At 47.0% G+C, this 124,720-nt stretch overlaps 1 protein-coding gene across 2 annotated transcripts; it reads right to left on the bottom strand.

The window, feature by feature from the left end:
- Positions 1–43,737: 43,737 nt before the first annotated feature.
- On the bottom strand, positions 43,738–98,833 carry LOC142244182 (perilipin-2-like). 2 transcript variants are annotated; one of them, XM_075316391.1, is made up of 9 exons: positions 98,780–98,833; positions 98,641–98,686; positions 95,791–95,986; positions 94,674–94,756; positions 94,341–94,593; positions 93,941–94,122; positions 93,269–93,403; positions 92,901–93,191; positions 43,738–45,364 (listed from the first exon to the last, which is right to left on the bottom strand). In XM_075316391.1, the coding sequence occupies exons 2-9, from the start codon at positions 98,668–98,670 to the stop codon at positions 45,248–45,250; spliced, it is 1,287 nt and encodes a 428-aa protein (XP_075172506.1). In that variant the 5' UTR covers positions 98,671–98,686; positions 98,780–98,833; the 3' UTR covers positions 43,738–45,247. The 2 variants fall into 2 exon arrangements, with proteins under 2 accessions (XP_075172506.1, XP_075172512.1); XM_075316397.1 differs by lacking the exon at positions 43,738–45,364 and having other exon boundaries at positions 92,580–93,191; positions 98,780–98,832.
- Positions 98,834–124,720: the final 25,887 nt, after the last annotated feature.

Below are 124,720 nucleotides of genomic sequence, written 5' to 3'. Positions count from 1 at the left end.
ATTCCCCGGGGATGACACTATTTAAAGCATCCTCGATCCGGAGGGGAGGCCCAGGATAAAGGCTCCGCCCCCTAGCCATGTGGTCGGGGAGGCGAAACCGTGAGACAAACAGCATTCAACTCAACCCACAAAAACACAAGTCCCCACTCAGGTCCGTCATCTGTTATCAGAAATATAGGGGGCTTCCGTGTCACTGGTAACACAAAGGCTATGGAAAAACACTAGTGTTCCCCACTCAAAAAATAAATCCAGCAAACTCTGCGCTTCCAAATGCCTTCCCCCCGCTCCTTCCTTTCCTAGCGCTGCTGTCCGCCCAACGAGTAGATTTCTACCACATGTGGAGCTTTGGTGTACTCAGGAGAAATTGCACAACAAACTGGTGAATTTTCTCTTGTTAGACCATTTGGGTCTAAACTAACATTGTTGTGGGATGAAGTAAAATTTTCACTTTTTCCTTCCATATTGCTTTAGTTCCTGTGAAGCATCTAAAGAGTGAATAAACTTCTTGGATGTGGTTTTGAGGAGTTTGATGGGTGTAGTTTTTAGAATGGTGTCATTTTTGGGTATTTTCTGTCACCTAGGCCTCTCTAAGTCACTTCAAATGTGATGTGGTCCCTAAAAGAATGATTTTGAAAATGTTGTTGGAAAATAAGAAATTGCTGATAATCTTTAAGCCCTTCTTCCTAATCATGAAAAATTATGTTCCAATAATTTTGCTGATGTAAATTAGACATGAGAAATGTTACTTATTAACTATTTTGTGTGACATAACTGTCAGATTTAATGGCATAAAAATTCAAAGTTTAGAAATTGCGTAATTTTCGCTAAATTTCCGATATTTTCACAAACAAATGCACAAGATATCCTCATAATTTTACCACTATCATGAAGTACAATATGTCATGAAAAAACAATGTTAGAATTACCAGGATCCGTTCCAGAGTTATAACCTGTCAAAGTGGCACTGGTCAGAATTTAAAAAAAAGGCCTGGTCATTAAGGTGAAAACCATGCTATGGGGTAAAGAGGTTAATGGTTTTATTCAAAAGTACAACTCAGCCCCCAAAAAATAAGCCCTCATATGTTCATGTTGATGGAAAAATAAAAAAGTTTTGGTTCTTGGAGGAAGGGGAGGAAAAAATGGAAAATCATGTGGTGTTGAAGGGGTTAAGGACCTAGCCACTTTGTACATTAATGACCAAGCCTAATTTTTAAAATCTGACCAGTTTCACTTTATGAGTTAATTGGATTCGGAAGAAGAAATCGGGTTTCTCACCGCGCTATCACCAAACTAGTTGATGTAGATAAATTATTCCATGTCTTTATTCACTAGACCTGTGCAAATTGAATAAAGACATGGAATAATTTATCGACATCGACTGGTTTGGTGAAAGTGCGGCGATACACCCGGTTTCTTCTTCTGAATCCATTTAACTTCCTCAGGGCTGCATCTGTTCACCTGTGTACTACTCTATTTTTACACTTTCACAACCCCTCTAGGTGAGTTCTCTACGTCTCAGTTGCCTGTTGTTTGCCTGGTAAGACCCTCTTGCGCTATTCTCCACAGCTCTATTCTCCTTGGCCTTCAAGAGTTAATAACTCTGGAACGCTTCAACCTATCCCAGTGATTCTCATATTCTTTTTCGTGAGATGGTGTACTTCATGATAGTGGTAAATATTGCTATATTTTATTTGTATATTTTATGAAAATTTCAAACATTTGGCAAAAAATGTGAAAATCTCACAATTTTCAATCTCAGAATTTTTATGCATTTAAATACTGCATAAAACAGTTAATAAATAACATTTGCCACATGTCTACTTTACATCAGCATGATTATTGAAACATAAACTTTAAACTTTTCTCACATGCTAACAAAAAAATGAGCAACAAATTCCTTTTTTCCAACAAAATTTACAAAAACAATTTCTGGAAAACTACTCTGGCTGGAATAGATAGCAGACGCCATGTTACATTTGCAGAGCCCCTGAGGTGCCTAAAGAGGAGTCTCGCGCGTGCCCAAAGATAACGGACAATATGAGTGGTGCACACATCCCCTGGCACATGCTGCACATGCACACGGGAGCAATTGGATTGTATCCAGCTCTAAGTACTCGCGCATACACAGGACTATTGATGCGCACATCCGGGCTGTGTAGCTTGTGGGGTCCGTACAATCCAATCGCTCCCGCGCCCATTCACAGCATGTGTCAGGGGATGTGTGCACCACTCATATTGTCACTTATCTTTGTGCACGCCCGGAACTCTTCTTTACGGGTACACACTTCCCGGCCGTGCAGTGTTTTGGGGATGTGCTGTGGCATTAAGGCTATACTTCCGGCCACCGCTGCTTGTGGCCTCTCCAAATTTACCCACATCTGGTATTTATTTCATTATGACTCATTGTATAGACAGCATATAAGACACATGTTTTGCCAACTATCACACACACACCACCTTCCCTGAGGAAGCCACTATTTTGCGTGGTGATACACATGGGGGTTTTCCTTTTCCACCTCCTAGATGACTGTTTACCCAAGTTAGGCTATGTGCGCACTAGAAAAGTGATTTTTCTCAAGAAAATTTCTTGAGAAACTTCTGGGAGTTTAATATTACCGCACCTGCGGTAAAAAACCGCACCAAAACCGCGGGAAAAACGCATGCGGTTTTGCCGCGGGTTTTCCACAGGTTGGTCACTGCGGTTTTTTATGCTGTAACTGCAATAAATAATATAGATAATAGATAGATAATCGATAGATAGACAGACAGATAATGGATAGAGGGAAAGATGGATAAATGAATAGATAGATAATAGATGAGAAAGACCTATATAATGTCCCACCTCCCTGCATATTCTAAGCTGGCACCCTTTAGTGACTTTCATGTGGCACTAAAGGGTGCTTAGCCTTGTATTTAGCAAAAAATAAATAAATAATTAAAAAAAAATGACGTGAGGTCCCCCATATCTTTTGTAGCCAGCTAGGTTAAAGCAGATGGCTGCAGCCTGCAGACCACAGCTGGCAGCTTTACCTTGGCTGGTAATCCAAAACAGAGGGCACCCCACGCTGTTATTTTACATTAAATAAATAATTTAAAATAAAAGACGTCCCCCCCAAATTGGATCACCAGCCAAGGTAAAGCGGACAGCTGTGGTCTGGTATTCTCAGACTAGGGAGGTCCACCGTTATTGGACACTCCCCAGCCTAAAAATAGCAGGCCACAGCCGCCCCAGAAGTGGCGCATCCATTAGACGTGCCAATCCTGGCGCTTTGCCCAAACTCATCCCATTGCCCTGTTGCGATGGCAAACGGGGTAATATATGGGGTTGATGCCAGATGTGTAATGTCTCCTGGCATCAGGCCCTGGGGTTAGTGATGTCACGCGTCTGTCAGATACCTGACATCACCAACCCAGTCAGTAAGAAATCAAAAATAGACAACAAACAAAGTTTTATTTGAAAAAACACTCTCCAAAATATTCCCTCTTTCACCATTTTATTGAAAAGAACAATCAATTCCAGGTCCGGCGTAATCCAATAAGGAGGTCCCACGACGATCCATACCATAGTCACTGTCCCAGTCAATGAAGAACAGAATGCTCCCCATTGGCTGGGAGAGTAATGCAGTGACCTGAGCTAACATCATGAGGTCAGCCCAGGTCACTGCATGAGATGACGACCGCTGCCATCAGGAGGTTAGATGAGATCATTACCTGCAGTGACTATCTCCTGCTCTTCTGACTTCAGCGCTGTCACTGACTTCTATGCCTGCCGCCTTCTCAGCAGTATCGCGAGAGCCCGCGACATCACCGCTAGTGACAGTCTCGGGCCGCCCGCGAGACGTGATGTGAGAACTCGGCGGGCATAGAAGGCAGTGACAGCGCTGACGTCAGGAGAGCAGGAGATCGCCACCGCAGGTAATGATATCATCTAACCTCCTGACAGCAGCGCTCGTCATCCCCGCGGCTGCCTGCACTGCAGCGTGAGAAGCTGCTCATATTGCAGTGTTGGCAGACACTGACACTGCTGTGCGGGCAGTCGTGGGGCTGGAGTGGACACAGACTGCACGGGCACCCGACGGAGGTCACACGGAAATTCTTCCGTGCGGCATCCGGGGAGTGTGATGTGTGTGTTTACTCTCTGCTCCGCTTCCTCTTCCTGTCATAATGACATCACTTCCCTGCAAACCGCAGGCAGTGATGAACATTACCGCAGGTAAACTGCGGCTATACCGAGGGTATACCGCACATCATTTGCTACCTGCGGCATACCCGCAGTATTTCGCGATTACATTACAGTGAACGGAGTGAAATACTGCAGGTACCTGCGGAAAAGAAGTGACAGGCACATTTTCTCAAGAAATTTTCTCAAGAAATTCTGCACAAAGAATTTTCTTGAGAAAAAAACGCAGTGTGCGCACAGCTATTTTTTTTCCCATAGGTTTTGCTGGGAAATGTCTGCAGAAAGATTACAAACATTTCTCAAGAAATTTCTGCAGCAAAACCGCGGGTAAAACCGCGGGTAAAAATGCAGTGTGCGCACAGGGCCTTATACCGGCGTCACACGGGACGATATATCGTGCGATTGCATGAGCGATCGCACCCGCCCCCATCGTTTCTGTGTCACGGGCAATTTTTTGCCCGTGGCGCACAAAGTCGTTTACCCCCGTCACATGTACTTACCTCCCGAACGACCTCGCTGTGGACGGCGAACATTCTCTTCCTGAAGGGGAAGGGACGTTCGGCGTCACAGCGACGTCACACAACGGCCGTCCAATAGAAGCGGAGGGGCAGAGATGAGCGGGATTTAACATCCCACCCACCTCCTTCCTTCCGAATTGCCGGCGGCCGCAGGTAAACTGCAGTTCGTCGTTCCCAAGGTGTCACATGGAGCGACGTGTGCTGCCTCGGGAACGATTAACAACCGGCGCGCAGAAGGAAAAACGATTTATGAAAATGAGCAACATCTCAACGAGCAACGATAAGGTGAGTATTTTTGCTCGTTAACAGTCACTCGTAGTTGTCACACGCTACGATATGTCAAACGATGCCGGATGTGCGTCACGGAATCCGTGACCCTTACGACTTATCGCCCGATATATCGTAGCATGTGACGCCGGCCTAAAGGCTGCTTTACACAGTACGACCGATTGTGCAATTTTACAATCGATCGTACCCGCCCCCGTCCTGTTTGCGTCACGGGCAAATCGCTGCCCGTGTCGCACAAAGTCGGTAACCCCCCGTCACACGTACTTACCTCTCGTGCGACCACGCTGTGGGCGACGAACGTCCACTTCCTGGAGTGGGAGGGAAGTTCGGCGTCACAGCGACGTCACACGGCCGCCGGCCAATGGAAGCGGAGGGGCGGAGATGAGCGTGACGTAAACATCCCGCCCACCTCCTTCCTTCACATAGCCGGCGGAGCTGCTGTTCATCGTTCCCGGGGTGTCACACGGAGCGGCGTGTGCTACCACGGAAACGATGAACAACTAAATTAAATGATATTATGGAACCTAGCGACCAGTACACGACTCACGATTTGTGAGCGATACTGCGTCGCTAGGAGGTGTCACGCAGGCCGGCATCGCCAGCGATGCCGGATGTGCATCACAAAAACCGTGACCCCGACGATCTATCGCACGATAGATTGTCTGGTGTAAAGCAGCCTTTAGTCTTAAGGGCCCATTACACGCTACGATATATCTAACGATATGTTGTCGGGGTCACGCCGTTAGTGACGCACATCCGGCATCGTTTGACATATCGTAGCGTGTGACATCTACGAGCAACTATGAACGGGCAAAAGTACTCACCTTATCATTGCTCGTTGACACGTCGCTCATTTTCAAAAAATCGATCGTCCCTCTGCGCGCCGGTTGTTCATCGTTCCCGAGGCAGCACACATCACTCCGTATGACACCTCGGGAACGATGAACTGTAGCTTACCTGCGGCCGCCGGCAATGCGGAAGGAAGGAGGTGAGCGGGATGTTACGTCCCGCTCATCTCCGCCCCTCTGCTTCTATTGGCCGGCCGCTGTGTGATGTCGCTGTGACACCCAACATCTCTCCCCCTTCAGGAAGAGGATGTTCGCCGCCCACAGCGAGGTCGTTCGGGAGGTAAGTACGTGTGACGGGGGTTACCGACTTTGTGCGATACGGGCAACAAATTGCCCGAAACGCACAAACAATGGGGGCGGGTGCGATCGCACATGCGAACGCACGATACATCGACGCATGTAACGGGCCCTTAGGCTCTTTTTACACAGAAGAAATTTCTCTGCTCATTATTATCTGCATTTAGTTTATTTTGTTATCTGCACGCTGTGATTTAGTGTTTGGTCATTATTGTTTTTTTCTCCTGTGTTTCCCATGATAGTGTATGGAATGTATTTTTAGACTATTTGTATAGGACTACTCTTGTATAGCTATCATTTTCCATCTTTTCTCTGGCGTTTGGAATACGGGGGACTGCTTTATTGTATGCAATCCACCTATACTTTTTGCACTTGTTATAGTGTTTTTAAATGTTTTAATCTGTGTGTTTGTGTTTTGTTGTCTTTTATTAATAAATAAAATATGTTGTTCTTTGATACTTTACCGGTGATCCCAAAAAATTATTGCACACCAATTTTCTTTTTGTTTTATTGAAATTACCTGTTTCCAATCTTCCACTGTCCACTTTTCGTACATTTTTTACAAACTCAAGTCAACGCTTGTTATGATGATATTGAATTTAAAGTTTCTTCACCTTTTTTTGGGCCACCACTCAATATTTGTGTGACGTGCACCACACAGTGCTTGCATGGACGTCTGTGATCTCACTATTACAAAGCATTTGATCCACTTCCACTGTCGTATTTGTTGCGCCAGAACTGATAGAGCTTGTGATAAGCCAACTTGTTGACGCCGATATTTTGCCTGAACGTCCAACTCTTAGCTTTAGAACGGATGGATGGACTTTATTTCTTAAGAGTATTGCTGAGTCTGAGTGGCATTACTCGGTATTTGTATTTAAAATCCCGGGTGTTGAAGGCAGTCTTCCATTCGAATAGGGATCAGATTATATGCTCCCCGAAGGTCGTTTTTGGATAAGATTCTAAAGCCTCTGAGACTATAGAATAATTTCGGGTTGAGTGGTAATGGATACTTATTCTTGACCTTAATTTGATTAAGTTCCCTATAATCAATGCAGGGTCGTAGAGAGCCATCTCTCGTCACAAAAAAGTTACCAGCCCCAGCCGGAGAAGAGTATTTCTGAATAAATCCCCTTGCCAGGTTCTTTTTGAAATACTTAGACATTGCTTGGGTTTCTGCCTGTGACTGGGTAATTCAGCCTGGAGAAGGTGAAGAACCTGGCAGTAGGTCTATCGGATAGTTATACTGCCTGTGTGGTGGTAACATCTCCGCCTCTTATCGTATCCATCAGCATACGACCAATAAGCGGAAGGCAGATCCAGAAGAATTGATGGAGTTTCTGGCAGTCGGGCAGGACAGACAGGAACAAGATATGTCTCCTGGCAGGACTGACCCCATCTAAACACATCACCAGATCTGCAGCCCTAGACAGGCTTATGAATTTGAAGCTACGGCAGACCCAGTAGCAGTGGATATGACAGACCTGGTAGCACTTAGAAGGCGATCCTCTCTGAGTACATCGTTCCCACCCGAAGCTACATTTGCTCAGTGATGAAAAGGATGGCCTCCGACAGGGCTTTTCCATCAGTGGGCAACACCACCAGGGAAGCTTGAAGTTGATGGATGGAAAGCGACTCTGATCACTATGGCCTGTTACACAAAGTGACCTGCGGAACCAGAGTCCACATAGACCGACTCAGTGAATTGGGTGTTGCCACAGGATAGGGATGCTGACAGAATCAAAGGCAAGGAATAGTTGATCTTGCCCAGAGTGGCCTCTCCAGCCCGACCCTAGGCTTGAGAGTTTCCCAGCTTCTCGGAATACGTCGCCCTCCTGGCGACGTTCAGCCAGCTTCACTTGGTCTACTTGCATTGGTTCAGGTGGAACATTGAAAGATGAAGATGGTAGAATAATTGGCCTCTAGAATGATGGAGCCAGACACATCGACCTCTTCTCTCAGCTCACCTCTCTAAAATATTCCTGGAACCTGAGGTCGATTTGGATAGCCAAGGAAGCCAGGTTGCCAAGGAGGTTGTAATATTAAGCTCATCCTTAAGGGGCACTTTGCACACTATGACATCGCAAGCCGATGCTGCAATGCCGTGCGTGATAGTCCCCGCCCCCGTCGCAGCTGCGATATCATGGTGATAGCTGCCGTAGCGAACATTATCGCTACAGCAGCTTCACATGCACTCACCTGCCCTGCGACGTCGCTCTGGCCGGCGAACCGCCTCCTTATTAAGGGGACTGGTCGTGCGGCGTCATAGCGACGTCACACGGCAGGCAGCCAATAGAAGCGGAGGGGCGGAGATGAGAGGGACGTAAACATCCCGCCCACCTCCTTCCTTCAGCATAGCCGGCGTGAGCTGCAGGACGCAGGTAGGAGATGTTCCTCGCTCCTGCGGCTTGACACACAGCGATGTGTGCTGCCGCAGGAACGAGGAACAACATCGTAACATCGGTATTTCCCAATTCATGGAAATGCCGGACCCTACAGCGATGATACAATAATGACGCTTTTGCACTCGTTAATCTATCAAAAAGGATTTACACACTACGATATCGACTGCGACGCCGGATGCGCGTCACTTTCGATTTGACCCCACCGACATCGCAGCTGCGATGTCGTAGTGTGCAAAGTGCCCCTAAATTCTCCCGGTCAGACCCTCCCAGAAAGCTGCCACCAGTGCCTCATTATTCCAGCCAAGTTCTGAAGCCAGGGTGCAGAAATGAACATGCAGAAAGGAGTGGAAAAAACCAGCACCTACTCAGGAGATCCAAAAAACCTTCTTTAGGCTATGTGCGCACGCTTTTTTTCATGCGTTCCAGCAGCGTCTTGAGCTGCAGCGTTTTAATGCAAAATTGCATGCGTTTTGATTTCCAGGCAAAGTCTATGGGAAATAGGGCTTTATTGTGCACACGATGCATTTACAAACGCTGCATTTTAGTTGCGGAAAATTTGTCAAAATCCCTGCGTTTGAAGAAGCAACATGTCAGTTGTTTTTGCCATTTTGGCAGCGTTTTAATAACCTTGAAGTCAATGAGAAATGTCTAAACGCATATTTTTCAAGGACGATTGCGTTTCACTTGCTTTTTACTAGCGATCTGCATGTGTTTTTGACGTAATAAACGCAGATGTTTCGGTCTCTCTCTCTCTTTCGGTTGGTCTCTCGGTCTGTCTCTCTCTCTCTGTCTATGTTGGTCTCTCCCTCCCACCCCCTCTCTCATACTCACCGATCTACGATCACCGGTGCGGCGCTGCACGGCGTTCACACTGTGGTGGCTTCTCTTTTGAAAATGCCGGCCGCTCATTAATCCATCACGTATTCCCTGCTTCCCCTGCCCACCGGCGCCTATGATTGGTTGCAGTCAGACACGCCCCCACACTGAGTCTCACTGCAACCAATCACAGCCGCCAGTGGGCATGACTATATCGAGCAGTTAAAAAAATAAATAATTAAAAAAAAAATGACTAGCGGTCCCCCCCAACTTGGATACCAGCCAGGGTAAAGCCACACGGCTGAAGGCTGGTATTCTCAGGATGGGGAGCTCCACGTTATGGGGAGCCCCCCAGCCTAACAATATCAGCCAGCAGCCGTCCGGGAATTGCTGCATCCATTAGATGCGACAGTCCCGGGACTCTACCCGGCTCATCCTGAATTGCCCTGGTGCAGTGGCAAAGGGGGTAATAAGGAGTTAATGGCAGCAGCCCATAGCTGCCACTAAGTCCTAGGTTAAGCATGGCAGGCGTCTCCCTGAGATACCTTCCATGATTAACCTGTAAGTTAAAGAAAATAAACACACACATCCAAAAAATCCTTTATTTGTAATGAAAGACAAAAAAACCCCTCTTTCACCACTTTATTAATCCCTCAAAATCACCTCCAGGTCCGACGTAATCCACGCAAGGTCCCACGACGCTTCCAGCTCTGCTACATCAGAAGCTGACAGGAGCGGCAGTAGAACACCGCAGCTCCAGTGAGCTCCATGCAGCAACTGAAGTGAGTCTCGTGATCAGCTGTGCTGTCACTGAGGTTACCCGCGGCCACCGCTCTCAGGTGGAGGACTGCAGCTGTGGCCGTCAGTAACCTGAGTGAATGCACAGCTGATCGCGCAGCTCACTGCAGTCATTCAGGAGATTTGGGATCACAGATGAGTTTTTCATGTGTGACCGCAAATCAGGCTGCCACACAGAGAGAGAGAGCCGCGCAATGTCAGTGAAATCGGGTGAAGCTCTGACGTCATTGCTGCAGACTCCTGTGTCCTGGCACTGACCTCGGAGGTACATCTATGTTCATGACAGCACACAGAGACAGAGCCGCGGGATGACAATGAAGTCGGGTGCAGTTCATCCGAGTTCATTCTCATCGCCCGACTCTGTCTGTGTCTGCTGTCAGCGGACATGTAACAGCTGAATTGTCGGGGGACCACACTGACAAAAATGCATCCAAAACGCATATAAAATGCATGCAAAATGCATCCAAAATACATGCTGCGATTTAGATGCATTCTTTTTGTCAAGACGCAGCGTCACGTCTGCCAGAGGGTGCGTTCTTTTCCGCACTGGTCAGAACGCAACGTGCACACATAGCCTTATTGCAAAAAACGTGTATATAAACACAAAGTGCAATTTTAAAATGTAGACCACGTCTACGCGTTTCAGGCCCCAAAAACTTGGCCCTTAATCATGACAAGATTACATTGAAAATGACAGCCATTTTATACAAGGAAAATACAATAGGCGGAGTCAGTGAAGAACACACATGTAGACGTTCAATATCATTAACTCGAAGTTGCTCACAGGCACATCATTAAATCTTCACCACCTGCAATAAAAAAATTAAATAAATAATAGGCACAGATTTCTTTACATTTAATACGTACATTTTTCTTCATATAAGTATGCCAAATCATTCTTATAGTTTAATCCAGCAGGTATGCGACAATTCATCTTAAGTATCCATTTAGCCTTACACTTTCTAACCAAATACATCCAGTCACCCTCTCTCAGGGGCAAATTAACCCTCTCAATGCCATGCACCATTAGTGTCTCAACATTACCTCCGTGTACATCATGGAAATGTCTAGAGCAGAGGTCTCAAACACGCGGCCCCTCAGGCTGCTTCGTCCGGCCCCCAGGTCCGTGTCCCTGTTAACTATCGCGGTCGGTGCATGGGCCGCAGCCACTGTCTGCACTTTTAGATGAATGTTTTGCCGGTGCTGCACTGTCAGAGTCAAGCGCTCTGTGGCAAAACAATCATCACATAAATCGCTGACAGGGGCTGTGGCCCCTGCACCGGCCGCGATAGTCAACGGCGGCACCGGCCTGCAGACAGCAAGAAGCAGAGATGAGGCAGCCGAGGGAACGCGGGACAGGTGAGAATGGTGTTTTTTTTTGTGTGCGTATTGTGTGTGTGTGTGTGTGTATGTTAACCCCTTAGCGACCTATGACGTACTGGGTACGTCATGGCTCCATGGTACTTAAGGACCCATGACGTACCCAGTACGTCATGGCGAAATCGCAGCCCCGGTGGCTGCAATCGCTTTGCAAATACCTTAGATTCGGGGAGGAGGAGACCTCTGCCTAACCTCAGGAGGGGTGGTGTCTCCTCCCCGGACCTACGGAGGCTGTGATTGGCTGACGAACGCCGCTCAGCCAATCACAGCCACTGTAATGTTTGAGCCATTGAAAATGGTTGAAACATTGAAATCCAGCCATGATCAGTGCAGCTATAGCCCAGATCATTGGCTGGAGCTGGGTGACGTCTGTTTCACCCACCCCCAGCTCTGATTGGAGAGACTGGCCTTGTGACCGATCTCTCCAATCACTGTGGATCTGGGGCCGGAGACCGCCCCCCTCAGCTTCACTCCGGCGTCTGTGGAAGCTGAGAGAGCGATCTGTAAGTTTTAGCCACTGCCCCCCTTTCAGCCGCCACCACTATAGGATGGGCACATTACTATAGGATGGGGACAAGGTGGGCACATGACTATAGGATGGGGACAAGGTGGGCACATGACTATAGAATAGGGACAAGGTGGGCACATGACTATAGGATGGGGACATTACTATAGAATAGGGACAAGGTGGGCACATTACTAAAGGATGGGGACAAGGCTGGGGACATTGCTACAGAATATGGACAAGGTGGGCACATTACTAAAGGATGGGGACAAGGCTGGGGACATTGCTAAAGGATGGGGGAAAGGTGGGTACATTACTAAAGGATGGGGACATTACTAAAGGATGGGGACAAGGTGGGCACATTACTATAGAATAGGGACAAGGTGGGCACATTGCTATAGAATAGGGACAAGGTGGGCACATTGCTATAGAATAGGGACAAGGTGGGCACAGTACCTTGTCCCTATATTATAGGATGGGGACAAGGTGGGCACATAACTATAGGATGGGGACAAGGTGGGCACAGTACTATAGAATGGGGACAAGGTGGGCACATGACTATAGAAAATGGGACCAGGTCGGCACATGACTATAGAATAGGGACCAAGTGGGCACATTACTAAAGGATGGGGACAAGGCTGGGGACATTACTAAAGGTTGGGCACATTACTATAGAATAGGGACAAGGTGGGCACATTACTAAAGGATGGAGACATTACTATAGAATAGGGACAAGGTGGGCACATTACTATAGGATAGGGACAAGGTGGGTGGGCACATTACTATAGGATGGGGACAAGGCTGGGGACATTACTAAAGGATGGGGACATTACAAGGATGGGCATACTATTATTGGGTGGGGACATTACTTTAGAATGGGGACAGGGTGGGCACATTACTATAGAATAGTGACAAGGTGGGCACATTACTATAGGATAGGGACAAGGTGGGCACATTACTATAGGATGGGGACAAGGCTGGGGACATTACTAAAGGATGGGGACATTACAAGGATGGGCACAATATTATTGGATGGGGTCATTACTATAGGATGGGGACAAGGTGGGCACATTACTATAGGATGGAGACTAGGATGGGCACATTACTACAGGATAGGGGCATTACTACAAGGGGACCAGGATGGAAAACATTACTATAGGATAGGGATAAAGATGGGGATATTACTATAGGATGGGGACAAGGTTGGCACATTACTATAGGATGGGGACATTACTGTAGGATGGGGATAAAGATGGGGACATTACTATAGGATAGGGACAAGGTGGGCACATTACTAAAGGATAGGGACAAGGCTGGGGACATTACTAAAGGATGGGCACATTACTAAAGGATTGGGACAAGGCTGGGGACATTACTAAAGGATGGGGACAAGGTGGGTACATTACTAAAGGATGGGGACAAGCTGGACACATTACTATAGAATAGGGACAAGGTGGGCACATTGCTATAGAATAGGGACAAGGTGAGCACATTGCTAAAGGATGGGGACAAGGCTGGGGACATTACTAAAGGATGGGCACATTACTAAAGGATGGGGACATTACTAAAGGATGGGGACAAGGTGGGCACATTACTATAGGATGGGGACAAGGTGGGCACATTACTATAGGATGGGGACAAGGTGGGCACATTACTATAGGATGGGGACAAGGTGGGCACAGTACTATAGGATGGGCACATTACTAAAGGATGGGGACATTACTAAAGGATGGGGACAAGGTGGGCACATTACTAAAGGATAGGGACAAGGCTGGGGACATTACTAAAGGATGGGCACATTACTAAAGGATTGGGACAAGGCTGGGGACATTACTAAAGGATGGGGACAAGGTGGGTACATTACTAAAGGATGGGGACAAGGTGGACACATTACTATAGAATAGGGACAAGGTGGGTACATTGCTATAGAATAGGGACAAGGTGGGCACATTGCTATAGAACAGGGACAAGGTGGGCACATTACTATAGGATGGGGACAAGGTGGGCACATTACTATAGGATGGGGACAAGGTGGGCACAGTACTATAGGATGGGCACATTACTAAAGGATGGGGACATTACTAAAGGATGGGGACAAGGTGGGTACATTACTAAAGGATGGGGACATTACTATAGGATGGGGACAAGGTGGGCACATTACTATAGAATAGGGACAAGGTGGGCACATTGCTATAGAATAGGGACAAGGTGGGCACATTGCTATAGAACAGGGACAAGGTGGGCACATTACTATAGGATGGGGACAAGGTGCGCACATTACTATAGCATGGGGAGAAGGTGGGCACATTAGTATAGGATGGGGACAAGGTGGGCACATGACTATAGAATAGTGACCAGGTGGGCACATTACTAAAGGATGGGGACAAGGCTGGGGACATTACTATATAATAGGGACAAGGTGGGCACATTGCTATAGAATAGGGAAAAGGTGGGCACATTGCTAAAGGATGGGGACAAGGCTGGGGACATTACTAAAGGATGGGCACATTACTAAAGGATGGGGACAAGGCTGGGGACATTACTATATAATAGGGACAAGGTGGGCACATTGCTATAGAATAGGGAAAAGGTGGGCACATTACTAAAGGATGGGGACGAGGTGGGTACATTACTATAGAATAGGGACAAGGTGGGCACATTGCTATAGAATAGGGACAAGGTGGGCACATTACTATATGATGAGGACAAGGTGGGCACATTACTATAGGATGGGGACAAGGTGGGCACAGTACTATAGGATGGGCACATTACTAAAGGATGGGGACAAGGCTGGGGACATTACTAAAGGATGGGGACAAGGTGGGTACATTACTAAAGGATGGGGACATTACTATAGGATGGGGACAAGGTGGGCACATGACTATAGAATAGGGACAAGGTGGGCACATTGCTATAGAATAGGGACAAGGTGGGCACATTGCTATAGAACAGGGACAAGGTGGGCACATTACTATAGGATGGGGACAAGGTGGGCACATTACTATAGGATGGGGACAATGTGGGCACATGACTATAGAATAGGGACCAGATGGGCACATGACTATAGAATAGGGACCAGGTGGGCACATGACTATAGAATAGGGACTAGGTGGGTACATTATTAAAGGATGGGGATAAGGCTAGGGACATTACTATAGGATGGGCACATTACTATAGAATAGGGACAAGGTGGGCACATTATTAAAGGATGGAGACATTACTATAGAATAGGGACAAGGTGGGCACATTACTATAGGATAGGGACAAGGTGGGCACATTACTATAGGATGGGGACAAGGCTGGGGACATTACTAAAGGATGGGGACATTACAAGGATGGGCACAATATTATTGGGTGGGAACATTACTTTAGAATGGGGACAGGGTGGGCACATTACTATAGAATAGGGACAAGGTGGGCACATTACTATAGGATAGGGACAAGGTGGGCACATTACTATAGGATGGGGACAAGGCTGGGGACATTACTAAAGGATGGGGACATTACAAGGATGGGCACAATATTATTGGATGGGGTCATTACTATAGGATGGGGACAAGGTGGGCACATTACTATAGGATGGGGACTAGGATGGGCACATTACTACAGGATAGGGGCATTACTACAAGGGGACAAGGATGGGAAACATTACTATAGGATAGGAATAAAGATGGGGATATTACTATAGGATGGGGACAAGGTTGGCACATTACTATAGGATGGGGACATTACTGTAGGATGGGGATAAAGATGGGGACATTACTATAGGATAGGGACAAGGTGGGCACATTACTATAGGATGGGGACAAGGTGGGCACATAACTATAGGATGGGGACAATGTGGGCACATGACTATAGAATAGGGACCAGATGGGCACATTACTATAGAATAGGGACAAGGTGGGCACATTATTAAAGGATGGAGACATTACTATAGAATAGGGACAAGGTGGGCACATTACTATAGGATAGGGACAAGGTGGGCACATTACTATAGGATGGGGACAAGGCTGGGGACATTACTAAAGGATGGGGACATTACAAGGATGGGCACAATATTATTGGGTGGGAACATTACTTTAGAATGGGGACAGGGTGGGCACATTACTATAGAATAGGGACAAGGTGGGCACATTACTATAGGATAGGGACAAGGTGGGCACATTACTATAGGATGGGGACAAGGCTGGGGACATTACTAAAGGATGGGGACATTACAAGGATGGGCACAATATTATTGGATGGGGTCATTACTATAGGATGGGGACAAGGTGGGCACATTACTATAGGATGGGGACTAGGATGGGCACATTACTACAGGATAGGGGCATTACTACAAGGGGACAAGGATGGGAAACATTACTATAGGATAGGAATAAAGATGGGGATATTACTATAGGATGGGGACAAGGTTGGCACATTACTATAGGATGGGGACAATGTGGGCACATGACTATAGAATAGGGACCAGATGGGCACATGACTATAGAATAGGGACCAGGTGGGCACATGACTATAGAATAGGGACTAGGTGGGTACATTACTAAAGGATGGGGATAAGGCTAGGGACATTACTATAGAATAGGGACAAGGTGGGCACATTATTAAAGGATGGAGACATTACTATAGAATAGGGACAAGGTGGGCACATTACTATAGAATAGGGACAAGGTGGGCACATTATTAAAGGATGGAGACATTACTATAGAATAGGGACAAGGTGGGCACATTACTATAGGATAGGGACAAGGTGGGCACATTACTATAGGATGGGGACAAGGCTGGGGACATTACTAAAGTATGGGGACATTACAAGGATGGGCACAATATTATTGGGTGGGAACATTACTTTAGAATGGGGACAGGGTGGGCACATTACTATAGAATAGGGACAAGGTGGGCACATTACTATAGGATAGGGACAAGGTGGGCACATTACTATAGGATGGGGACAAGGCTGGGGACATTACTAAAGGATGGGGACATTACAAGGATGGGCACAATATTATTGGATGGGGTCATTACTATAGGATGGGGACAAGGTGGGCACATTAATATAGGATGGGGACTGGGATGGGCACATTACTACAGGATAGGGGCATTACTACAAGGGGACAAGGATGGGAAACATTACTATAGGATAGGAATAAAAATGGGGATATTACTATAGGATGGGGACAAGGTTGGCACATTACTATAGGATGGGGACATTACTGTAGGATGGGGATAAAGATGGGGACATTACTATAGGATAGGGACAAGGTGGGCACATTACTAAAGGATAGGGACAAGGCTGGGGACATTACTAAAGGATGGGCACATTACTAAAGGATTGGGACAAGGCTGGGGACATTACTAAAGGATGGGGACAAGGTGGGTACATTACTAAAGGATGGGGACAAGCTGGACACATTACTATAGAATAGGGACAAGGTGGGCACATTGCTATAGAATAGGGACAAGGTGAGCACATTGCTAAAGGATGGGGACAAGGCTGGGGACATTACTAAAGGATGGGCACATTACTAAAGGATGGGGACATTACTAAAGGATGGGGACAAGGTGGGCACATTACTATAGGATGGGGACAAGGTGGGCACATTACTATAGGATGGGGACAAGGTGGGCACATTACTATAGGATGGGGACAAGGTGGGCACAGTACTATAGGATGGGCACATTACTAAAGGATGGGGACATTACTAAAGGATGGGGACAAGGTGGGCACATTACTAAAGGATAGGGACAAGGCTGGGGACATTACTAAAGGATGGGCACATTACTAAAGGATTGGGACAAGGCTGGGGACATTACTAAAGGATGGGGACAAGGTGGGTACATTACTAAAGGATGGGGACAAGGTGGACACATTACTATAGAATAGGGACAAGGTGGGCACATTGCTATAGAATAGGGACAAGGTGAGCACATTGCTAAAGGATGGGGACAAGGCTGGGGACATTACTAAAGGATGGGCACATTACTAAAGGATGGGGACATTACTAAAGGATGGGGACAAGGTGGGCACATTACTATAGGATGGGGACAAGGTGGGCACATTACTATAGGATGGGGACAAGGTGGGCACATTACTATAGGATGGGGACAAGGTGGGCACAGTACTATAGGATGGGCACATTACTAAAGGATGGGCACATTACTAAAGGATGGGGACGAGGTGGGTACATTACTATAGAATAGGGACAAGGTGGGCACATTGCTATAGAATAGGGACAAGGTGGGCACATTACTATATGATGAGGACAAGGTGGGCACATTACTATAGGATGGGGACAAGGTGGGCACAGTACTATAGGATGGGCACATTACTAAAGGATGGGGACAAGGCTGGGGACATTACTAAAGGATGGGGACAAGGTGGGTACATTACTAAAGGATGGGGACATTACTATAGGATGGGGACAAGGTGGGCACATGACTATAGAATAGGGACAAGGTGGGCACATTGCTATAGAATAGGGACAAGGTGGGCACATTGCTATAGAACAGGGACAAGGTGGGCACATTACTATAGGATGGGGACAAGGTGGGCACATTACTATAGGATGGGGACAATGTGGGCACATGACTATAGAATAGGGACCAGATGGGCACATGACTATAGAATAGGGACCAGGTGGGCACATGACTATAGAATAGGGACTAGGTGGGTACATTACTAAAGGATGGGGATAAGGCTAGGGACATTACTATAGGATGGGCACATTACTATAGAATAGGGACAAGGTGGGCACATTATTAAAGGATGGAGACATTACTATAGAATAGGGACAAGGTGGGCACATTACTATAGGATAGGGACAAGGTGGGCACATTACTATAGGATGGGGACAAGGCTGGGGACATTACTAAAGGATGGGGACATTACAAGGATGGGCACAATATTATTGGGTGGGAACATTACTTTAGAATGGGGACAGGGTGGGCACATTACTATAGAATAGGGACAAGGTGGGCACATTACTATAGGATAGGGACAAGGTGGGCACATTACTATAGGATGGGGACAAGGCTGGGGACATTACTAAAGGATGGGGACATTACAAGGATGGGCACAATATTATTGGATGGGGTCATTACTATAGGATGGGGACAAGGTGGGCACATTACTATAGGATGGGGACTAGGATGGGCACATTACTACAGGATAGGGGCATTACTACAAGGGGACAAGGATGGGAAACATTACTATAGGATAGGAATAAAGATGGGGATATTACTATAGGATGGGGACAAGGTTGGCACATTACTATAGGATGGGGACATTACTGTAGGATGGGGATAAAGATGGGGACATTACTATAGGATAGGGACAAGGTGGGCACATTACTATAGGATGGGGACAAGGTGGGCACATTACTATAGGATGGGGACAATGTGGGCACATGACTATAGAATAGGGACCAGATGGGCACATTACTATAGAATAGGGACAAGGTGGGCACATTATTAAAGGATGGAGACATTACTATAGAATAGGGACAAGGTGGGCACATTACTATAGGATAGGGACAAGGTGGGCACATTACTATAGGATGGGGACAAGGCTGGGGACATTACTAAAGGATGGGGACATTACAAGGATGGGCACAATATTATTGGATGGGGTCATTACTATAGGATGGGGACAAGGTGGGCACATTACTATAGGATGGGGACTAGGATGGGCACATTACTACAGGATAGGGGCATTACTACAAGGGGACAAGGATGGGAAACATTACTATAGGATAGGAATAAAGATGGGGATATTACTATAGGATGGGGACAAGGTTGGCACATTACTATAGGATGGGGACATTACTGTAGGATGGGGATAAAGATGGGGACATTACTATAGGATAGGGACAAGGTGGGCACATTACTAAAGGATAGGGACAAGGCTGGGGACATTACTAAAGGATGGGGACAAGGCTGGGGACATTACTAAAGGATAGGCACATTACTAAAGGATGGGGACAAGGCTGGAGACATTACTAAAGGATGGGGACAAGGTGGGCACATTACTGTAGATTAGGGACAAGGTGGGCACATTGCTATAGAATAGGGACAAGGTGGGCACATTACTATAGGATGGGGACAAGGTGGGCACATTACTATAGGATGGGGACAAGGTGGGCACAGTACTATAGGATGGGCACATTACTGTAGGATGGGGATAAAGATGGGGACATTACTATAGGAGAGGGACAAGGTGGGCACATTACTAAAGGATAGGGACAAGACTGGGGACATTACTAAAGGATGGGGACAAGGCTGGGGACATTACTAAAGGATAGGCACATTACTAAAGGATGGGGACAAGGCTGGAGACATTACTAAAGGATGGGGACAAGGTGGGCACATTACTGTAGATTAGGGACAAGGTGGGCACATTGCTATAGAATAGGGACAAGGTGGGCACATTACTATAGGATGGGGACAAGGTGGGCACAGTACTATAGGATGGGCACATTACCAAAGGATGGGGACATTACTAAAGGATGGGGACAAGGTGGGTACATTACTAAAGGATGGGGACATTACTATAGGATGGGGACAAGGTGGGCACATTACTATAGAATCGGGACAAGGTGGGCACATTGCTATAGAATAGGGACAAGGTGGGCGCATTGCTATAGAACAGGGACAAGGTGGGCACATTACTATAGGATGGGGACAAGGTGGGCACATTACTATAGGATGGGGAAAAGGTGGGCACAGTACTATAGGATGGGGACATTACTGTAGGATGGGGATAAAGATGGGGACATTACTATAGGATAGGGACAAGGTGGGCACATTACTAAAGGATAGGGACAAGGCTGGGGACATTACTAAAGGATGGGGACAAGGCTGGGGACATTACTAAAGGATAGGCACATTACTAAAGGATGGGGACAAGGCTGGAGACATTACTAAAGGATGGGGACAAGGTGGGCACATTACTGTAGATTAGGGACAAGGTGGGCACATTGCTATAGAATAGGGACAAGGTGGGCACATTACTATAGGATGGGGACAAGGTGGGCACATTACTATAGGATGGGGACAAGGTGGGCACAGTACTATAGGATGGGCACATTACTGTAGGATGGGGATAAAGATGGGGACATTACTATAGGAGAGGGACAAGGTGGGCACATTACTAAAGGATAGGGACAAGACTGGGGACATTACTAAAGGATGGGGACAAGGCTGGGGACATTACTAAAGGATAGGCACATTACTAAAGGATGGGGACAAGGCTGGAGACATTACTAAAGGATGGGGACAAGGTGGGCACATTACTGTAGATTAGGGACAAGGTGGGCACATTGCTATAGAATAGGGACAAGGTGGGCACATTACTATAGGATGGGGACAAGGTGGGCACAGTACTATAGGATGGGCACATTACCAAAGGATGGGGACATTACTAAAGGATGGGGACAAGGTGGGTACATTACTAAAGGATGGGGACATTACTATAGGATGGGGACAAGGTGGGCACATTACTATAGAATCGGGACAAGGTGGGCACATTGCTATAGAATAGGGACAAGGTGGGCGCATTGCTATAGAACAGGGACAAGGTGGGCACATTACTATAGGATGGGGACAAGGTGGGCACATTACTATAGGATGGGGAAAAGGTGGGCACAGTACTATAGGATGGGGACAAGGTGGGCACATGACTATAGAATAGTGACCAGGTGGGCACATTACTAAAGGATGGGGACAAGGCTGGGGACATTACTATAGGATGGGGACAAGGTGGGCACATTGCTATAGAATAGGGAAAAGGTGGGCACATTGCTAAAGGATGGGGACAAGGCTGGGGACATTACTAAAGGATGGGGACAAGGTTGGGGACATTACTAAAGGATGGGGACAAGGCTGGGGACATTACTAAAGGATGGTGACAAGGTGGGTACATTACTATAGAATAGGGACAAGGTGGGCACATTGCTATAGAATAGGGACAAGGTGGGCACATTGCTATAGAATAGGGACAAGGTGGGCACATTACTATAGGATGGGGACAAGGTGGGCACATTACTATAGGATGGGGACAAGGTGGGCACAGTGCACAGCGTCGCCGCCAAGAAGCAAGCGATATCGCCGGATGTGGTGAGTGTGTATATGCGATCTGTAGTGTGTGTATGTGCGCGATCTGTAGTGTGTGTATGTATGTGATCTTATGTGTCTGTGTGTGCGTGCGTCTATGTTCCGCCGCAGGACCTTGATGCGCTCACCTGCTCCCGTTCGGCGTCCGTCTAGAGTATGATCGGGAACTTCTATCTTCTTTCTTCTGTCCTTTAGGGGGTGCCCGCTGCCTATAATGAAGTGTCCTGCAGTGTCTTTAACTTTATTACCGCTGCATGGATTCTTCATTATTGACCGCGGCTAGGTCTTATTTTCAGGGGATGTCTTATATTTAGACCTCCCTGAAAATTCCTGCTAGGTCTTATTTTCGGGGGAGGTCTTATTTTCGGGGAAACACGGAATGGATGCATTCGCGAGGAAGGCCGCTGGCCCTTGCACTAGTGGCAGTGAAGAGATGATGTCCGTCCTAGGGATATCGCCCTTAAGCTGGTCCTCTAATTGTTGTAACCATATCATAAGTGATCTTGCAACACATGTTCCCACGACCGCAGGCCGTAGGGCTCCTGCCGCCGCCTCCAATGTACCACGGAGAAACCCATCTGCCTTTCGGTCCAATTGATCCCTCAATGACCCAAGATCTTCCTAGGGGAGGGTAGTGGATTTGGAAGCCTTGGAAACAGCAACATCAATCTTGGGTGTCTTGTCCCAGGAAGTGGATGCTTCCTCGTCAAAAGAGTATTTCCTTTTAAGGGAAGAAGACAGGGATACCCTCTTGTCCGGATTTTACCACTGCTCCATAATCAGGCTCTGGACCTTTTGATGAACTGCAAACACTTTCTTCCTGTTGCCTTCTAAGCCACCAAACATGAGATCCTGTGCTGATTCAGGATCCTTGTCATCCACCAGGCCCATGGTGGAACGTACTGCCTTTACCAGGTGGCCCACTTCTGAGGACGGGAAGCATGGTCTGCCCTCTCATCTGAGAAGGATGAGGAGTCAGAAGATGACGGAGAAGCAGGGGAGGAGCTCCCAGAGCCCCGGTTTGAGAAAACCGACTTACCAGGGGTTGCAATATCTTCCTTAGCCAGTCTCTTATGCACCTTTTTTGCTGAATGAGAGAGGGAGCCGATGGAATCCTTGACCTCAGCTCTAATTTTGTCTCTCAATTCAGCCCTGAAGTCTGGCCCTTTCGTACAAAGGATCCTTTTAATGCAAGCAGGGCAAAGGTCCTTTTGGTAATCCGCCTCCAGGATGTCTTTACAAACCCCACAACTTCTATGGCTCTTTTTAGAGGTATGCTTCTTACTTACCGTCTGCGAAAACAAAGGGAACATAGGGGAGGCTTAGGAAAAGGGTGTACACGAAAGAACACTTACCCCCCAAGATGACGACTCTGGTACCGATTTTGGAGGTGGATTGCGGTCTCCGGGGTTGGATCTCTTGGAATCCCCAGAAAGCCGACCTGCTGTGCTAGAGGGACTGCCCTTAGCAGAGGAACACTCTCGTTGCCGCTGCTGCTGCTCCTCCTGTTGCCAAAGCGCATCATGCTCCGGGAGTGAAGCGTCTTCTATCCTAGACAGAGAGGAAGCCATACTCACAATTTTGCAGATGTCGGCGACTCCTTATTACCGCTCATCTCCCTTGGTTGAATTTTCCGCCCGGGTTCCGTTCCCTGGGCGCTGCCATCTTGGATCAGTCTGCGCATGCGCAGACGATCAACTTCCGGGATGCCGTTCGTGCGTCACTTCCAGTCTTAGCCCTAGCTGACCCACAGCAGGGAATGCCATCGCGCGGCCTCCGTGCGGGGACTCCTAGCCTGTGGCGACGCAGAACCGAGCTCCCGCTCCAGGTTTGCGCCCCACCACTGCAAAGGACTCAGCCCTGGGGAGGTGCTTCCAGGCCCGAGTGCCGGCTTCTGGTGAGTCCAGTCTTCCACACCAAGTCAGACCTGGAATTGTTATGATCCGCAACCATGGAAGATCACAATAGATCATTGGCAAAAGGTGACAAGAGCATTGGCAACTAATCTAGCTGCCATTCCCTTACTAACCATCAACACTAGAAGTAACTGAGGGGTGAACTAACATCCTATGCACCGTGAACCCAGACGGAAAACTAGCTATCCTAAAGGAAGGAAGGATGAATAACTCTCTGCCTCAGAAATAGACCGCAAAAGGTATAGCAAGCCCCCCACATTCAAAGACTATGGTGATATAGGAAAATACAATACACAGATGGATGATAGGATCAGCAAAGGTGAGGCCCCACTGACTAAATAGGAAAGGATAGGAAAGGGGCTGATGGTGGCCAGAGAAAAACCCTACAAAAACCCAAATACCTGTTAGTACAAAAAGGTCCTCAGATCGCACAATCTGCACTCCATCCTATATCAGGCGCTCTTGTCAAACCAATGAACAGAAAACAGGAACAATTACAAATTCAAGAAGCAACAAACATATGGACTTATAGGAGCAAAACTCCAAATATAGCTGCAGGGAGCTTCCCAGCAAAGCAACAGAGAGGGAAGATTCCTGCATGCAAATAAACTGAAAACAACCACAATAATTGGCAACCCAGATAAGAACAAAAGAACAAAAACAACATAAAGAACCAAGCACTTATCTGGGGTAGATGTGGTCAGCAGCAAGATGAAAAGGCTGGAGAGCTACAGGACAATGATAACCGGCTCTGCCTGCCAGGAAGCCAGGGTTTAAATAGGCAGAGAGTTAGCAATGGAAACGCCCATTGCTCCAGCACACCTGGTCTCCGTCCAAACCATTCCTGGCCACAAGAGGGAGCCTCACAGCAGCAAAAGCATAACTGACATTCACAACATGGGATATTCCATGTGTTGTCCACATCAGGACAGGAAACCAACTGATGCGAAGAGGTGCCGCCCTTTTATTTTTTCAGTGGGTTTCCTATCCTGAGGTGGGCAGAACCTCTCAGGTGGTTCTGTCATGGGTGAAAGGGAAAATCTTCAGTTTCGGAAGTGGCGGTAACACGATGAAATGTACCATCTTATTGAACCTATCCACAACAACTAAGACCAAAGTTTTACCTGCAGAAAAAGTTAGGTCAGTAATGAAACCCATGAATAAATGCGTCCAAGGTCTACTAGGGATATCCAATGGCAGGAGAAATCCCAATAGACGAGTATGAGTTACCTTGGAACGTGTCCTGATGCAGCCTCAGCTACCCAAAATAAAGAGAGTTGCTTTACTACCTGAATGACCAGTAAGTACAGTATTGTGATGTTTCCCAATTATTTTGTGGCACAAATTAGGTGGCATGAGCATCCTCCCTGGAGGGCAAGAGGCCAGGGTGTCCCAATGAGAATCCAACACCTCTCCCTCCAAGTCTGGGCTCAAGGCTGAGACGACCACTCTCTCCTGCAAAATGGGGATAGGGTTCACATGATCACTACCACCAGGGAAGCGCTGGGATAAAATATCTGCCTTGACATTCCCCTGAATGGTAAGTGACAGTAAAAGTAAACCTAGTAAAAAGCAAAGACCATCTAACCTGCCTAGGATTGAGACGTTTGGCAGACTCGAGGTTTAAAAAGTTTTTATGGTCTGTGATTATGGTAATGGGATGGACTGCCCCCCCAACCAATGCTGCCATTCCTCGAAAGCCAACTTAATTACCAAGAGTTCTCTATTGCCAACATCATAGTTTCTCTTGGCCGAAAACAATTCCTTGAAGAAAGCGCATTGACACCAATTACCAGGAGATGGACCCTATGACAACACAGCCCAAACTCCCACCTCAGACACATCAACCGCCACAATATAAGACTGCGAAACATCAGACTGGATGATCATCATCAATTGGTGATGTGGAAAAACATCTCTTTAAAGAGAAAAGTTTGTTTAGCAGAGTCCGACCATTTAGAAAAATCTGACCAGTTTTTTGTCATGTCAGTGAGAGGTTTCACAATTAACGAATAATTCTGAATAAAATTATGGTTAAAATTAGTAAACCCTAAAAAGTGCTGTAATGCTTTCAAGTTTTCTGGTCGATTCCAGTGAAGTACTGCACGGACCTTCTCTGGCTCGATCTGACATTCCGAAGACTACAGCAGGTACCCCAAACATTGCACCTCTTGTACAGTGAAAACACACTTCTCAAGTTTGGCATACAGTTTGTTTTTCTCTTAAAATCTGTACCTCTTTTACAGGTATCTTATGTGTCTCCATATCGGGTGAGTAGATCTGGGTAGTTTTTCTCCAGGAAGCAGATTAATGGGGCAGTCGCATACTTGATGAGGAGGAAAATCCTGACACCCCCTCTATGAAAATACATTCTCAAAACCCGACAAAAATGTTGGTAAGGTCTCCATAGAGACTGCAGAGAGGGAAGTGTTTAAGCAGTTAGCAAGACAATAATTTCCCGCGCCACAATCTCCTTGGATTGCCAATCCACGACAGGACTATGTTTAACCAACCAGGAGAGACCCAATACAATATAAGTGGGAAGGCCTTTCAGGATATAGCAGGAAATTAGTTCATAATGCAGGGGTCCTATCATGTACAATATGTCTCAGGTATCCCTGAGCAAGCGGCACTGAGCCAGTGGCATAGATGGAGATGGGATTAGCTAACATACTGCAGGTAAACCCAAGACTTTTTACAAACAGATCCTCACCATTCTGATTCCTGCTCCATTGTCCACAAACACAGAAATTTTCTTAGTCCTGCTCTCTAGAGCCACCTCTGCTGTCAGGACAAACCGAGAATTACATGTAGAAGACAAACACACCCAGATTGTCCACCCCCATACCACCAAGGGTCAGCCGAGCCCCAGATGTTTCTTCTTGCTTAGAAATTGAGGGGCAGGCTACAAGAAAATTACTTTTTTACCAGAAAGATAAACAAACCCCTTTATTATGGCAGATCTCAGTGGAAAAATCTGAAGGAGAGACTCCCTCTAACTGCATGGGCTCCTCCAAACCTATAAGTAATGGTTCCTCCACAGATTGCCCCCCGACAATGGAGTGCTGCCCTGAGGTAAGGTCTCCGTGGAAAGTGGTCTAACCATTCTATCTCAGAGGCGTCTATCCACACATATATCCAAGGACATGGTGGCCTCCAAGGTCTCAGAGGATTCATAAATCACCATGGCATCCTTCAACCTCTCTGGAAGTCCCTGTCGAAATTGGCTTCTAAGAGCCGGGTCATTCCACTTGGTGTTGGATGCCCATCTACGAAATTCAGAGCAATAAGTCTCCGCCGACCAATTCTCTTCCTGGAGGGAATGCAGCCTGGGCTCTGTCAAAGACACTCGGTCAGGGTCATATATGAGACCTAAGGCCTCAAAAAATCCATCCACCGACCGGAGGCAACTAGAGCCATGTGGAAAAGAGAAAACCCAGGATTGTGGATCCCCCTTTAACAGAGAGATCACAATCCCCACTCTCTGCTGCTCATCCCCAGAGGAGTAAGGCCAAAGCCTAAAGTAATAATAATATAATAATAATTTTTATTTATATAGCGCCAACATATTTCGCAGTGCTTTACAATTCAGAGGGGACATGTATAGACAACATGAGACATTACAGAATAACAAAATTCAGGTACCAAAAGGAGTGAGGGCCCTGCTCGTAAGCTTACAGTCTATGAGGAAATAGGGGCGGCACAAAAGGTAAATGGGGGGGGGAGCTTGTCATATATGGTCCAGCCATCGATTTAGTAGGGAATTCAAAACCAGCTGCAAGGACCAGTCACCAGCCAGAATTTATACAGGTACAGAGTGTAAAAAAAGTACATGCCAATGATAAAGGTTTAGCCGAAACGCGTCTTGCCGTGCGCCAGCGGTAACTTTTCCTACCTCTGTCTGTCATCATTTATGCTGCTATGGACAAAGACTTTTTTTAATATGATTGAAATAAAGACTAAAGAAACTTTTTATCTACTACAACTTTGGCTTGCTGGATTCATCTCTTCTATTTGTGCTGGTAAGAGCTTCTACCATATATCCGTGCTAAGAGCCTCTATAGTCATAGCAGCTTGATCCTACAATATATTGGGTAAGCTGGAAAAACTTTTTCTTCTTTTTTAGTTTCCAAAATGGGGTCACTTCTGGGGGAGCTCCATTGTTTAGGCACCTCAAGGGGTCTGCAAACCCGACATGGCGTCCGCTAATGAGTGCAGCTAATTTTGCATTCAAAAATTCGAATGTCGCTCCTTACCTTCCGAGCTCTACCGTGCGCCCAAACAATTGATTTTTACCACATATGAGGTATCGGCGTACTCAGGAGAAATTGCACAATACATTTTATGGTGCACTTTCTCTTTTCTCCCTTGTGAAAATTAAAGTTTTATGGCTAATGTAACATTTTTCTGTAAAAAAGTACAATTTTCATTTTTTACTTCCACATGTCTTTGGTTCCTGTGAAGCACCTAAAGGGTAAATAAACTTCTTGGATGTGGTTTTGAGCAGTGTGAGGGGTGCAGTTTTTAGAATGGGGTCACTTTTGGATATTTTCTGTCCTTTAGGCCTCTCAAAGTCACTTCAACTGTGATGTGGTCCCTAGAAAAATGGTTTTGTAAATTTTGTTGGAAAAATGGGAAATTGCTTTGACTCCTCCTAACTTCCTAACGAAAAAAAAATTGTTTCGAAAATTGCGCTGGTGTAAAGTAGACAAGTGGGAACTTTTATTTAGCAACTATTTTGTGTGACATATCTCTCAGATTTATAGGCATAACATTTCAAAGTTTAAAAATTGCAAAATGTTCGCCAAATTTCTAAATTTTCACAAATAAACGCAAAAAATATCAGCCTAAATTTACCACTATCCTGAAGTACAATATATCACGAAAAAAAAATGTCAGAATTGCCGGGATCCGTTGAAGCAGAGTTATAACCTATCAAAGAATTGCAAAAAATAGCCCGGTCATCAGGGTGTTTTAGTGGCCGGGGGTGAAGGGGTTAATTCCCCCATAAGATATTACCAGACCATAACCCTACCCGTGTGGTCACTCAAGGTGACTTCCTCAAGGGCAAAAAAGCATAGTGTGGACAGACAAACACAGCGGTGTTTTATATGGTAAACCCATAGTTACTCATTCAGCACCTGTGGCAGGCAAACACATAATAGACCAGTGTGGGCTGAAACCAGAGAGACATACTTGCAGTAGCTCTAAATGTGAAAAACAGGTAGACCAGCACATAATAGCGCACTGTTGCTCCTAGTATACTTCCGGTAGCGTCAGGTTACAGCACATGCGCACAAATCGCTAGAGTCACCGAAGCTATAGCGCATGCGTCCTTGTCAAGGTAAACAACATAAGTCGTGTCAGTGCATAAGCGCAAGTTACATTTACCAACTAAGAAGATTGCGTGTGTTCAGGAAAAAGTGCAGCGCATGCGTGAATATATTTCAGAAAGAAAATTGCCAAGCAGACACCACAACAGATTGCAAAATATAGGTCCTAGGGCAGTGATGGCGAACCTATGGCACGCGTGCCACCAGGGGCACGCAGAGCCCATTCTGCTGGAACGCGTGCTGTCGCCTGATCCTGCCAGTTTGATCTGCTGGTGCAGTCGCGCCGTCAGATCAAAACTGTGTTGGAGCGGAGGAGACATTTCTCCTCGCTCTGACACTCCTCCTCTCCCAGGCTGCAGGTGTGTTGCCTAGGAGACGGAGGAGCGTCAGCGAGCGGCGCCGGCGTAATGACGTCTTCTGGCCATGTGGGAACTGAGGACCCAGCGGCGCGCAGTGGGGGAGCGGGTGCAGGAAGGTGAGTTGTGTGTTGCTTTTTTTTTTTAATAACACGTGTGCGGCTGTGCCAAGGTGGGGATGGGGGGGCCAGCGCCAGCATGGGGTGGGGGAGAACGCACATACCAGCATGGGGGAAGGGGGAACGCACATGACAGCATGGGGTGGGGGAACGCACATGACCGCATGGGGTGGGGGTGGGGGGAACACACATGACAGCATGGGATGGGGGAACGCACATGACAGCATGGGTTGGGGGAACACACATGACAGCATGGGGTGGGGGAACGCACATGACAGCATGGGGTGGGGGTGGGGGAACACACATGACAGCATGGGGTGGGGGAACGCACATGACAGCATGTGGTGGGGGAACGCACATGACAGCATGGGGTGGGGGTGTGAGAACGCACATGACAGCATGGGGTGGGGGTGGGAGAACGCACATGCCAGCATGGGGTGGGTGTGGGGGAACGCACATGCCAGCATGGGGTGGGGGTGGGGGAACGCACATGCCAGCATGGGGTGGGGGTGGGGGAACGCACATGACAGCATGGGGGGGTGGGGGACGTGCATGCCAGGATGTGGAAACATGCATGCCAGGATGGAGGAAACATGCATGCCAGGATGGAGGAAACATGCATGCCAGGATGGAGGAAACATACATGCCAGGATGGGGGGAAACATGCATGCCAGGATGGGGGGAAACATGCATGCCAGGATGAAGGAAACATGCATGCCAGGATGGAGGAAACATACATGCCAGGATGGGGGGAAACATGCATGCCAGGATGGGGAAACATGCATGCCAGGATGGGGGAAAACATGCATGCCAGGATGGGGGGAAACATGCATGCCAGGATGGGGGAAACCATGCATGCCAGGATGGGGGGAAACATGCATGCCAGGATGGGGAAACATGCATGCCAGGATGGGGGGAAACATGCATGCCAGGATGGGGAAACATGCATGCCAGGATGGAGGAAACATACATGCCAGGATGGAGGAAACATACATGCCAGGATGGGGAAACATACATGCCAGGATGGGGGGAAACATGCATGCGAGGATGGGGGGAAATATGCATGCGAGGATAAGGGGAAACATGCATGCCAGGATGGGGGGGAACATGCATGCCAGGATGGGGAAACATGCATGCCAGGATGGTGGGAAACATGCATGCCAGGATGGGGGGAAACATGCATGCCAGGATGGGGAAACATGCATGCCAGGATGGGGGTTAAACATGCATGTCAGGATGGAAGGAAACATGCATGCCAGGATGGGGAACAATGCATGCCAGGATGGGGAACAATGCATGCCAGGATGGAGGAAACATGCATGCTAGGATGGGGAAAACATGCATGCCAGGATGGAGGAAACATACATGCCAGGATGGGGAAAACATACATGCCAAGATGGAGGAAACATGCATGCCAGGATGGGGAAAACATGCATGCCAGGATGGGGAAAACATGCATGCCAGGATGGGGAAACATACATGCCAGGATGGGGAAAACATACATGCCAGGATGGGAAAACATACATGCCAGGATGGGGAAAACATACATGCCAAGATGGAGGAAACATACATGCCAGGATGGAGGAAACATACATGCCAGGATGGAGGAAACATGCATGCCAGGATGGAGGAAACATGCATGCCAGGATGGAGGAAACATGCATGCCAGGATGGGGAAACATGCATGCCAGGATGGAGGGAAACATGCATGCGAGGATGGGGGGAAACATGCATGCCAGGATGGAGGAAACATGCATGCCAGGATGGGGAAACCATGCATGCCAGGATACGGGGAAACATGCATGCGAGGATGGGGGGGAAACATGCATGCGAGGATAAGGGGAAACATGCATGCCAGGATGGGGGGAAACATGCATGCCAGGATGGGGGGAAACATGCATGCCAGGATGGGGAAACATGCATGCCAGGATGGTGGGAAACATGCATGCCAGGATGGGGGGGAAACATGCATGCCAGGATGGGGGGAAACATGCATGCCAGGATAGGGAAACATGCATGCCAGGATGGGGGGAAACATGCATGCCAGGATGGGAGGAAACATGCATGCCAGGATGGGGAACAATGCATGCCAGGATGGAGGAAACATACATGCCAGGATGGGGAAAACATACATGCCAAGATGGAGGAAACATGCATGCCAGGATGGGGAAAACATGCATGCCAGGATGGAGGAAACATACATGCCAGGATGGGGAAAACATACATGCCAAGATGGAGGAAACATGCATGCCAGGATGGGGAAAACATGCATGCCAGGATGGAGGAAACATACATGCCAGGATGGGGAAAACATACATGCCAAGATGGAGGAAACATGCATGCCAGGCTGGGGAAAACATGCATGCCAGGATGGGGAAAACATACATGCCAAGATGGAGGAAACATGCATGCCAGGATGGGGAAAACATACATGCCAAGATGGGAAAACATACTGTACATGCCAGGATGGGGAAAACATACATGCCAAGATGGAGGAAACATACATGCCAGGATGGAGGAAACATGCATGCCAGGATGGAGGAAACATGCATGCCAGGATGGAGGAAACATACATGCCAGGATGGAGGAAACATACATGCCAGGATGGAGGAAACATGCCACGATAGGGTACATTTACCAGGAATGGGAACATTTACCAGAAAGGGGAACATATACCAGGAAGGGGTACATGCTAGGAAGAGGGACATTTACCTGGATGGGGGTACATTTCCCTGGATGGGGGTAAATTAACCAGGATTGGGAACATTTACCAGGATGGAGGACATTTACCAGGAATGGGGTATATTTACCAGGATGGGGCCATGATGGGAACAAATATACCTGAATGTAGGAAATATATATCAGGATGGGGGACATGTTTACCAGGAAGTGGCCAAGAGGGGGACATAACTACACAATGAAAGGGGATGGGAGCAACTCGTACGTCTTTATGGGATTTCAAGATGTTCAGACTTTGAAATGTAGATGTGGATTGCAGGGTGAAATCTGATTGCATTCCAGGCTAAAATCTCTGTCTAATATTCTGCAATTTTTTCCAGAAAGATCAATCCAACTGCTGTGTCTGGAAAGGGCAGGGGCTCCGCTTCAATGTGTGGTAAGCACGCATGAGCGTGATGCCCCCTGCTGAAGAGAAGAGACGACGGCAAAGGTAAGGTCACAATCAATTATTTACATAATAGAATTGGTTGGCACTTCGGAAAAAAAATTGGATTTAGGGCTACAGTTTGGGCACCCGGCCTGTGAAAGGTTCGCCATGACTGTCCTAGGGTGTATGGTATCAGATTGCAGCACATTCTATTTAGATACAGGGGGCAAGATAGCAATAGTAAGACCATTATAATCCTAATGGCTAAATCCTACAAACGAGGAAACTGAAAATACAGTATTCAAATAAACAGTGGGTTCCAATTGAGATCAAGCAAAAGTATATGGTCTACTCATAGATGACAAATGGGTACATGATTAATACATACATGTAAAGTATATAGATTACATAGTTCTCAGGAAGATAGATGCAAATAACTTCATGAATATATACAGTTAGGTCCAGAAATATTTGGACAGTGACACAATTTTCGCGAGTTGGGCTCTGCATGCCACCACATTGGATTTTAAATGAAACCTCTACAACAGAATTCAAGTGCAGATTGTAACGTTTAATTTGAAGGTTTGAACAAAAATATCTGATACAAATTGTAGGAATTGTACACATTTCTTTACAAACACTCCACATTTTAGGAGGTCAAAACTAATTGGACAAATAAACCAAACCCAAACAAAATATTTTTATTTTCAAAATTTTGTTGCGAATCCTTTGGAGGCAATCACTGCCTTAAGTCTGGAACCCATGGACATCACCAAACGCTGGGTTTCCTCCTTCTTAATGCTTTGCCAGGCCTTTACAGCCGCAGCCTTCAGGTCTTGCTTGTTTGTGGGTCTTTCCGTCTTAAGTCTGGATTTGAGCAAGTGAAATGCATGCTCAATTGGGTTAAGATCTGGTGATTGACTTGGCCATTGCAGAATGTTCCACTTTTTTGCACTCATGAACTCCTGGGTAGCTTTGGCTGTATGCTTGGGGTCATTGTCCATCTGTACTATGAAGCGCCGTCCGATCAACTTTGCGGCATTTGGCTGAATCTGGGCTGAAAGTATATCCCGGTACACTTCAGAATTCATCCGGCTACTCTTGTCTGCTGTTATGTCATCAATATGTAGGATATTAAAAACTGACCTGGATAGTACAATATTACAAAAAGATCTGGATAAGATGTCAGAATGGGCAGATACTTGGCAAATGAGATTTAATGTTGATAAATGTAAAGTAATGCACCTAGGACGGAGTAATCCTATAGCTGCGTATACATTAAATGGAAGTAAACTCGGGACTACAGAACAGGAGAAGGACTTGGGTATTCTCATTACAAATAAGCTGAGCAGCAGCACTCAATGTCAGGCAGCAGCTGCTAAAGCAAACAAGATTCTAGGGTGTATAAAAAGAGAGATTAGATCCCGTGATCCCAACGTATTGTTACCCATCTATAAATCACTTGTAAGGCCACATCTGGAATACGGGATCCAGTTTTGGGCTCCACATTTTAAAAAGGACATTCAGAAGTTAGAGTCAGTTCAAAGGCGGGCAACTAGACTATTACAAGGAATGGAAGGCCTCCCATATGATGGCAGATTGAAAAAGTTAGATATGTTTAGCTTAGAAAAAAGACGTCTCAGAGGAGATCTCATTTATATGTATAAATACATGTGTGGTCAATATAAAGGACTGGCACATAACTTATTTCTTCCGAAAACAATACTAAGGACCAGGGGGCACTCACTGCGAGTGGAAGAAAAGCGATTCCGACACCTAAATAGGAAAGGGTTCTTTACAGTTAGAGCGGTCAGACTGTGGAATGCCCTACCACAAGTGGTAGTAATGGCAGATACTATAACAGCTTTTAAAAAAGGGCTGGATGATTTCCTCAGTACACAAAACATTGTTGGTTATAAATGACTTAGTGACTAAATGTAGAACTGGTGGAGGAAGGTTGAACTAGATGGACCTAGGTCTTTTTTCAACCTAAGTAACTATGTAACTATGTAATAAACACAAGTGACCCAGTGCCATTGAAAGCCATGCATGCCCATGCCATCACGTTGCCTCCACCATGTTTTACAGAGGATGTGGTGTGCCTTGGATCATGTGCCGTTCCCTTTCTTCTCCAAACTTTTTTCTTCCCATCATTCTGGTACAGGTTGATCTTTGTCTCATCTGTCCATAGAATACTTTTCCAGAACTGAGCTTGCTTCATGAGGTGTTTTTCAGCAAATTTAACTCTGGCCTGTCTATTTTTGGAATTGATGAATGGTTTGCATCTAGATGTGAACCCTTTGTATTTACTTTCATGGAGTCTTCTCTTTACTGTTGACTTAGAGACAGATACACCTACTTCACTAAGAGTGTTCTGGACTTCAGTTGATGTTGTGAACGGGTTCTTCTTCACCAAAGAAAGTATGCGGCGATCATCCACCACTGTTGTCATCCGTGGACGCCCAGGCCTTTTTGAGTTCCCAAGCTCACCAGTCAATTCCTTTTTTCTCAGAATGTACCCGACTGTTGATTTTGCTACTCCAAGCATGTCTGCTATCTCTCTGATGGATTTTTTCTTTTTTTTCAGCCTCAGGATTTTCTGCTTCACCTCAATTGAGAGTTCCTTAGACCGCATGTTGTCTGGTCACAGCAACAGCTTCCAAATGCAAAACCACACACCTGTAATCAACCCCAGACCTTTTAACTACTTCATTGATTACAGGTTAACGAGGGAGACGCCTTCAGAGTTAATTGCAGCCCTTAGAGTCCCTTGTCCAATTACTTTTGGTCCCTTGAAAAAGAGGAGGCTATGCATTACAGAGCTATGATTCCTAAACCCTTTCTCCGATTTGGATGTGAAAACTCTCATATTGCAGCTGAGAGTGTGCACTTTCAGCCCATATTATATATATAATTGTATTTCTGAACATGTTTTTGTAAACAGCTAAAATAAAACTTGTGTCACTGTCCAAATATTTCTGGACCTAACTGTATTTATAATCCCAAAACAATCCCTATTTACATAAAGGAACCTATACATACAATATATTAGATAGCAGTGATGGATAGTTAATAGACAGGTAGAAATATAAGTAGGTCCCATGCACAGACACATCCCATAAGATGCCAAAAAGAACCAAGAGGACCCTTCTTTTGGATAAAAATATAGAAAGGTCAAATTACCACACCAGTAATTGGTAGAATTGTTCCACTATGGTATTGAAACAGAATCCCACAATGGATGTGCTACACCATATACAGGTTTTCAAATACAGTTAAAAACTAGGGTGTCAAAAAGCTAAAAGATCGAATGAGAACACAGGAAATACATACACGTTCACAAAAAAGGATAAATACAGACATGTCAGAGAGAATGATCAATCATGTTGAGAAAGATCTATAGAGATGGGCACATCTGTGCAAAAATGGTACAGTTAAAAACGTCAACTCGAGACGCAAAAAATAAGCCATCACTGAGCCATAGATCCCGAAAAATGAGAACGCTACGGGTCACGAAATATGGCGTAAAACGTGCGCCACTTTTTTTAAACAAACTTCCGATTTTTTTAACCCCTTATATAAAAGTAAACCTATACACGTTTGGTGTCTACGAACTTGCACTTACCTGAGGCATCACACCCACACATCAGTTTTACCATATAGTGAACACAGTGAATAAAATATCTCAAAAATAGTGCTATTGCACTTTTTTTGCAATTTTTCTGCATTTGGAATTTTTTTGCCGATTTCCAGTACACTATAAGGTAAAACTTATGGTTTAATTTAAAAGTACAGCTCGTTCCGCAAAAAATGAGACCTCACATGACCATATTGACTACGTCTCTCAGAAGAATGGCGAAAAAAAAAAACGGAAAGCGAAAAATCGGCCGGTCGTGAAGGGGTTAATGCTTTGGTGCGATTTATGCTATTGCTACTTTCTGTGTACAGATAATTCATCTTTAAACCAACTAACTCTTTATTTTTGCTGTGTGAATTCTCTCCCACTTGTCTTTCCCCTTGCTGTATATGATCATTCTATGTTATTTATTGTGGGATTTGACTGTTATTACCGTCCATTGGTGTGTGTATATGTTTTTTAAATATTTTTTTATGTCTCAGTGGTTGTTTTTGAATAGTTCAAACAGAATTCTGTAATTATGTGTGTTTTTTTTCTCTTATACTAATAAAAATTTCTTCTCGTTTATTTAACTATTGTCTGGTGATCCCCTGTTTTTTGGCACTTATTTTCTTCTTTGGTCCTCTCACATTGTATTAAGTACCTTGGGTGATCCCAGGAGAATCTCTCTGGTGCCCTCCATTGTTCAATTTCTAGGATAGGCAACCAGTGCAATGACTGGCACAGTGCAGAGGCATCAGTGAAGCGGTTGGAGAGGAAAATGATCCTGGCTGCAGCAATGGAATGGACTGGAGAGGGGAGAGTTTAGTAAAGGCCCCTTTACACACTGAGACTTTCTAGCGATCCCACCATCGATCCCAACCTGGCCGGGATCGCTACAAAGTCTCTGGTGAGCTGTCAAACAGGCAGACCTGGCCAACGACGCAACAGCGATCCGGACCTGCAGAACGACCTAGCTAGTCATTGGGGACGTTGTAAAGCAGCTTTTTGAAAGGGAAGTCGCTAACGAAGTCGCTGTAAAGTCCCCTTTACACACTGAGACTTTGCTGCACAGCGGGAAACAAAGGACCAAAGAATGGTCCTGAACGATTTGTAGCGATCAGCAACTTCACAGCAGAGGCCAGGTCGCTGATGTGTTTCACACACTGCAATGTCGCTGGGGAGGTCGCTATAACGTCACAAAACCGGTGACGTTACAGCGATGTCGTTTGCGATGTTGCAGTGTGTAAAGCCACCTTAACAGGGAGAACAGTTAGTAAAGAATTACAGTAATCCAGGTGAGAATGAATAAGAGCGACAGTAAGAGTTTTTGCAGAGTCAACAGTAAGAAAGGTCAAATTCTAGAGATGTTTTTGAGGTAGACTTGACATGAATGAGCGAGTGAATGAATGTGGGGAGTGAAGGAGAGATTGGAGTCAAAAATAACCCCAAGATAGCAGGTGTGCAGCTGGGGTTTAATGGTAGAACCACAAACAGAAATGGTAATATTGGGTTTGGGAAGGTTGAGATAGGGAGGAAACATGAGGAGTTTAGTTTTTGACCGGTTCAGTTTTAGGCCCGTTTCACACGTCAGTAAAAAACACAGACGTTTTTCACTGGCGTGTAAAACACGCACATGTCCCTGCGTGTGCCGAAAATCACGGCACACGTGGGTTGTCAAGTGCAATCCGGGCTCCGTTCTCCGTGGCTCGTGATTGCACTTAGAGATTCACTCACCTGCGCCCGCTCCCGCTGTCCATGGTGCTGATCGCTCCCGCGACGCAGCATCCGGCCGGCGGTGACCCCTGCAGCAGCTGCTTCCGGGTCGGCTGTGTCGCGCATCATGAATATGTGCGACAGTAATCAGCCGGCTTAGAAGGAGCAGGCTGCACGGGCTGCAGAGGACATCGCTGGACGCCGGGTGAGTTAAAATGTTTATTATTTTAAATGCACGTTTTTTTCTGGCACGTGTTTCACGGACCACACCACTGCGTGGTCCGTGGAACATCAGTGATGCCAGAAAAAAATGGACATGTCTCCGTGCAGCAATCACGCACACGCGGGTACGCTGCACGGAGACACGTGCAGTGAAAAATCACTGACGTGTGAGCAGACCCATTCATTATAATGGGTCTGCGTATGTCAGTGATTCTGGTACGTTAAAAAAAAAGCACAAACGTACCAGAATCACTGACATGTGAAAGGGGCCTTAGATAGAGGGAGGACCATAAAGTACAATCTACAGGCCTCTTTGACCATCAAGAATTTGTCTCCACCCCCTTCAAACCTGACTGGGGGAGCAATCATGGACTCTGGGAGGGCCCGCCTACCTTCAGAACCTCCAAAATAGTGAGTTTGTGACTGATGCTGCTGCTGAACAGCTAACATAAGGTCTGCTATCTTCATGGACAGACCCTGCAGCCGCTCAACCAGAGCAGTGATGGGATCCATGGAAAAAAAACAAAGATAACCCACAACAACAAAAAAAAAAACAACCCACATCATTTGTTCATAGTTTTTTTTTCTTATTGTTTACCTGGTGATCATGTCACACCAGGTACAGGGAAGTACCAAGTGAACGGCAAAAGGGAAGGGAAACCCTGTTACTAGGGAAGGGGGGAGATGGTGACTCCTAACCAAACCTACCGCTGGCCCCTGGCTTCCCTCACCACCCTAAATAGATTCCGCACCTATGCGCTGAGCCGGATACCTAACCTTTGTTGACCCTGAAATAGGCCCTAGGTAGGGAATGGATAGGATGAGCGATTAGTCAACCCCACTGAGCCCTAAAGAACACAGGGAATACAAAAAGGGGAGTGAATAAATAATTTATCTTCAGATGACTCAGGGAGAGAAACTGCAAAAACAACAAAGTTTCTCCAGATGAATCCAAGCCAACTTCTTGCACTGAAGACTTTTTAAGGGTATTAAGGCTGCTTTACACGAGTCGATATATTGTGCGATGCATCGTTGGGGTCACGGATTTAGTGACGCACTTCCGTCATTCGTAACGACATCTCCTCATGTGACAGCTCCTTGCGAGTCCAACCGATGCCTAATCGTTTGAAATTCGGCCATCGTGTACTCATCGTTTAATTCCATAAAATCGTTCAGTTTAGTCTTAATGAACGACACATTGCAAAGTGTGACACCGTGTAATCGGCCATCCTCGTAGTTGTTTGTGACGTCAGTAAACGTTCAGGGCGTATTTGTGGTTTTAAATAATCACGCCTAATCTAATCGGATTGGTTGTAGCAGATGCGTTTTGATTGGTTATTACTGTTATAAAATACGGAGCTGTAGTCATGATGTGTGAACATTCAGCCTTGGCGTCATGCACAGTGTTTTATAGTGCATTATTCATTGTGAACGGCTAAATGACACAATAAATAAACCATACAAAACCAAATTTAACCCACCTTTGGAAGATACATACTCTGAAATCGACATAAACCAGACCACAAACAACAAACAAGATTGATGCTAAGGACACACGAGGCAACAAAGACAGACGCAGAAGAGAAACAATATATATGGGATCTAACCAATCAAACACATTAGCAGAACTGGATTGAGCAGGTCAGAAGAATTCAGGGCGTGCAACAATCCAGACAACGTCATGAAGGGCTGTATAGTTTGCCTAATTACGCCCATACAAAAGACAGATTGACCAAAGGAAAACATGTGTGAAGCCTTTTGGACGTCCGCCATGGCCAATCAATATATCGATGAGCGCTTTGTGGTCGTTTGACAACACTCAACGTGTGACACATGGACAACTACCTATCAGCGATACAAACAAAAAAAAAAAAAAAAAAAGACTTTGCCAAATAAATCGCATGATGGATTGACTCGTGTAAAGCAGCCTTTAGACCTATCACCAGCACAGACCAAAAGGGAATGAGAGTTTTTAAGGACACAAAGGAAAGTGCTGATGAAAACAGCTTAAGGCTAAGTGCGCACGCTGCAGATTTACCGCGGATTTTGCAGCGGATTTGCTGCAGAAAATATGTCTAACTTTGCTGAAGTCATTCCCCAGCAAATCCTATGGGTTTTAAAAAAGCTGTGCGCTCACTGCTTTTTTTATACCCGCGTATTTTCCGCTGCGGAATTAATGAGCATGCCACTTCTTTTCTGCAGGTACCTGCGGTTTTTGCCATAGATAATGGTAAAAAAAATGCAGGGACCAACCTGCGGTAAATCCGCAGCAAAACCGCATGCGGATTTCGCTGCGGTTTTGGTGCGTTTTTTTTACTGCGGGGGTGCGGGATTCTTTAAGAGGGTGCGGATTTTCCTTAAGAAAAAGTCACTTTATAGTGCGCACATGGCCTAAAGGGTGAGGAACTCTGCAGGGTCCTAAAGAGTAAGGGATAAAGCACAAGCAGTGGAGATACATAAGATACCATACACACCAAGCAGGAATAATAGAAGTTCAAGGAGCAGTTTGTGCAGCCAACCTCTGCAATGTTCTATAGCCAGACACCACTGGACTGTCCGTCACCTGTGACAGGGACAGTGTGAAGAGGAGGTGCAGTATGGAAAAGGGGCGACAGGGTGGGGGACACGTGGTATAGCTTATAGAGGTGAACAGTGTGACAGTTAAAGCTAGTAAGGGAAGATAGTGAGGCGACTATAGCTAATTAGGGCAGACAGTTGTGGTGATAGTTCATAAGGGTGGACAGTGAGGAGACAATATTTTCAGGAAAAGAAAGTGTGGAGGTCATGTACCATAAGAAGGATAGTATGGGGGACATATTAAGTGCAGGGTGCACAGTGAGGGGAAATTATTATTCAGGGACACAACATAGGGCAGGTATTTTTTATTCAGGAGCATTATCATGACACTGTTCTTTTTAATGGCACTATGTCAGGAGGTGCTGCAGAAGATGAGATGGAAGTCTGCAAAGATGAGCTTTAGATGTCAAATGTCATCATCACATCTAAAGCAGATGGAGAAGAAAGAAAACAATGCTAATCAGAAAATATGTCACCAATAAGGTATCTGGATGTCAATGTTTATGTTTGATACTGATTATGCCTCATCAGTACTGTGGTTCCTGTATAGTCCGCAGTCTGATGTTATTTGTTAACATCTTGTAGTATTTCCTCACCACTGTAAGGGACATATAGGGAATTCTAGATTCATGAGATAGAAATGTAAATAGGACTGATCTGACATTGCAATTCATCACTGTACTAAGCTTGGTCATATATACACATAGTGTTGGTGGTTCTGGTGAAGTATTCATGGTGGTTATGAAATATTTCTGTAATGGTGGTTGTGATGCTATCTTCTTGTAATGATGGTGGTTCTGGTGATGTATTCATGTACATGTGGTTCAAGTAATGTATTTTTGAACTGCTATTGGTGCATATCTTGTCAGATAATAAGATACATGGCTATGTAAATAATTTATTGTGCCATCTGACACATTAAGGGGTACTGTATCTGTATTTATATGAGCAGTAATTATAAAATTTAGCACTGTAGAATGCCAAATCATAACAATTTGTAATATACTCACTGTCAGAAATCAGCTATTGCATATGCAGTTTTCACAGGTCATGTGCCCACTAGAGATGAGCAAACCAGTGAAAGTTTGGTTCAGCGGGGACAGCTGAACCGAACCTCCACGGGTTCGGACTTGACCCGAACCCCAATGGAAGTCACTGATTGGCAGTTCAGATCTCGGCCCACATACAGACAGCCATAAGCAGAACATTTCCAGGGGAGGGCAGGCAGGCTTTTCTCTCTCTTTTTTTTGTTGCACAATACATTTGATCACACTGTTGTTAACCCAAGTTCCAGCTGTTCAAACACTGCAAGGGGCTTGCACTGGGCTGAGCACAGAGTGTATCTGAGCACAGTGATGGTTGCTCGAGTAGTCAGCATACGTAAAGCACCCGAACTCTATTTTGTTTGTTTTTGTAAAGACGTTGTTTGGTCCAAAAACCTCGCTCATCTCTAGTGCCTCTCTTCTGATTTTTCTGAATGAAATAGGGTCTGTAATATTTTACTGACCTTTGAGAGAATTAGGAAGAGCAGCTAGTCAGCATATGACTGTAAATAAGATTAATTTATTTCCTATAATCAGAGGAACTCTGTGCTGATTTTTTTATTATTGACTTTGTTACAAATCTTCCTGAAACACAAGGGTTAACTACTATCTGAATCATAGTGAGCTGCTTCTCCAAGATGGCATTTTGTTCCATTATCAAGATTTTTATCTAACCTACAGTTGGCCCAAGTATTTTTTAAAGACATTATGTGGTTCTATGGCCTCTCAGCTCACATAGCCTGCAAGAATTAAAAGTCTCTTCTCAGTTTATCATTCCCAAAATAATGAGCAATCTGATAGATTGATGACTGCATTTAAATGATGGAACAGTAGTCCCTTGAGTAGTAGTCCAAGTGCCTTGGAGAATATAAAAGTGACTTGTTTTATTTATTAGTTTTTATGTATACCTGAAGAAGACTTATTTTGAAGCCTAAACACGTTGTATTTTAAACGGTGTTTTATCACACCATTGTGTTAAATAAAGTTCCTATATTGGAGTCCAAATGATCCATTTGGATTATTCACGCCCTACTGGGAGAGCGCTTCATTCTGGGTTCCTGGATTTTCACCATTGGTTGTTTGCTGAACTCCACTGGTGGATACACCCGCAGCTATCAGAGGAGCAGTATCCCCAGCAGAACATTGAAAACTATTCAATGCTCTTTTGTCTTCACCCTAGGGGAGTGCAATAATTACACTCACCCTGTTTGAAAATTGGAAATTACTACACTCAGATAGCACCACTATGATCTCTTTTCTCATAGTAACATCGAGTGTTTTGTTTTTAGTTCGTATGACAGACATACAACTGACCCCAATGAATGGTGTAAATATGCAATCACATACCAGGAAAGAGTTAATGCAATACTAGCTAGTTGAACATATAAAGAAGCATTTTACACTGATGATTGATCCAAAGCTATAGTCAATCAAGTGGTCACCAAAGCCGCACTTTTACTAAGATCAGTGCATTGCCTTGGGTCTTTCATTTTCCTCTTTGAACATAGAGGGCTTTAAATGTGGTATGTTGTATTGTTTAACTGTCACTTGTATATATTTAAAGAAAAAAAAATAGTCATTTTTAAACTTTACTGTGAACAAGTTTCTTTAATATACAATGTTTAACACCAGATGCAAGGGTTAGGCAGATAAGGAAAACACAACAAAGAAAGTAAAATCTGACTCTATAATGTCTTTTATAACTTTGTTTTATCACTGTGGTTAATGGTGAAGGGACTGTCAGCACAGAATGACTGTTCAAACCATGTACAGGCACTCGGTGCATCACAGCGGAGCCAAACATCTAAATACACCTTTCCACCTCCTTGTTTCTCTCCTCTTCACACTTCCCAGGCTCTATGAAGCCAGAGCTACCAAACAAGACAAAGGAGGAGGAGATAAGGGGAAAACAAGCAGATAGGAAGGTGCACTTAAATGTTTGTCCATGGCATAATTCACCAAGCCCCTCTGCTTGGTTTGAACAGTCATTCTGTGCTGACAGAGTCCCTTTAACACTAGAAGTCCCAGGAATTTCGAGCTCCATAGGGTTCCAATGGTAGAAATGTTAAATGACCCCTCTCTGGGACTTCTAGTGTTAAAGTATGTTTTCTCTGAAACGCCGCAGCATTTCAGAGACAAGCATACCTGGCTTACTTCATACAGCCAGTGCATGATACATGCTACTTGAACGGGCAGCATGTATCAGCTATCACTTTCTCTTAAAGGCAACATCCTGGCTGAGGTAGAGAAATAAATCCATACAACATATTTTAAAGCAAATCACAATAAAGGGAACCTGTCAGGTGCAATATGCACCCAGAACCACAAGCAGTTCTGGGTGCATATTACTAATCCCTGCCTAACCGTCCCTGTATACACTAGCATAAAGGGATCTTTACAAAAAGTATTTCAAAAGATCTTTTATCATATTCTAATTTGGCCAGGGACTAGTCCCAAGGGTGTTACTTCCCCTGGCTAGTCAACCCCCTTAGCATGTTAGTACGCCCCTGTGGGTGTGCTAACATGCTAATAAATACGCAGTGTCAGAGGATGGTCTCACTCACATCTCCGCTGCCATCGCGTCCTACTCCTGGATTTTGTCCCAATGCACATGATCCCGGACTTTCGGTCATGCGCACTACAAGGTCTTGAAGCCAGGACTCGTACACCCGGCAGTCATGTGCACTATGAAGCCAAGGTGTAGTAACATACTAAGGGGGCCGACTAGCCAGTGTAAGTAACACCATCATGATTAGTCACTGGCATCATTAGCATATCATATGGAATCTTTAGAAATACTTTTTCTAAAAATCCCTTTATCTATGCTACTATAGGCTGGGACGGTTAGGCAGGGATTAGTAACATGCACCCAGAACTGCTCGTGGTTCTGGGTGCATATTGTACCTGACAGGCTCCCTTTAAGTTATGACCTTACCAAATTTCTTATATCTTAATCTCCTATAAAGAATTTTGATTAGAATTTAAAGGTGATTTCAGATTTATAGGAGCCATTTTCAGCACTACTTTAATATGACAAAAGATTCCAGTCTCAGTGATTACAGGGTAAAGAGGTATACAAAAGGAAAATGCATTTCAACTTATTCTCGGTTTATTACACGGCCATTCGCTTGGGAGAAATCTTGCATTTCCTCTTCAATCATGTCAGGGTTGTCATCAGTTTCTGAAGCAAAATCATTGATGCTAAAGTCAGGTACCTAGGAAAAAGAAGTTGGATTTATTTTTTGTAGACATGCAGCAGAAAGAATAACAACCCCATACACCATACCTACTGTTCATAGACCACTGTATTGAAAAGGAAGACACATGAAAGGGTACAAATGGGGGTTGCCCCATAATAATTCTAGATATTTATATATACCAAGCACATACATATCTACAAACTTACAGCGCCCCCTTTGGATTCTGGCCAAGCCACTTCAAAGGTGTACGCACCCCCCAAGCAATGCCTGCTCTGTTCACAGGACAGAATGGTATCCATCTGATGACATGCTCTTCCAGTCACCTGCCAAAGGCAGTCAATCACAGGCTGCAGTATCTCTGACTTTTTAATACAACAGGCCTGGGAAAACGTTTCATTTTCTAGCACATCCAAGCCTAAAATATTTTTTCTTATGTTGGACAATTCCTTCAAGATTGTACTAAAATGTTGCCATGCATTTTTATGCAGAAATGTATTTTTGAAACCCTCATCTACATGTATTGCAGTTTAGGCCTGGGCCACACTTTTTATATTGCTGACTGATTTTAACTAAATGGCAGCTGTATTCCAACAACTGCATACAACTCAATTAGTATAACTTTGGATGGCAGCCATAGCTAAAGTCAAATCAGTAGGACTACAAAAGTCACTGTAGCCCAGGCCTCATTATTGTCAAAAAAGAAACATAATTAGCTATACCAATTCAAGGCCAGGCTACATGCAACATTATTTACATATCGAGAAAAATGTCTTTACTTCCCCACCATAATATTTGTGGTATCTTAACTCAAGAGATTATATAATAAAAAACAAAAAAAACTGGAAACAGAGTATATTGTACCAATTATTTCTTTATTTTACAAAAGTCATAAACATTTATTTATTCAACACCCATTAAAAACACCAAAAGAAAATCACTTGTACAAAAAAAAACAATAATGGAGGAATTTTGATCAGTAACCTATTGATAAGACAGGTGAGGGGATACACTGCTCAAAATTATTAGATTTTTTAAAATATATTAAAATGTATAAATCGAGCAACACCCCAACACCCTCCCCAATAATTAAATATATTGCACTAATGGTTCAGTGCAATATATTTAATTATTGGGGAGGGTGTTGGGGTGTTGCTCGATTTATAAAATTTTAATATATTTTATAAATCTAATAATTATGAGCAGTGTATCCCCTCACCTGTCTTATCAATAGGTTAATGGTCAAAATTCCTCCATTATTGTTTTTTTTCAAGTGATTTTCTTTTGGTGTTTTTAATGGGTGTTGAATAAATAAATGTTTATAACTTATGTAAAATAAAAAAAAAATAATTGGTACAATATACTCTGCTTCCTGTTTGTTTTTGATACGCAAACTTATTTGCCAAGATGCATGTCAAAACCCTATTTGTTATCCCCTTTCAACATTAATATGTAAATTAACATCCTGGTAAGGGGTCTGCATGTGTGGAGGGCACCCAGGTGCTGAGCTCTGTGTGTAACTGATGCAGGCTATTAGCCAACCCCGTAACCTTGACGCAATCATGGGGACCAATTAGTTGGATCTCGGCTGGAGAAGGACTTGGATCTATAGCTGAGGCTGGATCCTAGAGCATGTGTATGGACTGTTACAGAATGGAGATCAGTGGCCACGTGGGATTGTGTTTTGTTGTTCACCCTGTTGGACTCAAGGAACTCATATAAGGACCATTGCCATATTTTTCCTGGCGTTGGAATACCGGGAGGCGCCCCTGGATCTTTTGTTTTGTTGTGGACTCCTTGCAGACTTTAAGGATTTATATTTATGTTTGGTGCTTTATCTTTGTGGTTCCAATAAAGCCCTTTGAATTGTTCCTTGGCCTGGCGTCCCTCACTGCTCTGTCGCATACCCCGTCACAAACTGGTTGGCAGTGGCAGGATCAGAGCATAATAAATGGAGGACAACGGCCCTTTAACATCTGGAATCAGAACCTCAGAGTACAAGAACTGGACTGTGGTGAGCCTACAAACAAAGGCCCGTGAATTAGGAGTCGGTTACAAAGGACTCTCTAAGGAGCAACTAATTGAGGCATTGGAAAACGCTTGCCTGTAAGATGGCACCGAGGAACAATTTCCACAGCAAGGACAGGAAAGACGGGAGCTGGAGGTAAATACCCCAAAAAGTCAGTGGGTTGTGTGGTATCAGGAGGAGATGGCACTGCTTGGAGATGAGGTCACCGTTGAATATAAGATGGATGCCATTCGCAGAGCTCAAGAGAGGGCATTGCTGGAGAGGAGGTTTGCTGTGGAAGCAGCTAGAGGCTCCAGACAGACTGTACCCACAGCACCCACTATGAGGGAATTCTCCAGAGTGTCCCGCAAGGACTTTAAGCCATTTAATGAAGCTGCATGCGACATTGAGGGCTTCTTCCAGGACTTTGAGCATCAGTGCCGATTAATGGAAGTCCCAGAAAGAGCGCGAGTCAGACAGCTGGTGGGCCTCTTGGAGGGTGGAGCTGCCAACGCCTATAGAGTTATGGACCCTGAGTGGAATTGTGAGTATGGAGAGAAAAAACAGACCATTCTAGAACATTATGCCGAGACCCCAGATACTTATAGGACTCAGTTTCGTACGTTAGCCTGTGATGGGGAAGTGTCTTTCAAGATGTATGCCCACAGACTGAAACAAGTAAGCCATCGCTGGCTGGAGGGAGAGGGGGCCTTAACTTAGGAGATGGTCATCCAGGTCATCCTAAAAGAACAGTTTTATGCCAAGTGCCCTACTGCGATCCGGGAATGGGTGCGCGAGAGGAGACCAGAGACAGTGGAACAAGCTGCTGCTCTAGCTGATGAGGTGCTCACTATCAAACCTCAGTGGAAGAAGCTGCTAGCAGAGGGAGCAAAACTGACCAGCTCCCCAACACCAGAGGTGACTTGTCCTTCAGTACCCAATGTTCTTCGACCTCCTAGATCACCGCCTCATGTGGATACCCATGTGTATGTGCCTCCAGTTGTTTCTACCACATTTTCTGGAATGCGACGAGGAGACAAAGTAGAAGAGCGAAGATGTTATAGCTGTGGGCATCCCGGGCATCTGCGGGCCACATGGCCATCTATCCTGTGGAGTCATCCTCCAAATCGACAACCACCTCCAGAACCTGTACCTCGCTATCAGTCACCAAGGTCTCCTACCTACTTCTCTAGAATGCAAACTGGAAGGAGTGAGACGCAGCGCAGATGTTATCGATGTGGGCAGCCTGGTCATCTGCAAGCTCACTGTCCAGGTGTTCGGAGGCAGAACAGCTGCAGACCACCTTTGCCTGTCCATTATCTACAGACACCCTCAGCAGGAGAAGAGCTGGATTCAGGCCCTGATGATTTGCCAAGTGACTCTAATATGTTGACTTCCCTACCAGGAGTCTATGGGTTGCGAGCCACAGCCACCCTCTCTTATGATCTTCAGCATAAACATCTACAGGAGGTCCTGCTGGATTGCCAAAAAGTTGTTGGTTTTCGTGACACTGGGGCTTTTCTCACCATAGCAGATCCCCGAGTTATTCAACCAGAAGCAATTCAAAAGGGACCAGGAATTGCCATTGAATTGGCTGGAGGTACTCAGAGATATATTCCAAGAGCGAGTGTAACCCTGGATTATGGCTTTGGGGCAAAACAATGCATAATTGGTGTGATGAGCGGCCTTCCTGCAGACATTTTCCTACGCAATGATGTGGGAGATCTACAATGCCAATTTGTGGGTGCAGGAAGCAAAGTTTAAGTGAAGGAGGACACAAACTGGAGCCGAACATTCAATCCTATATCTTCACCATACAATATAGAAGGGGCAGCCAACACCCAAAATACAGACGGATTGTCCAGGCAGGAGGAGCCCCGAGTCAGGTCCACCATGTTTACGTGTACTTGACAAGCGACCTGTTGAGGTCACTACTCCGTACACAAATTGAGGGGGGAAGGGGCTGTAACAGTGTGTCCCTCCCCCGCCTATGCTCATGGTGTAATAGTCTATCTCTCCTTGACTGTCCTGTATGTACTACTGGTGGGGGATTGTTTGTTCTTCTCAGCATGGGACTTCTCCAATCCACAACTTGGTAAACAGAACAGAGCCAGGAGTCTAAAGTCCATTCATGTATCAAATGTCATCATATGTCCAGGCGGAGTTGGGCCCACCTTAGGGGCTGATCCCAGGAGAGAAGAACAATGAGACCCATGTTAGGTCAGTTAGTTGGATCTCGGCTGGAGAAGGACTAGGATCTATAGCTGAGGCTGGATCCTAGAGCCTGTGTATGGACTGTTACAGACTGGAGATCAGTGGCCATGTGGGATTGTGTTTTGTTGTTCACCCTGTTGGACTCAAGGAACTCATATAAGGACCATTGCCATATTTTCCCTGGCGTTGGAATACCGGGAGGCGCCCCTGGATCTTTTGTTTTGTTGTGGACTCCTTGCAGACTTTAAGGATTTATATTTATGTTTGGTGCTTTATCTTTGTGGTTCCAATAAAGCCCTTTGGATTGTTCCTTCGCCTGGCGTCCCTCACTGCTCTGTCGCATACCCCGTCACAGACATCAACACCCTATATAAGGTGTGCTTAATTATTAGGCAACTTCCTTTCCTTTGGCAAAATGGGTCAGAAGAGAGATTTGACGGGCTCTGAAAAGTCCAAAATTGTCAGATGTCTTGCAGAGGGATGCCGCAGACTTGAAATTGCCAAACTTTTGATGTGATCACCAAACAATCAAGCGTTTCATGGCAAATAGCCAACAGGGTCGCAAGAAGCGTGTTGGGTAAAAAAGGCGCAAAATAACTGCCCATTAATTGAGGAATATCAAGTGTGACGCTGCCACGATGCCATTTGCCACCAGTTTGGCCATATTTCAGAGCTCCAACGTTACTGGAGTATCAAAAAGCACAAGGTGTGCCATACTCAGGGACATGGCCAAGGTAAAGAAGGCTGAAAAACGAACACCTTTGAACAAGAAACATAAGATAAAATGTCAAGACTGGACCAAGAAATATCTTAAGACTGATTTTTCAAAAGTTTTATTGACTGATGAAATAACAGTGACTCCTGATGGGCCAGATGGATGGGCCAGAGGCTGGATCAGTAAAGGGCAGAGAGCTCCACTCCGACTCAGACGCTAGCAAGGTGGAGGTGGGGTATTGGTATGGGCTGGTATCATCAAAAATGAACTTGTGGACTTCCGGGAGGCGGAGCTACGAGGTAGCTGCTTTTATCATGAGCTCCTCAGCAGCCTAGGCCAAAAACGTTATCCAGGCCCATCCTAACATCTCAAGGCTGCAGAGATAAGGCCAGGACAAGGGGCGCACATCAGGCCCGGCTCTCCTGATACTCCGGAGGTGAAAGGTGTATGCTGCTCCACAAAGAAAGGAGTGCTCTGACACAAAGCACCAGGCTGCAGGCTGTGGGCTGTGCTGCACAGAGGAACGCTGCCCATCCTCCCTGCTCCCCCTGCAGCTGTGCCACTGCAAACGGAAAGCACCCGGGACCTGGTAAGAGAGGGGTTAAATATCGGGCACTAACATCCAGAAGGAGGCAGGGAAGGGGACTGAAGTGCTTCCAGAGGCAGCCATAGTTTTCAGTGAACTCTCACACACTCCCCTCCCTGCCACAGAAGAAATAGTGAAACACTGAGCAGCAGCAAGCTCAGCAAACAGGACTGCACGCTGTGTTTACCTGTCACACAGAGCTCCGTGGACAGGCCCAACGTCTGAGATACTGTGAGTGAGGAGGGAGCTGAGAGCCCTTGGAGACATTCGGCTGTGAGAGCAGGTCAGGAGATAAACAGGGGGCTGTGGAGGGGGCAGATACATCCCTGCAGGTCTCACCTTAAATGGCTGCTGCACAAGGCCTGTAATCTGCAACAGTAAACAGAGGCAGATAAGCCTGAAGTGCATCACAGCTCAACTTGATTAACCCCTACCTCACCACTTCACCAGCACTGACAGTATAGAAGAGGGTGAAAAACAAAAATAAGTGGGATCAGTCATCTGGCCTGCCTCCTGCCCTTCTGACTGGTCTTTTTCAAGTAACATCTATACACTCTCATACACAGCGTGGAAATAATTGTGAAACGGCCAAGTTTACCACACAGATGTAATTAAGCTTATGTTATTGTGACGTCACCACAGTCTCTAAAGAAGCTCCATATTTACAGTTCTTACTATGGATAAATTTGTGGGTAAGAGCAATGCCACACAACCAAGTAAAGGAATTAGACCGCAAAGACGAAACCAAAATGCACCCCCATCACCAGGGGCTTCCCCTGAGGCAACTACAGACCCACCCCAGGCCACTGCTAAGGCCATCACGGATCTCTTGATGCCGGTGATTGATGGGTGGCTGGCAGCCTTCCAGTCTTCATTAGACGTTATAGTCACCCAAGTTAATGCCCAGGGTTCAAGGCTAACAGATGTGGAGCAGAGGGTCTCTGACATGGAGGACGCTGTAAAGGAAATTTCAGAGATGCTGGAGAGCAGGAATAAGGACATTGCTGTATTGCTGGACAAGGTAGATGATCTTGAAAACAGGTCCAGACGCAATAATTTAAGGTTGGTGGGCGTCCCTGAATCGGTTCGGCAAGCTGATCTATTGAAACTCACTTCAGAATGGCTACCAGGAGCTTTGAAATTGGATCTAAAGTCGGGGCCAATTGCTATTGAAAGGGCCCACAGAGTGGGCCCACCTCGAAATGATGGAGAGGTCAGACCCAGACAAGTAATTTTTAAGGTCCTGGACTTCCAAGACAAGATCAGATTGCTGACAGCATTTAGAGAAAATCGCTCACTTACCTACAATAACTCTAAACTGCTTTTGTTCCAAGATTACTCAGCAGCCTTGACAACAAGACGCAAAGCCTTCAATCCAGTATGCAAACTATTGGCGGAAAAAAATATTCGCTTCAGTCTACTGTATCCTGCTGTTCTACGCTTCACTACAGGGGGAAAGAATTGGACTTTTGAAGATCCTAAGTTGGCTTTAAATTACCTTCTTCAGGAAAATGGAGCTTCGCCAGCAGTCAACACAGACACTTAAATCGGAGACGTCACGGTGCTACAGTTCTGATGTTCATCCTGTTTTTCCTTTTTTTTTTCAGTGTCAGGACTGCCAGAGAGGCAGGTGACATTGCCATTAGATTAAGGTTTTTGTTTAGATGGGAAGGGGTTAGGGGGCTCTGCGTGCGTACCTTTAGTTTAGCTCTCATATGGGTTGTCGCGTTTACTCGCTGGGATGGACGAGGGAACCCAAATAGGTTGTTTATAATTTTACAATTAATTCCGCCTTCTGGAATAGGATAAATGACTAACACAGAGAGCACAAATGTGTCCACGATTAAATCGCTGTATTGGTGCTCCTGGAATGTTAACGGGTTAAACTCTCCTATTAAGAGGAAAAAAGTTTTAAATTATCTACATCGTTTAAATTGCCATATTGTCTTCTTACAGGAAACACACTGGATGAAGGGCAATCACCCATTTCTTCACAGCAGAAAATATGCCGTATGCGCAGAAGCGTCATTTACGAGAAAACAAAGAGGGGTAGCTATATTGATCAATAAGCATATTAGTCATGAAGTTCTGGAGGTTTCAGAGGACCCTATAGGGAGATTATTATTGGTGAAAGTGAAGATAGAGGGCACTATCTATAACTTAGCAAACATATATGCACCAAATATTCCTGATCCACAGTTCAGAGCCAGATTGATCGAAAGTATCACAGGTTGGGATATGACTAATTTAATTGTAGGCGGAGATTTCAATGAGGCTCATGATGGAATTTTAGACAGGTCAAGTCCCCAACCATCACCTCTATTGGCGCTCCATAGTGGTTTGCAATATCTCGTCAATCAATTGGGACTAATAGACACATGGCGCATGCAGCACCCAATAGATAAAGATTATACATTTTATTCACATGTCCATGACGTACATACATGGATTGACTATTGGCTACTAAGCCCAGCACTGATGCCACATTTACTTTCCTCCAACATCCTAGACATCTGTATTTCGGATCATGCACCGGTTACTTTTAATTTGTTATTATCTACCACAATACTACGGGAAAGAAGGTGGAGGTTTCCTTCATATTTATATCAATCTGAGGATTTCAAAGCTTCTTTACAAAACCACTGGAGCTTTTATGAGAATGATAATCACGAGCATAGTGGGGACGCTGGTTTGTATTGGGCTGCCTCCAAGGCAGTAGTAAGAGGTCAGATAATATCATATGTCAGCCATAAGAGAAAAAAAGCTCCTGGAACAAACTATATCAGCACAAAAACGTCTCACGCAGGCATATAAAGATTTTAAAAATAACAACACGGATGCGACAAAACAACATTTCTTAGAGGCCAAGGAGGCGGCGGACACCTTGGCCCATGAGATGGCACTTAGTAACCTGGACTACCAGAAACATAAATACTTTAAATGGGGCAACAAACCTGGGAAATTACTAGCTTCTTTAACCAAACCCTTTAGAACCACCACTAGAATCCACAAAATTAAAAAGAAAGATGGTGCCATGGTAACAAAAGATGAGGCAATAGTGGAGGAGTTCAGGGCATTCTTTGGCTCGCTGTATGAGGCGGAACCGAGGGAGGTGGACGGGGAAGCTGATTTTATCCATGGTACCGTAGCGCCCATCTTGACAGAGGAACAAAGAGTAGTACTAAACGCCCCTATAAATATTTCAGAAATAGTAAAAACTATTGGCACTCTTAAACTAGCCAAAAGCCAAGGCCCAACGGATTTAGTAACGAATATTATAAGATCTTGGGAGCCTCTATCGGTCCTCATCTATGTGCAGTGTATAATAAGATAGTCACAGATAGAATCATTCCCGACAGGTTCAATGAGGCAGACATTATAGTATTACCTAAGCCAGGAAAAGACCCACTACAGGTGGAGGGATACAGACCCATCTCATTACTCAACTCTGATTTTAAAATCTTTACTAAAATACTAGCTGGTAGATTACAACAAGTGATTCCAGATCTTATTCTGCCCTTCCAAACGGGATTCGTGCACGGGAAATCCATCACCTATAACATCAGGATGGCTATTGGGGCTATCTCTTATAGTAGGAAGCATAGATGTACCAAACATATAGTAGTTAGCCTTGATGCGGACAAGGCCTTTGACAGGGTCTCTTGGGCCTATTTACATAATCTTTTGGCATGTCGCCAGGTGGGATCCTGGTTTTGCGAAGCTGTCAAGATGATATACACAGAACCCAAATCCAGACTATCTATAAATAATACATTCTCTGAGCCATTTGAGGTACAGAGGGGAACGAGGCAGGGGTGTCCCTTGTCACCTTTATTGTTTAATTTGGCTCTGGACCCAATGTTGAGGACCCTACATAATTTAGCAATATTTCAGGGCATGAGAGTCGGTGAAACAACAATTAAACTTTTGGCTTTTGCCGATGATATTTTATTGTTTATTGCCAATCCCTCTCAAGCGATTCCAGAGATAATGAACACATTGAATAATTTTGGAAAGGCCTCAGGCTTCAGGGTAAATTACAAAAAAACTGAGGCATTGGCAATGTACAAATCGGGTAAAATTGATAACTTATTTCCCTTCCAGTGGTGTACCAGGTCCATTAAATATTTGGGGATTCAGCTCCCAGCAAACCCCTTGTTACTATATCAAATTAATTATAAGCCTCTTATAAATTCATTGATACATCTACTCCAATCTTGGAAACATCTGAAAATATCCTTTTCGGGCCGATGTCACTTAATTAAAATGGTAGCATTCCCCAAAATAATGTTCTTATTTCAGACTCTCCCGTTGCTTCTACGCAAATCAGATATTAAGCTACTAAATTCATCCTTTGGAAAATTCATTTGGGGGCACAAGGGGCGTACTAGGATCAGCTTAATCAAGCTTCAATTACCAAAAGGGGCAGGGGGCATAAATCTTCCAGATCTGGGCAGATATAATCTAGCAGCAAATTTTAGATATGTGGTGGACTGGGTGCGAGGAGTATCTCACTTTGCCAATGTACAATTGGAACAACAGCTATGTTCACAAGTCTCGTTAACAGCATTGCTGCATTTAGGGAACGAGGAAATACCGAGTGAGGTTAGGGATCATCCAACACTATGGCATACTAAACAAACGTGGAGGAAGGTGAGGAAACTTGGTAAAATTAACACTTCAAGTTCCCCATTTCAACCCTTTATTGGAAATCCGAGATTCCTCCAGGGTCGCCCTCCGAGGATTTATGAAACATTGTCAATGCAGGGTTGTGCTTATGCTGCAGATCTAATGGAGCCTGATTGGTCGTTGCTTTCTTACGAGAAGGCGGCACACCGATTTCCAGCTTTTGTGGGTCAGCCTTTTCTTTTTCTTCAGGCGCGTAGCTTGGCACAAAAATATCTTGTTGACAAGCCAAAGGGAGATCTTGGAGGAAGTGTGGATAACTTTCATAAGAGGGCAAGAAGCCAGGCGTCCTCGACTAGTCAGGTTTATTCAATGTTGCGTACAGTTTGGACATGGGAGGGGAAAACAACAGGTCCAGCAAAATGGAAGGTAGACATGCCAGAGTTTGAGGTAAAGGATTTTTTACAAGCTACGCTGTTGCAACGTAAATTTCTGTCGTCCAGTAGCTACACAGATATGGCCTTGATGAGTCTACATAGAGCATATATTACTCCAAAAATTCAATCAAAAATGGACACAAATGCCTCATACTCTTGTTCTAAATGTGGCATAAGAGACACTGACCTGTTTCACCACTTATGGGACTGTGTTCAGATACAGGGAGTATGGAGAAGTGTTCACTCAGTCTTACAAAACACATACAATATTCAGTTTGCTCTGACACCACAGTGGGCGATTTTTAACATGTTGGCGGAGGCACAACAAAGTCTTCCGAGAGGTACCAGGGCAATGTTAACTATTTGGGCCTCGGCCACTAGGAAAAGTATCCTACATCTCTGGGTAAATCCTGAAGCACCCTCTCTAGCGTTTATCCAAACAAAACTAATGTTCATATTCAAAATGGACTGGCTGGATGCACTGTCGAATAAGGAGAAGTTGACTAAGCGTTTCTTTGAAACATGGTCTTTATTTATACCTAACTTGGCTACAGTGCTTAAGGATAGACTTAAATCTCAGTTTGGACAGACCTCTTGGTACCTTCTTGAACTGTTCAATGGACACATACCAATTACATAAGTTACCATTTTAAGTTGCTTCTGGTCGCATGCAGAGCGGGGGGAGGGGTGGGCGGGACTGTTTTGATTATAATGTCATCAATGAAATGCTCTTTGTATAAGAGCAGATTGTAAAAGAAACTCGGTTAAATTTCAATAAAAAGATGTTTAAAAAAAAAATGAACTTGTGAGACCTTTTCAGGTTGAGCATGGAGTGAAGCTCAACTCCCAGACCTACTGCCAGTTTCTGGAAGACAACTTCTTCAAGCAGTGGTACAGGAAGAAGTCGGTATCGTTCAAGAAAAACATGATTTTCATGCAGGACAATGCTTCATCACATGCATCCAACTACTCCACAGCGTGGCTGGCCAGTAAAGGTCTAAAAGATGAAAAAATAATGACATGGCCTCCTTGTTCACCTGATCTGAACCCCATAGATAACCTGTGGTCCCTCATAAAATGTGAGATTTACAGGGAGGGAAAACAGTACACCTCTCAGAACAGTGTCTGGGAGGCTGTGGTGGCTGCTGCACGCAATGTTGATCGTAACCAGATCAAACAACTGACAGAATCTATGGATGGTAGGCTGTTGAGTGTCATCATAAAGAAAGTTCCAAAAAAACAAAGTTTGGGTTCGAAGTTCGAGTGAGTTACGAGTGCAAACCACTCAAGCGAGCAGCGCTGTACTTGGATATGAGTGATGCGCAGCCCTGTGCAAGCCGATTGCAATGTTTGAAAAAATAGTGTGAAAAATCCTGCCTACCCTCCCCTGGTAGTGTTCTGGTTATGGCTGGCAGCATGTGGGTGAAGCCACGAAGTGCCCAATTACAGACTTCCATTGAGGTTCGGATCATGTCCGGGTCACAAACAAACTTTTTTTAAGGTTCGACTGTACCTGCCGAACCAAATTTCCAAAGGTTCACTCATCTCTAGTCAACAGTAAAATGTTCCTTGATCTGAGAACCTTGTCCAATGACTTCATTGTTGATTTCCCCATACCTATTCTCTTACTGACTACTGATGACGTCACTGCATCTCTAGTGATCGTTGATCCAAGTAGTTTGAAGTCCTTTACAACTTCCCATTCGCCGCTGTCCAAATCAAATGTGTCCCAGTCGTACTTTGCAGTTGTCAATATCTTTATCTTTGTATTGAGTAGGAGTTCCATGTTCGAGCCCATTCATTCCATCTACGCTTGCTGCTATAACCTATGTATCATCTGCATATATCAGATTGTTGACAATTCGTCCAGCAATTTTGATTCCTTCTTTTTGGCAAGTCCAGTTCTCCCGAAAATAGCTTTTGCATATAAATTGGAGAGATGGCGACTGGATGCAGCCTTGTGCAATTCCTCGCTCTGCTTTTAGCTATGCTGTGTACCAATGTTCCATTTCGGACTCTTTCTTCTTGGTTGATGTGAAGGTTTCTAATGAGGCTGATCACATGGTTTGGCACACTCATACACTTCATTGTATTCCAAAGTTTCTGCTGATCAATACAGTCATAGGCTTAGCTGTAGGCAATGAAACAAAAATATAGCTCCTTGTTGTATTCTTTGGCCATATCCAGTATATGTTAACATCTCTTGTCCCTCTGCCTTTTCTGAATCCTACTTCTTCTGGCAGTTGTATCACAGTAAGGCTGGTTTCACACTACGTTTATTTAACATCCGTCCATAACGTTTTTTTTAGCGGAAAAACGGATCCAGTGCAAATGCGTTTTCACTTCAATGCATTTGCAATGGACTCGCGTCCACCTGCGTTCGCATGCGTTTGCGTGCGTTAGACACAGGATCCGTACTTTTGCGTTATTTTAACATGTTTCAAAAACGCTACTTGTAGCGTTTTTTACCTTTGTCAAAATAACGCATCTCACAGGATCCTTCACATTGCGCCGCGAGCTGCAATGCATTTCAATGAGCGCTGGATCCTGCCTAGCAGAATGCGTTGAGTTGCGTTGTAACAGGATCCTGCTTTTGTACTGAGCATGCCCAGAAAGTACTGAGCATGCCCAGAACCAGTCTCGCGTGATCTGTCTCTCTCTCCTCCTCCCTCCCTCACCCTCTCTATCTCTGTCTTTCCCCCTTCCTCTCCTCTCTCTCTCTCCCACCTGAGAGCTGCGGACACTCGTAACCAAGGTAAATATCGGGTAACCACTTATCTTAGTTACCCGATGTTTACGTTGGTTACGTGTGCAGGCAGCCCGGCTCCTAGCAGCTGCAGACACTCGTAACCAAGATAAATATCGGGTATCCAAGCCCGATGTTTACCTTGGTTACGAGCGTCTGCAGCTGTCATCTTAGTTACCCGATGTTTACGTTGGTAACGTGTGCAGGGAGCCCGGCTCCTAGCAGCTGCAGACGCTTGTAACCAAAGTAAATACCCGATGTTTACCTTGGTTACAGCCTCACAGCTGTTAGATGCCGGCTCCCAGTCTGGCACATTTAGTTCTCCTCACTCCCGATCACATGACTCCAATGCCCGCCCCTAAACATCCAGTGACAGGATCCTGCAAAATAACACATGCGTTTGCATGCGTTTTTTGCTGTAAAAGCAGGATCCGCTTTTGCAGCAAAAAAACGTTCAGGACGCATGTTAAAAAGACGTAGTGTGAAAGCAGCCTAAGGATGTAGCTATTTTTTTTAGGCTCTTCAGTATTTTGCTGGTATAGGTGCAATAGGTTCCAATTGGTAGGATCACCCTTCTTCGGAATAGGAACACCAATCTTGTCCAGTCCTTGGGCCCTTAACCAATGTGAAATCATCAACCACTGCTTCTGAAGGTTATTAGCTGTATTAGAATATTCTCACACTCAGGTGCTTTATTTCTTGACAGAAGCATTGTAGCACCAATAATTTTGTCTTTCAGGATACTTGGTTCACTAACATTTCCAGTCTGTTTCTTTCTAAATCACTGAGTTGTTCTTGTAGTGGCACTCAATGTATTCTTGCCCTAATGCCTTGATTTGTTCTGGCTCACTTGGTGTTTTTTTTTACCCTTGGTGCCTTTTAACATTCCCATTGTTAAAACTTTTGTTGTATCTTTGATCTGCCTTCCTAGTCTTGCCCTTCAGATTTTATTTATTATTATTTTTTTTTACCTCTGTATATATCAGTTGGCTATAAAGTTGTTAGCTCAAATGGCTCTCTTTAGTAATTTAAAGATGTTGTCTAGATCCTGATTGTTACCTTTTACAATTCATTTTTCTTTAAGGATCTTTACGGTCTTCACAAATGGGACTGTCAGCACAGAATGACTGTTTAAACTGGGTGCACAAAGTAATCCCTAGGGCCCCTTTCACATTGCGTTTTTCTCTACGTCCACAGGTCTCGTCGGGGCATCCGTCCAGACCGTCCCTCCCCCACTCTGCAAAACGTGCTCCGGACGCATGCGCCCGACAGGGCCATTCACTGTTATGGGGCGTTAGCTTGTGCTCTGTTTTGTGCAATTTTGTGCATATATACGTTTCTGCAGATGGACACCTGAACGTAGGTGGTCTACGTTCGGGTGTCCGTCTGCAGAAACGTACATGTGCACCAAATTGCACAAAACAGAGCACACGCTAACCCAGTGCGCTCCATAACAGTGAATGGCCCTGTCGGGCGCATGCGTCCGGAGCACGTTTTGCAGAGTGGGGGAGGGGCGGTCCGGACGGATGCCCCGACAGGACCTGTGGACGTAGAGAAAAACGCAATGTGAAAGGGGCCTAAATCCTGAAGTGCTCCAGAGCACAGCTGCTTGTGTGCCCAGACATTTGTGATTGTTCCTTAATTCAATCTCACCCTTAGGCGGGCTTTGCACGTTGCGACATCGCAGGCCGATGCTGCGATGTCGCACGCGATAGTGCCCGCCCCCGTCGCAGGTACGATATCGTGTGATAGCTGGCGTAGCGAAAACTATCGCTATGCCAGCTTCACACGCACTCTCCTGCCCTGCGACCGTCGCTCTGGCCGGCGACCCGCCTCCTTCCTAAAGGGGCGGGTCGTGCTGCGTCACAGCGACGTCACACGGCAGGCGGCCAATAGGAGCGGAGGGGCGGAGATGAGCAGGATGTAAATATCCTGCCCAGCTCCTTCCTTCCGCATATCCTATGGAAGCCGCAGTGACGCCGGTAGGAGATGTTCCTCGCTCCTGCGGCTTCACACACAGCGATGTGTGCTGCCGCAGGAGCGAGGAACAACATCGGACCGTCGCGTCAGCGTAATTATGAATTACGCTGACGCTGCAACGATGATACGATTACGAGGATTTTGCGTTCGTTAATCGTATCATCAAGGCTTTACACACTACGATATCGCATGCGATGCCGGATGTGCGTCACTTTCAATTTGACCCCCCTGACATCGCACCTGCGATGTCGTAGTGTGCAAAGCCGCCCTTAGGGCTGCTTCTCACTTGCGAGTTTCTCGCAGTAGAGCAATGCGAGAAAATCTCGCATTGGAATCGGACACGTTAGTGAATGATTCAGCTCTCATCTGCGATTTTTTTCTCACTCCAAATCGGACTGAGAAAAAAATCACAGCATGCTGCTTTTTTGCGAGTTTCTACTGCGAGTCTCTCCAATGCAAATCTATGGGAGCGTGTAAAAAATCGGATGTCACGGGACGGCACTCACACCATCCTAGTGACATCCGATTTTCTAAATACATTTCTCGCATGTTTCCTAAAACACTGGAAACGAGTGATGTCTCACAATGTCTGTCAATCACTATTCTCTGTCAGTCGGTCTCTCCCTCTCGGTCTCTATTCTCTCTCTGTCGGTCCGTCACTATCTCTGTCCCTCTCTCACAGTCTGTCAGTTATTTTCCCCTTTTCTCTCATACTCACCAATCCCCGATCCCCGGCGCGGCGCTGCACGGCATTCACACTGCTGCGGCGGCTTTTACTATTTTGAAAAAGCCGGCCGCTCATTAAACAATTTCGTATTCCCTACTTTCCCCGCCCACAGGCGCCTATGATTGGTTGCAGTGAGACACGCCCCCACGCTGAGTGACAGGTGTCTCACTGCAACCAATCACAGCAGCCGGTGGGCGGGTCTATACTGTGCAGTGAAATAAATAATTAAATAAATAAAAAAAACGGCGTGCGGTCCCCCCCAATTTTAATACCAGCCAGATAAAGCCATACAGCTGAAGGCTGGTATTCTCAGGATGGGGAGCTCCACGTTATGGGGAGCCCCCCAGCCTAACAATATCAGTCAGCAGCCGCCCAGAATTGCCGCATACATTATATGCGACAGTTCTGGGACTGTACCCGGCTCTTCCCGATTTGCCCTGGTGCGTTGGCAAATCGGGGTAATAAGGAGTTATTGGCAGCCCATAGCTGCCAATAAGTCCTAGATTAATCATGTCAGGCGTCTCCCCGAGAAACCTTCCATGATTAATCTGTAAGTGACATTAAATAAACACACACATCTGAAAAAATCCTTTATTAGAAATAAAAAACACTAACAAATTCCCTCATCACCAATTTAATCAGCCCCAAAAAGCCCTCCATGTCCGGCGTCATCCAGGATGGTCCAGCGTCGCTTCCAGCGCTGCTGCATGGAGGTGCCCGGAGCTGCAGCAGACACCGCCGCTCCTGTCACCTCCACACAGCAACTGAAGACAGCCGCGCGATCAGCTGAGCTGTCACTGAGGTTACCCGCTGTCACTGGATCCAGTGGTGGATGCAGCGGTGGCCGCGGGTAACCTCAGTGACAGCTCAGCTGATCGCGCTACTCACCGCCGCTCCTGTCACCTCCACGCAGCAACTGAGGTGAGTAGCGCGATCAGCTGAGCTGCTGAGCTGTCACTGAGGTTACCCGCGGCCACCGCTGTATCCAGTGACAGCGGGTAACCTCAGTGACAGCTCAGCTGATCGCGCGGCTCTCTTCAGTTGCTGCGTGGAGCTGACAGGAGCGGCGGTGTCTGCTGCAGCTCCGGGCACCTCCATGCAGCAGCGCTGGAAGTGACGCTGGACCATCCTGGATGACGACGGACATGGAGGGCTTTTTGGGGCTGATTAAATTGGTCATGAGGGAATTGGTTTGTGTTTTTTATTTCTAATAAAGGATTTTTCGGGTGTGTGTGTTTATTTACTGTAATTTACAGATTAATCATGGAAGGTTTCTCGGGGAGACGCCTGACATGATTAATCTAGGACTTATTGGCAGCTATGGGCTGCCAATAACTCCTTATTACCCCGATTTGCCAACACACCAGGGCAAATCGGGAAGAGCCGGGTACAGTCCCAGAACTGTCGCATATAATGTATGTGGCAATTCTGGGCGGCTGATGACTGATATTGTTAGGCTGGGGGGCTCCCCATAACGTGGAGCTCCCCATACTGAGAATACCAGCCTTCAGCCGTATGGCTTTATCTGGCTGGTATTAAAATTGGGGGGGACCGCACGCCGTTTTTTTTAATTATTTATTTCACTGCACAGTATAGACCCGCCCACCGGCTGCTGTGATTGGGTGCAGTGTGACACCTGTCACTCAGCGTGGGGGTGTGTCTCACTGCAACCAATCATAGGCGCCTGTGGGCGGGGAAAGCAGGGAATCCGAAATTGTTTAATGAGCAGCCGGCTTTTTCAAAATAGTAAAAGACGCCACAGTAGTGTGAATGCCGTGCAGCGCCGCGCCGGGGATCGGGGATCGGTGAGTATGAGAGAGGGCTTCTCACTTCAGTCACTCAGGGGATTAGCGGTCACCGATGAGCCATTCACAGGTGACCGCTAATCAGGATGCGACACAGACAGAGCCGCAGCATGACCATGAAGTCGGGTGAAGTTCACCCGAGTTCATTCTGATCGTGCGGCTATGTCTGTGTCTGCTGTCATCTGCCATTCAGCTCTGCTACATGGCTGTCTGTGTCTTCTGTCAGCGGCCATGTAGCAGAGCTGAATGGCAGATGACATAGTATAAAATACGCATTACACACGCATTACACACGCTAGTAAAAGCATTAATTTATTCAGAAAAAGCATCGCACTAGCGTTGCACTCGGACCTAACGTGAACTAAAATCAGCAGAGTTTTTTTTCAGCCCAGTCGGACCGATTTTACTCGCATAGATGTGTTTCCACCCTAAGGCTATGTGTCCACGGTAGAATGTTGCTGCGGATTTTTCTGCATGAAAATCCGCGACTTTCCCGGCAAATCCACACCTTTTCAAAGGTGCGGATTTGCCGCGGATTTACCGCGGATTTTTTTTTTTCCCCAATTCTATAGCCAAAATCCGGATCAAAATCCGCGGCAAATCCGCCGCGGAAAAATCCGCAGCATGGGCACAGCATTTCCAAAATGCCATAGAAATGGCTGGGAAGTGCAGCTGCTGCAGATTTTCGGAAAATCCGCGGCTTTTCTGCGAGAAATCCGCGGCAAAATCCGCGCATTTTCCGCAGCGTGGACACATGGCCTTAGATGTTTTGTGTGAATAGAAACGCCCACTTCAATGGAGAAATGAACAAGCAGAGAGCCCCAAACAAGTGCCACACAATACCCCTTCACAATCAGTCAGTGCTCACATGCACTCCCTCCTGCTGCATAGCAAGACAAGATATCTGAGGATTATGGATGCAAGTGCAGAATAGGGAGCAAACCACCGCTATATACCAAGGAATATTAAAATGGCCACCTTCAGATTTAAATAGATTAGTTCGGCACTGTGTTAAAAAGTCTCGTACATGGTAATTGGATAGTGTATACTACCATAGCCTATGAAACTTAAGGCCCAGTCACACTAAACAACTTACCAGCAATCCCAACAACGATACAACCTGATAGAGATCGCTGGTAGGTTGCTAGGAGGTCGCTGGTGAGATGTCACACTAAGCGACGCTCCAGCGATCCCACCAGCAACCTGACCTGGCAGGGATCGCTGGAGCATCGCTACACGTGGAAGCATGCTGCGCTTGGTAACTAAGGTAAATATCGGGTAACCAACCCGATATTTTCCTTGGTTACCAGAGCACACCGCTTAGCGCTGGCTCCCTGCACACCTAGCCACAGTACACATCGGGTTAATTACCCGATGTGTACTCTGCTACGTGTGCAGGCAGCAGGAGCCGGCTTCTGCGGACACTGGTAACCACGGTAAACAGCAGGTAACCAAGAAGCCCTTACCTTGGTTACCCGATATTTACCTTCGTTACCAGCGTCCGCCGCTCTCAGCTGTCAGTGCCGGCTCCTGCTCCCTGCACTCCTAGCCACAGTACACATCGGGATAATTACCCGATGTGTAGTCTGGCTATGTGTGCAGGGAGCCGCCACTCACAGCGTGAGAGTGGCGGACGCTGGTAACGAAGGTAAATATCGGGTAACCAAGGTAAGGGCTTACCGTGGTTACCAGCGTCCGCAGAAGCCGGCTCCCTGCACATTTAGTTGTTGCTCTGTCGCTGTCACACACAGCGATGTGTGCTTCACAGCGAGAGAGCAACAACTAAAAAATGGCCCAGGACATTCAGCAACAACCAACGACCTCACAGCAGGGGCCAGGTTGTTGCTGGATGTCACACTAAGCAACATCGCTAGCAAGTCGTGCCTCAGCAGCGATGTTGCTTAGTGTGACGGTACCTTTACTTGTAAGTGGCTTGCCAGGAGGGAATAACCACAGTAGACACTGGCCAGTTACAGTATCTGCTAGGGAGGTTCCACAAGAAAACTGCATCTTAGTTCATGTTCACACGTGGCATCTTTTCCCACAAAGATGCAGCATTTTTGCCCAAAAAAAAACAAAAACAAAACACACTGTGGCAAAAATGCAATGCATTTTGCAAGTCAAATCTATTCCCTGGAGGGTTCAAAACCGCTGGAACAATGAAAGACATGACACGGTACATCTTTGAAAACACAGCCAAGATGCAGCCAACAAAAGATGCCCAGTGTGGACAGCAAAATCGAAATCTCAGACTTTGCTGGGAGAACGAATGCATGTATTTTGGTGCATATTTGCGACCTCAAAACCGCTGCAAAAGATGCCCTGTGTGAACTTACCTCTAATTCACCTAAACTATCTGCTCTGTGGAGTGCAGGGAAGATTCAGCAGTAGCTACATTTCATCGTAGACTACGCAAAGATTAAAGGGAACCTGTTAGGTGCAATATGCACCAAGAACCAAGAGCAGTTCTGTGTGCATATTGCTAATCCCTGGCTAAGGGTGGCTTTACACGCTGCGACATCGCTAGCGATGGCAAGCGTGATAGCACCCGCCCCTATCGTTATGCCGATATGTGAAGATCGCTGCCGTAGCGAACATTATCGCTACAGCAGCGTCACACGTACTTACCTGCTTGGCGACGTCGCTGTGACCGGCGAACCGCCTCCTTTCTAAGGGGGCAGTACGCTCGGCGTCACAGCGACGTCACTAAGCGGCCGCCCAATCAAAGCAGAGGCGCAGAGATGAGCGGGACGAACATCCCGCCCACCTTCTTCCTTCCTCATTGCTGGCGTGTGGCAGGTAAGGAGAGGTTCCTCGTTCCTGCGGCGTCACACGTAGCGATGTGTGCTGCCGCAGGGACGAGGATGAACTTCGCACAAGCGACAGCAGCGATAATTGGGAGAGGACCCCCATGTCAACGAGGAGCGATTTGATGTTTTAGCAACGATCCAAAATCGCTCCTAGGAGTCACACAACGAGATCGCTACAGCGGCCGGATGTGCGTCACAAAATCCATGACCCCCAACGAGATCGCTGTGGCGATCTCGTAGCGTGTAAAGCCCGCTTAACCGTCCCTGTATACACTAGAATAGAGATCTTTAGAAAAAGTATTTCTGAAGATCTTATATCATATGCTAATGAGCAAGGGGACTAGTCCCCTGGGAGTTCGTTCCCCTGGCTAGTCAGCTCCATTCGCATGTTAGTACACCGCCGTGGGCATGCTAACATGCTAATTAATGTGCATCATCATAGGATGATCTCACTCACCTCTCCACCGGAATCACTGCCCGACGCTGGATTTCGGCTCAATGCGCATGACCCCGAGTTCCAGTCATGTGCATTATGAAGCCAGGTATACGTGTCCTGGCTTCAAACTGCAGTAATGCGCATGACCCAAACTCCAGGGTCAGGTGGCGATGGCAACAGAGGTGAGTGAGATCATGCTCTGATGCTGCACATTCATTAGCATTATGCTTGTGGTTCTGGGTGCATATTGCACCTGACAGGTTCTCTTTAAATCTAATAAGTGCAGTATATGAAAGGACTGCACAATTCACTTTTGGTAAGCTAGAATGTAAGATTGAAGACATGCTATACACTTGAATCTCCAGGAGGATAGACAATGGGGAGATATTCCCCTGAGAAGCAGGCAAATGTTAAAGAGAACGTCATTTTTGGCACCTGATCTGAAAGCGGCATAATGTAGGGGCAGAGATCCTGATTTAAGTGATTTAGGACTTACTAGACTGCTGAGTAGTTTTGATTACACTGATCAGCAGTATATCATTAGATTACTATTTGACATGCTGCCTTGTATTCCAGTATATTTATGAGCTCTGTACAACTGCAGCAGAGAAAACAGATTTTATCAAAATGACAGCAAACCGCTCAGTAAGTGACATGTTGGAATTTGGGTCTCTATTATGCTGCTGTCAGATGAGGTAGCAAAAACACCTGCTGACAGATTCCCTTTAATTGAACAGTGAGCATTAGACTATGTGCACACGCTGTGTTTTTTTTTTACCACAAAGATGCAGTGTTATCTTTGTGGTGACTACTTTGAGCAGCGTTTTTTGGCTTAAATAAATATAAAAAAACAAAAACACAGGAGTCCACCTGTCAGACCTCTACTACTGACTTGAGCCACAGAATTAGCGCTGATATCACTCAGATGATGTGCGGTGAAACCACACATCACCTGACTGAAGTCACCGCTGATCTCGTGCTCACTTCAGCCACAGCCTGATATGCAGTCACAAGTGGAGGACTAGTCAGGTGACGTGCAGTGATAGCTGGAGTCCACTTGTTACTGCAAATCTGTCTGCGACTAAAGTGAGCACGATTTCAGCAGTGACAGCTTAAGTCACCGCTGATCCCACACAGCTCACTTCACTTGCAGCCTGACCTTTAGAGCAGTCGTGCTCTATAGTCGCCCTTTGCGATTGTGATATGTAGCAGAGCTGGATGAGTCATGGGACCTCGTGTGGATTATGTCGGACCTGGATGGGTATTTTAGGGATTAAAGTGGTTTAAGAGGGGGCTGTGTGTTTATTTTCAAAGGATTTTTCGGGTGATTTTTTTTTCCCTTACAGCTTAGTTATGGGTGGGTGGATGTCTCATAGTGGCAGCTATGGGCTGCCATTAACTCCTTATTACCCCAACTACCACCACACCAGGGCAATCAGGATGAGCCAGGTAGAGTCCCGCCCGGGACTGTCGCATCTAATGGATGCGGCTTTTCCAGGCAGCTGCTGCCTTATGTTAGACTGGGGCTTCCCTTCCTGAGAATGCAGGCCTTAGCTGGTATCAAAATTGGGGGAGGGGGGTGTCAGCCCCCCCATCTAGTCTTTTTTATATTTAACTGCACGATATAGGCATGCTCACCGGCAGCTGTGATTCACTGCAACCAAACAGCTATCACTCAGTATGGTGGCCCATCTGCCTGCAACCAGCCACTAGTGAGCAGGGAAGGAGTTAATCTGTTATGAACAGCCAGCTCTGGAAGATAATAGCTGCCCAGTGATTGAGTATGAAGCGCTTGTGTGGCGCCCTGGACAAGCCAGGACGTTACAGCTACTGCAACAACACACCCACACCCCGGTTAGGAACATTAAAGTCAGACACAAATCCTTGTTGCCTCCCTCCAGGGGCTGATGTCCACACCAGGTGGGGCGGAGCCAGGCGGTTGACTCCACCCACCGAGGAGTTCACAGTGCTGGAGGCGGAAAAAGGATTCAGTTTTAGAAAGTGGTAGTAGAGGAGCAAACTGACCGTGTCCGGGTACGTGGCCCGGGCACCTGAGAGCAAGGTTGGCAGACGGTGGTGACCGTCTGCAGGAGAGGCCGATTGATGCACAACCGTAAGGACCGGGGACGGGCGGTGGCCCGCCGGTACCGGATCGGGGAGCGAAGAGAAGCCAGCACCATCCGGCAGGGCCTGCGGACTCCGACCAGGCTTGGAGTCGCCGTTAAACCGGTCAAATCCGTCAGCGACGGGAACCTCCGGGGTTTCCCAGCAGTAAAGACCCGACTGAAGGCAACCGCTCAACCGTGAAGGGAAATACAGCTACCGCCACAGCTAGAGTTCCCAGGGCCAGCGCCTGCGGGCAAAAGGGGCTCCTCCGGCAAATATACCGCTGGGGAGCGGGTTACCGGTGGGAAGCCATCGGGGCCGAGAACATAACACCGGTGCAGAGAGAGACAGTTACCGCCAACCTACCGGGAGTGACCGTCGCAGCCGTCTGTGGGACTCGTCCATCCAGCCGTTTGTTTTACCAGAGACTCCGTGTACGTTACTGGCTGAGTAAGTACCACCGTGCCGTCTGGCACTGCGCTGCCCCGCGACCCTGCACCTAGCCAAGCCCCGCAACCCACCTTACAGACAACAACCCCGGGACTACCAAAATCCCCCTACCCACGGAGGGGAGAGAAACATCCCAGCTGCTCCCTGTCATCGCTCCCGGGATCCCCGTACAGAGTAGCGGTGGTGCCCCAACCTCACCACACACCGAGGGTGGCATCACAAACCGACATACCAAACACCAACAAACCACCCCTTTCACTCACGGGCGAGGAGCGCTGCTCGAGTCCCCGGATCCGGCCCACCGCTCGAGCCACCGAGCAGCAGTAGCAGCAGCGCCAGACCCGAGCGTGGTGAGCGCAGCGCCCCGCCGGCCGCGACAACTTGGCGTCACGAACAGGATCCTACCGTTCTACCGCCTGGTAGAAGTGCGCCTTGTGTCCCGCCGGAGGTGTCCAGCCGAAAATTTTAGGAAGCCGCCATCTTGGGCGCGAAAAGTCCCCGCTCGAGCGTCTTCCCGAGCAGTGGAGGCACGAAAGATGAAGCTCCGCCCCTGAAGAGGAGGTGCCGGAAAGAAACCAAGGGGAGACGGAGCCACTGGAGGAGCGGTGGACGTAGCCGCAGACGTGCCGGTAGATGGAAATGGGCCCGGCCGTGCTCTGGCCGTAGGAGCGGGAGGGGCCGTGGCCCCCGCCCTTGCTCAGGTGATGCCGTTCTCCTTGCCCTATGTGCCCGGAGCTACCTGGCTGCCGCCGTACGACGGGAAACCTGATACCTTGCAGGTCTTCCGGAAGAAGCTTAGCCCGCTCTTTGAACTGTACCCCCTGACTGATAAGCAACGTGCAGCGGTGGTGCTGGGGCAGATAACCGGTGCAGCTGAGCAGGAGACTGAGACCTGGGCCGAGGGGGACCGGTCCTCCGTGGCCACTATCTTCGAAAAGCTACAGATTGCCTTTGAAACTCGCACCGGGGCTGAGCTGCGAATGCAGTTTTACCAATGCCGACAGCGACCTACCGACAGTATCAGAGACTATGCCCTGCGTCTGCAAACTTCTCTCCGGGCGCTGAAGCGGGTGGATACCATCAATGATGCTGACAGTAACAAAATGCTGGTAGAGCAGTTCGTGCAGGGGATGAGATCCCCGGAGGACCGCAAACAGCTGCGGCTGTGGGCCTTAGAGCACCCTGATGTGGACTTTGCCGTGTTGAAAGAACGGGCCATTAAGGCTCTGCAGTCCCTGGCGTCTGAAGTTCCTAGAGCGGCCCCGTGGCCGGCTGAGACGGCTCCCGATCTGTTACAAGTGCAGCAAGCCCGGTCACTACTCCCTACGGTGTCCGTTAAACGAACAACCCCTGGGGCCAAGGGCCAATCCTCAGGAGTAGAACCCAGTGGCCCCCCCGACTGGCGGGACCGGTTCATCGGGGCCCGCCCCATCATCCCTCTGGCTGTGGACGGCGTCCCGCTGATGGCGGTCCAGGACACTGGATCTCAGGTAACCACGATGCCATATACACTGTATCAACTGTATTGGGGGGAGGATGAACTTGCCCCTCCAGACGGCAGCATGACACTGATCGCCGCTGATGGCCTCCCCTTGACCCCAGTGGGGTACAAACATGTGGCTATGACTGTGGGGCGGACCCAGCTACACCACCAAGGGATGGTTGTGATAAGGAATGACCCCAGCGATCATGATCCAAAGGTGGTGCTAGGAACGAATGTAATGGAGCATTGCATGAGTGAGGTGCTGACCCTACTACAACAGCTGGCCGCCACCGCCGCGGGAGGTCGACAGAGGGCGGTGCAGCGAGAGATTCGGGCCTTGATGTATCGGCAGCAAGTGAACTCTGCGGGAGGAGAGATTGGGGGAGTGAGAGTGATGGATGTGGCCCCTTTAACTGTGCCCCCCCGGAGCGAAATGATGATCTGGTGTAGGGCCGCGGTAGGTCCCCAGGGACGTGATTACCCAGCCATGGTAGATCCTATGCTCTCCGAACACTGGCCCACCGTAATGGCTGCCCAGGGAGTGGTAGACGTTAAGAAGGGGAGAGTGCCTGTGAGAGTACTAAATTGTGGGGAGGAGGATGTTAGGCTTCCCCGATACGCCACCCTCGCCAAGCTGCTAACCCTGGATCCCCACACCATCCAAGAGGCAGTCTCCCCGACCTCCTCGCCCTCTGCCAGTCGCCACACGCCCCCTGCACAGTTAGATGAGTGGTGTCGAGAGCTGCATGTAGGCACTGACAATATCCCCACACATCACAGGGACGGGGTATACCGGGTAGTGAAAGAATACGAGCAAGTTTTCAGCAAACACACGCTAGACTTTGGGCAGATTAAAGGGGTCCAGCACTACATACCCACCGGCAGGCACCCCCCTATTAAAGAGAGGTATAGACCTATCCCGCCCGCACATTATCAATGCGCCAAAGACATGTTGAAAAACATGAAAGAGGCGGGGGTTATTCGGGATAGCTGCAGTCCCTGGGCGGCTCCGCTGGTGCTGGTCAAGAAAAAGGATGGCACAATGAGGATGTGTGTGGATTACCGGAAGATCAACCAAATAACGCATAAATATGCCTATCCTCTGCCCCGTAGTGAAGAATCTCTAGCCGCGCTGAGAACCGCCAACTACTTCTCTACCCTTGACCTCACCAGCGGATACTGGCAGGTGGCCGTGGCACCCGAAGACCGTGAAAAGACCGCCTTCGCTACCCCCATGGGGCTCTGTGAGTTCAACAGCATGCCGTTTGGGCTGTGCAACGCCCCTGGAACCTTCCAACGGCTGATGGAATGCTGTCTGGGACATCTGAATTTTGAGACTGTCTTGCTGTACCTGTACGATGTAATCGTGTACTCACAGACGTATGAGGCCCACCTAGAGCACCTAGCTGAAGTGTTCGCGTCCCTTGCCAAGTATGGGTTGAAACTGAAACCCTCCAAGTGTCACCTAATGAAGCCCAGGGTACAGTACCTCGGACATGTGGTGGGCGCGGAAGGCGTCGCCCCAGACCCGGAAAAGATCAGTGCCATACAGGACTGGCCGAGACTGACTACGGTGAGGGAGGTGAGACAGTTCCTGGGCCTGGTGGGCTACTACCGCCGCTTCATCAAAGGGTACACGAAAATGGCTGCCCCCATGCAAGACCTCCTCGTGGGACAGACCAAGGGTGGTAGGCGTACTGGGACTCCGTTGGCGTGGGAGGAAAAGCACGAAGAGTCCTTCCGCCAACTGAAGGTGGCGTTGACCGGGGAAGAAATCCTAGCGTACCCCAACTACAGCCTCCCATTCATCCTTTATACCGATGCCAGCAATGTGGGCTTGGGGGCGGTATTGGCCCAGAATCAAGACGGCAGGGAAAGGGTGATCGCTCATGCCAGCCGAAAACTCCGCCCTACAGAAAGGAATCCTGAGAATTACAGCTCCTTCAAGCTCGAGCTTCTAGCACTGGTGTGGGCTATCACCGAGCGGTTCCGCCATTACCTAGCATCGGCCAAGTTCACCGCTTACATGGACAATAACCCACTAACCCATCTGGATACAGCCAAGCTGGGTGCATTGGAGCAGCAGTGGGTGGCCAGGCTGGCCAATTACGACTTCACCATCAAATACCGGGCCGGCCGTACAAATGCTAATGCCGATGCACTCTCCCGGATGCCCCACCTGTCGGAAGAGGGGCTGGATGATGATGACCTCGAAGAGATCAAGTTGCCTGCGTTTCACCGGCCGCCAGCTGAGAAGTTGCGTGTCCATCAACAACAGGTGAACCTGGACCCGCTGCCCAGTCAGGGGTGGCAAGAAGCTCAGGATCAGGCACCCGCTGTCCGTTTGGTCAAGACCTTGGTGGAACAGGGCTCTGCTGGGATGGACCCTGCTGCCCCTGCCGAGGCCCAACGCTTGTGGCGGGAACAAACCCGGCTATACCTGCACCAAGGGAAGCTGTATCGGGAGTTGATCAATCCGAAGACCCACAAAAAGATTCGCCAGCTGGTGATTCCTCAGGCTAATGTGCCCACTGTCCTACAGGCATACCATGACGGTGCCGGACACTTCTGGTGGAAGAAGCTGGAAATGCTGTTAAGAGAGCGGTTCTATTAGAGTGGGATGCGGGAATTTGTGGAGGCCTGGTGCCGAGAATGCGGCCCCTGCACACTGAGAAGAAGGGATGAGGCCAGCCAGAAGGCCCCTCTACGCCCAATCGTTACGCATCAACCGCTGGAGCTGGTGGCCCTCGACCATGTGAAGCTCACACCTAGCCGAAGTGGGTATACTTATGCCCTGACCATTGTGGACCACTATTCAAGATTTATGGTGGTTGTCCCAGTCAAGGACCTGACCGGCCGTACCGCCGCTAGAGCATTCCAGGCCTATTTCTGTCGGCCGCATGGATACCCAGAGAAGGTGCTTACCGACCAGGGCCCGGCCTTTGAAGCGGAGGTGTTCCAAGAATTCTACCAGTTGCACGGTTGCAAGAAAATTCGGACCACGCCTTACCACACCCAAACCAATGACATGTGCGAAAAGATGAACCACTTGGTCCTGAACCTCCTCAAGGCGTTGCCGCTGGAGGAGCGGAACCTATGGCCAGAGAAACTACCTGACCTGGTCGATATGTACAACAACATCCCTTCCAGCTCTACGAAGTGCACACCGGCGTACCTGATGAGAGCTCGGCCCGGTCGACTGCCAGTGGACCTAGAGATGGGGTTGGAGGCCCCGGAAGCTCCCTTCGACTGCGGGGTGGGACACCCGACGAAGAGCACAGTACCGACAGGTCCAGGACTATGTGGAAAAGAATTTGTGCCAGAGTCGGAAGCAGCAGGAGCAGTGCTTCAACAAAAAGGCCCCTGCAGGTCCCTTTCTGCCCGGAGATGTCGTCTTGAAGCAAAAGAGAAGGGCCCATAAGCTAGACGATCAATGGGAGAAGGCCCCGTATGTAATACAACCCACCAATTGGAAGAATAGAAATGCCTACCAGATCAGCCATGACCAGGGGAAGACTTTGGCCATGGTTTCCCGAGATCACCTGAAGAGATGTCCCCCACCATAGAGGATGGAAACTGAAGCCCCGGCCACAGAACCGGCTGAGGAGAAGGAGAAAGGGATAATCCACACCATGCTGGGCGATTTCCCGGCCGATTGGCCTACACAGAACGGTGCAGTGATCCTTCCAGTAATACTGTTCCCACAACCCGTGGAGGAAAAAGATGGAAGTGGCCGGTAATGCCCCAGCGCCCAGGGATGTGCCTGTTCCCAGCTCCCCTATGCCTCTGCCTGCCCTACATGATAGCCAGGGGGAGGAACTAGCTGTGTCCTCTGCACCACTGCATACCACCACCAACCTTGGCCCTCGTAAGTCCACACATCCCAACCTAGGTCGACCCCCGCTTAGCTACAGGGAGACTAACATTTAGGGGTGTGATGTTGTTAAATGTATAAGAATGTAACTGAATGATAATAAAAGGAATCAACCGTTGTTTACCTGATTACACCGTGATTGAACTGGCCGTTGCCGGCAACTAGTCCCCATAGGGACCTTCTGCAACCATTGCGTAAGGAACTACTTACGGACAAGCCCGAGAATTTGCAGGGCAACCACAAACTTGTGGCATGTAAATAAAATGTTGGCTTGTTACTGTGACTGCCTCCAGAGAGGCTGATTTGGGAGGATGGGCCTGGAGGAAATGGATGGCCCAGGCCCGCCACTACCGTAACCGGTGGCAATCCTCCGGGGGTTCAGGGGTCCCCATGGACATGGGTCCCCTGAAAGAGACCGTACCCGCTCAGGCAATTTGGTTCTGGACTGTGGCAAGGGGTGCTGCCCACTTTTTAGGGGCAGCATCAGGGCCAGGTTGTTTGGGCGGGGGGAGAGCAGAAGCCGTTACCGTTAGTAACGTTTAAGGAAATGCCTCCCATAAGGGAAGTTTTATAAAATGCTTGTGTTTTATATGTTTTCTACAGAATTAAGAAAATAAAACCGGTGATTGACGGGCAGCCCGCAGACAGTCTGCGTTTAACCAAGTTAATGTGCAGACAGCAAAAATGAAATCTCAGACTTTGATGGAGAAGGAGATTTATGCAGTTTTAAAACACAAAAAAAAATGCAGCATGGGCACTTTGCCTAAGACACTGCATGAAAATCGGAGCGAGTGGAATGCAATAAAACATCGCATCCACTCTGACCAATATTAACCTATGTGCCAGAACCCATGAGTGATTATTTTCTCAGCCCTAATTGGACCGAGCGAACAGTTGTAGCATGCGATCCTTGTTTCTCTCGCACCCTTTCAAGTCTATGGGGGCAAGAAAAAAAAAATCACCCTGCACTTGCAGTGCTCTGGTGTACTGCAGGAGCAGGGTGAGAATTGCAATAGCCAGCAATGGAGGAATGAGATGAATGGCCCAATAGCATGTTGGACCTCAGTCACAATGACGCTCAGCTCCTGCTGTGCTGCCAGTGTGAGCTGAGTGATGCAAGATTGCAGTAGTCCTGGCCTAAAAGGCCCAGTCACACAAAAAAAAAAAAAAAAAAACTTACCAGCGATCCCAACAATGAGAGATCGCTGGTAAGTTGCTATCAGGTTGTATCATTGTTGGGATCGCTGGTGAGTTGCTAGGAGGTCGCTGGTGAGATGTCACACTAAGCGATGCTCCAGCGATCCCACCAGCAACCTGACAGGGATCGCTGGAGCGTCGCTACACGGGTTGCTGGTGAGCTGTCACACAGGCAGATCTCACCAGCGACCAGCCATGCGTGGAAGCGATGCTGCGCTTGGTAACTAAGGTAAATATCGAATAACCAACCCGATAGTTACCTTGGTGTGCGCTGGTAACAGCTTAGCGCTGGCTCCCTGCACTCCTAGCCAGAGTACACATCTGGTTAATTAACCCGATGTGTGCAGGGAGCCGGCACTGACAGCGTGAGAGGTGGATGCTGGTAAATATCGGGTAACCAAGGAAAGGGCTTCTTGGTTACCCGATATTTACATTGGTAACCAGCATCCGCAGAAGTCAACTCCCTGCACATTTAGTTGTTGCTCTGTCACACACAGCGATGTGCTTCACAGGAGGAGAGCAACAAAAAAAAAAAGTCTAGGACATTCAGCAACCACCAACGACCTTACAGCAGGGGCCAGGTTGTTGCTGGATGTCACAGCAACATCGCTAGCAAGTTGTGCCTCAGCAGCGATGTTGCTAGCGATCTTGCTTAGTGTGACGATACCTTTACTCTGCAAGCACGATAGGTGGAGGTCTGTCCTTATACGTCGATCACCAGTGGTGAAACAGCAGGTTACAGGCTCAATGCATAGTCTTTAGAGATCCAAAGAAGGACCTGTAGACTTGAGCCTGCTGAGCTCTGCTTGCACAGCTCATGCTGGAGCTACAGACTTCTGAGTAGTATCATGCATGCCATGTGTGGGGTTGGGTCTCAGGAACCAAGCCTCCCTCAGTCATTAAAACTATACCTACAATCTCACTGGCTAAAGTAGCATATCATGAGTAATATTAAGATCTTACACACTGCTAATACAAATAAAGCCATTGGATTTGAAATTCTCTTGCAACTGTGAAGGGTGTACAGACCTCAGAAAAAACCCTATTGAAAATTAAACTTTTAATGATTAAGTTATTCATGTGTCTTTGTTAAAATTTGACATCCAATAGGTCAGGGGGCAGCAAGTGTTAGTTAATAGATAAGGTGCTAGTTAGGTTGCATTTATAAGGAGACAAAAAAAAAATACGTAATTACTTACAGGTAATGTGTTTTTTCTGAACCCATGACGGCACCACGAGAGAGGGGATCCGCCCTTCAAGGACAGGAAACCTCCAGAATAAAAAGGGGCGGCACCTCTCCCCGCATCAGTTGATTACCGAGCATGACAAGACCTCCGAAACAAGGAACATCGTTAAAAAACATATCCCGCCACCATAACCGCCCAGTGAAGAAGAGTGAAAAGGGAAGCAAACTACCAACCCCCAAGTGCAGGGAGGGAATGTAAGGGTGCCGTCATGGGTTCAGAAAAAACACATTACCGGTAAGTAATTACGTATTTTTCCAGCACCCATGACGGCACCACGAGAGAATTACAGAGAGGAAGACCTAGGGAGGGACAACAGTTTGCAGAACCCGCCTCCCAAAAGGTGATGTCGGTGAACGACAAATCAAGGCGATAGTGATTAAAGAAGGTGGACGGAGAAGACCAGGTTGCCGCCTTACATATTTGCTCGATGGAGACCTCCGATCTCTCCGCCCAGGAAGATGCCATTGCTCGCGTGGAGTGTGCCTTCAAAGCAGGAGGCACGTCTTCTCCCCCGGCCGTGTAGGCAACCGAGATGGCATCCCTGATCCACCGTGCCAAGGTGGATTTAGAAGCCTTAAGCCCCTTTCTACAACCCTGGAAGACTACAAACAGAGACTTATCCCTCCTCCCTTCCGAGGTGACCAGCAGATACCGTTGAAGACAACGCCTAACATCCAGGCAGTGCCATCCCATCTCCTCCGGAGTAGAAGGGTTGGCATAAAAAGAGGGAAGCACTATTTCTTGTGATCTATGGAAGTGGGAATGCACCTTTGGCAAATAGGCAGGGTCAGTTCGTAAAACAACTAGGTCATCAAAAAACTGGGTATACGGAGGAGAAATGGATAAGGCCTGAAGGTCACTAACCCTACGGGCAGAAGTGAGGGCGACCAGGAGAATCGTCTTAAGGGACAGATGCTTGAGAGATATAGAATCTAAGGGCTCGAATGGTGGCCGTGTTAAAGCTGAAAGGACTAAGTTAAGGTCCCAGGACGGGAGTGGCATGGTTCCCAGAGGCTTAGCCCTAGCACAGGACCTAATAAACCTTGATACCCAGGGATCTCCGGCCAGGGTATGGTTATACAAGGCGCTCAGTGCGGAGACTTGCACCTTAAGGGTACTAACTGAGAGACCCAGTTCCCAACCCCTCTGTAGAAATTCCAGGACAACCGGGAAAGAGGGCGGCTTAGCAGGATCCGCACCCGTAGATGTCAGGAATTTTGCCCAAATGCGCCCATAAATGCGAGTAGTGACAGGCTTCCTGCACTGCATCAAGGTGGAGACCAGACCCTGAGAAAATCCCTTATTGCCTAATAGCGACCGCTCAAGAGCCACGCCGTCAGATGTAACCTGGTGTGCTGTGGGTGGAAGGCTGGACCCTGGGATAGGAGATCCGGTAGGTCCGGGAGAACCCACGGATCGGTGACTGACAGATGCGTCAGCCAATAAAACCAAGGCCTCTTCGGCCAAAAGGGTGCTATGAGAATTACGACTGCTTGATCCTCCCGTATCTTCCTGAGCACTGCAGGGAGGAGGATGAGTGGAGGGAAGGCATATGCGAGGCGGAAGTCCCACTTGAGCAATAGCGCGTCCACCGAGTGGGGATGATCCCTTGGATCCAGGGAACAGAATCGGGGAACCTTCCTGTTGGTCCGTGTTGCAAAGAGGTCTATCTCTGGAACCCCCCACATCCCCGTTATCCTGTTGAAAACGGACTGATTTAGAGACCATTTGCCCTGGTGAAACTGGGTGCGACTGAGAAAGTCCGCCAAATCGTTCTCCTTCCCTCAGATGTGCACTGCCGACAGGGAACCCAGATGGGCCTCTGCCCAAGACATGATCCTGCTTGCGACGGCCATGAGGTGCCTGGAGCGAGTACCCCCCTGGTGGTTGAGATATGCTACCGTCGCTTGGTTGTCCGACAGAACTTTCACATGTCGACCCCTTAACAACGGCAGGAAACGACCTAACGCCTTTTCCACCGCCAGCAATTCCCTTGTATTCGAGGAATTTTGAGCTTCTTCTCCAGACCATTGTCCCTGAATGAAATGAGCGTCCAGATGTGCCCCCCAACCGTAGAGACTGGCGTCGGTGGTTACCACCACGGGCTCTGGCGCCGTCCAAGGCACCCCTCTGCCCAAGTGGACCGGATCTAGCCACCAATAGAGGGACTGCAATGTGCGATGTTTGAGAATGATGAGTCTGTCCAGATGGTCCCCGTGAGTGGTCTGATGCTGTAAGATATTCCACTATAGGACCCTGGTGTGTGCCTGAGCCCATCTGACGGCCGGGATGGCCGCAGTCAGGGAGCCCAGGAGGGACATCGCACCCCGGAGAGACAGACGCCGGTGCCTCAGAGTCGAGTCCGGTCTATCTGGGTCCGGAGGGCTTCCACTTTGGAAGGAGGCAACCGAGAAAGTTGAGTGTTGGAGTCCCAAGTGAGTCCCAGAAATAGCTGAACCTTGGATGGGATTAATCTGGACTTTTCCTCGTTGATCAACCAGCCCAACTCCCGCAGGGAAGCTTGCACCTGCCGGAGAAGAGCCGCACAATGGAGAGCTGAGGCGCCCACAATCAAGAAGTCGTCCAGATAAGGAATCAGAAGGACCTCTCTCTGACGCAGATATGCTGACATTTCTGCTATTATCTTTGTAAAAATTCTCAGGGCGATGGCCAGACCGAAGGGGAGGGCTTTGTATTGGAAATGGCAGACCCGACCGTCCATGTGGAGGGCTATCCTGAGGAAGCCTTGGAAGAGAGAGTGGATTGGGACATGATAATATGCATCGCGCAAGTCTATGACCGCCATGCGACAGTGGGGACACAGATATTTCACTATGGACCGCACGGACTCCATCTTGAAGCTGTCTATTTGAAGGAACCGGTTGAGGGCTTTCAGGTTGATGATTGTGCGATAGGAACCGTCGGGCTTCCCTACCAGAAAGAGGGTGGAATAGAATCCTTCTCCTTGTTCCCTTGTGGGAACTTCCACTAGAACCCTCTTGAAGAGGAGGTGACGGACCTCTGCTTCCAAAGCCAGCTGTTCCGCCGGAGAACGACGCAGAGGGGTAACCACGAACCGGGAAGGAGGAGGCTGAAGGAAGGGGAGCCGGAGGCCGGAGCGTATAAGGGCCAGTATCCATGCACTGGAGGAAATCCTTTCCCAAGCCGGAAGGAACTGAGAGAGCCTCCCTCCGACCTGGAAAAGCGAGTCACTTGGACAACTTATTCTGATCCTTTGAGGGGCCCTTGAACATGAACCCCTTTCCCTGAGTCGTTCTATCGGACCAGGTATTCCGATCCCGTGGTCGGGTGGGGCGGCGAACTGGCTTCCTCTGAAAGGACCGCCGTGAAGAAGGAAACGATGGAAAGGGAAAGCCGCCCTTCTTGTCGCTAGCTTTTTCCAGGATGTCATCCAGTACCGGCCCGAACAGAAATTCACCTTGACAAGGGATATTGCAGAGTTTAGACTTAGTTTGCAGATCCCCCGGCCAGCATTTCAGCCAGAGAGCCCTTCTAGCCGCATTGGAGAGGGACGCTGACTTGGCAGCCAACTTAGTGGAGTCCGCCGAGGCGTCCGCAAGGAAGGCCGCCGCCGCCCCCCGCAACTTGGAGAGGGAGGAAGCAATCTCCTCCTTAGGTGCTCGAGATCTAAACTGGTCTTCCAGTTCGTCAATCCATATAGTCAGGGATCTAGCCGTACAGGTAGCCGCAATGGCGGGTCTCGGTCGTCCGGCAGCAGCTTCCCAGGTATTCTTTAGGAAGTGATCAGCTTTCTTATCTAATGGGTCTTTCAGGGAGCCCATGTCCTCAAATGGCAAGGCAAACTTTTTGGATGCCTTAGCGACAGCCACATCCAATTTTGGCGCCTTATCCCATGTTGAGCAGGAGGCCTCCTCAAACGGATATTTTCTCTTAAAGGCGCCAGGAATGGAATGCTTCTTATCAGGTCTCTTCCATTCCCGGGCAATTAAGGCTTGTATTTTATCCACCACCGGGAAGGAGCGTCGTTTCTTCTGCTCCATGCCCCCGAACATCCTATCCTGGATAGATTTTTCAGGTTTCTCATCTGGGAGGCCCATGGTGGTCCTCACCGCCTTAACTAACTTCTTCATATTATCGAGTGGGAAGCACTGGCGACCCCCTGAGTCGCTATCAGAGGAGGAGCAGGAAGTAGAGCCAGAGGAATCACATTCCCCATCAGACCTATCAGAGTCCTCGTGGGTAGGCGAAGGGGCCCGAGAACCCCCAGCACTTTGTGCTCCAGACAGGGATCGGAGGGAGTCCCTGACTTCCTCCCGTATGAGGGACCGGAGGTCGGAGGCAAATCCTGGCTGTTCCTCCGACAAAGTCTGCTGAATGCAGCCTTTGCACAGTCTTAGTCCAAGAACCAGAAAGTTCTTTACAGCACAAGGCGCATTCCTTATGTCTGGATTTTGATAAACACTTCTTAGGTTTACTGCGATCCTATAAAAAAAAAAACAGACAAGACAACCGCCATTAAAAGCGGAACAGCTGAGTTGCACTCACCCACTGATGCCAAGAGGCTATACTGGGTCAGCAGGGCCCTCATCTGACTTCCTTCCTCTAGAAGGCTGTCTTCTGTCAGGAGAGTCAGGGTCCTTCTGCTTGGAGGACCAGTCATCAGTCCCCCCCCACGCTTGACCCCTGAGCCGGTGACACTGTCATCCTTGCCCCCCTTCTGCTGCCGCTTCAGGGAGGCAGTATCATGATCAGAGGGAGGTTTTGGGGAGGAGGGAGGCGAAAGACGCCGCTGACTGCTTGTCCGTCATAGTAATAGAGTACAAGCACTCAGAAAATTGCCGCTCTTATTTTCAAGAAAGACTGGCGACTCAAGACAAGACGCTGGTAAGGAGAGGGTGGGGGGGGGTGGGGGGCCGTAGCAGGGAGGGAAGGAGCCCATGCGCAGACAAGACCCCCGTGGGTACGCTGTGACGGGAGAGCCCTGCGGACAGGTCCCTTGCAGATCAACTTACCTGCCCCGCAGGCTCCTGGCGCTCCTATCGGGCACGCTGTACGCAGTCCTGACCCCCATGGGTCCGCTGCAGCAGCTCCACAGCACCTCGGCCGACCGCAGCAGGACCCGTGTCGCTGCCAGAGCCAGCCGACCGGGCGCCGGACTGGAATCTTCGGCCCATCAGGACCTTCCTGGATCTAGTGGATCTCTGGAGGCTCCCTGTTCAAGGACAGGAAACCAACTGATGCGGGGAGAGGTGCCGCCCCTTTTTATTCTGGAGGTTTCCTGTCCTTGAAGGGCGGATCCCCTCTCTCGTGGTGCTGTCATGGGTGCTGGAAAAATAAATAAATTACCCCTTCCAATCACTAGGTATTTCTAGGGAAATGACCCTTAGAAGTCCCTACCTAGCAATGGAGAATGACACTAATTGTTTTGGGTGCCCTCATTCACCGTAGGGAAGCCCTAGACCAACCCTACAGTGACCCTGTCCAAACTGAAGCACCCATCACCAAAAAGGTCGAACTACAGTTAGGTCCAGAAATATTTGGACAGTGACACAATTTTCGCGAGTTGGGCTCTGCATGCCACCACATTGGATTTGAAATGAAACCTCTACGACAGAATTCAAGTGCAGATTGTAACGTTTAATTTGAAGGTTTGAACAAAAATATCTGATAGAAATTGTAGGAATTGTACACATTTCTTTACAAACACTCCACATTTTAAAAGGTCAAAAGTAATTGGACAAATAAACCAAACCCAAACAAAATATTTTTATTTTCAATATTTTGTTGCGAATCCTTTGGAGGCAATCACTGCCTTAAGTCTGGAACCCATGGATATCACCAAACGCTGGGTTTCCTCCTTCTTAATGCTTTGCCAGGCCTTTACAGCCGCAGCCTTCAGGTCTTGTTTGTTTGTGGGTCTTTCCGTCTTAAGTCTGGATTTGAGCAAGTGAAATGCATGCTCAATTGGGTTAAGATCTGGTGATTGAGTTGGCCATTGCAGAATGTTCCACTTTTTGCACTCATGAACTCCTGGGTAGCTTTGGCTGTATGCTTGCAGTCATTGTCCATCTGTACTATGAAGCGCCGTCCGATCAACTTTGCGGCATTTGGCTGAATCTGGGCTGAAAGTATATCCCTGTACACTTCAGAATTCATCCGGCTACTCTTGTCTGCTGTTATGTCATCAATAAACACAAGTGAGCCAGTGCCATTGAAAGCCATGCATGCCCATGCCATCACGTTGCCTCTACCATCTTTTACAGAGGATGTGGTGTGCCTTGGATCATGTGCCGTTCCCTTTCTTCTCCAAACTTTTTTCTTCCCATCATTCTGGTACAGGTTGATCTTTGTCTCATCTGTCCATAGAATACTTTTCCAGAACTGAGCTGGCTTCATGAGGTGTTTTTCAGCAAATTTAACCCTGGCCTGTCTATTTTTGGAATTGATGAATGGTTTGCATCTAGATGTGAACCCTTTGTATTTACTTTCATGGAGTCTTCTCTTTACTGTTGACTTAGAGACAGATACACGTACTTCACTGAGAGTGTTCTGGACTTCAGTTGATGTTGTGAATGGGTTCTTCTTCACCAAAGAAAGTATGCGGCGATCATCCACCACTGTTGTCATCCGTGGACGCCCAGGCCTTTTTGAGTTCCCAAGCTCACCAGTCAATTCCTTTTTTCTCAGAATGTACCCGACTGTTGATTTTGCTACTCCAAGCATGTCTGCTATCTCTCTGATGGATTTTTTCTTTTTTTTCAGCCTCAGGATGTTCTGCTTCACCTCAATTGAGAGTTCCTTAGACCGCATGTTGTCTGGTCACAGCAACAGCTTCCAAATGCAAAACCACACACCTGTAATCAACCCCAGACCTTTTAACTACTTCATTGATTACAGGTTAACGAGGGAGACGCCTTCAGAGTTAATTGCAGCCCTTAGAGTCCCTTGTCCAATTACTTTTGGTCCCTTGAAAAAGAGGAGGCTATGCATTACAGAGCTATGATTCCTAAACCCTTTCTCCGATTTGGATGTGAAAACTCTCATATTGCAGCTGGGAGTGTGCACTTTCAGCCCATATTATATATATAATTGTATTTCTGAACATGTTTTTGTAAACAGCTAAAATAACAAAACTTGTGACACTGTCCAAATATTTCTGGACCTAACTGTAAATCCTAGTCATTTATCATTCCCATAGCGTTGACACATTTCTCCCCAGTTTCCAATACACCAGGTTTCATCAGAGGACATAAACACTCAATATATCATCCTCAGATTTTGGCACACAGCTGTCTTTTTTGGAGTCTTTGGCCATGGTTTCCCGAGATCACCTGAAGAGATGTCCCCCACCATAGAGGATGGAAACTGAAGCCCCGGCCACAGAACCGGCTGAGGAGAAGGAGAAAGGGATAATCCACACCATGCTGGGCGATTTCCCGGCCGATTGGCCTACACAGAACGGTGCAGTGATCCTTCCAGTAATACTGTTCCCACAACCCGTGGAGGAAAAAGATGGAAGTGGCCGTTAATGCCCCAGCGCCCAGGGATGTGCCTGTTCCCAGCTCCCCTATGCCTCTGCCTGCCCTACATGATAGCCAGGGGGAGGAACTAGCTGTGTCCTCTGCACCACTGCATACCACCACCAACCTTGGCCCTCGTAAGTCCACACATCCCAACCTAGGTCGACCCCCGCTTAGTTACAGGGAGACTAACATTTAGGGGTGTGATGTTGTTAAATGTATAAGAATGTAACTGAATGATAATAAAAGGAATCAACCGTTGTTTACCTGATTACACCGTGATTGAACTGGCCGTTGCCGGCAACTAGTCCCCATAGGGACCTTCTGCAACCATTGCGTAAGGAACTACTTACGGACAAGCCCGAGAATTTGCAGGGCAACCACAAACTTGTGGCATGTAAATAAAATGTTGGCTTGTTACTGTGACTGCCTCCAGAGAGGCTGATTTGGGAGGATGGGCCTGGAGGAAATGGATGGCCCAGGCCCGCCACTACCGTAACCGGTGGCAATCCTCCGGGGGTTCAGGGGTCCCCATGGACATGGGTCCCCTGAAAGAGACCGTACCCGCTCAGGCAATTTGGTTCTGGACTGTGGCAAGGGGTGCTGCCCACTTTTTAGGGGCAGCATCAGGGCCCGGTTGTTTGGGCGGGGGGAGAGCAGAAGCCGTTACCGTTAGTAACGTTTAAGGAAATGCCTCCCGTAAGGGAAGTTTTATAAAATGCTTGTGTTTTATATGTTTTCTACAGAATTAAGAAAATAAAACCGGTGATTGACGGGCAGCCCGCAGACAGTCTGCGTTTAACCAAGTTAATGTGCAGACAGCAAAAATGAAATCTCAGACTTTGATGGAGAAGGAGATTTATGCAGTTTTAAAACACAAAAAAAAAATGCAGCATGGGCACTTTGCCTAAGACACTGCATGAAAATCGGAGCGAGTGGAATGCAATAAAACATCGCATCCACTCTGACCAATATTAACCTATGTGCCAGAACCCATGAGTGATTATTTTCTCAGCCCTAATTGGACCGAGCGAACAGTTGCAGCATGCGATCCTTGTTTCTCTCGCACCCTTTCAAGTCTATGGGGGCAAGAAAAAAAAAATCACCCTGCACTTGCAGTGCTCTGGTGTACTGCAGGAGCAGGGTGAGAATTGCAATAGCCAGCAATGGAGGAATGAGATGAATGGCCCAATAGCATGTTGGACCTCAGTCACAATGACGCTCAGCTCCTGCTGTGCTGCCAGTGTGAGCTGAGTGATGCAAGATTGCAGTAGTCCTGGCCTAAAAGGCCCAGTCACACAAAAAAAAAACAAAAAACTTACCAGCGATCCCAACAATGAGAGATCGCTGGTAAGTTGCTATCAGGTTGTATCATTGTTGGGATCGCTGGTGAGTTGCTAGGAGGTCGCTGGTGAGATGTCACACTAAGCGATGCTCCAGCGATCCCACCAGCAACCTGACAGGGATCGCTGGAGCGTCGCTACACGGGTTGCTGGTGAGCTGTCACACAGGCAGATCTCACCAGCGACCAGCCATGCGTGGAAGCGATGCTGCGCTTGGTAACTAAGGTAAATATCGAATAACCAACCCGATAGTTACCTTGGTGTCCGCTGGTAACAGCTTAGCGCTGGCTCCCTGCACTCCTAGCCAGAGTACACATCTGGTTAATTAACCCGATGTGTGCAGGGAGCCGGCACTGACAGTGTGAGAGGTGGATGCTGGTAAATATCGGGTAACCAAGGAAAGGGCTTCTTGGTTACCCGATATTTACATTGGTAACCAGCATCCGCAGAAGTCAACTCCCTGCACATTTAGTTGTTGCTCTGTCACACACAGCGATGTGCTTCACAGGAGGAGAGCAACAAAAAAAAAAATAAGTCTAGGACATTCAGCAACCACCAACGACCTTACAGCAGGGGCCAGGTTGTTGCTGGATGTCACAGCAACATCGCTAGCAAGTTGTGCCTCAGCAGCGATGTTGCTAGCGATCTTGCTTAGTGTGACGATACCTTTACTCTGCAAGCATGATAGGTGGAGGTCTGTCCTTATACGTCGATCACCAGTGGTGAAACAGCAGGTTACAGGCTCAATGCATAGTCTTTAGAGATCCAAAGAAGGACCTGTAGACTTGAGCCTGCTGAGCTCTGCTTGCACAGCTCATGCTGGAGCTACAGACTTCTGAGTAGTATCATGCATGCCATGTGTGGGGTTGGGTCTCAGGAACCAAGCCTCCCTCAGTCATTAAAACTATAGCTACAATCTCACTGGCTAAAGTAGCATATCATGAGTAATATTAAGATCTTACACACTGCTAATACAAATAAAGCCATTGGATTTGAAATTCTCTTGCAACTGTGAAGGGTGTACAGACCTCAGAAAAAACCCTATTGAAAATTAAACTTTTAATGATTAAGTTATTCATGTGTCTTTGTTAAAATTTGACATCCAATAGGTCAGGGGGCAGCAAGTGTTAGTTAATAGATAAGGTGCTAGTTAGGTTGCATTTATAAGGAGACAAAAAAAAAATACGTAATTACTTACAGGTAATGTGTTTTTTCTGAACCCATGACGGCACCACGAGAGAGGGGATCCGCCCTTCAAGGACAGGAAACCTCCAGAATAAAAAGGGGCGGCACCTCTCCCCGCATCAGTTGATTACCGAGCATGACAAGACCTCCGAAACAAGGAACATCGTTAAAAAACATATCCCGCCACCATAACCGCCCAGTGAAGAAGAGTGAAAAGGGAAGCAAACTAGCAACCCCCAAGTGCAGGGAGGGAATGTAAGGGTGCCGTCATGGGTTCAGAAAAAACACATTACCGGTAAGTAATTACGTATTTTTCCAGCACCCATGACGGCACCACGAGAGAATTACAGAGAGGAAGACCTAGGGAGGGACAACAGTTTGCAGAACCCGCCTCCCAAAAGGTGATGTCGGTGAACGACAAATCAAGGCGATAGTGATTAAAGAAGGTGGACGGAGAAGACCAGGTTGCCGCCTTACATATTTGCTCGATGGAGACCTCCGATCTCTCCGCCCAGGAAGATGCCATTGCTCGTGTGGAGTGTGCCTTCAAAGCAGGAGGCACGTCTTCTCCCCCGGCCGTGTAGGCAACCGAGATGGCATCCCTGATCCACCGTGCCAAGGTGGATTTAGAAGCCTTAAGCCCCTTTCTACAACCCTGGAAGACTACAAACAGAGACTTATCCCTCCTCCCTTCCGAGGTGACCAGCAGATACCGTTGAAGACAACGCCTAACATCCAGGCAGTGCCATCCCATCTCCTCCGGAGTAGAAGGGTTGGCATAAAAAGAGGGAAGCACTATTTCTTGTGATCTATGGAAGTGGGAATGCACCTTTGGCAAATAGGCAGGGTCAGTTCGTAAAACAACTAGGTCATCAAAAAACTGGGTAAACGGAGGAGAAATGGATAAGGCCTGAAGGTCACTAACCCTACGGGCAGAAGTGAGGGCGACCAGGAGAATCGTCTTAAGGGACAGATGCTTGAGAGATATAGAATCTAAGGGCTCGAATGGTGGCCGTGTTAAAGCTGAAAGGACTAAGTTAAGGTCCCAGGACGGGAGTGGCATGGTTCCCAGAGGCTTAGCCCTAGCACAGGACCTAATAAACCTTGATACCCAGGGATCTCCGGCCAGGGTATGGTTATACAAGGCGCTCAGTGCGGAGACTTGCACCTTAAGGGTACTAACTGAGAGACCCAGTTCCCAACCCCTCTGTAGAAATTCCAGGACAACCGGGAAAGAGGGCGGCTTAGCAGGATCCGCACCCGTAGATGTCAGGAATTTTGCCCAAATGCGCCCATAAATGCGAGTAGTGACAGGCTTCCTGCACTGCATCAAGGTGGAGACCAGACCCTGAGAAAATCCCTTATTGCCTAATAGCGACCGCTCAAGAGCCACGCCGTCAGATGTAACCTGGTGTGCTGTGGGTGGAAGGCTGGACCCTGGGATAGGAGATCCGGTAGGTCCGGGAGAACCCACGGATCGGTGACTGACAGATGCGTCAGCCAATAAAACCAAGGCCTCTTCGGCCAAAAGGGTGCTATGAGAATTACGACTGCTTGATCCTCCCGTATCTTCCTGAGCACTGCAGGGAGGAGGATGAGTGGAGGGAAGGCATATGCGAGGCGGAAGTCCCACTTGAGCAATAGCGCGTCCACCGAGTGGGGATGATCCCTTGGATCCAGGGAACAGAATCGGGGAACCTTCCTGTTGGTCCGTGTTGCAAAGAGGTCTATCTCTGGAACCCCCCACATCCCCGTTATCCTGTTGAAAACGGACTGATTTAGAGACCATTCGCCCTGGTGAAACTGGGTGCGACTGAGAAAGTCCGCCAAATCGTTCTCCTTCCCTCGGATGTGCACTGCCGACAGGGAACCCAGATGGGCCTCTGCCCAAGACATGATCCTGCTTGCGACGGCCATGAGGTGCCTGGAGCGAGTACCCCCCTGGTGGTTGAGATATGCTACCGTCGCTTGGTTGTCCGACAGAACTTTCACATGTCGACCCCTTAACAACGGCAGGAAACGACCTAACACCTTTTCCACCGCCAGCAATTCCCTTGTATTCGAGGAATTTTGAGCTTCTTCTCCAGACCATTGTCCCTGAATGAAATGAGCGTCCAGATGTGCCCCCCAACCGTAGAGACTGGCGTCGGTGGTTACCACCACGGGCTCTGGCGCCGTCCAAGGCACCCCTCTGCCCAAGTGGACCGGATCTAGCCACCAATAGAGGGACTGCAATGTGCGATGTTTGAGAATGATGAGTCTGTCCAGATGGTCCCCGTGAGTGGTCTGATGCTGTAAGATATTCCACTATAGGACCCTGGTGTGTGCCTGAGCCCATCTGACGGCCGGGATGGCCGCAGTCAGGGAGCCCAGGAGGGACATCGCACCCCGGAGAGACAGACGCCGGTGCCTCAGAGTCGAGTCCGGTCTATCTGGGTCCGGAGGGCTTCCACTTTGGAAGGAGGCAACCGAGAAAGTTGAGTGTTGGAGTCCCAAGTGAGTCCCAGAAATAGCTGAACCTTGGATGGGATTAATCTGGACTTTTCCTCGTTGATCAACCAGCCCAACTCCCGCAGGGAAGCTTGCACCTGCCGGAGAAGAGCCGCACAATGGAGAGCTGAGGCGCCCACAATCAAGAAGTCGTCCAGATAAGGAATCAGAAGGACCTCTCTCTGACGCAGATATGCTGACATTTCTGCTATTATCTTTGTAAAAATTCTCGGGGCGATGGCCAGACCGAAGGGGAGGGCTTTGTATTGGAAATGGCAGACCCGACCGTCCATGTGGAGGGCTAGCCTGAGGAAGCCTTGGAAGAGAGAGTGGATTGGGACATGATAATATGCATCGCGCAAGTCTATGACCGCCATGTGACAGTGGGGACACAGATATTTCACTATGGACCGCACAGACTCCATCTTGAAGCTGTCTATTTGAAGGAACCGGTTGAGGGCTTTCAGGTTGATGATTGTGCGATAGGAACCGTCGGGCTTCCCTACCAGAAAGAGGGTGGAATAGAATCCTTCTCCTTGTTCCCTTGTGGGAACTTCCACTAGAACCCTCTTGAAGAGGAGGTGACGGACCTCTGCTTCCAAAGCCAGCTGTTCCGCCGGAGAATGACGCAGAGGGGTAACCACGAACCGGGAAGGAGGAGGCTGAAGGAAGGGGAGCCGGAGGAATCACATTCCCCATCAGACCTATCAGAGTCCTCGTGGGTAGGCGAAGGGGCCCGAGAACCCCCAGCACTTTGTGCTCCAGACAGGGATCGGAGGGAGTCCCTGACTTCCTCCCGTATGAGGGACCGGAGGTCGGAGGCAAATCCTGGCTGTTCCTCCGACAAAGTCTGCTGAATGCAGCCTTTGCACAGTCTTAGTCCAAGAACCAGAAAGTTCTTTACAGCACAAGGCGCATTCCTTATGTCTGGATTTTGATAAACACTTCTTAGGTTTACTGCGATCCTATTAAAAAAAAAAAACAGACAAGACAACCGCCATTAAAAGCGGAACAGCTGAGTTGCACTCACCCACTGATGCCAAGAGGCTATACTGGGTCAGCAGGGCCCTCATCTGACTTCCTTCCTCTAGAAGGCCGTCTTCTGTCAGGAGAGTCAGGGTCCTTCTGCTTGGAGGACCAGTCATCAGTCCCCCCCCACGCTTGACCCCTGAGCCGGTGACACTTATCCTTGCCCCCCTTCTGCTGCCGCTTCAGGGAGGCAGTATCATGATCAGAGGGAGGTTTTGGGGAGGAGGGAGGCGAAAGACGCCGCTGACTGCTTGTCCGTCATAGTAATAGAGTACAAGCACTCAGAAAATTGCCGCTCTTATTTTCAAGAAAGACTGGCGACTCAAGACAAGACGCTGGTAAGGAGAGGGTGGGGGGGGGGCCGTAGCAGGGAGGGAAGGAGCCCATGCGCAGACAAGACCCCCGTGGGTACGCTGTGACGGGAGAGCCCTGCGGACAGGTCCCTTGCAGATCAACTTACCTGCCCCGCAGGCTCCTGGCGCTCCTATCGGGCACGCTGTACGCAGTCCTGACCCCCATGGGTCCGCTGCAGCAGCTCCACAGCACCTCGGCCGACCGCAGCAGGACCCGTGTCGCTGCCAGAGCCAGCCGACCGGGCGCCGGACTGGAATCTTCGGCCCATCAGGACCTTCCTGGATCTAGTGGATCTCTGGAGGCTCCCTGTTCAAGGACAGGAAACCAACTGATGTGGGGAGAGGTGCCGCCCTTTTTATTCTGGAGGTTTCCTGTCCTTGAAGGGCGGATCCCCTCTCTTGTGGTGCTGTCATGGGTGCTGGAAAAATAAATAAATTACCCCTTCCAATCAGTAGGTATTTCTAGGGAAATGACCCTTAGGCTATGTGCGCACTAGAGATGTGAAGTTTCTCGAGAAAATCTTCTCGAGAAACTTCTGGGAGTGAAGATTTGCTGAACTCCGGAAAAAATCCGCGGCAAAACCGCATGCGGATTTGCCGCGGAATTGCCGCGATTTTCCCGCGGGTGGTTCCCTGCGGATTTTTGCAGGCTGTACTGCAGAAATCTGCGGGATACCTGCGGATTTAATGGACATGTTCATTTTCTCAAGAAAGTTTCTCGAGAAATTTCCGCACCGAAACTTTCTTGAGAAAAATCCGCACCAGTGCGCACAGCTTTTTTTTCTCATAGAATTTCATGGGAAATGTCTGCACAAAGATTGCAGACATTTCTCAAGAAATTTCCGCGGCAAATCCGCGGGTAAATCCGCGGGTATTTTGCTCTAGTGCGCACATAGCCTTAGAAGTCCCTACCTAGCAATGGAGAATGACACTAATTGTTTTGGGTGCCCTCATTCACCGTAGGGAAGCCCTAGACCAACCCTACAGTGACCCTGTCCAAACTGAAGCACCCATCACCAAAAAGGTCGAACTAAATCCTAGTCATTTATCATTCCCATAGCGTTGACACATTTCTCCCCAGTTTCCAATACACCAGGTTTCATCAGAGGACATAAACACTCAATATATCATCCTCAGATTTTGGCACACAGCTGTCTTTTTTGGAGTCTCTGGGTCTCCTGAATAGCAAGTGTTTTTGTCCCTTGATGAACCCTGGTGTATTAGAAAACATGTCAGGACGCTCTGGGAATAATACATTACTAAGGTCTTAATTTGTTTTACCTTTGGTGATAGATGCTTCAGTTTAGAATGGGGTGCAAAAAAAAAAAATAGAAAAAAAGGCTCAGGGTCATCTCCCTAAAAGTACCTAGAAATTGGAAGGGCAAATTTATTTTTCCCCTCAACATGAGAGTTTTGATTGATTTATATGTGTTATTTCAGTCTTTAATAAAAAGTGCTAGGTAGGTTAGATTATCTATTAACAAACTGTTGCTGCCCCCTGACCTATTGTGGTAGCATGGTTCAAATTTTAACTTAATTCTTGTATCTTTATGTAATCATTAAAAGTGTAAAGGGTGCAAAGTTTTTGGTTTTTATATCGTACAAAGACCATTTAATCCCCTGGTAAATGATACACACCAAGCTGCGTCAGATGTAAGCTTTTAGAGTTTCAAATTGAGATCTCCAAGCTCCTGTATGAAGATTTCCCATTCCTACCACCATATTTAGATCTCTAGTCATTAGCACAAGGTGCTAGGTTTTACTACCCACAGATTGAAGATTTGTCTTACTATAGGAGCACCATTTTAGGGAGTCAAGTCAATGAGTGCTAGTTAAAACCAGATATTACATCTGAGCAAGTAAGGTTTGTACACGACAGACAAGTCACTGCAGCATTTTATTAATACAAAAGTGGCCAAAAAAAAAAAAGTTTGTGTTCATAGTGTTTAACATATACCAGAATGTGAAGATACAAAACCATCCAAGAGTAAGACAAAAGTCCAATGTTAGAGACAACTCCTTTCACATTTGACAATTTGAGGACCAGTAACTGGCATAGACCAAGGTGGAAGATGCAAACTAAGGCAAGTTAGTGGCATTTGCCCATTAATCACTTTATTTTTTTTAGTCCTCTTTAACTGAATCTCCCCCATCTTCTTGCTCCCCATGTTGGCTACTTGCCAGTTTGGGATAAAATGGACCTACCAGCCAATTTAGTGGAGTGTTGTTTATGAAGTAGTCCATAACATCATCCATGCCATCCTTTATTTTAGTGAACTTGTCCTTAGTGGCGGTTAAGAGGCTGTCAGATATTTCTCTGAAGGAATAAGCAGAGCGGAAGTTTTGATAGATATCTGCAGCCATGGCACTAATACTCTGAGCCTTGCTCTGAATATTTTGTGGAAGTCCTTGGACACTGGAGACCAGAGACAGACATGTGCTTTGCAGGTGATGAGTGAGACTACGGGCAATAGTCAGTGTGCGGGATTCAATTTGCTGTAATGAGAAGACGACATGTTACGGTTCCAGTATACAGATGATGCCTAGCATAAGACTCAAGGGAGTGTCATTACCTCTGCACCCTCAGTTTCCCCACCAGCATCTTCTCCAGTTCCTTTCGTCCACTCCACCCACTTGCTGAACATCTTCTCTTGAGCATCATGGATCTTCTGATTTGCACCATTCATGTTTTTTCTTGCATATTCAATCTGAAAAGAGTTGTTTATGTTACCTTTGGTTCATGGAAGACAGGTGTGATTATATGCACTACATCTGGTTTTACACAAGTATGCATTTTCCCTCCTCAGGAAGTACATGTTGGTGTAAAGCCCCATTAGTATTCCATGTCAACCATAAGGGAGCTTTGCCTATGACAGGGTTTTTGTAAATGCCTACAGAAAATAGGCGAATCCCCATTTGATGCTTTATACCTGGAGATAAGGTTAAAGCATTGTAGGCTTTACAGTCCTTTATTTCTAGAACCCGCTACTCCTGTACTTGGATGTGGAGTCTAAATTCAAATTAGGGGCTGATCTGCAATACAACCTGTAGAAATGGTGTCTTCTGGTCGCAGGGAAAAGATTCCGAACATATGAATGAGTGAATCTAGGCTAGTATTGCAATGCCTAGTTCTAAATACTGCAAGATATCTAATCTGCAGTGTACCATTATAGCATTTTGGCTCCATTGAAGTTTATCACTCCATGAAAGTTAGTGACAAAATGTTTACAAGTACAGGTACTAACCAGGTCAACTGTGTTCTGGAGCTGAGCAATGGCTTCCTGACTCCTGCATTTGGCATCCTTCATCCTAGTCAGGGCCTGTTGGTAGACACGCCTGCGGGCCTTTGTAGAGAGGGATCCAAGGCGCACATAGTAGCCAGGCTTATCTTGGGACACAAAGCCTTCTGTTTCAGTTGCTTCCTTAGCTATAATAAAAAGTTAGTTATGCTCATATATTCACCAGCTTGGATACAACTGTGGATTCAGCAATATAAACCTTGTGGTTTACTACTTGTCAGGACACCCTTGGCTTATTCAGCAGAGCTGAACTAAGCATAATGCAGTTGCTTAAAGTAAGCCAGTTGAGCTAGTATTTTGCCTGCTCCAGCAAACTGCTTATCCTGTGCATTCAAGTTAAGCTTACCAAGTTCTTCATCTGTTGGTGGCAGGAATTGTTCCAGAAGACATTCAGACCTAGTTAGTGCAGTGTCCACACGGTCGCTCATGATCTTCACTACATTGCTTCCAAGAACAGTATTAATGCCGCCATTTACAACAGCCTTAGTCATCTCCACACTGTCCTGCACAGCTCCCTTGGTTTTATCCACTACTCCTGTGATACTATGGATAACAGCATCTCTGGCACCAACAACTGCTTCTGAGGCATTAGCCACAACCTAAAATATACAAGATGGGACCTCTAATATGACAGTAGGTGAAGGGAAATTTAAGGCTCTGCATGATTTTATCTGCTTACCTTTTCAGGAGGCTGATACAGAATAGGCAACCTTTCCTCAATCTTGTCCAGTCCAACACATGCAATGTTGTTTGCCAGAGCAACTGAGAAGTGAGGAAGCTACATTTAATACAGTCATTGTATATAAAAGCTAGCAAAGTTCCTGTGGGCAATACTAGGGATATGGTGATATTTGGCCTACTTGCAAGCTAGGAGCAACCGACATGTCTAGAATGACACCTCTATGCACTAGAGGGAAGGCATTTACAGACATCTTTACTTCTTTCTATATCCAATCACGTTTACCTGCATCTTAGCCACCTTCTCAGCTCTGGGAAAAAAAAAAAAAAAAGTTGCTCACTCATCTGGACTACTGTGACTGAGAACCCCCCTCCACTTCCTCCCTGTTAAGAAAACCTGAATGCAGAGGCCAGGGTCATTTTTGTGTTGCTTCTTCAATGATATCTCCACCTTATGCCACTCATTGGTATTGTTACTCATTAGCTACAGGACAACGCACCTACAGTTGTGCCCCATCCTATATCTCCTCCATAGCACCCTACCTGTGCTCAGCAGTTGATCCAAGACAAACTCCATAATCCATTTAAATGCGCTTTAACCACCACATCTTTAGACAGGTCTCTCACCTCAAATACTGTTTCCTCTTAGATTAATAGGAGGGACAAGGTTGTGAGATCTCGCCACATCCTCCATGCACTCAATACTAGTTGATGACTGGAACATGCAGCTTCTTTGAAATGCCCCATTTATTATGGCTAGACCATACCTCACAAGAATCTTCTACCTATTGTTCCCCTCCCCCATTTCCTTACAGATTGCAAGTTTAAGCAGAATCCTCACTCCTGTAATTGAAAGCAGTTTGTCTTTACATGACCAGCTTATTGTAAAGGACTGCAGACTAGCACTAAAAATGAAGCCTGCATATGTTGACAGTGGAGAAATAGCTTTCCAGATTTATACCATCAGGCCACAAAATGCAGAGTGAGGAAATCTTGCATAAAGCAGATAATAAAATGTTGAATTAAGCCATAAGGTATAGATTTTAGTCCCAAATATACACATTAGGTTTTTTACCCAATCCCACCAAGTAAGACAACCATCAAGACGCTAAACCTACTTTGAGGCTCGAGTTTCTGCAGGATTGGCATGGCGCTGGTGATGGCCACCGAAGTGATGCTCTTCACACTTTTCTCTGCGATGTCACATACAGATTTCAGGTAGGGATGGTTGTCTTTAGTGGTCACATAGGTGGAGGACACCATGTCATATGTAGAGCTCACAAATGGGAGGTTTATCAACCTTACCACCACATTCTAGAGATGGAAGGTGGGGAGAAAAACAAAAAAAAAAAAACAAAACAGACTTTGGTCATGTAAAAACAAACATTTACTAGCAATGCTACTTGAGAGATTCAGAATTGCTCATTCAACCTTTGCCACAATACAAAATGGTTCAAGCCAGAAAAACAAAAAAAAAAACGCAATTCCTGTACTGAGTCTTCTAAATGTGTCCCTGCCATGTACTGTGTAATGGCTGTGTGTGACCATACAGGGACAGTTCTGCCCAGGAGATGTGGTATGGGGTGCAGTATAGCCTTAACAGCACAGGATTGCAATTTTTATTTTTTTTTTTTCATCCACACATTTTTAATGTACTCAAAGATCTATTGGTTAAAATGAAGTTTAAAAAGAACATTATTCACGGAAAAAAAAAAACCTTTAGGGTATGTGCGCACGTGTGCGCATTACATGCAGTTACGCTGCGTTCTGCACCGCAGCTTAACTGCATGCGTCCCCTGCACAGTCTATGGAGATTGTGCAGGAGCCGTGCGCACGTGGCATATTAGAATGCAGCGATTCAGCTGCTGCCTGAATCGCTGCGTTCTAAGAAGTGACATGTCACTTCTTTCGTGCGGTTTGCATGCTGTCTATAGGGAGAGGCAGCATGCAGAGCGCACGTTCTCTGCTGGCACCATGCGCTTCAGAACGCAGCTTTTCAGCTGCGCTCTGAAGCGCACATTTTCGGTGCGGTGCAAATCGCACACATACCCTTAATTTAAGCATTGGTTACTCCATTTCTTAATTGTACATATGCAAGATCAACTCAGAAATCTGCTTCCTTCTCAAGGACTGGTTCTCTAAGCAGTTTATATGGTTATGGAGCTCAAATGGATTAAAAAAAAAAAGTTAATATCTGCAATCTAATGTCTTAAACTAGAGAAATACATTTCTTAAATTGAAGTGAGCTGTTAAACCTAGAACGTGCAACCATAGAAATCAAGTAACCTAGCAGGCTTGCGAGGCCTCAGGTATGCATTCTAGGGTTAATTCTATGGGCCAAACAAATCTCGGAGAATCTGCCTCCAGGACTCACGTCAGGCTCTGTGATAAGCCATTTGATAGATTTTATTCAACTTTAGGACCTGCATACCCAAGTAGACTGCTTAGAAGCAGTGACCCTACTAAGATGCCCTTTCACATGGCTAATAACCAGCCCATTCAGATAACAGACTGATGTTACACCCCCCCCCCTATTAAACCGAATAAGCCAGAGCTCATGCTTTATGAGATTTTTAAGCTGTGCTGCTGAAAACAGGTACACACCCCAAACATTCTCCAAAGACAGGCCATTAGAACAGGCATTTCAGGAGTACTTGGTTATGCCATAAACTAACAATTCTAGTGCAAGCATACACCAATTGTCTAAGTTAATTTTCTTTTATGGTTTAAATGTATTAAGTCTGTAAAAACTACTTTATGATAATCAGAAGGTACATCTTTAGCAATTAGGACTTCACTCCACAGCAGTACTGGCTCAATACAGATTCTGCCCTACAATACTCCAAGGGAATAGGTTAGAGTAAATAAATATATACAAGTTAACCAATAGAGGTCAAAACTATTGCATAATAGGATGCAGCAGACCCCCCCCCCCCTTGATAAAGTCAGCAACAGCTGCAAAGTACTGAACCCAGCCACTCACACATAATACATTAGTTAATGGAGGGTGGTCACCTAGTATTAGAATTAGTGAGACTTACTGCTCATTAATAAAGCTCCTACTATTACAATAGGTGGCCTGGACAGCACTATATGAGTGTACACCACATGGATAAGTATTGTAGTTTACAAGGACATTCAGGGATGGCTGCAACCTGCACAAGTGTAAGGAGTGCACAATGTAACTACAGTCTTCACTTATGCAGTAAGAAAAACCCATGGACACTGGCTTTGTAAAATAGGGTCTCCATCCCAGTGGGATGTACTTCTAGTGCTGGGCAGTCCACCTGATCTGGTAGTATGGGCACCAACAATAGGCTGTAAGCCAGACACTGCACCCGTGTGTGGCAGGCCCAATTCTAATACCCAGCAGCAATGCCCTCCAAGATCTGCTAGGTTGTGAGGGGCCTGTCATCTGTATGTTGCACCAGAGTTGACTATGCCCTTTATCATGGGGGTCTGCAGCACCCTACAGTGGTTTAGCTTACTGATCTGTATTTACAGTTACAGCTGCCTTTTCCCTCTGCTAGTTTTGAGATATGGTCAGTGAGTTTCCATTAGCTGCATAGATGTATAATGGACAATTTATATACACACACTTCTGTAGAGCCCATTACATCTCCAAAACCAGCCATAAAGTCAGTCACTGAAAGCAAACCGCACTGAAAGCTACATATCTGCAACATCCCCTGCCAGAAGTGGCCACTCCAACAGATCCTGTGCACCCGGGACAAGCACCAGCAGATGGCAGATACCAGAGAGCCAGTGCCTCGCACAGTGCATATACCAGGGAGACTGAGGAGCCACCTACTGCTGCACTAATAGTGAGGGGCTCAGACCCCACAGTAAGGGGCAGACTATAAGCTCCACTACATCTGCCCCCTCCATGCCCAATATATACCAGGGTGGAAACAGCAGCTCCTGACAGCACTATCACCCATTACACAGGACGGCATAGAGGGAATTACCTGTTGCTGCTGTTCCACCGTCTCAGCCATGTTAATAGGGAAATACCTATGAAGAGTAAAGCAGACGGTCAGCGCCGAGAAAGAGCAAACACCAGCACTCACCCCCTAAAAAGCAGCACGGGCTGAAGCCGCCACCCACCTGCTTCTCACTACAGCTACTGCCTGCCAGAGAGGAATGAGCGCTCCTCGGGCGTCTGCGCTCTTATAGGCGATTAACCACGCCCACCCGACTATGCGCGGTCTCCGGAGGCTTCCTGCAGTCAGCTGACTGGTGACGTCACAGTCTGCTCTCCTGACTGAGGGCGGCTGTGCACTGTGTGCAGGGGTCACGGTGTGACTGACAGTTGTGTAGTGAGGCCGGTAACGGGGGCGTGTTATGTGCTGGAGGAGCCTGTACACAGGGCAGTTATTGTGGGGATAGTGGGAGTGGGGTCTGGTGTAATGTATGTATCACTTCTCCCTGCACACAGGGCATTAGAGCCCATACACAGGGCAGTTATTGTGGGGATAGTGGGAGTGGGGTCTGGTGTAATGTATGTATCACTTCTCCCTGCACACAGGGCATTAGAGCCCATACACAGGGCAGTTATTGTGGGGATAGTGGGAGTGGGGTCTGGTGTAATGTGTGTATCACTTCTCCCTGCACACAGGGCATTAGAGCCCCATACACAGGGCAGTTATTGTGGGGATAGTGGGAGTGGGGTCTGGTGTAATGTATGTGTCACTTCTCCCTGCACACAGGGCATTAGAGCCCCATACACAGGGCAGTTATTGTGTGGAGAATTGGAGAGGGGTCTGGTGTAATGTATGTGTCACTTCTCCCTGCACACAGGGCATTAGAGCCCATACACAGGGCAGTTATTGTGGGGATAGTGGGAGTGGGGTCTGGTGTAATGTATGTATCACTTCTCCCTGCACACAGGGCATTAGAGCCCATACACAGGGCAGTTATTGTGGGGATAGTGGGAGTGGGGTCTGGTGTAATGTGTGTATCACTTCTCCCTGCACACAGGGCATTAGAGCCCCATACACAGGGCAGTTATTGTGGGGATAGTGGGAGTGGGGTCTGGTGTAATGTATGTGTCACTTCTCCCTGCACACAGGGCATTAGAGCCCCATACACAGGGCAGTTATTGTGTGGAGAATTGGAGAGGGGTCTGGTGTAATGTATGTGTCACTTCTCCCTGCACACAGGGCATTAGAGCCCATACACAGGGCAGTTATTGTGGGGAGAATGGGAGTGGGGTCTGGTGTAATGTATGTATCACTTCTCCCTGCACACAGGGCATTAGAGCCCATACACAGGGCAGTTATTGTGGGGAGAATGGGAGTGGGGTCTGGTGTAATGTATGTATCACTTCTCCCTGCACACAGGGCATTAGAGCCCATACACAGGGCAGTTATTGTGGGGATAGTGGGAGTGGGGTCTGGTGTAATGTATGTATCACTTCTCCCTGCACACAGGGCATTAGAGCCCCATACACATGGCAGTTATTGTTCCCACAGTGGGGATAATGGGAGTGGGGTCTGGTGTAATGTATGTATCACTTCTCCCTGCACACAGGGCATTAGAGCCCCATACTCAAGGCAGCTATTGTTCCCCACAGTGGGGATAATGGAAGTGGGTTCTGAGCCTGATGTAATGTTTGTGTGGCACCCCTGAGGCTTTTGTCGCCACAGAAGTACTGCACCTCATATAGAGGTTTGGTATCCCATCTCAGGGTAAGGAGGGGGTCATCCACTGGTTCACATGACACACACAGACAGACTCATCACAAAACGCCACTAAACCGTGGTTAGGGCCTAGTGCAGCTGGACTTGTATAGTGGTTAGCACTGTCTCTGAAACCAGCCTGAGGGTGGAGCTTAGTGGGTGAGGTGTCTGAGGTGAGTGGACGGATTTAAGTTTGACAGTGTCAGTCAGTTACTGGTGTGGTGAGGAGGCGACTGGAGAGTAGAGACTCAGGGGTCCTGCTCGATCCGGGTGACACAGAAGAAGGGGATCCTAGAGACACGGGTGTGCGGGAAGAACCCATGGGTTTGCTCCACAGAACACCGGGTGGAAGGATCTGGCCGCAAAAACGGAGACCCGGGCCCTAGACTAAAAGAAAACTATCGTACTCTTTAGTAACACCAGGGGCCTGGGTGGCTACAAGCATCCAGGGCCGAAAATCAGCACACAAATTCGCTGGAAAGGGGCCACAGAGGATCAGAGGGCCAAGCAGGCAGAAAACCCGTTGAATATCCGCAGCCCCGGAGGCGCGGGACACAAGGGTGAGAGTCAGTGCAGTAGAGACGACCAGGAAAGGCACATCTGAGGGGTGCACCGATATTGACCTCTGAGCTGTCCGGGATCGGCAGCCATCACGGTGGTCCCACCATACCGCAGGTGATTGCCAGCTTACTGTACACCTGTGGAACTGGTACCGTGAGTAAAGACTTTGGCTGCAACCCCCAGTGTCGTCTACGTCCTTCCCACGCCCTCTCATGATCCCCGGGACTCAAGCTCTACCTGTGGGGAGCAATATCACCTCAGCTGTGCCATGAACATGTATCACAATGACAGCAGCAGCAGCAGTACTAAAGACCTGAGAACTAGCAGCATAATTAACTTGTTGCCCAGGCACCTCCCTTAAGGGAATGTTGCCTTAAATACCTGAAACCTCTCATCTGACCAGAGAGGCACTCCAGGTAAGGGCACGCTGGCCCTTTAAGAAAAGGCATGGTCGCGTGTGCACCCTATGGGCATTCCCAGGAAGCCTGTGAGGTGTGTACAGGCCTCTGGAGACAATAGCATGATCCGAGGATGGAGTAGACACCAAAGGATGCCCATGCAGGGGAGAGAACTGATGTCTGCACCAGAGGAGGAGGGTAGGACAGCGCAGAGACACCAGTATGGGCGTTACAGTAGCCCCTTAGGCTTCTCCTTTTCCAGGAATCTTTTAAGAAGAAGAGAAGCATCAATATTCTCCCCTGGTTCCCATGACCTCTCCTCAGGACCAAACGCCTCCCAGTCCACCAAATAGTAGGCTTTACCACAGACCGTTTTAGCAGCAAGGATGGCCTTTACCTCAAAGGTGTCTTCATCACTGACCAGAGGAGGTGAAGTACCTAGATCCCTGTAGTAATGACTCAGGGTGACAGGTTTGAGGAGGGACAGAGAATGAGACACAGAATGAGCTGGGGATGCATAGGAAGGCCAGGAGCTTTCGCTTGTAGGACACCTTGTTAATCCGCTGGAGCACCTTGAAAGGACCGATAAAGCAGGGACCCAACTTGTAGGAAGGCACCATAAGACAGACGTATCTGGAAGAGAGCCATACCTTGTCTCCGGGCTTGAACGAAGGAGGATCTAGGCGTCTCTTGTTTGCATGCCTCTTCATACGGATGGAGGCCTGCTTCAGGGAAGACTTGGTCTCTGCCCAGATGTCGGAGGAAGTCTTGATGAGGGAATCAGTCTCAGGATTGACTCAGCGCCACTGAGATTCTGGATTGTTGTCCATATACTATCTGAAAAGGAGACTTGGCGGAGGACACACGTGATTGTTATAAGAGAATTCTGCTCAAGGAAGGTACTTGACCCAGTCACTGTGATGCTCTTTGACAAAGTGCTACAGGAAGTTTGTCAGGATCCGATTCACCCGTTCCACTTGGTTGTTGGACTGTGAATGGTAGGCCAACGAGAAAGCCAAGTTGACACGCAGCAGCTTGAAGGTGGCCCTCCAGAATTGCGTAGTAAACTGGAGGTCTCTGCATAATTTCGGGTTCCAATTATACCGAGGAGGAGCTGCAAAACAGAGTCTGGAGGCCGAAGCGGGACTGACCACCGGATCTGGAACTACAACCCAAGCGGGAGCCGGAGACATACTGACTTGCAGACTGTTCAGGTGGGTATCCTTTGAAAATGTAAAGGCCATCATCTGGGTCTGTGTGTCACATTGGCGGACAAGTTCCTGTTGACCTCTGGCCAATTAAGCAGCATTGACGCCAGCGGGATCCATGGCCTGGGCAAACTGTTATGCTTGTGGGGTGAACACGGTATTAGTGGACCGAAGTGCCATTCACTTGTCTGGAAGAGCAATCTGGACCAGCCACAGAGTCTTCACTACTGCCATCGGAGGCTGCAGCAGGTGCACACACTGGTGATCAGCCGGCAGAGGGCAGCCCCAGGGGATCTGCGGTACCTTGTCAGCTGGCGTCATGGATACTATACAGTCTCTGATATCATAATCAAAATTCTCTCATAAATACATGTGTCATGACAAACTAAATAAATCCAAAAATAGATTCACACCGCTGTGCATAACCCAAAAAGGCAAAGAGTGTAGACTATAACACATAATTCATTCTATAAAAACATTGTTTATTAAATTACAACAATAAAACCAATTGTGTGTGTGTATATATACAGTTAGGTCCAGAAATATTTGGACAGTGACACAATTTTCGCGAGTTGGGCTCTGCATGCCACGACATTGGATTTGAAATGAAACCTCTACAACAGAATTCAAGTGCAGATTGTAACGTTTAATTTGAAGGTTTGAACAAAAATATCTGATAGAAATTGTAGGAATTGTACACATTTCTTTACAAACACTCCACATTTTAGGAGGTCAAAAGTAATTGGACAAATAAACCAAACCCAAACAAAATATTTTTATTTTCAATATTTTGTTGTGAATCCTTTGGAGGCAATCACTGCCTTAAGTCTGGAACCCATGGACATCACCAAACGCTGGGTTTCCTCCTTCTTAATGCTTTGCCAGGCCTTTACAGCCGCAGCCTTCAGGTCTTGCTTGTTTGTGGGTCTTTCCGTCTTAAGTCTGGATTTGAGCAAGTGAAATGCATGCTCAATTGGGTTAAAATCTGGTGATTGACTTGGCCATTGCAGAATGTTCCACTTTTTTGCACTCATGAACTCCTGGGTAGCTTTGGCTGTATGCTTGGGGTCATTGTCCATCTATACTATGAAGCGCCGTCCGATCAACTTTGCGGCATTTGGCTGAATCTGGGCTGAAAGTATATCCCGGTACACTTCAGAATTCATCCGGCTACTCTTGTCTGCTGTTATGTCATCAATAAACACAAGTGACCCAATGCCATTGAAAGCCATGCATGCCCATGCCATCACGTTGCCTCCACCATGTTTTACAGAGGATGTGGTGTGCCTTGGATCATGTGCCGTTCCCTTTCTTCTCCAAACTTTTTTCTTCCCATCATTCTGGTACAGGTTGATCTTTGTCTCATCTGTCCATAGAATACTTTTCCAGAACTGAGATGGCTTCATGAGGTGTTTTTCAGCAAATTTAACTCTGGCCTGTCTATTTTTGGAATTGATGAATGGTTTGCATCTAGATGTGAACCCTTTGTATTTACTTTCATGGAGTCTTCTCTTTACTGTTGACTTAGAGACAGATACACCTACTTCACTGAGAGTGTTCTGGACTTCAGTTGATGTTGTGAATGGGTTCTTCTTCACCAAAGAAAGTATGCGGCGATCATCCACCACTGTTGTCATCCGTGGACGCCCAGGCCTTTTTGAGTTCCCAAGCTCACCAGTCAATTCCTTTTTTCTCAGAATGTACCCGACTGTTGATTTTGCTACTCCAAGCATGTCTGCTATCTCTCTGATGGATTTTTTCTTTTTTTTCAGCCTCAGGATGTTCTGCTTCACCTCAATTGAGAGTTCCGTAGACTGCATGTTGTCTGGTCACAGCAACAGCTTCCAAATGCAAAACCACACACCTGTAATCAACCCCAGACCTTTTAACTACTTCATTGATTACAGGTTAACGAGGGAGACGCCTTCAGAGTTAATTGCAGCCCTTAGAGTCCCTTGTCCAATTACTTTTGGTCCCTTGAAAAAGAGGAGGCTATGCATTACAGAACTATGATTCCTAAACCCTTTCTCCGATTTGGATGTGAAAACTCTCATATTGCAGCTGGGAGTATGCACTTTCAGCCCATATTATATATATAATTGTATTTCTGAACATGTTTTTGTAAACAGCTAAATTAACAAAACTTGTGTCAATGTCCAAATATTTCTGGACCTAACTGTATATATATACACCTCTTGCCTCCTCCCTGATGAAGATTTAATATAAGCAATATCGAAACGTACGTAGGTCTTCCTGAGGCTGCAGTGACTGGCGGACCTTTCCCCCTTACGTGGTTGGACTGGTAATGGGCTCTTGTTGCATTGTGCTTCATGTGTGTGGGCTCTGACTGGGGCTTTGAAACCTTATTATGGCTACAAACTTTACAGTGCTATGTACTTTATCGGCAGCATGACCTGAGAGTGCTCTAGGCAGTATATCTTTTTAGTGCCTTTGCACATATAAGCTTGTTATGCCTGATTCAGATACACTCTGTGGTCTTGTGACAATTATGGAATTTTTCAGTAATCTTGTCCAATGATGTGCTGTTACTGTTTTTCTTTGTGGCCTGTATGTACTAATACCCAGGTGTCCTTTCTGCACCATCAAGCACGTGCTGTCCATATGTTGTATGTATCAACAATCAAATTCATGTACCATGCCCTAATGTAGGGGACAACCGCCATTTATGTTTTTACATGTTTTTAATGACTGTTTGGATTCCCCCCACCTGTGTTTAATAAAAACTTGTTATCTCTTTGCACCTTAAAAACTCGTTTTCTCTTTTTCTAATATATATATATATATATAAAATATATTTATATTATTTTTTTATTTATTTATTTATTTTAAAAGAGAAAAGAAAATACCACCAGTGGGCGAGTAAACAGAACCAGTGTACAGAAAGAAAAAATCCAGAATCCCATTAAGGCTATATTCACGCAGGGCATTTTTGCACCATTTTTAGCATGTTTTTTTGCCTTAGTTTTATTCAAATCCATGCTATTGAAGCGCTGCCTGCACAGTCCTAGCAAAATCTATGATATTACAGAAATGTCATGCACACACAAACAAAACACCTGCGGTGTTTTCCTGACGGTTTTGTGAACCGCCCTGGTTTTTGCTGCATTATGCAAAGAATGAACATGTCCATTCTTTTTAGTGGTTTTGTCTTAGTTTTTCACCGTAGTGATGGGCTTATTGCAGATACCCTGGATCAGCGGGTTAATAAAAAACCCGGTTCTGGACCAGAGTTGATCCAGGGTATCTGGCCGGATGCCGGTCCCCGTATAAATCTATGGGGACCAGAATCCGGCACTTAAAAATGGTGGTGGAAAGGATAGGGGGATGGGAGCAGGCGTGCAATATTTACCGAATCACCGGTGTGGCTGCACGCTCCCACTCCTTCACTTCCTGTACATTACCTTCATTGCATATTCAATGCTTTCCCCCGCCCACTAACATCTGTAATTGATTGCAGTCAGCTACTCCCCCAGCCTGTGTGACAGCGTCTGCCTTTAACCAAACACAGTTTGGTCTGTGGGTCTAAAAATAAAAAATAAATAAAAAAATTGGGGTAGGGTCCCATGATACCTAGCACAGATAAAGCATACGGCTACAGGCTGGGCTGCAGACCCCAGCCGTACGCCTATCTTGGCTATGTATCAAAATAAGAGGGACCCCATGCTGCTTGTTTTTTTTTTTTTTTTGTTTTTTTTTATTTAATTCAATAATTATCCCCCTAATTTTGATACCCAGCCAAGATAATGCGTGTCTGATATTTAGTGACTATTCGGCGCAGGTCACAAAGAAAAAAAGAGCGTTCAGCGATGTCTGCACAAAGCTTTTCAGAAAGAAGATAAAATTTGCTTTGCAGTTCCCGGCCATCCTTAAAATCTTTGTCCCAGGAGGAGGTACAGAGACATTTATGGCCCCTGTTCAGGCAAGAAGTTATGTGGACAAGACTTTTGCAAAATCGGGGGGAGGACATAAAATAGCCCATACAGGGGCAAAATTGCTGATGTTTAATGTGGAGTGTTGATGCTGTTTGTAAAGGAGCGATGGGGGAGGGGGATTCGTATGGGGGTCTGGAGTTCATGTTGTGGGCCTGAAAGCGTTAACTCTACCATAACCCAGACACCCCCAGTCCCTCTCCATACCCCCTCTTTTCTTTTTTTTTCTTTTCTTCTTTCCCTGTCTTGCCCAACCCCTTTATTATCCCATCACCCAAACACACACCCCTCCCACACATAACTGCCCCCCTCTCCCTCCACAATCACACTCCACTCCCCCAACTACACTCCCCCACCCACAAACTACTACCACAAAATATTTTGAGGAGCGAAAGAGGGATCAGTAGGAGTCCCTACATATATGCGGAAAAAAAGTGAAGTCTGCAACTGTGTTTTCCTACAAGGGGTATAGGATAGCAGTGTTAGTTTGTTGGTTTAATTGACTTTTTTTTTTTGCACCACCAGAGAGAGACTCAGTGGACAGGTTTTAAGAAGGTTTCAGTTGAGATAGGATAAAAAGTAAGATTTCAAGTAGTATATAAGGATGCGAATTGTGTCATGGAACGTGAAAGGCTGCAGTCACCACACAAAAGACGTATGATATTGAGGCACTTAAAGAAGCTTAAAGTAGATATTGCCTTACTTCAGGAGACTCATTTGAAAATTCAGGATTTCACCAGAATGTGCAAAATGTGGGTGGGGGAAGTGATGGGATCCTCAGCCCAAAATAATAAAGCTGGTGTGTTAAAACTACATATGCAAGCAAATTGTAAGGTAATAACACAGGAAAATGATGGAGATGGGAGAGTACAAAAAGCTTTGCTTGATACCCCATGTGGACGACTCAAAATCTATAATATATATGCATCAAATGAGAGTAATAAGATTTTCTTCCAGGAGTTGGAGAGGCAGGTTTTGGAGGACCCTGAGAGGAACATAATAATAGGAGGGGATCTCAATACGGTAATCTACGTAAAAGAAGATAGGTCGGCCACAGGACACAAATGCATGGTAGCCAGGACATATGACAGGGTGCTGGATACGTTCACAGAACATACTAGCGTAATAGATGCTTGACGAAACTTACACCCAGCAGACCGAGAGTACACTCATTTCTCCCACGGCCATAACACATGGTCCAGGATGGATTATTTTCTACTAACACAGGGTCTACTCAACAAATTGAGGATGATCGATATAAAAGATCTGGTGATATCAGATCACGACCCATTACTCCTAGATCTAGAAGAAACCTACCCCAAGTTACAGACATACTGTGGAGATTCCCTTCACACTTAGCGCAAGATGAGAATTTCCAAAAACTGGTGAAAATGTGGTGGCAGGAATACACATGGGATAATAAGGAGCATGAGGAGAACTCACATTTATACTGGGACACAGCTAAGGCAGTAGTAAGGTGAAGAATAAGGGGATATGTGGAAAGCATTGCAAAATAAAACAGCTAAAGCATACACTGAAGCCAGCAGAAGGACCAGAGAAGCATACACAAACTACATAATCCATCTATTGGTAATAAGAACAAGTGGATAAAAGAGAAAGCAGAATTTGACTTGTGAGTGGACATGCCAGAGAGGATAAGAGGCCAGAGAATTGCATCACATTATTTTAGATTCAGGAACAAGGCAGGTTCGCTTCTGGCATGAATGGCAAAGGGAATAACTCCTTTAACATCTACAGTATAACTCATTTGAGGGACCCATCTGGGGATAGTCACAATGACCCAAAGAAAGTCAATGACATATTTGGAGAATTCTAAAAAAAAACTGTATGAACAAGGGCCAGCAAATGACACAGAAGGAGGCAACTTCCTAAACAATCTGTCATTACCCACAATTACGGAATCGGACAGGGAGATGTTAAATGCCTCAATAAAAGAAGAGGAAGTGAGAACAGTTGTGAAAAACCTTAAAAATAACAAGGCCCCAGTCCCCAATGGAATGACGGGGGAATTTTATAAAATACTACAGGAAGATGTTATGTCCACTTTTGTAAAAGTTTTCAACCACACCCTCCAAAATAAAATCCTACTACAGTCTGGCCATATGGCGTATATAAAGGTGATACATAAACAAGGAAAAGACCCCTCGGACCCTTCTTCATACAGGCCCATATCGCTGATAAATCAAGACATTAAAACAATCTCTAAAATCCCGGCAGACCGGCTAGCATTGATCCTCCCATCGATAGGGGGACCACATCAAGTGGGGTTCATTAGAAATAGGTCAGCAGTGTTCAACATTCGCACAGTATTGACGGTACTAAATGGAACAAAAAGACCGGGCGTGATAAAGGGGGAACACTGCGTTGTTGGCCTTAGATGCTGAAAAGGCCTTTGACAACGTAAATTGGCATTGGTTAGGGCTAGTATTGGATAAATTTGGTATAATGGGTACTCTCTGAACTATATGGAGGCACTTTATGCTATGCCTCAAGCTAGAATTTCAACAATGGGCTGTCAAAACCTTTTCAACTACAGAAGGGGAGTAGGCAGGGGTGCCCCCTGTCCCCTCTTCTGTTTGACTCAGCCCTTGAACCACTAGCCCAATACTTAATAAAATCAGAAGATTTCTCAGGAATCAAGGTTGGGAATAGAGAGCTAAAACTAACCTGCTTTGCAGATGATATGCTTTTATTTATGTCAGACCCAGAAAACCAACTAAAGAACATAATAGACAAACTGGGATACTTTGGCTCCATCTCAGGCTACAGGATAAACATTAGTAAATGTCAGATTCTATATTTGACACCCTTGGGAAACAAGCAAGGTGAGGGAATAGAAGTAGCCATAGCCCCCCACTACATCACTTTTTTAGGAATTAAATAGGCAGAGACTCAATGTCATTATATAGACTTAACTATCCACACGTATTTGAAAAAATAACTAAAGAGCTAGATAGGTGAAAAAATCTTTCCCTGTCCCTGTTTGGCAGAGCACATCTGATAAAGATGTTAAGCTTCTCCCGTTTGCGCTATCCATTACAAACTATTCCCTTACTGCTGAAACACACCAATATCAACAAGTTGCAAAAAGCGTTTTTGAAATTTTTATGGCAGGGAAAGAGACCAAGAGTAGCCTACTCAAAGCTGTCTCTACAGAAAAAAAGATGGTGGGGTACAAATACCCATTATTAGATTGTACAACTTAGCGGCGCTTGCCAGGCATATAAAAGACTGGATCAATGGGACAACCTTTTTTTTTAACGTTCAGCTGGAGAGGGAGCTAACAAGCCCTTTTAACTTGGTAGCAGTATTACATATGAAGCTAGATAAAATGCCAACGTATGTGAAACAGAGCTGTTTAATAAAAGACATGGTGGGGGCCTGGAGAGCACTGAGAAAATTGACTCCCTTATTGTCTTTCAAAATTTACCCTGCTGTGGGAGGATCCAAATTTTATTCAAGGGTCTCAAAACAAATTATTTCAAGGATGGAAGCAGAGGGGGATATGGAGGTTGGGTGATTTACTGAAAATGGAGGAGGGGAGAGTTCTGAGCTGGGTGGAGGTATTGGGAAAATTTAACTTGGAAAATCACCATTACCTACAATATTTACAAATAACAAGACATTACACATCAGTGGTAAAAGAGGTTGGGAAGGCTGAGAAGAAGGGGAGTTTTGATGTATTGATTGGTCAGGGAGCGGGACTTGAATACCTTTCGATCATATACCGATTGTGAGATCAAATACAGAGCCCCTGGAGATAGCAAATATTTAAAACATGGGAGACTGCTCTAGGCGATCCGGACATCTATGATAAAATTCTAAGGGGGTTGGAATCTGTTAAGAAAGTAATGATCCGGGAAATCCATCACCTATAACATCAGGACGGCTATTGGGGCTATCTCTTATAGCAGGAAGCATAGATGTACCAAACATATAGTAGTTAGCCTTGATGCGGACAAGGCCTTCGACAGGGTCTCTTGGGCCTATTTACATAATCTTTTGGCATGTCGTCAGGCGTGATCCTGGTTTTGCGAAGCAGTCAAGATGATATACACAGAACCCAAAATCAAACTATCTATAAATAATACATTCTCTGAGCCATTTGAGGTACAGAGGGGAACGAGGCAGGGGTGTCCCTTGTCACCTTTATTGTTTAATTTGGCTCTGGACCCAATGTTGAGGACCCTACATAATTTAGCAATATTTCAGGGCATGAGAGTCGGTGGGACAACAATTAAACTTTTGGCTTTTGCCGATGATATTTTATTGTTTATTGCCAATCCCTCTCAAGCGATTCCAGAGATAATGAACACATTGAATAATTTTGGAAAGGCCTTTCAAATTAATTATAAGCCTCTTATAAATTCATTGATACATCTACTCCAATCTTGGAAACATCTGAAAATATCCTTTTCGGGCCGATGTCACTTAATTAAAATGGTAGCATTCCCCAAAATAATGTTCTTATTTCAGACTCTCCCGTTGCTTCTATGCAAATCAGATATTAAGCTACTAAATTCATCCTTTGGAAAATTCATTTGGGGGCACAAGGGGCGTACGAGGATCAGCTTAATCAAGCTTCAATTACCAAAAGGGGCAGGGGGCATAAATCTTCCAGATCTGGGCAGATATAATCTAGCAGCAAATTTGAGATATGTGGTGGACTGGGTGCGAGGAGTATCTCACTTTGCCAATGTACAATTGGAACAACAGCTATGTTCACAAGTCTCGTTAACAGCATTGCTGCATTTAAGAAACGAGGAAATACCAAGTGAGGGTGGGGATCATCCAACACTATGGCATACTATACAAACGTGGAGGAAGGTGAGAAAACTTGGTAAAATTAACACTTCAAGTTCCCCATTTCAACCCTTTATTGGAAATCCGAGATTCCTCCAGGGTCGCCCTCCGAGGATTTATGAAACATTGTCAATGCAGGGTTGTGCTTATGCTGCAGATCTAATGGAGCCTGATTGGTCGTTGCTTTCTTACGAGAAGGCGGCACACCGATTTCCAGCCTTTGTAGGTCAGCCTTTTCTTTTTCTTCAGGCGCGTAGCTTGGCACAAAAATATCTTGTTGACAAGCCAAAGGGAGATCTTGGAGGAAGTGTGGATAACTTTCTTAGGAGGGCAAGAAGCCAGGCGTCCTCGACTAGTCAGGTTTATTCAATGTTGCGTACAGTTTGGAAATGGGAGGGGAAAAACAACGGGTCCAGCAAAATGGAAGGTAGACATGCCAGAGTTCGAGGTAAAGGATTTTTTACAAGCCACGCTGTTGCAACGCAAATTTCTCTCGTCCAGTAGCTACACAGATATGGCCTTGATGATTCTACATAGAGCATACATTACTCCAAAAATTCAATAAAAAATGGACACAAATGCCTTATACTCTTGTCCTAAATGTGGCATGAGAGACACTGACATGTTTCACCACTTATGGGACTGTGTTCAGATACAGGGAGTATGGAGAAGCGTTCACTCAGTCTTACAAAATACATACAATATTCAGTTTGCTCTGACACCACAGTGGGCGATTTTTAACATGTTGGAGGAGGCTCAACAAAGTCTTCCGAGAGGTACCAGGGCAATGTTAACTATTTGGGCCTCGGCCACTAGGAAAAGTATCCTACATCTCTGGGTAAATCCTGAAGCACCCTCTCTAGCGTTTATCCAAACAAAACTAATGTTCATATTCAAAATGGACTGGCTGGATGCACTGTCGAATAAGGAGAAGTTGACTAAGCGTTTCTTTGAAACATGGTCTTTATTTATACCTAACTTGGCTACAGTGCTTAAGGATAGACTTAAATCTCAGTTTGGACAGACCTCTTGGTGCCTTCTTGAACTGCTCAATGGACACATACCAATTACAGAAGTTACCATTTTAAGTTGCTTCTGGTCGCACGCAGAGTGGGGGGAGGGGTGGGCGGGACTGTTTTGATTATAATGTCATCAATGGAATGCTCTTTGTATAAGAGCAGATTGTAAAAGAAATTCGGTTAAAATTCAATAAAAAGATGTTTAAAAAAAAAAGAAAGTAATGATCAATGAACAATAGAGGGAGATGCAATTCAAGCTAGTACACAACGCAATTTACGCCTTTAATATACCACATAGCAGCTCACCAGTGCATGTCTTGGACCATTGCTGTAAGTGCGGACTCCATAAAGCAAAATTGTTTCACTGCATATGGGAATGCCCACAGGTGAGGGGGGTATAAGAGGAAGTGGTGGCGTACATATTGAGGATTTAGAAAGTAGTTATACCTGTCACCCCTCAGGCCTGTTTGTTTCACTGTATAGAGGCCCCTACGAAAACTGACAGAGTAAGTGCTCACATTCCAGGTGTAATACACGCAGTATTGCTAGTAGTTAAGAAATGCCTACTTAGGAATTGGCTGATAAGACAGACTCCGAGAAATACAGAAATAGTTGATACCCTAAAAGCAATAATGATGTACGACAAACTGGATTTGGAGAAACATAAGGAGAAGTCCACTAAAAGATTCTTCAAAAAGTAGAGAACATTTATTGAGCAAAGCTTCACACAGACGGAAATCACCCAGTTAATTAAAACATTTGAACACACGGCTTGGTATTGTTTGGAAGACATTGCAGGAACACTAGCGACGCTAAAGATAGGGCGCATCCAAAGGACCAACTGAATTGAACAAATATGTTAGGGGCACTTTGCACACTACGACATCGCAGGTGCGATGTCGGTGGGGTCATGTCGAAAGTGACGCACTTCCGGCGTCGCTCTCGACATCGTAGTGTGTAAAGCCTAGATGATACGATTAACGAGCGCAAAATCATCGTAATCGTATCATCAGTGTAGCGTCGGTCATTTCCATAATTTGGAAATGACCGATGTTACGATGTTGTTCCTCGTTCCTGCGGCAGCACACATCGCTGTGTGTGAAGCCGCAGGAGCGAGGAACATCTCCTACCTGCATCCTGCGGCTTACGCCAGCTATGCAGAAGGAAGGAGGTGGGCAGGATGTTTACGTCCCGCTCATTTCCGCCCCTCCGCTACTATTGGCCGCCTGCCATGTGACGTCGCTATGACGCCGCACGACCCACCCCCTTAATAAGGAGGCGGTTCGCCGGCCAGAGTGATGTCGCAGGGCAGGTGAGTGCATGTGAAGCTGGCGTAGCGATAATGTTCGCTACGGCAGCTATCACTAGATATTGCAGCTGCGACGGGGGCGTGGAATATCGCGCTCGGCATCGCAAGCATCAGCTTGCGATGTTGTAGTGTGCAAAGTGCCCCTTAGTTTGTTAAGTTAAAGAAAATTATTGTTAAGATAATTCTATGGAGATGAAATTGTTGTGACAATGAAAAAGAAAATGATGTAACAGAAGCATTATACAATCCGGAGAAATTTTATGGCATGTAACAACATGTTCTCTTGTTGATGATATGTGCTTGCTGACATCAAATAAAATATGTTTAAAAAAAAGTCTAGGGGCACCAGCAGTAACGGGAGAACCAGGGACCGGAATGGAACACCGACCCTACAGGGTTCACACTGCTCACCATATGGGCCAGAGACAAACAGGAGGGGGCCCCCAAACGCTCCAAGCCACGGGGACCCACCAACTTCAGAAAGGTGCAGGGGAAGGAAGCCACCAGGTCATCAACCCGGCACTGGGACTAAAGCTGGGTTCACACATAGCGACAGCGACAACGACATCGCTGTTACGTCACCATTTTCTGTGACGTAACAGCGACCTTGTAAGTCGCTGTTATGATCGCTGCTTAGCTGTAAAACACAGCGACGCAGCAGCGATCATAACGTCGCTACATGTGCAGAGAGCAGGGAGCCGCGCACACTGCTTAGCGCTGGCTCCTTGCTCTCCTAGCTACAGTACACATCGGGTTAATTAACCCGATGTGTACTGCAGCTACATGTCACAGTGCAGAGAGCAGGGAGCCGCGCACACTGCTTAGCGCTGGCTCCTTGCTCTCCTAGCTACAGTACACATAGGGTTAATTACCCGATGCGTACTGCAGCTACATGTGCACAGAGCAGGAGCCGGCACTAGCAGCAAGAGCGGCGGAGGCTGGTAACGAAGATAAATATCGGGTAACCAGGGAAAGGTCTTCCCTTGGTTACCCGATGTTTACAGTGGTTACAGCTTTCCGCAGCTGCCAGACGCCGGCTCCTGCTCCCTGCTCGCTTCATTTCGTCGCTCTCTTGGTGTTACACACAGCGATGTGTGCTTCACAGCGGGAGAGCGACGACAAAAAAATGAAGCAGGACATTCAGCAACGAGCAACGACCTCACAGCAGGGGCCAGCTCGTTGCTGGATGTCACACACATCGTCATTTTCTGTGACGTTGCAGCGACGTCCCGTCGCTGTCGCTGTGTGTGACACCACCTTAAGGGAACCAGAGTTGAATACCAGCCTTCCTCCTGATACCAATTACCATCTACTGTGAGTAAAGAGAACCAGTTACACAGCAACCCCTCGTGTGGCCTACTTTTCTTTCCGTGCCTAACTCTATCACCTATCCTCTAAGGCCCCGGCCCTACTTGCGGAGGGCCCAACATCCAAGCTGTCATCATATCAGCCCCAGCGGAAAGACTGTGCAGTGGCTGTTCCATCATCATAACCGCAACCCGCAAGTGGCGTCAGGACATAAACTTTATTAACTATTCCCCTGTATATAAACTCCTTTTTAAAGCGACCCCAGGGTTAGGGAACCGGGCAACGGCCACTCAGTGACACATCCCAGTAGTATACTGCCCGGGACCAAGTACTCCATAGCCCTGGGCAGCACAGCTTTCTTGGTGTCACGAACAGGATTGGACTGGACCCGTTAAAACGGATGACGTGTGCCTTATGGACTGTTTTGTGACTTGTGCAACTGTCGCCATTTTGTGTGAAAAAGTAACTGCGCCATGACTGTGGAGAAAAGCGTGCAAACACAAACTCCGCCCCCTAGGAGTGTGCAACGTGTAAAGCGAAACTGGAAGCAGGAAGACTGGGAACCCTGCAGTAGTATGCTCCCAGACTCACCAGGAGAATGTTGACTCCAAGTGACCGGGAGAAAAAACCAGGTCGCTCCGGGGCCTGGACGGCAGAGAGGCTAGAGGGGGAGGTCCAGCGGCTGTGCTAGACGAAGCGGGCACAGCAGCTTTGGCAGATTGCGGAATGGCAGATGGAGATGATAAAGGAGGTGGCCGCCATACGGGCCCACGAGCATCGGGCGCCGATGGCAGAGACGGCACCAGGACTCCCAGACCACTGCAGTCCGCATGCTAGCACTCTTCGTCAATCGGACTGCACCGCCGCCCGGCCAGACCAGACCAGGTCGCACAACCTTACCCAGCCGAGAAGGACCAGGTCGCCCCGTCTCCTGACCTAGCTGTGACCAATCGAGCCACACCTTCACCGGGAGCCACGGAGGAGGACGTTGCCGCTGACGACATCCAGGTACCATCCCAAGCTGCTGTCGGGGACCTGGCAGCAGGCCTGCCACTAGGAATTTCAGGGCCCCATACTGGCAAAATTTTTGGGCCCCCTTGAGAGTCCGCCCAGGCTCCACCCCACCCTCCACCCCTCAAACCTTCCACACTCTTAACGTCAAGCTTGGAAAAATGTGTATGCATATATATTTTATAAAGCTGAGTGTATGTATGTATGTATGTATGTATGTGTGTATGTATATATGTGTATGTGTATGTCCACTAAAGGAATCCACACGTCACATTTACAATCACAAAATTTTGCACAGACACCCCATGTGACTCAGGGAACGTTATAGACTATTGTTATGAGTGGAAAATTTAACCCTGCGCTTTACAGTTACTCTCCAAAAAACCTGCTTCCATTAAAGTCAATGGAGCTGGAAGCTACAGGTTATTAATAGGAGCTATGATTGGTTGCTATAGGCAACAAAGGATATTCTTATTATAAGAAGCTTATGTGTGAGGTGATATGATATCAGTGGAGAGACAGATATCAAGAGAGACAAACAGGGAAAGAGAGACAGAGAAAGACAGGAAAAGAAAGACAGAGAATGACAGGGAAAGAGACAGAGACAGACAATCACGAAATTTTGAAAAGATGCCTCATGTGACTCAGGGAACGTCATAGACTTTTATTTTGAGTGGAAAATGTAACCCTGCAGTTTACAGTTACTCTACAAAAAACCTGCCTCTATTAAAGTCAATGGAGCTGGGAGCTACAGGTTAGTAATAGGAGCTGTGATTGGTTGCTATAGGCAACAAAGGATATTCTTATTATAAGAAGCTTATGTGTGAGGTGATATGATATCAGTGGAGAGACAGATATCAAGAGAGACAAACAGGGAAAGAGAGACAGAGAAAGACAGGAAAAGAAAGACAGAGAATGACAGGGAAAGAGACAGAGACAGACAATCACAAAATTTTGAAAAGATGCCTCATGTGACTCAGGGAACGTCATAGACTTTTATTTTGAGTGGAAAATGTAACCCTGCAGTTTACAGTTACTCTACAAAAAACCTGCCTCTATTAAAGTCAATGGAGCTGGGAGCTACAGGTTAGTAATAGGAGCTGTGATTGGTTGCTATAGGCAATGAAGGATATTCTTAGTATAATAAGCTTATGTGTGAGGTAATAGGATATCAGTGGAGAGACAGATATCAAGAGAGACAGAGAGAGAGAGAAAGAAGCAGACAGACAGGGAAAGAGACAGAAACAGACAGGGAAAGAGACAGAGACAGACAGGGAGAGAGACAGACAGACAGAAAGAGACAGACAGAGAACGAGACAGACAGGGAAAGAGACAGAGAGAGAGACAGATACAGACAGCCAGGGAAAGAGACAAACAGACTGAGGCAGACAGGGAAAGAGGCAGACAGGGAAAGAGGCAGACAGGGAAAAAGGCAGACAGGAAAAAAGGCAGACAGGGAAAAAGGCTGACGTAAAGAGACAGAGACAAACACAGAGATCGACACAGAGACAGACACACAGGGAAAGAAACGGACTGGGATAAACAGGAGAAAAGACAGACAGGGAAAAAGACAGAGAGACAGAGACAGACACACAGAGACAGATACACAGAAACCAGGGACCGGAATGGAACACCGACCCTAAAGGATTCACACTGCCTGCTGTACGGACCAGAGACTGAGAGACAAACAGGAGGGGACACCCAGACGCTGCAAGGCACGGGGACCCACCAACTTGAGAAAAGTGCAGGGGAAAGAAGCCACCAGGTCATCAACCCGGCACTGGGACTAAGGGAAGCAGAGGTGAATACCAGCCTTCCTCCGGGTACCAGTTACCATCTACTGTGAGTAAAGAGAACCAGTTACACAGCAACCCCTCGTGTGGCCTACCTTTCTTTCCGCGCCTAACTCTATCACCTACCCCCTGGGGCCCCGGCCCTACTTGCGGAGGGCCCAACATCCAGACTGCCATCACATCAGCTCCAGCGGAAAGACTGTGCAGCGGCGGTTCCATCACCATAACTGCAACCCACAAGTGGCATCACAACATAAACTTTGTTAACTCTTCCCCTGTATATAAATCCCTTTTAAAAGTGACCCCCAGGGTCACGGAACCGGGCAATGGGCAATGGCCAATCCAGTGACACATCCTAGTAGTCCACTGCCCGGGACCGAGTACCACATAGCCCTGGGTGGCACAGTCACTTTGTGGAAAATAAATATCTAAATTTGGGAGCAGCTGCTGCCCCTACAGTGCTAAATATGTCCATATCATGGTGCTGCAGCAGAGAAGAAGCATGATTGAGGAAGATTGGTCACCTGCGTATAAACATATGGAGACATTTAACAGCGGCAACGTCACAACAGCCATCTTTGATCCTGGGACCGCTGAGTGCACTGAACATCTCTCCTCTGCCAAACATTGGGAAGTGGGTAATTACTTGTTACAACTAGTGACTGTGCTGTATTGGATTTGGGGTATAGCAGCAATTCTAAGGCGGGCTTTGCACACTACGACATCGCAGGTGCGATGTCGGTGGGGTCAAATTGAAATGACATACTTCTGGCATCGCATGCGACATCGTAGTGTGTAAAGGTTCGATGATACGATTAACGAGCACAAAAGCGTCGTAATCGTATCATCGGTGCAGCGTCGGCCTAATCCATAATTACGCTGACGCGACGGTCCGATGTTGTTCCTCGCTCCTGCGGCAGCACACATCGCTGTGTGTGAAGTCGCAGGAGCGAGGAACATCTCCTACCGGCGTCACCACGGCTTCCGTAGGATATGCGGAAGGAAGGAGGTGGGCGGGATATTTACATCCTGCTCATCTCCGCCCCTCCGCTCCTATTGGCCGCCTGCCGTGTGACGTTGCAGTGACGCCGCACGACCCGCCCCCTTAATACGCCAGCTATCACAAGATATCGCACCTGCGACAGGGGCGGGGACTATCGCGTGCGACATCGCAGCATCGGCTTGCGATGTCGCAACGTGCAAAGCCCGCCTTGGACTTCTAGCATGTCTAGTTAAGGTAAACCAGGTTACCCACAACATTTATGATACTTGCCAATTCTCCTGGGATTTATAAATGTCTTTAATTTTTTACATTTTTTTTTTAGAATAGCTGGAATACACACACCTCCCCTCATACATGTGATTGTCTTGACATTTACAATGCGACCGCATTCACCTTCATTAAGATACGATCTTGCAGTTGTATAGAGCAATCTTTGGCTGAATGACATGTGTCTCCCTATAACCCCAGGCAAAATTTATAATGGAAAAAAATATAGTAGAATTAGTTTTCCCTTATTAGAAATGTAGTCTGCATTTGGCTGCTTTCACACATCCGGCTTTTGTCGTCAGGCACAATCCGGCGCTTGCTGGATAAAACGGATCCGACGCCGGATGCGTTTTTATCCTCATTGATTTTCATTAGCGCCGGATTGTGGCTGATGCCCCTGCGTTTCATCTGGCGTGCGCCAGATCCGGCAAAATATCTGGGTTTGGCTGCCGGAAAGGCCGCACAAGGGAACGTTTTCTAACACCGGCAAAAAAACGCACCGTGCCGGGTCTGGCTCTATGCGGCGTGTTGTAAAATGAAAGTCTATGGGCTCCGGATCCCTCGTAATGCGGCAAAAAACGCAATTGACCGACGGATCAGTTCCTTTTTTTGTAACTGAGCATGCTCAGTTGTGTAAATTCCTTTCTGGTTAGAAAGTATCTCTCTCTGTCTGTCGGTCTGTCTGTCGGTCTCTCTTTGTCTGTCGGTCTCTCTCTGTCGATGTCGGTCTCTCACTCTCTGTCGTTGTAGGTCTCTCTGTCGATGTCGGTCTCTCTCTCTGTCGATGTTGGTATCTCCCTCTCACCCCCTCTCTCATACTCACCGATCACCTATCACCGGTGTGGTGTTGCGCTGCACAACTGTCACACTTATTTGGCGGCTTCTTCTGCTTTGAAAATGCCAGCCGATCATTATTCCATCTCTTATTCACTGCTTTCCCCGCCCACCGGCGCCTATGATTGGTTGCAGTCAGACCCGCCCCCACGCTGAGTGACAGCTGTCTCACTGCAACCAATCACAGCCGCTGGTGGGCTGGTCTAAATCTTGCAGTAAAATAAATAAATCATTTTTAAAAAACCGCGTGCGTTCCCCTCCAATTTTGATACTAGCCAAGGTAAAGCCACACGGCTGAGGGCTGGTATTTTCAGGATGGGGATCCCCACGTTATGGGGAGCCCCCCCAGCCTAAAAATATCAGCCAGCAGCCACCTGGAATTGCCGCATCCAACAGATGTGACAGTCCCGGGACTCTACCCGGCTCATCCCGAATTGCCCAAGTGCTGTGGCAATCGGGGTAATAAGAAGTTAATGGCAGCCCATAGCTGCCACTAAGTCCTAGGTTAATCATGACAGGCGTCTATGAGACACCCCCTATGATTAATCTGTAGTGAAAGTAAATAAACAGAAACACCGAAAAATCCTTTATTTGAAATAAAAGACAAAAAAAACACCCTCTTTCACCACTTTATTAAAATCCCCAAATACCCCTCCAGGTCCAGTGTAATTCACATGAGGTCCCACGATGCTTTCAGCTCTGCTACATCAGAAGCTGACAGGAGGGGCCATAGAACATCGCTGCTCACTGTGAGCTCCACAGAGCAACTGAAGTGAGTCGCGCTGTCAGCGGTGACATCACTCAGGTTACCCGCGGCCACCTCTGGATCCTCCAACTGTGACAGCAAGTCGCCCGAGTGACTGAAGTGAGCCACACTGTCAGCGATGACGTCACTCAGGTTACCCGCAGCCACAGCTGGATTCTCGGTACAAACTGCTACATTGGATCCGTTTTTTTACTGAATCTGTCGCATCAGTTTTACACAATCTGCGCTGGATCCGTTGCATCAGGGACACACCGGATTGTGCCTGACGGCAAAAACTGGATGTGTGAAAGTAGCTTTAGAGGAAACACTTCAGAGTAGACGAAGAAATAAAGGTGGCGGACAAACCAGAAAAGGCACATCAACGATCACAGATATACACGAAGCATATACAAAACCCTAAACATTATTATTTGATAATAACCTATGCTCACTATTTAAGAAAAAAATGCTAGAGTGCTTCTTTACACTTTAATTATAATTGTACAACTTCAATTTAACACTGCTGGACTAATGAGATCAAAGGTTATATCAGTTATCTTCCATTCATGACTCATTATTTTGTAAGAGTGGAAGATTATTCTAGTTCATTCAACTTTGTACAGCAATAATCCATCTGTTTCACATTAAGCCTTGTTAAGAAATGATGTAGTGTGCGGTAACACTCGAGCATTAAACTCCAATAACCTCTATTAGTCATTAAAAAGATTGAAAAGAATCTCATATGTGTTTATATACAGTAACGGTCAAAAGTTTGAACACTCATGTTCATGTAATAGTTTTCTTTGTTCTTATTGAAATGTGCATATTGTAGATTAAAGGCCGCTTTACACGCAACGACATTGCTAATGAGATGTCGTTGGAGTCACGGAATTCGTGACACACATCCGTTCTCGTTAGTGATGTCGTTGCGTGTGACACGTACGAGCGACCGCTAACGATCAAAAATACTCACCTTATCATTGATCGTTGACACGCTGTCCATTTCCCAAATGTCGTTGCTGTTGCAGGACGCAGGTTGTTCGTCGTTCCTACAGCAGCACACATCGCTATGTGTGACACCGCAGGAACGAGGAACCTCACCTTACCTGCGGCCGCCCGCAATGAGGAAGGAAGGTGGTGGGCGGGATGTTCGTCCCGCTCATCTCCGCCCCTCCGCTTCTATTGGGCAGCTGCTTAGTGACGTCGCTGTGACGTCGAACGAACCGCCCCCTTAGAAAGGAGGCGGTTCGCCGGTCACAGCGACGTCGCTAGGCAGGTAAGTAGTGTGACGGGTCCGAGCGATGTTGTGCGCCACGGGCAGCGATTTGCCCGTGACGCACAACCGATGGGGGCGAGTACGCTCGAAAGCGATCTCGCTAGCGAGATCGCAGCGTGTAAAGTGGCCTTAAGAATGATGGCAGCACAACTATCAAAGAGCACACATGGAAATAAGGAGTAAAGAAACACATGTGAAACAAACCATAACTTTTTATTTCTTGTGAAAACTGAAAAATCTTTGTTTTAGACAGAATGAATTTCCTACTGCAGATTCTGAAAATATGAGTTTTCACCTGATGAATTGTATTAATGGACACAGAAGACAGCCCCATAACTCTCATGGCTGAATGTACTGGGACTTCATAAATTAGATGACCAATTTCTTTCTTGAGGTTAGAAATCCTTTCCTCAGGAAGAAACAAGGTATGGTATGTAGAGTCCATTGGGAAACCACTTGGTAGCTGGTGATAAATGAGGTTGAAAACAGCTCAGTTTCTGCAGAAGATGGAGAGTAATTAGCAGAGGAGACTGAAGGCTTATTGGAGAAAGAAGTCATAAATAACCAATCATATAAATATAGAACAACATATTTCCTAATGAAATAAAGCTGTAATGAGAACAATGGCTACTTTTGAGAACACCCTTGAAGATAGTGATAATCCAGAGAAGAGAGCTCTGGATTGAAAATGAAAACTCATTGAATTGTAGCAATCCTGAAAAATGTACTCTTTTCTATTGAAATAAAGGCTGCTTTACACGCAACGACATCACTAGCGATGTCGCTGGTGAAAGAACCCGCCCCCGTCGTTTGTGCGTTACGGGAAAATCGCTGCCCGTGGCGCACAATATCGTTAGTCCCCGTCACACATACTTACCTGCCTAGTGACGTCGCTGTGGCCAGCAAACCGCCTCCTTTCTAAGGGGGAGGTTCATTCGGCGTCACAGCGGCGTCATTAAGCGTCCACCCAAAAGAAACGGAGGGGTGGAGATGAGCGGCCGGAAGATCCCACCCACCTCCTTCCTTCCTCATTGCCGGCGGCCGCAGGTAAGATGTTGTTCCTCGTTACTGCAGTGTCACACATTGCGATGTGTGCTGCCGCAGGAACGACGAACAACCTGCATCCTGCAACAGCAACGATATTTGAGATTAGAACGATGTGTCAACGATATGGTGAGTAATTTTGATCGTTAGCGGTCGTTCGTGCGTGTCACACGCAACGACGTCGCTAACGAGGCCGGATGTGCGTCACAAATTCCGTGACCCCAACGACATCTCGTTAGCGATGTCGTTGCGTGTAAAGCCCCCTTTTGAATGTGCAACTTGGCATCAAAAACGTCTAGATCAGGGGTGCACAACCTTTAGCCCGGGGGTCATGATGCCTTTCTGAGCGGCCCTCAACCATCTGCTCACAGCCATGATAGTGTCTGATCTCGTATTTTCCATGACATGGAGGAGGCTAGTGGTGTATAGCATGATAGGGACAGATATTTATGCAAGTTCCCTGTGTGGTTATTACCAAGACAACCATAGTTGGCAGAAAGGGTGAGTCCCGAAAGCAGTGGGTGAAGAAGTAGTTACTCATGAGTGCTTTTTCATTATAGTCAGAGAGAGAAGGGAAACCCTCCACTATTTCAGTGTCTAGCATATTACTACAAGAGAGAGATCTGAATGCATGGTTTTCTCCTTTCTTGAATACAAACTCAAGAGAATGATACCTCTACCTTCCTAATAGATGGGAATCGTTAAAATAAAACTAGCACCTATTAGATATTTATTGCACATACTGTACTTTCAAAATGCAATAAATGTTTCAGAAGTTAAAGAAGTTGTCCAGTTACCAAAACTGATTTTTTTTTTCTGATAAATCTTGCTAATATGTGCCCCTCAACACATCTATTATGTTTTTTCAGCAAAATTACCTTTTATTGTGCACTAGCAGCACATGCTCATTGCTGGCTCCAGCTCTGATGGGGTTAATCTCTCCTATGACTTCCTGTGTTCAGTTCCTACAAGTCCCAGAACTCTTTGTGGCTCTAGGGCGGTGTCTAGCTTATCTAACACACCCATTGTGTCTAATACACCCACTCTGCTCTCCGACCAAACCCTCCTCCCTGCCTCTTCCCAGTTGATGCCCAGAAAGAAATCACAGATACAGCAGCTCTGCACAGCCAGGGGAAGAAAGTGTGTGTGTGCGTATATACAGTGTGTGTGTGTGTGTGTGTGTGTGTATAGTGTGAGTGTGTTTGTGAGTGTTTGTGTGTGTGAGAGTGTGTGTGTGTGTGTGTGTATGTGTACAGAAATTATGATTATTAGTCTGCGCAACATGTGAAAAAAATAATTGGGGAAAAAAAAGTGACGGGGTGATGAGATTGCTTTTTTCCCTCTTGCCTAGTCTGTGTGTCGTCCGTATCATCCACAAACCGCATATGACCGGATCCTGTGGATTAAATGTGCAGCGCATGCAACCGTTATTTTACCGGATCCTTCTGCAGCGGGACACAGAATTTATCGTCCGGCGCTGGAGTCAGCTGACTCCTGATCTCACAGCCCGCACACGCTGCAATGGCTGCAGGTGGGCTCATTCACATGACCATTCCATGTGTCCTGGTCAGTTCCTGTTTTTTTGCGGCCCCACAGACAGGACCATATTTTCAATGTCTTTTGTGTAGGATCGGATGGTACACGGTAGCACTTCCATGTGCATCCGATCCTACAAAAAAAACACATCGGATGCCGTATGTCCGCTCCGTTATTATAGAACATGTCCTATTCTGTTCCGTAATAACGAACCGTGACTCAATACAAGTCAATGGGTCCGCAAAATTCCCGGAAGCAACACGGAAGCACTTCCATGTGAC

Source organism: Anomaloglossus baeobatrachus, chromosome 1, assembly GCF_048569485.1.
Source record: "Anomaloglossus baeobatrachus isolate aAnoBae1 chromosome 1, aAnoBae1.hap1, whole genome shotgun sequence".
Lineage (NCBI taxonomy): Eukaryota > Metazoa > Chordata > Amphibia > Anura > Aromobatidae > Anomaloglossus > Anomaloglossus baeobatrachus.
This window is presented reverse-complemented; position numbering and strand designations above follow the sequence as displayed.

Excerpts from the sequence above, each read along its gene's own strand:
- LOC142244182 (XM_075316391.1), bottom strand. The coding sequence starts at position 98,670 with ATGGCTGAGACGGTGGAACAGCAGCAACAG. Across the intron at positions 95,987-98,640 it reads CGGTGGAACAGCAGCAACAG|AATGTGGTGGTAAGGTTGAT; the intron begins GTAATTCCCTCT and ends TTCCATCTCTAG. Across the intron at positions 93,192-93,268 it reads GGGAAACTGAGGGTGCAGAG|CAAATTGAATCCCGCACACT; the intron begins GTAATGACACTC and ends TTCTCATTACAG.